We start from the raw sequence: 137,435 nt of genomic DNA, 5'->3' as shown, positions 1-137,435 counted from the left end.
TCCTTCTATTTAGCTCTTCTCTTCAGTAAAAGTGAAGAATACTGTATGTTTAGACAAATATTGTTCCCACAACAGAGTGTTCGCAAGATTAGCAGAGCATACCTCGAATAGACTGATGATGTCGCCTCAATGACCGACCTTCCAGTGCAGAATGCGATGGTTCCGTTTCCCATTGATTAACGTAACTCGGCTCATTTACGTAGTATGTCGTCCACGTCTTCTTCGCTCTCTTCAAAGTATCTCTCTGCTCGGCTGTGTATTGGCGAGATGTGAGGAATGCAAAACGTCCTAGTGGCATCCAGACGCTATACGCAATCCGATGTCTTAAAACGCACCTGCTGGATTGCCGGTCCGCCGACCTTGCCTCGTCTCAGGCCAGTGTGGCCGGACCATGCACATGGGCACGCACTCTCGGCACTCACCCCGCATTGCAGCAAATGACGTCGGTGCACTGAAACGGCGACCGGACCGTTGCTCGGTGGACAGCCTCATTTTTGCAGTCAACTTCGCACTACGGGTTTTCATGATGTACCAATTGGCCAATTTGCGATAGGGATAATACTGTCATTAGAGTAATCAAGTTTCTGTAGATTAGAGAAGCTTTTAGTGAGTAGATCATTTCACTTTGAGGGCTCTAAGCCTGGAAGTGGGTGGTTTTGAGGGGGTTCAAGATTCTAAAGCAGGAGCCGCAGCTGCCGCCATAGGCTTCCTTCCCAGCTTAGGGGATTTGCGTGCTTGTCGCTTATCGATTGTCGATCACGGATCTTCTTTCTGTCCAGCAAACCACTTCGACTACCAAGACCAGCTTTTCCGTGCTGCCCCCAAGTCTAGAACGGCCGACAAGCTGTCCTGTTCATTTTCTAATCTGTCATTATTCCATAAAGTAAACAATCACCGAAAAAGCTCGCAGGATCCACCCAAGGATGCAAGAAGGGGACGGGGTCTCTCGTTGCGGTGGATGAGTATAAGCACATAGCGACCCAAACAGAGGACTCGCATAGCAGACGAGTGTCCAACCGAATTTAGGTGACACGGGCAAGCAGTCCAGGCAAGATGGAGTCACATCTGAAAAAGAACAAGTTGGGGATCGTATCTGGTGTCTATATCCCAGTATGCCTGAATATCCTCAGCATTTTGATGTTCCTCAGATTCGGCCTCATTCTAGCCCAAGTCGGACTACTGGGTATGCTAGGTAGGTGAAAATCCACCTCATTTGTATTCATGAAACAGGATTCCTCACATTTGACTATTATCAGGACTGCTCGTCATCGCCTATCTCGTTGACTTTGTGACCACGCTCTCTCTATCAGCTGTCGCCTCCAATGGCGAGGTAAAAGGGGGTGGTGCCTATTACCTGATCTCTCGATCTCTAGGTCCGGAATTCGGAGGCTCTATCGGTCTCCTCTTCTACCTGGCACAGGTCTTGAACACTGCACTCAACGTTGTTGGTCTCATCGACTGCTTGAAACTGAACTTTGGAGCTATGATGCCGATCGGGTACTGGTGGAATTACCTTTTTGAGACATCTGCTCTTGTCGTCTGCACCATCTTATGCCTAGCAGGGAGCAGCATCTTTGCAAAGGCGAGCAATGCCCTTCTCGTAATCCTCACTGCAGCTATCTTGAGCATCCCGTTCTCCGCATTGTTCCGGCAGCCTTTCGAAGATCCACACCTGGGAATCGAGTTCACCGGTGTCAGCATGGCAACACTGAGGTCCAACCTGCTGCCACACCGTTCAGGGCGAGAGTTCGAGGGCGTAGAGACTTTTCGAAAGCTATTTGGGATTCTGTTTCCCGCAACCTCAGGTATTTTTGCTGGTGCTTCGATGTCTGGAGATCTCAAAGATCCTAGCAAATCCATCCCCAGAGGCACTCTATGGGCCATGCTGTCGACCTTCGTTGCGTACCTCCTAGTGATTCTTTCTATGGCATCCACAACGACGCATGCATCTTTGCTGCATAACAGGAACATCATCCAAGACACGAACTTATGGGCGCCGACAATTCTAGCTGGCGAATGCGCAACCACATTCTTCTCTGCGCTAATGGGGGTCATTGGGGCTGCTAAGTTGATGCAGGCATTGGCAAGGGATAAGCTGTTCCCAGGCTTGTCTGTTTTTGCCCAGGGTACCAAGAAAGCTGATGAGCCAATCCTTGCCATCTTCTTGACTTATATCCTTGCCCAGTTGGCTCTGTTTGCCAACCTGAATCAGATCGCCACCTTGATCTCTATGGGCTATCAGGCAAGTTTACTGTCAATATCTGCTGAAAGCACGTCGAGCACTAATTCCGGACAGATGACGTTCTTCGTTATGAATCTAGCCTGTTTCTTACTGAAAATCGGATCTGCCCCCAATTTTAGACCGGGTTTCAAGTTCTTCAGCTGGCAGTCTGCTTTCGTTGGCGCCATCATGTCTGCTGCAGCCATGTTTTTCATTGATGAGAGTTATGCAGCAACCGCCATTTGCATGCTCATATTCCTATTTCTTCTCATTCATTACCTCAGTCCTCCAAAACACTGGGGAGATGTTTCTCAGAACCTTATCTACCACCAAGTCCGCAAATACCTTTTGCGACTCAAGCCCGAGCACATTAAATTCTGGCGTCCCCAGATCATTCTCCTGGTTAATGATCCCAGGCGTCAAACACGTCTCATTCAATTCTGCAACTCCATGAAGAAAGGTTCATTGTATATCCTGGGACATGTCATTGTCACCAACGACTTTGCATCCGGGGTTCAGGAGGCAAAATTGCAGCAGGCGGCGTGGATGAAGTACATTTCCGAATTTTCTCGGATCAAGGCATTTGTTCAATTGACCATGTCTCCTTCTATCAAATGGGGTATTCGCAACTTGATTTTGTCGGCAGGACTAGGTGGAATGCGGCCCAACATTGTTGTATTGGGATTTTATAACATGGACGAACTCAGACAAATCCGCCCAGACATTGCAGCCCCTGGGGTGCCGACATCGCCCGTCAAGCTTACCCGCAGGAAATCGAACCACGAAAGCAAAGCGTCGAAACGTCCAGCGCGGAGACGAGGAGATACATCTGCACGCTTGATGGAGGGACATCTCCCAACGGATGTTATCCGAACGGAGGGCATGACGGATGTGACAAGCTATCTCACTATCCTAGAAGACCTTACACTCAGGTTTCGCCTCAACGTCGCCGTCGGAAAGGGATTTGATAAGCTAGAGACCCCTAGAAAGGACGGCGGTAATTCGAGGAAATACATCGACTTGTGGCCTATTCAGATGTCCGCAGAGTTGCAGGCAGAGGGGAAGAGTGTCTTAACAACAAATTTCGATACGTGTAAGCCTATTCAAATGTTGTCAGAATATCACGTCCTAAATTATTGACAGATACCCTAATCTTGCAACTTGGTTATATTTTGCATACCGTTCCAGCATGGAAGCGGGTTTATAATCTTCGCATATTGGTCTTTGTTGAGTACGAAAGTGAAGTTGACGCTGAGCGGGCTCGAGTCAAGGCTTTACTCGATAAACTAAGGATTGAGGCTGAAGTCGCTGTCTTTTGGTTAGCGAGCGGGCAATTGGCCACGTACGAGACTATCATCCAGGGGCGCACCATCGACTTGGCTGTTGAAGAAGCAGTCAATGAATGCCTTCAAGATGCGGACTGGTGGGACCAACTGCAGGAATTTCGTGGCCGGCCCAGATCCATGACGGGATCGCAGGAGCTGGCATCGCTAGCCAGTATTGTCGAATCAACTGCAGGACGGCCAGGTATTTTCAACCCACATAATGGACCTGAGGACTATGGAGAGAGACGGCGCCCTAGCATGGTTCGCCTCCCAGAGTTGCCAAAAAAGCCAACCGTATCAACGCTCGCCCGCTTCGGCGTCAACATGGGCATCCACACACAGAACTTACCACCAAATGTGTTTGATGATAGTTCAGCCACAGATCTCAACCTGGAAAGCGAAGACGAGAGCGGTGACTCTAGAAGCGATTTAGATGCAGATTTCAACGATGTAGCGAGTGCTGCCAGCGAAGGCGATCTTGAGGATTTTGAACCTGTTCGACGTCCGCTGTTATCAGATCGGCGGCGAAGTCAAGGAGATACAGTGATTAAGCGACCGACTGCTCGGAGAAACATCTCAGTGGAACAATTATCAAAGTCCACAGAAGCTGTGAATCAGTCTTACGGGACCATGTCATCCCAGACCCTGCCAGCTGGTAGCTACTCCAATGATGATAACATAGGTCCAAGTTCCGGCCATACTAAATCAGGGACGTCTTTGGACAAATCATTATCCCGGCCTACAACCCCCAGCAAGGCGCAGAAACGCAACGCAAATTCAGAATCACAATCAGCAACACAGTCGTCGTTAAACCTGCAACGACCCGGCTTCTCGCGGCAGTCAAGTTATGCAAAGAAATTTTCCAGCAGTCTCTTGCCAGAGACAATGGTCACTACCAGTCCCGAAGGATCTGGCCCGACCATCATGTTTGCCGAGACAGAAGCACCGCGTGAGCGGCCGGCTATGTCCAGGACCAACTCAGCCGCTCGGTTCTCCAGCAGGCCAATCCCCGAAACCAAGATTAGATCCGAGGGTGAAGCTGGACCGACCGTGTCATTCGCAGAGCCGGAGTATAGCGAGCGGGCCACGTCTCCTTCAAGACGGGATGAGCCGACAGATGCTCAAATCAACATCCCGGAATTACTGATGAACTACAATTTCAAGACTGCAGAAGACAATGCAAGTGGCTCCAGCTATTCCAGTCAAGGGCTGCCCCTTTCTTTCAATGATCTACCTAGCAGGGCGCAGTACCTGATACTGAACGAGCTCATGCGCCAGAACAGCAGTGATGCGGCAGTGGTCTTGACGACACTGCCTATACCCGAGGAGGGCACATGCGAGAGCGAGGAAGCCAGCGTGAGGTATCTGTCCGATGTGGAGGTCCTCACTCATGACCTCCCTCCAGTACTGTTGGTCTTGTCCAATAACATGACCGTCACGGTAAGCCTGTGAGAAAGTTGAAACATGCATCGGCTATTGTCAATTGAAACAATGGCTCAGAGGAACGAACAGGCGTCAAATGTGCATTGTTATTATTTGCAGGATGGAGAACAAAGAAAGCAGGCCTGGCCTCGGGACGATAGACATACAACAGCCATTCGATTTCTTTGTCCTTTTAGACACTTACGAGGGATGAACAAACCGATACAGGTAGACAGTATCATCCAATGTTACGCAATAGCAATGATTCACCTTTTACTTGTCTCGAGTCACGGCGTCTTTGTTTGATTTCGCTCGACCTCCAAAACATGGACCAGAACTTGCGAAACGTGCCTTTTTCTTGATGGACTTCCCTTCATCTACTAATACCTTCGCAATAAATCCATCACACATCAACATACCGACTATGTCGACAAATAGACAGCCATTCAACGATAGCAAGAATCGTCGTGCCAGACCAACACTGACACAAAAGCTCTCCGACCTGACGACTCTGGTGCTTCCGAACAGGGACAGAAACAGCAAATCCTCACCACGAGGCCAGCGCCCCGAAGCCGAGTTCCAGATCGTACATACTCCCGACAGGTTTCGGGCCACGCCTGTAGGCAGCCCCGAGATACCAGAAGACGACGAGTGCGTCAAATTCATCATGGCACTACGAGACAAAGAAGCGCAGCACCGAGGCTTTTCTCCCAGAAGTCCGTACGACGCCAGGAGCGAGACGAATACACAACTTGTCCCGTATAGCCAAACGCCGGAAATGCAACTGAGCAGCAGGTACGAGCAGCCTCGAAGTGCGCCGAAGCCGCCGCAACGGCTGACGAACCGAAGCAACCCTTCCTGGCCCCTGACGGACGAAGCTGTCGTGCAACGACAGAGACCTAGTAGTCCGCGTGCAGTCTATCGCCAACCACCGCCGCCTTCTCGGCATGACAAGCATGTGACGCTGTGGCCTGGTGCACCTAGTAAGAAGACGAGCCTCGGGAGCTTGGCGGCCAATGACGGCGAAGACACCGACAGCGACGATCCTGAGTATCCCCCGGGCACCGAGTCGATTCGACGGAGGGCAGATCGGGAGTTCGAGAAGGAGCATAAGGCGATGGGAGGTGCGGCTGTCTATATAAGCAAGCGGACAAACTGTCGCCTCTGCGGCAACTTGGGCATTCCTGGGCCGGGCGGTTTGTGTCCTCAGTGCGTCCAAGACTTCATGGTACCAAAGGATGTATTTCGACCCGAGGTTGATGCGCGTATCAGCGCCGACCTGGCGTTGCAGATAAGGACACGGGAAGACGAACTCGCGCGGGCGCGTGAGCATTCCGCGGAGCGACTGGACCTGCCGCTCTATAGAACAGCCACCATATCTCCGACTCCGTCTCTGCTTTCGGACAATACAGAAACGTACAGGTCGGCCACCATCTCGCCAACTCCAAGTGCCGGTCACGTCGCGCACCAGATGAGGATTATCGCGCTGGACGCTGCCCCTCGCAAAGTCTCTGTTCCATTGGTCCCACGGACAACCACGGAGGCGCCAACCTCTCGACATACATCTGCTTCGACTCTGCTTGAGAGACGAATGCGCAGACAAAGTCCAGCCGACCTCGACGGGGACATGAGCCGTATTATTCGCGTCGGTCATGTGAGGTCATCGACTCCTCAGGTGATTCCACCGGATTGGGAGGCTCTTGAGAATAATGAAGATCCATACGATCAGCTCATGGACGATATCTACTTCCGCGAGCTGCGAAGTGACGGCTCCACGCAATCTGACAAGAATGCACCAGTTTCACCAATTCTGAACCCCAGTCTGTTTCATCATCCAGACACCATCAGAGACAGCAAGTTTTATGATCCGTTTGACAAGATCTACGGCGAGTATGTCGACTCGCCCTTGACGCGATCTCAGATATGATTGATGTGAGACATGTCAGGGATGTCGAACATGCCCACGTCGCGCGGTATTGCAAGGCAGCGTACATCTATGTACAAAGTTCATTAATATTTCCATCTATACCCATGTCAGGTTCGTTCTATTGCAATCCCGATCTGTAATGCATCATGATATCTTCGTGACAGACAAGCTGCCTTTATCGTCGCCGTCTAGTTCTAATAGACCGCCTTCCTCTAATCTCTTCTTCCATTTCGTGCTCTCGTATCGTGCTAAGATCATTGTCATGCGTAATGTTTTCTGATCACTTGATTCGTGCTCTCCAACATCTCCGGATACAGGTGTAAAAGTCCAGCGACCAAAAGCCCAGTTCAGAATATATCTATTCTGTGGATGTGGCGGGGTCGGGTTGTTCTCGTCCTCGTCCGAATTCCGGACAGTTGATGAGGCAGTCAGAATTGCCTTGATCCTGTATACTTCCTCTTTCGAAGCTGTCTTGAGAAGCTTCTGAAGACTGTCGGCATTGACCCCTAACCCCTTCGGACCATCGAGGACAATGGACAATACCTCGACTTCGGACTGGTGATCATGGCTATGCTCGTGGTCATGTGAATGGTCATGCTTGTGGCTCGCAGGCTCGTCCGTCAGCTCTTGCGCAAGGCCGCCGTCAATACCGAAGACGACATCCATAGACACCCACCCCTTGCGGCTCTTGACCCAGGCTGTCTCAATCTCAAGATCGCCCACGCGGTCCAGACACTCGTCAAAGCGCCGCTCGTCGCAGGCCTCCCACTTGTTGAAGACGATGAGATCGGTGTACCGTGCCTGGATCTTGGCCGTGTAGCTAGTGTCCTCGTAGCCCTTCCAGTTCTCGACATCGATCACGCTGACTACGCCGTCCAGCGTGTAGTCACCGGTCTCGCGAGCAAGGCGGTTCACCTCGAGCGCGAGGGTGGCAGGGAAGGCCGAGCCAGAAGTCTCTATTATAATCCTGTCCGGGCGGACCTGCGCCTGCAGCTCCTTCAACGCCTGGCTGAGCTGGCCGACCAAGTTACAGCAGATGCAGCCATTGAGCATCTCCTGAACGCCGGAGATGGCGCTGGACGAGGCGAGCTGCGAGTCGACGGCCAGGTCGCCGAACTCATTCTTCAGCAGCGCGAGCTTGTAAGCCGGATTGGCTTGGCGCAGCTGTGGTAGGAGGTTCAGAATGAGCGTGGTTTTCCCAGAGCCAAGGAACCCCGTGATGATGGTGATTGGGATCGGCGCCATCGCGAGCTCAGCGGGGCGGGGACGACTATGCGTTGAACACACGCGCTTATCACCTAAGGAAGACGCAAAGTGAAGAACGAGTTGGAATGGAAATGCGCAATGATGCAGACAGATTCCGATAAATGGCGCGACAAGATGGAACGTAAGGTTGGGGCAGAAAAGGGGACGCAAGGAAAAAAGCTGCCTGACCGCCTGCCGAAAGCAGGCGAGGGGCAGGCGCAGCAGTGAGCGATAAGAGCCACCTTTTAAAGTTATCGCGGCGACAGGGATCGTGTGCCGAGTGCCGGCGCCAGCAATTGACACGAAGAAGCACTGCCGGCCCATTCCAGCGCTGCTAATCCGGCACAGCGCTGAAGTCGCCTGTCCGACATGGCATTTCGAATATCCATTTAGTTGACTAGCCAGGGGAGGCTCTTTTGATGCCGAATAAGCGCGCGATCGCCGATGAGAGAGAGTGCTGCTTCAGTTGCGGGCCACTGCGACGGCGCATTCATTGGGCCCTGCGACCGTAAGCCAAGCACCTCTCAGCTCGCCAAGTGCACGGTGACGCGTGTTAGTTATAGGGCCACTGGACCAGGATATGCTGCCCCAGATTGACGTCAGAGGGAAGCAGCGAGCCTGGACCACTTTAAGAGACCTACAACCTCCAAGCCACAACTCTTCCAGAAGGCCAATGCTAGCTCCCCAAAAACGATGTCCCTGTGGCTTTCGTTCTTAAATGCAATCAATTACGGCTTCTCCTACTAGCTTGACTTCATAGACATCCCAAATTGCCGCTGCTTGCTGACCAAGATGCCTCACCTACCTCATCCGATCAAGCATCATCATGAGAAGAAGGCCAATGACAAGCCGAATCTAGACAGCAAAGACAGCAGCAATGACATAGAGAAGATCAACACAGACTACAAGGGCAAACTGGACGAAGTTGCGATCAAGGCACGTGGGCAACACAACGAGAATACCAGTGGTGATGACAGTGGCAGCGGATCATATACGAACGCAGCCATAGAAACAGGTGAGTACGGGACATGGCAAACGGTCGTGCCACATAATTCGCATGCACGCGCGCTCTAACGGTGGTTGGCACGTAAGTGTCTCAGTATGTCCCCGCGCTGGGCAAGATGCTGGGCAAGGAGGACACGCAGGAAGAGTCGACTACTGCACCCCAGACCAGCATTCCAGGCCCACCTGAGCGGCCCGACCACGACCTACAGATAGAGGAATTCGTACGTGACCAGCATCGCAGCAAGAAGCCCGACGGGCAGATGGAGTAGGCTTTCACAGCATGGGAGCTATGGGCCGAAGGGGCAAATGGATTCACCGGGGGGCAGACGGGAGCAATGATAGCTTCAACTCAAATCAGCAAAGGCCAGGACAGGTTACGGTTGAACAGGGTGCTCCTCCATTATTTTTAGAAACTTGAGGCACGGTAGTAAACAGTTAACTCCCAGTATAACGCAAACCTTAACTTATGAACCATTATGAACCAAAATCAAAGTCTATTGACTCTGTTGCTTAGCCAAACCTTCTCGCCGTCCTAAAATGACATGACTCGTAAGATTGTCCGTGAATTATTAGAACCCGAATGTAAGATTAAGCATAAACCCCCAGACCGACTAGTTAATTCTCCGTAGCGTGAAATGAACATTCCCCATGCAGAGCCTCCACATTACAGCATGAACTGGCCGAGGGCGAGAGCAACTCCCGCCATCAGACCCAAGCTCCTCTTCAGCGACGGGGCGCCAGCAGTGACGACACCACCGCCTGGCGGGCTGGTTGCAACCACAACGCCGGTTGTTGCCGCAGGAGTGATTGTGACGCCGTTGCCGTTGACAGTGACAGTGCCCGTAGCCGCAGCCGGGACAACCGGGGCTGTGATGGTTTGCGTCTGGTGCTCGCAAACATCGCAGGTGACGGTGGTGACGGCGAAGTTGGGGGGAACACCTGGTGTAACCCAGGTAGCCGGGTTGCCGGTGCACACCTCAACGACCGTGTAGGTCGCGAGCCACTCGCTGGTCGGGCACGCAGCCGGGTAGGTGACGCAGTAGGTGGTGGTGAAAGTCTCCGTCGTCGTGGCAGTGCGAGTGACCGTCTCGGGATACGGAGTGCAGGAGAGGAACTCCGAGGATGTCAACTGTCCCAGACTGATGAAAGATTTAGTAAGAGCCAACAGCAACGATAGCAGTGAGAATCATCATCGTCAACTAACCTCATCTTGTCGGTTGATTTTGGTTGCAAAAAAAGCGAATGATTTGCGATGGATACAGAAACTGGGGGCTAAAGAGCGACTGGTGGTGCGTCTAAACGAGCGACGATATTATAAGACTCAGGAACGAGTGACTGAAGTCAGTATTAATAAAAGAGTGGAGGATGCTGAGGAGAGACGAGTGCCGGAAACAGAACAGCTAGAGGAAGCCGTCTTATAATGCAAACGGAAAGGATAACTTCCATCGCGTCAATCAGCCCCGGATAGAGTTTACCTAGACGACGTCCCGTCTTCTCGACAGCCTCGCGACCACAAGAATGGCAGGACATGAAGATGCATTCCATGATCCGGTTGCTCACTGAGTAGCGACGCTAACAGAGACGGCAGAGATCACAACAGAGTTGCACCGGAGGTGCATTCCAGGAAGTTTGGGTGAACCTTCAGCAGTGCATCGCGACTCATCTGAGACAACGCGGCAGGCGGTGGACCCGACTCCTCATCCCCATCGCAACTTTGCGGGAGACCTTCGAGCTTCACGGTGCCCCAGGTGCTTTGTGCGCACATGTCGAACGCGACAGAGGTCCACTCGAACCCACAGGGCAGAGAGTACAGTGCTTCCCGGTCGGCACTTTCTGCTAGTGCAGATGATCATCGTAGTTGGCCAGTATGCAGGGCACATGAACATGTTCGCTTGGAGGAGTACTGTGGCTGCTTGACACACATTTTGTCTGCCAGGTACCCGACGCTACCGGCAACGTCCAGACGGCGTGCAACTGATTTGCCAGTAAAGAATGGTCCAATCACTGAGCAGGATCACAGAGCTTTTGCTTTCGGAGCAGGAGGCACATTTTCTAAAATTGCTGGCGTTCGTTGCGGGCGTCGACCGAAACAGACGGCCGGTCAGACACACTCGGCGAAGAAAGACATTTGGAGCTGTCTCCCGTCATTGGCATCTCTCACCCACGGCGCATAAAGCGAGAGACTTCCTTAATCGAGGATTTCGATCTCCAGAGTAGTTCTTCATTTGAAAAACAGGCAACGCGCCACTGTAGGTGTGCGAAGTGACGGTCGTGGCAACTCTGTGTATACTTTTTGATCTAAGGAGAGGAAAGGGAGAAAGACAGAATTTTCCAAACTCGGGGCATAGAAATATGGCAGGCGACGGCCCACAAAAACTGCGCTGTGCCGCTAGGCCTCTTACAGCCTCAAGGTCTACTATAACCCTAACCCTCACGATCTCTGGCCTGGGCACGATCAACAGATTATTACTATCAGTGTTTTGATGGCAATGAACAAGCGCAATTGCCATAGAAAAGTCCCTATGCTGGGATAGGCCAGATTGGCCTCGAATTAGCGGCTGATGTGGTGGCGTTCTCTTCATTTACTCCGTCAATACCAACAACGGTAAATGTCCTGCGGCTACCCGACTTCCCGCCTTTCACTATAGCCGTTCCGGATATCTTCGAAACATATAGCCTCGATGAAAAGTTGTCTGGATGCGTCTTGTTTACAAACTCGCTAGATATATACGAAATGATGCTGCTTTAGTGTAGTAAACAAATGTCATCTGTCCCCACGTCAAGTTGGTCGTCACATTAACCTTCACATCCCCACATGCTTCTGGGCCTCAGTCTAAGAGGAAGCTTATACAGAGTTGCAGGGCTATACGGGTGCTCCCGATGCATTGGTGTATGTAGTGGGCTCGCCTACCAACTGCCGAAGCGACGGACAATCGACGGACAATCATGAGTCTCGTGTCGAGAGGAGCCTCCAAGGCTCCGGGGGAGGGGTCCCGGATGTCAACAATAACACGATGTGGGCACTCGTACTTGGGTTGCATTCCAGCCGCATAGGTGGCCGTGAACGGGGGACTCGAGCCATGCCTTTGGGCTCGCCACCGACGTCTTAGTGACACCAGAGGAGATTACATCTCTAGTCCAACACCACTCGAAGCTCCTCTAGGCATGTCTCGGTTCTGATCCAGTGTCATTTACCGGCTTTCGTCGCCCGAAAAGCTATGCTAGCCTTGTGGATGTTTTCGGCTTTAATCCATGCTTTGCACGTTGAGCAACTCAATGGCGGAGCTGCACCACGGACTTGCCATGTAAGCTTGATTGATACTGGCACGTTGAATAGACTAGAAGACACACTGGGAAAGAATCCCTTTCTTTGTTGGCAACTCCCAGAGAATAGGTGCTATCAAGGAAAGCATGTGAAGGACCGTGCACTCATTACATAAGCCGTCCGCAAGCGTCAGTCTGGCCATTTTCAAGCCATCTGATTGGACTGCGTTCAACGTTTTCTCGCGCCTCGCGTACCTCCATTGCCCTCTTTTCCCCCTTGCTCGCAGGACAGCAAGAATGCCATCGGACGAGTACGCCTCGGTTGGCGCCTTGCGCCTCAAAGGCGGCAAGGTGAAGAAGCACAAGAAGAAGAAGGATAAGGGTAGCGACCTCGAAAAGAACCTATCTACTGGCGAATCCTCGAAAGACCTCGAGGTCGTGAAGAAGCGCAAGTCTGAGGAAGCAGAGGATGATGAAGCCACGAGGGCGAAGCCTAGCGAAGAGCCTGAAGAGGAGGAGGATAGTGTCCCGCAGCATAGAAAGACGGAGGCAGAGCGACGCTTCGAGGAAGCTCGTCGTAAGAAGGTGCGTTTTCGAAGAACATCCCCCCTTGAATGGGTTTCGGCCCTGCCCCCCACCACCACCTCGTGGTGTTTCGATGCTGACCCAAACAAACAACAGCTTCTGGAACTATCCGAGTCTGCCAACTCCAGACCGGAGCTGCTGAAGACGCACAAGGAGCGGGTTGAGGAGTTGAATACCTACCTCTCCAAGCTAAGCGAGCATCATGACATGCCGAAGATTGGACCGGGCTAGACGGCCAGCCACAGGGTCACCTGCATGAGGAAGAGGCGTCATGGGTTCCGGTTCCGGTATATTGTTTTGTTTGGCTATTGGTATACCCAGGATTGTTTTTATTTTTGTAGACAAAATACGACAAAGCACCATCTACGCCACAGTGAGGTCAGATCTTGTGCCCGGTTTGGAATTACGATCTGCGCGTGGCCCGCAGGCCTCGAAGGGTCCCTTTCCTCGTTTAGACGAGCCGTCTCGAAAGATAGTGCACGAGATACTAGCGTAGACGTGGAGCAATTCGTGAACATCGAACTATCCTTGGCCGAATGAATGAAGCGAAGTTTGGACTGAAGAGTGGTGGCAAATCCAACCATCTATTCCTAATTCTTATTGCTGATTTCATTACAGCTACTAATCTATTACTTGAGACAATTATCATGATGCCTCTTTCCTCTTCCTGGACCTAGCTGAGCTAGCCCCTGTGTCCCGTCCTACTTGGTGGTTCGTCCCCATTCTCGAGAAATTCGTGAGACTTTTGTTATTCGCGTCTATCCTTATTTCCCGAAACAAAACCCATGCGATAATTAGTCGAAAGGAGGGGAAATTGATGCTCATGGATCATGTCCGGTCGTGTTTGCAATGTATTCACATGCCGGTTCCTGAAAGGTAAAACAAACGCCCCACCCAGACACGCCGCTATGCAAAGGAATGTGAGAAGGAACCGGCCAGGTACAATGTGCAGCGAAATTTGAGAAAATGCCATATTGAATAGCTTATGGCGTTGCTGTCCAAGTGCGGGCGCACTGCACTCTTACAACAGCATCGCGCCTCCAATAATCGCGCCCACCACAGCTTCGACGACTCTATTCGGTCGAGAGTCCGCTGCATTGGTTTGAAGGCTGCCGCTTGGTCTTGTCGAGGTCGCAGCATCCGATTGCGCGGGATTACCGCCTACAAAAGATGTTCGAGTGACGATGGAGACCTCGCCACCCGAGAGTGTTGATGTGAAGGTTGACGTTATCATCTGCAAAGACTGAGACGACGTCTCGGTTGTTGAAGACTTCGTTGTCGAGGTTGTCGAGGTATCTGAAGGAGATGTTAGCTCTTCGGCTCGCAAATACAGCACCGCCCAACGCAGCCAGTCAAGGCATCTTAAGAAATCATTTAAGAAAGCAGACCGAGGAGTGCCCACATACCGCGTCGAGATGACGAGGATGAGGAGCGACTAGAGGACGTCGCCCCCTTAGAAGAAAGAGTAGAAGATGGAGCAGGGGTCAAAGAAGAGGTCGTGGCGGGACCTGGAGAAGTCAACGTACCAGGAGAAGTGTCGGTAGAAGACGGAGTAGTGGAGGTAGATGTTGACGTTGGCGCCGGGGATTCGGACTCAGAGGATGTTGTTGGCGGCAGATCTGAGCTGCTTGTACTGTCCGGCGGAGGGGGCGGTTGTGAAGATGTTGTGTCCACGGGCGGAGGTGTAGTCACCGTCACTATGGTGCTGGTGGTGACCGCTCCACCAGTCTCCGTAACGGTCACAAGCGTGGTCTCCGTGACTGGTGGTGGAGTGGTTGTGCTGTCCTGAGGTGGAGGCGGCTCCGTTGTGGAGGTGGCATTGTTGCCCGAATCCTGACGCTTCGCTAGTTGCACCATCGACGTCGCCAAAGCAGCATCGTCTCGATGAACGGCCTCCATGGCTTGATGCTCCGATGACCACACCCCATGCCTGTACCGATTTGGGAAATATTTCTGGAGAATCTCATGGAGAGAATCGGCGGAGGCGGCACCGAGAAGTGAGGTGAAACGGGACTGGTCACCTACAGCCTCGGGTGCTTGAGTCTCTCCATTGTTCTTATGGCAAGGCTCTCCGCGTTGATGTACAGGCATCATGGCTGTTGTTAGGCCGAAGCTCACCAAAAGGCAAACTAACATGGCCAGCAACATCTTGCGAATCGACCCCATATTGGTCTGATCCACTGGCCTCAGAAGCTGTTGATGGTCATCCGCTCGATAGTCCGTGTCTTCTTGGAGTGACGCCTTCTCCTGGGAAGCGCTTGGGTACCCGGCTTCGAGAGCCCCAGCATTTTGATTTGGGATAGGAGTCATGTCTCCTAAATGGAGGGCAGCAAGGCCTATTTCACCGAAGCCAAGTCGCAACTCAGTGGTGGGAGGGAGTGCCAACAGGTGGGACCGCTCAACGGCAGAACCCAGGCCCAAGAGGCTACAGAGAAGGTGTGTCGATCAGTCTAGTGCCGCCTCAACGTGCATCGTGGAACTAAGGATGCTTGAATGGCGCGGAGACGACAGTCGAATTCCGGGAGTACGTGGTCACCGTACAGCGGAAGAACGAACGGCGGCGTCAGATGGTGCAGGTTGGGCCAGTCCTAAGCTGAGCGAGTGAAAGCTGGGACCGGTACACGAGCTCACAGCTAGGAGAGGGCGTTGGCTCGTCCTGATACAAGCTGACTGAGATGAATGTAGTTGCAGATGGCTTGCTTTTGGACCCTTCCTGCTGCTCTTCGAACAACCTCCAAGCCACCGCCTCGTGCTGTTTCGTCGGTCCGCCGCAAAGAAGGAACTGTTTCGGGGAATTTCGACGCTACCAACTGCCAATGGCTATTTTCGCGGCTGATGGTGGTCTGCAGGTGGCAACGACAAACTATCGGCGCGCTGTGGTTGGGCTTCAAGTTGGAGTGAAGTGTCTGGGAGGGGATCGCCGTGCATATAAAGCTCTGGGCTTGTCCGAAGGCGAATGGCGGGAGCCAATGCTGGGAGAAGACGAGGTGGAGTCTTGCTGCATCGCTTCGAAGCTATGGCCAGGGATCATGATGCTGCAGACGAGAGATCCGACCAGGGTCTGGAGAGAAATGGCTGGGCAAACTGGGCTGACAACCTGGCAAAGACGAGCTTTTGCCCCCTCTGCCCCTCCAGGTACTTTACAGGGGTGTGCCAGATAGGTTTGTTCGGTCTGTTGCACGAGTGATCCGCCAGTGCGTGCCATCCCAGCTGCCAGAGGCTTGTGAGGAAGAGGAGCCTCTCCTCCTTCTTGAAGATCGGATTGCCAAAAGTCTGGGACGCTGATATCATGATTTGCTCGTATTCCAGTCGCAACGACGCAACAGTGCACGATTGCTACGTATTACACCAATGGGCTTTCTATCTTGTCGTCGCAAGTGCAATTCTGACACACTGGCCGCTGTTCGTTCTTCGGCCGCAGCCGCACAAGCTTACGAAGCCAGAGACCACTCGCATCCACATCAGAATCGACGGTGTCGATAAGTAGGTGGCGGGCAGCCGTGATGGGGAGGGGCCGGCAGAAAAAAAGTGTTGTGCCTCGTATTGCGGGAGGAGTCCACCTTAGCTCGCACAGCTTAGCTTGTATGTAGAGTATGGAACACACGGGAGAAACAGGAGTCACTGCAGCGCCGGCAGAGCACGGTAAGACGCCGAGTGCTGGAACTAATGCCTACGAGCACTGGGGATCAAGAGACCGAGGAGAATCCATGCCGCCGCCGCCTTGCCTTAGTCGAGCAACACGAAGAAGCGGACAAATTATGCTGCACACATGCTGCACATGCAACAGAAGCTGAGGTGAAGCCACCGCCGAAACTGTACCAGCTAACTAATGCCACCTTAGGTGATTTGCGCATGGGTGTTGGCGGGCACTCGCGCTATATCTATCATCTTGTCTCGTTCTGTAACCCGGAAAGTCGGCCAGTCTCAATCGTCCTTGGTCAACCTTCCATCATCATGATAACGTTATCCCGAAGCGGATTGCTCTGCTCCTGGCGATTGGCCGTCTGGCTCAATCTCGAGGGTGAAATCGATGCTATCCGAGTTCCGAATCATCTTCACATCGCACGTCATCGGCTCTCTAGTGGCCCGCAATTGTTCAAGTGCCGGCTGCTAGGATGCCGGGCATTGGCAATTAGGCTGGGTCTGGCCAAGTATCGTAGCTGAGCTGGACCTTGATTTCAGCTACTTCAGCCTGGTAAGCCATCGAGCAGGAGCGAGCACTCCTAAAATTCCTTGAAGTGCCTCAGTCTGGCGACCGTGCTTCCGCTGAAACAACCTGTACCGCTCGTAGGTCCGGCCTGAATGTGATGATATGACAACAAGGGCAGAATGCCCAGTCATCGACCATGGCCACAGAGCGCAATCAGGTCCATCTTCAAACTTTGGCTCTTGTTTGCCAAGTCAATTGGGTTGTCAACGTCACAGGTTGCTCGTATTGGCCCACTGTGGCCTGTGTGCCCCATAAGGAGGCGTGAGATGCGTCCTAATGCCGATTATGCGTGTTCGCTCGCTGGAGTTTTGCGGAGGCTCCTCTAAGTGCGATCGAGGCGACGAAGACTGTGTAAGAAAAAACTGCTTCGAGAGCCTGAATGCAGGAAAGATGCACAAGGTGGAATCGTCGACCGTTTATTTGTCCTCGAATTTGGCGCGATGAGCAGTGTTCTATTTTTGGACCCGCCACTTCAATCCGGGGCAGCTGGAAGGCCAATCCGTGTGCAAGTGAACAGTCAGATCCGGGGAGAAATAGTTCCGACTTCCAGGTCCATCATAGATTATTACTCCCTTAGATCAATGTGTGAATATCTAAGCCCGCAACTTCCCAGCTTTCGAGGCGTGGTCCAAGGTCTTGAAAAGCACTTTGAAGGCTGCTCTTCAATTACTGGTGAGGAACAGCAAGTGATACCTAGGTAGTCTAGAGAGGTCCATACCGCTGAAAACGTTGGTCTGAAGAATGAATGAGCACAACGACCCTGCTCATGGCAGAAATCATCCACAGATTCTTCCTATAGATTAAGGGCATTGTGAATTTACACAAGAGCCCTATGGATTCCTTTGTCTTTAGAGAGAAGGGAGAAAGGGAAGGCACCTTGTGCTTCATGTGCTTCATGTGCTTCACGTGATGAGCTCCAGCCACACCTGGAAATTGTGGTTCTACAGCAGGGACTGGCACCACTGGAGCTTGAAATGCGACCACGCGGCAGCTGACATCGAACGAAGCATGTGAATGCCGGGAGCTTTCACCTGCCACCACACAATGTCAACAACACGATCCTGAAAAGATACCCATTGACTATGTGGGTCTCGGTAACTTCACTCTGTCTATTTTCATGACCCTTTGCAGCAGCATCGTCAGATGTCCTGCCTCTTACATCTGGCCTCGAAAGTGTCCGTCTCGATGCAGTGTCTTCCCGGTTCTAAAGCTCCCAATTCCAACATCTCGTCATGTCGGAAAACCTCAAGCCAACAGCGCCTATTGCAGGCGATGATGCGACAGACGAAATCGATAGCTTGAGACTCCTCTCCCGCTCGCCTCATCCCTACCATCGCCAGAACTTTGAGCTCCTTCATCCGGCCGATCAGCTTGTCTATCGCGCAAAGTCCCAGGACCTTCATAATCAGCTTCTTGCGCCCCCCTCCTTCTCAAAAGAGGCCACTCCATCTAGCGATAGTGGCACAGAGGCAGATGATGAACATTTCCTGAAGGGACTGCCGGCTCCTAAAGTGCGACTACACAAGGGTTTACGTGGCAAGAATGAGCCTCTATCTGGATCATCCACCCCACAACTGGCACCGGTTGTATTCGATGATGACCTTCATGAGCCAAGCCCGACAAAGAAGAAACGCGATCCCTCAGAAGATTCAACTCTGAAAGGGAAGCGCACCGAGAACATACGGAGAAGGAGGGAGATCATTCGACGGTTGACTGAAGTGGTCATCCTCGCTTGCTTGGGTGGATTTGTCGGCTCGAATCGAAGTGTCAAACCAACTATAATATACTGGAGAAGGGAGCTCATCATTCAAGGCGCACTGGTTGCCACACTCTTGCTCCTCTACCCTCTCCGCCTGATACTATGGGCATATAGGCGAGGCGCGCCCTCGACACCGATCCCTATCAAAGTTCCGTCTTCATTCGACCCTGCGCCAGTCTTTTATCCTCCCACGATACCTATTCTTGTGTCCCTTCTGATCTCAGTCAATTTATTTGAGGCCTTGCTTCCGAATCTAGTCCTCAGCATATGCTGCATCCCAGGTGCATTGATACCGACAACTAGGTTCTACGAGGCCTATAACCCAATTCACTGGATGTTGACGCTGGCACCACTTATCGCACGTGAAAACTCCCTTAGACTCGAATCAGTCAGAGTTTCTCTCAATGCTAGCCAATACCCGGAGGTATTAGTCGCGCTGTATCCTCTACATCAAACAATATGTCGCATACTGCATCATCTCACAACCACCAGTCTATTGCCTGCAGAACTGCAACTGCTGTCTGTGGCACTGATCAATATATTACTTCTCGCCAAATCCCCACAAGTAGTCATCTTAAAGAGTCTTCTCTGGGTCGGGGGTTTGGGCGTCACCATACTTTGTGGTCCGGTAATTAGATGGGGAATTGCCTTGGCTAGGGTCCCAAAATGGCGGTTCCGTCGATTACCCCCTCAGAAAAAGACCTCAGTCTTTCGAATGATTGCGAACATCTTCTCCATGAAGAAGATGAAGTACGAGCTGCTTGGCTCGGCTGCAGATGAGACCCTCAGCGAGACCGGCGTGAGCACAGACGAAGAAGGCCACATCCCGCTCAGCTCCACTCTCGAGTCGATGTTGCCGCACATGGATGGAATAGACGGTGGCTATCTCAGCAAGGTTGAAAGTGTTCCAGTATCACCAGAGAAGAATGATGTAAGGTTCAACATAACAGGTAGCGGAGATCCGAAGCCTCCGGCTCGCAGGTTCACCCTGCCGATCAGCAACAAGCCCGCCAATCGATCTAAGACGCATACTCCGTCAGGGCGACGTAAGAGATCGGCTTCTTCCTCCGTTCGCTCTTTCTTTACCCTGACCCAAGCTCAGGCTACCATGAGGAAATGGATTTACGCCTCGTGGGTCTATCTGTGTGTAATTGGCATCATCTTGATTGGCGTTCGCGTATATGTCCAACGATACGCACTAGATGGCAAAGAGCCTGTAGGATGGGCTCTCGGCTATATGTTTGGCGACATCCCCTGGTTCAGGTTCCAAGTGGTCAACGCAAATCTCGAGCGATGGGTTTGTCTACCGCCTCGCTACGATTTGGAAGATCACAGTTCATGCTCTCTCGGTTGGGTCCAACATCTTCGACATGCGGCCTTCGGTGAAGCAAACACTCGACTTGTATTGAGCGCATACTGGCTGGCCATTATCGTCGTTGGTCTGGCGGTTGTCTTCCAGTTATCGCCGATCTACGAAGTAGATACCCGTCGTAAGATTTTTCATTTCATGATGGTCGCTATGTTCCTGCCAGCCACGTTCGTCGACCCAACCTACGCCGCACTCGCATTATCTCTCATTCTCGCCGTATTTCTCCTACTTGATCTTCTTCGAGCGAGTCAACTTCCCCCTCTCTCGAAACCCATTGCAGCATTCCTCACACCTTATGTGGACGGCAGAGACTTGCGTGGACCAGTTGTCATATCCCACATTTTCCTCTTGATTGGGTGCGCGATCCCCTTGTGGTTGAGCCTAGCTTCGCTTCCGCGAACTGGTTCAGGCTTCTTACAAGGATGGGAGGTTCCCACTCGCGAAGTCAGCATGGTAGCCGGCGTAGTCTGTGTTGGACTCGGCGATGCAGCCGCGTCTTTGATCGGGCGGCGGTGGGGCGTCCGGAAGTGGCTTTGGGGCGGCGGCAAGAGTATAGAAGGAAGTGTGGCGTTTGCAACAGCGGTCTTCATCGGTCTGATGGCTGCTAATGTCTGGCTCAGGATTGGCGGATGGCCCATGACTTCATCGCCTACAGGGGCCGGTGCTGGAGGTTTACCTGGCGTGCGCGAGAGCCTCACGGCGTGGCGTGTCACCAAGACCATGCAGCAGACAGGAGTCTGCGCCTCGATGGCCAGCCTTACGGAGGCGGTGCTGACAGGCGGTAATGATAACGTCGTGGTGCCAGTGGTTCTCTGGACATGTGTAAAAAGTTTCGGTATTTAGACGGCGTTCTTGTTGGTCCAGCCATGAAGATAACGGCTGTATGTTGATATGACCTGAATGATCGTCTTCTTTAGTACTCGCCTCGTACGGACAATCATGGTAAAGGGTGGGCTGGACTGAGATATATATACTCTGTAGGCGTTATGTTTGGTATATACATGTAATAGATATGCAGAGCGGTCTAAGTGGTGCATTAGATGCTGCCGGCTATGTGTTGTTACTTGATTTAGCTTCAATACACGATAATGAATGAACAAGTCAGTGAATTCTAGAACTTCAGGTTTACCGCGACTTGTGTGATAGGCCTAAAGATGAGTGTTTATTTTTTTCTCTCCTGAAAAGATAGTGCCATGTCTTGCTTTGCAATGATTCCAAAACAAAAAAAATATTAACACGATGTTACCTAGTTTTATTTTCAAAGATTCGTCGAAATGCCATCGGACAACATTCTTCAGTCAACAGACTATTCATTCACAATATATGGACATCATATGATTCGATTGATCTATGTGGCTACTCATTGATATTTTTGTCGACCATGAGTACTCCGCTTGTAATGCAATGCTAATGCTTATCATAATTCATGACATCAAATCCTCGAGGATGGCTTCTAATTCTTCCTTCCTGAAAGGGAGGCTCAACAGCTCCGTACCTAGTATGTCTTTTCGGCTCGTGATAACTTGATGATCGTGGAATCTATAGCAAAAGTCAGCAAATAAACGCTTGAAATTGGTAAATCGGCAGAGGCTTACTCCTTAAGCAGTGTTCTGAAAGCCATCTCAGAGCTGCAGATGAATTCCTCCACCGCCTTATTGTACAACATCCGATATTCGACGCCGACACTTTCTCCTGTCGTTACACCATCGTCTTCCATTGTTATCAAAGCTTCGCTAACCAGGAGCCGGAACAGATTCTTGGCGTTCTCAGGCAGACTGCGCAATACGAAGATGACACCGTCTTTACCCCCTACGCGTCGGGCCTTGCGGCCGAGTAACTCGTGAACTTCGTCAACGACTTCAATTTCTGCGCTGAATGGCGCAAACGTGGTACAGTCATGGAAGACAAAGTTGAAAGACGATCGAAGACCGCTATCCCAGAGCAAAGCGAAATCAGGCGTGTCGGCCGAGCAGATCAGACGTATTTGGGGATGCGAGGCGAGTTGCGCCAGGATAGACTGTACGCCACCTTTCCGTAGCGGCAAGGCGTCAACGGAGTTTAGGACGATCGTCAGAGTGGAACCACTCGCTTTGAGCAGAGAAAGTACATCCCTAACCATAGCGACTGGTATTCCGGCCGTGACTTTGTAGGTAGGGTCAATCGCATTGCCCAGTGTTGTCAACATTTCTCGAATAGAGAACGTTCTCACATAGCCATTGACGATAACTATTTTGTGCAGCGATTTGTCTTCAGACTGCGCGAAGAGGTGCTTGGCAAAACGATGGAGTAAGGGACGCTTCGATCCATAGCCGTATAGACAAATGCTAAAGTCCTCGGCGAGCTCGAAAGTCCATTGAGGAAAGGATTCAGCGTGCAAGCCTTGGAGGAATTCAATGTCCTCGGCATGAGGGTCCTTGTACTCACGCAGAAGAGAGAAATACTCATCGTGAGTGAGCAAGTCCAGCGACGCAAGAGTGTTGTTAGACGTTCTGGTCAGCCCTGGCTTGTTCTGGTAAAAATACATCTCATGCGCCGGCAGGTCACGAGGAGGAGTTGGTGACTTTTTCCTAGTGGCCCTCTTCTTCCGTCCTCGAGGTGTCTTAGACGGAGTAGCTGCCACGGCCTCGTCTGTCTCGTTGCCTTGCTCCTCCTCATCGTCCGATTCACTTGATTCGTAGATCTGTCTCTCCAAATCATCGTCGCCTCCTTCGTCATCGCTTGCTCCTCCTGTTACTACGCGATCGATCAGAGCCCTAGCACTCTTCCTTCGTGCTGATCGATCTGCGATATTGCGACGACTTGGAGTGTCGGTCCCATTTAAGCCAATCTTCTTGACTGGAGTCTCAATATTCTTGATTCGCGACTTTGAAGGTGTCGAGACCTTGCCATTTGCTTGCGCCGACGCCGTAGCGTTCTTCGGTGGCCGTCCTCGTCGTCGTTTTGTAGGGGTTGGCGCCACCGGCTCCTGATCCTCTTCTGAGGATGGCCGAGGTTCCAGCGTCGTATCTGGGCCATTGTTTACAGGCTCCTGCATCTCTTCGTCCACATGCTCGACGGAATTCTCAGGTTCTGGTGGTTTCGAGGCTCGGCGCCGTTTGGAAGGAGTTGGCTTTTTAGGAAGCTCAATTTCGTCGGGGAACACTTTGCGATGACGCTGAGCTCGGGTACTTCTAGCCCTTTTCCCATCTTCCACATCCGCCTCCTCCTCCTCCTCTACTTCTCTCCGACGCTTCATGACTGCTGGTTAATCTGGTTGAGTGAAGGCGGGATGATCATGAAGAACACACTTTCTGTGATGGGTGCGGGTATCCCGTCCCTCAGACAGGTGTGCACAGATGTCTTGAAAGGGTGCAAATTAATTAGGAAGGCAGATAGCTTTTCGAGCTAGACGCGTTGAACGCGTCCCGGGCACGGATCAAGGCGCTTTCCCCTAAATTTAGCGCCTAGTGTCTCAAAGCCACTATAAATGAGCGCTAAAATTTCATTGGGCGCACTGAGATCTGGAGAAACGTGCTCCCAGTAGTTGGGTCATCCTGCTCAGTTTATAGATTGTGCCATCAATAATCTTGAATCTCGCAAGGCAAGTTGGATGTGACAACCACCGCCAACATGAATCTGAATCTTTCAGCCTCTCTGAATGTGTTCAAGCTTCTCTCCAGACCATCGTTATGTCTCCCTCATGCCACCATCGCTACCTTTAATGACCTACCCATTCCTCTGGATTCGGCTTTCAAACAAAAAGGACGAGATGTCGACATCAGAGCAGTGGTATTAGACAAAGACGACTGCTTCGCATATCCTGAGACCAGCGAGGTCTATGGGCCTTATAAGGTGAGAATTGGGTGTTAACTTGTCGAATTTGCAAATTTTCCAATCATGTTTGACTTTTATGAGTTATAACAGCATAGCTAACAGGCTCAAAGGCAAAATTTGAGGCCCTGAAGGCTGCGTATCCTGGTCGACGGCTCCTCATTGTCTCCAATACATCAGGAGCCCTCAGCTATGATCCGAGCCGCAAGTTGGCCACAGAAGTTGAGAACGGGACTGGTGTCACGGTGCTACCTCACCAAACAAAGAAGCCTGGCTGTGGTGCTGAGATTATGGACTATTTCCGCCACCACCCAGAGACAGGCGTGACAAGTCCACACCAGGTAGCCATAGTTGGCGACAGACTTTCCACCGACATGATGTTGGCCAACATGATGGGAAGTTGGGGTATTTGGGTGCAGGATGGTGTCATTCCTCTGCATCAGAAGAGCATTGTGAGTCTTAACAAAGTCAGTAATGACACTTCACTAATTGATCTCAAGTTTTCAAGGATAGAGCAGAGACTTGGCCCTTATCTCCTTAAACAGGGATATGCCCCGCCAGAGCCAAAGAGTCTTTTTGAGTGAATCATCTCTAAGACTTTCTAAACTTTAAGCACTCTAGACAGCTCAACTATCTGACATACAAGTGAAGTGTTGTATGAACTGGCATTACTATATAACTTTGTGTCACATCCTCTGACACATTAGCTACTATATTCAGCTGGTTTAAGTGGCCTCAACTAATAACAGCGCATCCTGTATCAAGACTTACATCTCTTTGATGCGTCACTGCTGAAGTTCCACTTCTTTGGACTAGTCCAACTCATTCGAGAGTCTGGACATTCCGGGAGTTGGTCCCTGATGACCCAGGATATCGGACAGGCTCATGTGCTAGTTTGAACAACAGAACACATTGCCGAGGGGAATTATGGAGAGGTCCTTCCGTATTGATGATCTACCAACCTTGCTAGGTAGCTATTCAAGACATCGGACGAGATAGCGTTGATAGCGCCATTACAGCTGGTCGAGGTCGTCGCCATTGTTGGCACCTTATGCCGTGGCAACAGGATGTTCTTCAGACGAGGCCACTTGCTGGCCTACCTGTCTGATTTAAATAGCCGTCTTCGTACGCTCGAAAACAATAGGAAATTCGAATCAGATTATTCACTCATACTGTTTTCTTTCCTTGCTCAGTGCATTCTGCCATTCACTACAAAACGCTACGGATCGGCCGACTTGATCCTCCGTGAATACTCTGCCTAGAAAAACTACTCCCTCACGTGTTTTCTTTCCGACTTGTCTTCATTCTATCCTGTCCCCAGCAAACACCAAGCTCTTTGCCTCTGAACCCAGAACTATTCCATCACTGGTGCCCAGCATTCCCACCTAAGTACTATCACAATGGGTGGCAAGGTCTGGACCGAGAAAGAGGAGAGGATGTTCTGGCTCCAGATCATCCCCCAATCTCCCAAGCGCGCAGGTACCGACAAGGCGAATCCCGAGAAGTCATGGAAGGAGCTCGCCAAAGAGATGCAAGCCCGTCTGGGCCCCAACGCTCAGCGCAAGTACACTGCTCTCATGCTCTGTATGTTCCACCCCGGTCTCCATCTATCCTCTTTTCATTATTACGACTGCTGACCCTCCCTTCAGTTGAGCATTTCTTCCAGAACGCGGTCAACCGCAAGTTCTCTCCCAAGGCCCGACGACTCACTGAGGCGTACATCGCCAAGCAGGACCGTAAGTTCATCTGATCATTAGCCACGCACAAAATTTGCTCTCTTGCTCACGTGTTTCCAGCCGAGGAGCGACAGCAGCAGAAGATGACTCGTCGCCGTCTCCTGCAGTCCTTTGACTCAGGTGGCTCCGGTTCTAGTTCCGGTTCCGGTTCCAGCTCAACTCCGTCGCCAAGATCCTCCGATTCGGAGGAGGACCAGGAGCCTGCTCCCGTTGCGAATGCCCCAGCTTACCAGGTATCGCTGCCGTCCTTCAATCAGCTCGCTACCAGCGCCACTGGTTACTACGACATGACCTACAACACTACATATCCCCAGGCTCCCTACAATGAGTACAATGGCTCCAACGAGCCCAAGCACTACAACGAGGACCCGTACGGCTATGCTCCGAACGTAGAGTATAACCCATACCCTGACTACGCTCAGTATCCGATGTAGCTAAAAGCGGTACATCGCCTCGTATCGATTGTTTAAATCATATCATTCACACGAATATTGGAGGAGGTCATGATAACGTACGGGTGTTAGGTCGAAGTTGAGATTATTATTGCAGGTTTGCAGCAAAGAGAAATCGCTGGTGTTATGCATTTCAGGGATGGAGAAAGAAACCAGTAAAAAAAGATCGCATGTACAGTAGCAACTCGATTCACCTGCACAGATTAAATTTTACACTGTTCCCCGAAGTCCATTAATATCACCACGTGCCAGTAATGGCATCTATCTCGAGGTCCTGCCAAAAAATTTCCAGCTTGACAGTCACTCAGGGTGGATGTTGATGATCTACGATGACTAAGCCGCCAACGAACTGCCTCATCTGGCTTCCTGTTCAACACCACACACAAGCTTTGTGATCTAATCAAACAGTGAACTCGGATACTACGCTTTCACAACTCAAACCAGGGTTGATGATTTTTTGGGATCTAAACGCGCGTGCACAAGGATTTCAACACTCTCAGAGACCTTCGTCTCGTCATTTCTTCTAATGGCAAAACCGCTCGAGGTACCAGTGTTCTCGCCGTCGTCGGCCCACGCAGCTATTCGTCTCGGTGCAAGTCGCATTGAATACAATGCATCTGGATCATATGCAGAAGGCGGTCTCACGCCCACAAGGTTAGCGGACCTTGAAGCCTTCGCATCGTCAAGTGTACCACTCAGAATAATGATCCGACCGCGAGGACCGCCGAGCGCCCCTGAGCCAGACTTCGTTTACTCGGACCAAGAATTCACGCTAATGAAAGAGGATCTATCATGTTTTACAGAAAGCAAGCATTTGAGCGTCGACCGGGGAGATGGTTTCGTATTTGGCATTCTCAAGGCATCGCAGGCTGGAGGTATGACCGTGGATATTGAGCGCAATAAGGCCATGGTGCAGCAAGCAAGGCCATATCGCTGTGTTTTTCACAGGGCCTTCGACGATATAATTGGAAGCACCTCAAGCAGTATCAAGCCATGGAAAGAGGCATTGGAAGATGTCATAGCCTGCGGATTCGATGCTATCCTCACATCTGGAGGCCCGGGGAGAGCACCAGACAACATTGACACCGTGAAGGAGATTATCACCGCAGCAAAAGGCAGAATAGAAATCATAGTTGGCGGAGGAGTTCGGAGCCAGAACATAAGACTCCTGGCGCGGAGCGTTGGAGAAGATCACAGGCTCTGGTTTCATTCCTCATGTTTGACCAGAAGCTCTGGATCGGAAGTCGATGAGGAAGAGGTTCAAGCTATCATACGGCAGCTTGAACATACATGATAATCATGAGCAACTTATGAAGATTTATCGAGTGAATTGTTGTGTCAGGCCAATCAGCTCTGACTTTGTTCATCTCGTTGAAGTGAAGTCAAGTGTCTTATTGCCTGGTGGATCATCGTCGTGCTAATTCCCACGATGTTGAATCTAAAGACGGATAAACCAGTCAACGAGTTTCCATTTATCGATTATCGTTCTCTAGTGAGTCCGTGTTCATCAACTGACCTTACAGTTACCCATTCATTGACTCAGTGCATCCCCCACGCACCATTTCGTCTTTATCAGGTCATTGCCACATCGCAAAACAGGAACTGTGAGATGGCATGCTTAATGTTCGTTATCAATGCCATAGGCCATGAGGCGTAATTCCACGTAAGTTAAGTTCAACCTAAATGCCAGTAGAGTTCTAATTCTTGTGAGAGATTAATGCTCAAGAAGTTTGTAGGGTTTCTACGTTATGGTAACATGAAAGATTCCATGGGTGATTCTCTCATTGTAGTTTGATAGCTAGCGAGTCGTGAATGACCCGTCTATTGACTAGTAACAGGTCATTGCGCAGCCCTTCACCGGGAAGGCGGTAACAGGCAGCCAGGTACTATCTTGAAACCTTCTGACAAGTCAACGATCGAGAGAATATTCACTTCTGACGACGCAACATTGTTACAGCTTAAAATGTCAATAACTGGTCGACAAGTATAAAGATGGCCCCAAATCCTGCGCTTCAAATCCGAATCTATCCCGAAACTCAAACCTCGAGAAGAACGATTACAAAGCTCAACAATTTTCACGAATAAACCAACTCAATCAACCCTTAGACAATATGGGCTGCACTCCAAGCAAGGTCAGAGATCACTCTGGCGCATGCGAGTGGCAGTATCACTCCCGACCATCTCGACACCATGTCGATAGCGATTATCGGCGCGGCTACGGCCGCGACTACCATCATTCTGGCCGACGGTCCCATGGGAAGCACCATGGAAGTAGTCATGAATACCATGGCGGTGACAGTGGCTGGGGAGATGATCATGGAGTTTATTTCTGAAACTGACTGTTTGGCTTTGAATGCCACCATTCTCTACAAGACACATCTAGTGGTCCATAACCGAGTCGAGGCATCGACTTCTTATGCTGTTAAGATAGATAAATCCTAAGTGGTATATAAAATCATACTTCTATCCAGCAATCTTCTTTAGATCGAGATCGTTCACAACGGCACTAGAGAAACTATTCCAATGTGACTTAGTAGAATTCTGGGTATTATTCTACTTTCTGACACTAACAAGTCTAGTAATCAAATGGCAATAAACACTTGTAGTCAACAAGGAAGCTTTAATGGATGTTGATGTACTTTCGCTACAAGGCGGGCTGTTAGGTCGTCCACCACTTGCCTAGTTCAGTTTCCCAGCGAATTTAGCTGAAAAATGGTATCATTATTTCGTCGGGCACCTTGCTAGGGTGGTTGCTGGACTTGTCTGCTGTGATAGTTTTACAAGAGAATATTTTTAAAAGGCTATTTGATGAGTAACACAAGGCTGGCTGGACGAATTGAACGACAACATTTTGTTCATCACGTCAGCATAGGGTAGCAACCTCCGGACATGCATATCTCAACCGCAGGATTGTCTTCAGCGACACATAGTGTAAGACGCAACTAAATGTAAAGGCCCGCCCAGAGAACTATCAATATGGGTGAATGCTGTAACCACACAAAGGTTAACTACACCCGATTGGCTACCAGAACGACAAGCCCCGAAATATGCAGATATGCAGCCCTCTGATGTTCTCCAAACCCAGCCGTTCTCCGCATAGAGAATACTTCTTCGACACGTGCCCACGCGGGTAAAATGAGATACGATGGTTACACCTCGACTAAGTGGCCGTCACGCTGGAGCTATAGGTCGGATATCGATGCGGGAATGTAGTACTGATTGCCGGTGGACGACCCTTTCGATCACGGCGAGTCTTCTTTTGGTTAGAATAATGGGCAACCTCGCGTCCTCACGGTCTCCCATTCGTGACGTTGTATGAAGAGCACTTGGCGCCAGCGCTTGGCCATATCTCACGATTGTTCCAATATGTACATGGTGTTGGCAAACGTAAGAATATGACTCCTATGTTTTTGCATGAGAAGCGGTTGCGAAACCGGAATCTGGGCAACGGTGTGCTAGCCTGATAAGATCCCACGATCTCTTTCTCTACCCAGGTTTACACATTCTAACTTATTTGTGCATTGCCCAATACACTTCCAATATGCTCGGCCATACAGGCGCCCAGATTACGACACTCATCAGCATTATTTGCTTCTTCTCGATAGTCAATGGCTATCCCCAGTTCCAGCGCGAGTTCAAGGAGCGGGAGATCACATCTCGTCAGGTCACTGAGGCATATGATTATATTGTTGTTGGCGGTGGTCAGTCAGGTTTGGTAGTAGCCAACAGGCTGTCTGAAGACCCGGATTGTATGTAACTAAACTTAAATTTAGTAGAGTAACTTCTAATTCCCATAACAGCAACCGTGTTGGTCGTCGAATATGGCTATTTTGACGATGACGTGAAGGTCTTACAGCCACAGAGTGCAACCAGCTACCCGAGGAAGGACATGTATAACTTGACCTCAGTTCCTCAGACAGGATTGGGTGGCTCGCGCCAGTCAGTCTACGCCGCTTGTGTTATTGGTGGAGGTGAGTTCTCTCCCTCAGGGTTGGGCCTGAGCGCCTTGAGCACTGACAGATTTCCGGTACTTAGGATCTACTATTAACGGCATGATGCTAAATCGTGGTGCTGCCGATGACTATGATAATTGGGAACGGCTGAATAACAGCGGCTGGGGGTGGAACGGTCTACTTCCGTATTTTGTCAGAAGCACCATGTTCCAGGCACCTTCACCAACTCTTCAGGAGGAGTTCAATATTACGTGGAACGAGAGCGCTTATGGATTAGACGGTCCAATTCATGTGAGCTATGCTCCCTTTCAGTGGCCAGGAGTCAGTACGTGTCTACTCCCTTGTATCTTTATTTTGGTTCTACTAACAGACTGCAACATCAGAAATTCAACATCAAGGGCTTGTAGAGACGGGATGCATACCACAATTAGATGGAGCTGGTAAGGGGCCGAATTTCTGTGTTACCTCTTTGCTAATTTTCAACAGACGGTAATGCCTTTGGCGTATTTTGGTACACGGTAAGCTCTTAACAAGCAGTAGAGCGTTTATACGTACTTACTGCGGCAGAGCGCTGTCGACAACACGACAATTACCAGGTCATATGCTCGAACAGGATACTATGATCCTATTAAGGAGCGATCGAATCTCGAAGTCTTAACCGGATTCAGAGTCAACAAGGTGCTATTCAACGGCAATAAACATGCCACAGGTATTCAAATTCAGGAACGCGGGAACAACAATGACAGGACCATGACCATGAAAGCAAAAAAAGAGGTCATCATTACAGCAGGCACTTTACATAGCCCTCAAGTTCTGCAACGAAGTGGGATCGGTCCCGCAGGTCTGCTTCAAGCCGCCGGTATTGATGTTCTAGTCGACTTGCCAGGAGTCGGCAGCAATTTGCAAGACCATCCTGTTGCAGGCGTCTCATTCAAATGCAAGGATTGAAAACTTTATAACGGAATGGAATAGTGTGCAAGGTAGCTGACCTATCTCTAGATACAACCGACGTTCTCCCCAATCCTACTGATTCAATGGCCAATGCGACTTTCTTGGCTTGGGCGCAGAAAGAATGGCAGGAACATAGATTAGGTAGGGAGTAAAATGAATTTAAGAGTGACATATCTAACCTTCCATAGGTCCAATGTCACAGACAACAGGAAACGCGGCAGGCTTAATTCCCCTAAAGCTCGTCAGCCCAGATGGGTGGCAGAAAATCGTTACGACATATCGATCACAAGATGCAAAACAGTATCTCCCGGTTAACTATACTGCTGAACAGATTGCAGGTTACGAGGCTCAGAGGGAAATACTTGCGGCTTCTATGGCGCGACTGGACAACGCGGTGCTCGAGCTGCCAATCCTCGCAGGAGGCTCTGTGCATATGCTTCTCACCAAGGAGGTTAGTAGAGGGACTATTCTTCTTGACCCGAACGACATTTACGCCGACCCAATTGTTGATTACGGTACCTTCACAAACCCCATAGATGCTGCCATTCAGGCCGAGAACATCAGATTCGTCCGCCGTTTCCATCAAACCACAAGCATGCAGACTCTTGGGCCAGTAGAGCAGTCACCTGGCGTCAACATTACCACCGACGCACAGCTGCAAGCACAGGCACGCTCTTCTACCAGCTCTTCAACCGCTCATATCTCAGGAACTTGCCCAATGATGCCGAGACATCTCGGCGGTGTGGTCAGCGCGGAGTTACTGGTATATGGGGTCACAGGTCTCAGTGTGGCAGATTCTTCCATTCAGCCCCTTATCCCAGGGGCGCATATATGTGCCACAGTGTACGCAGTCGCCGAAAAGGTCGGAGTCTTCAGCCTTATTAGTGTTTTTGGTACTAACTCATATGCTTAAGGCTGCCGACATCATAAAGTCACGCCACAGGTCTTAAGTGGAGGATAATGGTGGTCGATAGGCACTCGTCGGGATATTTGTGATGTATTGAAGATACGAAGTCCTTTTGCGAAAAATATTGCAAACAACATCATGATATATTCAAGTTTCTCGTTTAAATTCTTTTCACCGTCGGTCATCCGTTTCTACCAGGAACTTGATAAGGAAGCTTGTCTCGTGATCATGTGTAAGCCAGGTCAATCCTCGCGGGAAGCTTGATTTCGTAGGCCGTTCTATTATGGAGCTTTGCCACGTTGATTTGACCGGGGCTATCCAAGGTGCATACGATGCAGTATGAGAACAGAGGAGTCCTCCGCGCTGATCCGCGAAAATCCCACGGTGGCCCACGTATCTCGGCAATGCCTAACGCAATGATTGGACATGACCCCAGCGACAGCCAAGGTGGCTACTGATGTTCTAGCACACATCCGGCTGTAAACCGCCTGCAGTTCGAATGTCCGTGGCAGCGTCCCGGCATCAACCCATGCTTCTATCAGGCATAGAACGCCGGGCCAGCCGCTGTCAATGCCACACACGGCAATTAGTTGAAGGCACAGCATCCGCTGCAAGCGGAGCGGCCCGCTTCATGGCTTGCTTCGTCGATTAAAAATTATCCTACGTGCCGCCTTTGCGAGTTGCGAGCCCTGTTGTTGTCCGGGCCATATTCACACTTTTTGTCACACACATCGCCGCCGTCTCGTTTTGGCCTGGAGCTCTAATTACATCCGAAAGATGTCGGGACCGTCGCCGGAGCCGGCCCAGTCTCCAACGGCACGGTCGCCGACCGCACATTCCCCAGCTGAGACACAAGAACCAATTGCCGCTGTATGTCTCTATCACCAGTGAAAATGGTCTCCTCCCTTACTGAAAGCTGTGGGGTTTGTAGGAGGAGGATCTCCGCGATGATAGCGACCAGGACTCTTCCTTGACTGGCCCCAGGCAAGAATGATTCTCTCTTGTTCTCAAATTAGATCGTGCTAATCATCCGATTGTCTTCTGTAGCCCTTCTTCCACCGACTCGTTAAGTGAGAGCATTTTCGCCTACCGAAAGATCCACGGCAGGACATACAACGCGGCAAAGACGTCCGAGTACTGGGCCCCGAACGATGACCAGCAGAACGAAGGCTTGGACTTACTCCACAACTGTCTCATGATGGTCATGGGTGACAAGCTTTTTCTTGCTCCCATTGGTGATGACCCACAGCGAGTCCTTGACGTTGGAACTGGTACCGGAATTTGGGCAATGTGAGTACCAGACAAACCATCCAAGCCACCATTTGTCGCGACGCGGGAAGCTGAAACAAAAATGCTAGCGATTTTGGGGACATGTTTCCTAGCGCAGATGTGATAGGGACGGACCTGAGTCCTATTCAGCCACCGTGGGTGCCACCTAATGTTCATTTCCAGATTGACGACTGCCTTCTCGATTGGACATGGCCAGAAGATCATTTTGACTTTGTCCATATGCGTGCACTGTATGGTAAGTAATACGCCAATTGCCACACGCTCAGGTCGGTTGAAAAATGGACGCTGACGCCCAGGTCTCGGATAGGTAGCATTCCTGATTGGGATGCCTTGTACAGCAAGGCGTACAAACACCTGAAACCCGGCGGTTGGCTTCAGGACTGCGAAATGGATGTGAAAATCCAATCAGACCATGTGACTGTTCCAGATGATCACGTATCTCATGAATGGGGTAGGTTATACTATGAGTGCGGAGAAAAAATGGGCAAGTCATTCGCCATATCCTGCGGACATACTATGAAAGAGACAATGGAGAGGGCAGGCTTTGTCGATGTAACTGAGGTCAAGTTCAAAGCACCATGTCATTCATGGCCCAAGGATCCGAAGTTACAACAGGCAGGACTCTTCTTATATGCCATGTTAGATCAAAGTCTCGAGGGCTTTGGAATGTACCTTTTTACAACGTTTCTTGGGTGGACTCCCGAGGAGGTGCTCGTCTTCACAGCGAAATTCAGGGCAGAATTGAAGAAAAAGAGTCAATGTTGGTGGATCACAACGTGAGTCGAGATAATGTTTGATATCTTTGTTACGAGCGTGCACACTGATCAAATCAACTTCAGAACTGTCGTATACGGCCGAAAACCAGAGGCTGCAGACAGCAAATAATGTCTGATGACGTTTGAACGGCCACGGTGTCGGTGTTCTGTTATTCGTTTGTCTGCATGACACATCATTAGCGACCACATTGCTTTTCAAGTCTGAATGAGTAGTATTCTGTCATTTCCGATCAAAGTCACTACAAATAAGTCATAGCGAGTGTTTAAGGAGTATGTAAGTCTTTTCAAGGCTGAGATGCGCAGGAATGTCGGCCATTTGCGATAAGTCATGTCTTACTTAGGAGATATGATACAAGTGACCTTGGTTGTTCTTAAAAACTACCGCGTACGAGTGAGGAAGCGAAAGAGTTCACAGTCGCTAATTATCTGGATAGCGATACTTGCACCCAGATAACAGTTTTGGCTCATTGGCTAGACTCAGAGTGATATGCAAACGAGAGTTGTGGCCATCTCAAGGTGTCATCGGGAAGATAATTCATTGGTAACTTGAGAGCTATCGTTCTTCACTTGAACAAATCTTCTCCTATTTATGGGAAGAGATGAGTGGACATGCCATCAGGGTGCTTAATTTTACCATCAAGGTCCTCATACGTTACATATAAATTTGAGTCATCGATGCACCCCGAGAGATTGAATTACTTCAGTCTTAATTGTTGATAATGCGACTCCTCCGCTAGGGTAATAACCGTTCATCTCTCACTCATTGAAGCTCCGAAGATTATATTTACTACTATAGAGTTATTAGCTCTTGTAAAGGTAATATTCCTCGTTGAGGAGGACATGATACCCGTGTCAGACCAATATTAATAGCCCTGGTGGAGAGGCACAAGTACAACGACAAACATTTTGAACGACTGACGAACCTAGATCTCTTTCGAGTTTACAGTCGAGGTATATGCTCACCTTGCCGAACATACGCTAGTCATTGGCGTGTCTGATTGAAGACTCACGCAAGGCTGTTGCAAAGCCTTTCGTGCCGCAAAGTAATGGTGTCACACGCTTAGTCGAGCGAGGCATTGAACTCTATAGACACGAAAGCCTGAGGATGCATATTACTTCATGGAATAACTGACGCAAAAGTACCGCCCGGCCTGGAATGCTGAAAGAGCTAGTGTCCCACGTGGCTCTGCAAGAAATGAGACAACTAGAGTTCGGTGACGGGATAGGTAATCTACGCGACTCAAAGATGCTGTCGTGTTGGCACCTTCCATATGTTTTAGACACGGCCCATTGGATTCGACAATTCCTAAAAGACGATCCTAAGATACCTAGAAGGAACAGAAATATAAAGTGAATTCGCTCATCCCGTCTCAGGGCTCAGTACCTTAGCGAAAATTCTTTCTCCTGGCGAGAACTGCGAGAAAGCGATCACTCCCTGACTGGAGACCAGCTCTCAAGACTGATAAGACAGACAAGATATCAGGATGGCAAGAGGTTATCAGACTTAAAACGATTCGAAGGTGCGAGCTGTGGTGACCAGCTGGGGCACCCTGTTAGTACCTTTCACTAACACGCGGACTAACACGCACAGCGTTATTTCTTGCCCACGTTTCCCCTCCTTCGCGCAGCACCAATCACAGCTTCACCCTGAACCACGTTGATGAAGACCTCAGCCATTCCCGGTCTTGGCTACATATATAAAGTCTTGGCACCAAGACTATCAGATGAAATCACCAGACTCCCTCGAGTCCTTCTCGAAGCCACAGAGATGCAGCAAGGGTAAGTCAGGCACATACACTCTGTTCGCACAGCGCCAAGCGGGCTACGGACGAGGCAGCTGGGCCGGTTGAATGACGCAAAACATCTCTTCACCTGCTGCTGAGAAGGCCCCCGACTGGATGCTGTATGCCCAGCCCACGGCGTGAACGCCATCGAGCTGCCGATGAGCTTCGTCTTCGCTTCTGGCCCGCGGGCTACCCGCCGGTCCTAAGAGAAAGACGAGAGCCTGGGCACACGTGCTCAAGATACCGTCCATGATTCCTGAAGTTACATCCACGATGCAGGACGAGTAGCCCAGGCCCTCGGGTTGGTTCCTCCCATATCGTCGGATCGGCCGTCAGCTTGGCAGCCAATGGGGAGCTCATCTGCTGCACACCGAAGCTCCGCGCCGAGGTGCATGAAGCTGTGATCCTGGTTGCGAGATGCGATAACGCGACAGGAACACAGGTAGTCCTGGCCAAGATCGCCGGCGCAAACCACCTTCTTAGGTCATAGGTAGGCAGGTAGGTACTTTCCGTGCCTTGCGACATCCATATAAGACCCCCGGTCTCTGCACGGAGCTCTCAATTGCTTGCGGAAGTTTGTTTCTTCCAGTCTCCAGCTCAGAGTATCCTCAATTGCCTGGCCTCAAGCTCGAGCGGACAATATACGGCAGAATGGTTGCGAAATTGAATCTTGCCGCCACTCTTGCGGTCCTCCTCTCGGCTGCCTCCGCGCAGTATTTCCAGAGGCTTGGAACTTGCCCGACTCTTGGCTGCATCCTTCCCCCGGACCAGCAGGACTTCTTGCCTGGCCAGCAGTTCGACATTCGTTTCGAGGTGCATGCCCCAGTGAATGGATCAGAGGCCTTCAATGACGGCAAGCCAGACGAGGCTTTCACTGTGACAATCGCGAAAGGCGATGAGCCAGCCAAGAGCATTGCCGAGTTCTTTGACCACGAGGAGCCGGAATTGGAGAAGTGGAAGTTCTCCTGGTACGAGGATCTTTTCGCGCAAGATGCGAAGAATGCTACCATTGTCAATGTTGCTTCCAAGGCGTATCGTCGCGTTGCTCTGTACGAGCCTGGTGACTACACCGTTACTCTCAACTACTACGATGGCAAGCAGACTGTTGCCAATTGGGTTGTGCGACCCATCGCCTCTGCTAAGAGGGCTAAGAATGTCATCTTCTTCATTGGTAAGGGAATTTCTGTAGCTGCCACAATAATCCTTGACTAATTTGCTGTAGGTGATGGCATGACTACGAACATGATCACTGCAGCTCGTGTCCTTGGACACAAGTCTGTCAATGGAAAGTATGAGAGCCTGCTTGCACTCGACAAATTCCCTGTTGTTGGGCACCAGATGGTTAGTGGTCTGCTTTCCCTGACAATCTATGCCGTTAGCTAATCACTATAGACCTCTTCAATTGATTCCATCATCACGGACAGCGCCAACTCTGCCTCCGCCTTGTACTCTGGTCATAAGAGCACCGTGAACGCAATGGGTGTCTATGCGGACTCGTCCCCTGACCTGTTTGATGACCCGAAGGTCGAGACTGTTGTGGAGTTACTCAAGCGAATCTGGGTAAGAAAATATTGGAAGATTGCGGTTCTGTCCAAACTAATTGGCATCTAGGGCTCTGCTTGGGGCGCTGTCTCCACTGCCTTTATTGCGGACGCTACCCCTATTGCTCTGACCTCCCATACCCGTTCCCGTTACGCATATGGTCCCCTTATCGATCAGGCGCTGAACGGCCTGTCCAACTACTCCTGGACTAACCACGGCGGTCCCGATGCGTACTTTGGGGGTGGTGCTGAACAGTTCCTGCCTGGATCCGCCTCATATCTCGGCAAGGACTACTACGCCGAGTTCGCCAACAAGGGCTACACCGTCAGCTTGAACAAGACATCTCTCCTCGCTAGCCCAAACAAAGACAGAGCTCTGGGTATCTTCTGCAAGTCCAACTTGCCTGTCTGGCTGGACCGCAATGTATACACGGACAACCTGAACAAGTCTACCAATGACCCGTCCGGTGCCAAGTCCCCAGCCCTCGACCTGCCAGGCCTGAAGGAAATGACTCTCAAAGCAATTGACGTTCTGCACACCCGTGGAGGTAGCAAGGGTTTCTTCCTTATGTCAGAAGCCGCTTCTATCGACAAGCAGATGCACGTACTTGACTATGATCGCGCCCTAGGTGATCTTCTCGAGCTCGATGACACTGTCTCTGCTACTATCGCCAAGCTTAAGGAGCTTGGTATTTACGAGGACACTCTCATTGTTGTCTCTGCTGATCACGGCCACGGCTTTGACGTGTTCGGATCCTCCGATACCAAGTACATGGCTGCACAGAGCGACGACAGAGCCAAGCGTAACGCTATTGGTGTCTACCAGAACTCTGGCTTGTCCCAGTACACCGTCGAGGTCCCCGGCGTCTCATACGGCACCGGCCCCACCTTCCCGGTCAACTGGGACCCGCGCTATGTCATCGCTGCCGGGCTCGGCGCCAACCCCGATCATCGGGAGAACTATGCGGTCGATAAGGACGGCTCTCGCGTGCCGGCGACCAACATCACCGGCTTCGCTAGCAACGACTACTTCGTTAACCCCAAGGACAATCCGGACGGTTTCATCGTCAACGGCACGCTCCCCACATTCGAGAGCCAGGGAGTCCACTCGCTGACCGATGTGCCCGTGTATGCGCTGGGCCCATGTGAGGAGACCTTCAGCGGCACATACTCCAACATTGACGTCTTCTACAAGATCGCCAACTGTCTGGGTCTGGCGCAGCCGACCAACAAGACCGTCAGCTGCACTAAATAGATATGACTTCGGCCACATGGCCCATGTATCTAGGCTATGATACTTAGATAATGATGTAGCTAAAAGTAATGTTAGTGTCTTTGAGTATGTGTTAATATCATAAACGTAGAGCCTGGGTGAGCAAGTATTGGGAGTACGAAATGCATGACTGAGATGTACTGAACTGCATGTCATTTAGAATTAAAGCATTTTCATTACTTTGAGAGTGCCATCTGAGTGGATCGAAAGCCTCATGAAGAGGCTCGCGCTCTTGAACAGAACCTAGTAATACAGATGAACGAATTCGGGAAGGGATATCAAGGCCATTGTAGCCCCATACAGATGCCTTTTTAGAACGCCCTCCAAGCAACGCCTGAATGAACCCCGTCCAAGCCAGAAACGACAACCTCTCATATTGGCGACTTCTCAGCTTGAGAACTTGCCCTTATGGACACCATATCTCCACACCATGTAGCCCACAGTGCCAGCGACCGTCCCTGTCCCCGCGGCACCGACCACCCCCTTCCACCCCAGGGCCGCCAGCCCGCCCTTCGCCAGCGCCGCGCTCCCCAGGCCCACCAGCGCGCCGCCGTATGTCCAGTCGTCCGTCTCCAGCTGGCCCTTGTTCTCCAGCAATCGCCACGCGCGGTCGCGCCACTCGATCTCCTCGCGACCCCACATCCGTCCGACGAGAGCAATGCTCAGCAAGCCCACCGCGACGGTGCTGCCAACGCCCGCGCTGCGAAGGAGCAGCTGTGACCGGGGCAGGACCGGGGGCGGCCGGCTCCTGAGCCTTTGGTAGATGTCCTTCGCGCCGAAGACGCCTGCGCCGACGATGGAGCCGGCTGTGACGGCGCGCGTGAGCACGTGGACGGTCAGGATGGTGTGATAGAGGGGTTGCTCCTCCGCATAAGCGGTATGTGGAAAGAAACGCGACATTATAGGCCAGTAGGGTGATGCCCAGTGAGAGTTGTCATATGTGGTTGAAGTGCCACGATATGTTTGTCTGGTGTAAGTTGACAAATACGGGCGTCCTGATAGGCTAGCGTGCTGGAGCGAGCTTTAGGTATAATTGCCAGGCCGCTTCTTCCTTTACAACGTTTTAACCCCAGAAAATTAAAGATTTGGTGCTTTGTAGAGCTCTGAAGGATTTGGATTGATTTTATACGTGCTTTCTTCGGTCTAGAGTCTTCTTTTCATGGACTGCTCATTGGCAGGTATCAATCATATCATGGCATGACACACCCACCTGGAGTCGGGTAGATGTGGTGGTTTGCAATTTGTCCGAAGGCCGACTCAGCATTGCGGGAACTAGTAAGAATGCAGTCGTCCATGACCGGATTCTTTCGCTTATATAATCTTTTGCGAACCTCGCAGCAACAGCCTGTTTGATTTCAATAATTCTAATTATATCCTCAGTTAATCTACCGCTAAGTTTATTCTACTAGATTCGATAACATCGTCAATATGTCTCCTGCGAACAAGTCATCCTCGCGAGCGTTCTAGGAGGGAAACTTCGGGCGCGTCCAATGGTGCTCAGGGGTCTCACTGTCCACACAGGCCACATCCTCCACCGGCTTACCCTCAATGGCCGCGGCAAACCAGTCGAGGAATCGCACACCGTTGGTCTGACGAGTGTAGAGCCTGTCCAGCACATGAGGACGTCCACGGTTGTCCAGCGCATTCTTTGAAAGCACAGCGTCATAGTAGCCGCCGATAATGCCTTCATCATGCCCCCAGCTGATGTAGGTGCGGAAGTTGGGAATCTTCGCGCGGATGTAGGCGTGCCCGGCGTCTATATTTCCCGCGACGTCGGGGACGCGCACACCCGTGAGCTGGATGAAGAAGGCCTGGATCCCATCGTGCCGCTCGTTGTACTGGTGAAAGGTGATCTCAGGATGGAGCTCGGCCGCTCGAATGTAGAGATCCTCAAAGGACAAGCCGTCCGTGCTCAGGTCTTCGAAGCCCTTGACCCTCTTGAGAACGTTCGCTGTCCCCCAGGATTTGAAGGGCAGCGCAAGCTTGTCACCCATGCGACAGCCGCCTCCGCCATCGGCGAGATGGGCGATAGACGCCTTCGGGTAGTTTTGAGCGATGATGTGAGTGTAAAGGGGCGATCCGATCGCTCCTGCACTCCAGCCCATCACGGCGACGGTGGCAGGGCTCGGATAGGTCTTGAACACCCAATCTAAGGCAGACATCGCGTTGTCGTAGCCCTTGTGCAAGATCCTGATCTTGCCTGCAGGCTTCCCGTTCATTTCAGGTACGTCATATTCGATGACTGAATCACCAAGATAGACATCTCCGTTGGCGGTGGTAAGGTAGATCATGGTGTATTCAGCCAGTGGATTTTCCGGGTTTCCAAGGTCGAAGACGCCGCCCAAATTACTTGGATCCCCCTCAAGACCAGCAAAGGGCCGGTAGAAAGGTCTTCCATACAATGCCGCATTCTCACCCGTCCAGCATGCACCACCGCCAGAAAAAATGACGGCGAGCTTGGTAGGAAGGCCTCCCTTCACCCAAAAAGAATAGGGAGTGCCCTGAGAACATCCAGGTGCCGCTGCCGGCAGGACATTCCGCCAAACATGTTTGGAGGATTGAACGACTTTGGCCGACATGATTGTCTTTCTCAACTGTATATGCTAGGAGCTATGTTTCTTTGCTAGGTTTAAGATTGTAATGTCCATGATGAAGGTTCAATAGAGTAAGACTCGTACGGGTGGCCTTTATATAGGACGAGCTGCCACGGAATGGGTATTGTCTACAACACCGGGAGACATTGTGGTGTTGCAAAGAGGAAGAGCAAGACATATAACGGAGGCGCAAAGCTAACCATATTCTAGCTTTGAAAGCCACGGGAACAGACCGTCAAAGATCTTATGTAGTTGCAAAAAGGTGGAGTGTATCACAAGCGCGATACTAACTACATCTAATATTAGGAGTCAACACGACACGTAATGAGGGACACGTTTATACCTTAATTACAAGATAGATATCGCAGGCGCAAAGCTAACTATCTTCAAGCGGAAGAAGTCATTGCAGGAAGTTGTTGAAGCCGCTGTGATATTGCAGGTAGCAAGGGAGTTGCGGCGGCCTGGAGGCGCAAAGCTAACTACGTCTGGCTTAGAGGGACATCCCGAGGCGCAAAGCGAACCGAAAACGGCATTCAACATCCACCAGATGTATCCACCCGTGACTTACACGCAACGATAGCTTGTAACCGAGACTCCCACAATACAATAATTAAAAGGAAGGATTATCTTGAGAGTAGTCAGCCTGGCTGTACTCGGTCTCTTGTCTATTAACTGCCTTCTGTTCATTTCACCACTACCGTCATCTCCATAATCCATCCACGCTGATTCGCTGCCCTTCCATCATGCTGCCCCTAATCACTCTCGAGGAGCACTTCTCCTCACCAAAGGTCCTTGAATCCAGCAAGAGCCTTGGAGCCTTATATAACAATTTCCCTCCGTTTATCCTTTCCAAGTTGAACTCTCTTGGCGATGAGCGAATCCAGGATCTCGACCGGGGGCATGTTACGCTCCAAGTCGTCTCCCACGGTCCCGGCGAAGCGTCACCATCCGTCTGTACAGCGGCCAACGATGACCTGGCAGCCGCTGTTTCCAAGAACCCAACTCGACTAGCCGGCTTTGCAATGCTCGCCTTGAGCGAGCCGGCGGCAGCAGCACGGGAACTAAAACGCTGTGTCCAAGAACTTGGCTTCGTGGGTGCGTTGGTGGAAAACCATGCTCGAGGACACTTCTACGATGACGAGCGCTTCTGGCCGGTCTTTGAAACCGCGCAGGAGCTGGATGTTCCAATCTACATCCACCCCTGCTTCCCACCCGAGAACATGGTGGATTACTACAAGGGCAACTATGACGACTCTGTTGCACTCACCTTGAGCGCTTTTGGGTGGGCGTGGCACTCGGAGACGGGCCTGCACATCCTCAGATTGTTCGCCAGTGGCCTCTTTGATCGCTTCCCAAGACTGAAGATTATCATTGGCCACATGGGCGAACTATTGCCGTTTCAACTCGATCGCGTCATCTCGGGCTCGCAGAGGTGGGCAAAGCGAGAGCGCGGCCTGCGAGAGGTGTGGAGAGAAAATATCTGGGTCACGACCAGCGGCATGTTTACGCTCCCTCCCCTGGCCTGCTTGTTGCAGACGACTTCGATCGACCATGTCTTGTACAGTGTCGATTATCCGTTCTCTACCAACGAGACGGGGCTGGCGTTTGTGGAAGAAATCGAGAAAAGCGGCTTGATTGTAGGCGAATATTTAGAGAAGTTTGCTTTCAAAAACGCAGAAAATCTGCTACGCGTAAAGGCTAGGACCTCTTAAGATTGGTCCAGATGGTTGTGACTTAGACCTCCGCAATGGAATTGCGGTTATTGCCTGTTTGACTGGGAGTGATAGAAGGCTAAGATCGTGAGCAAAATGTACTGGCCCTTCTGAGTTCCAAGGTGAAAGATTATCCGGTTGCCCAGTAGAGCCAGATATATATATTTACAGATTGTTATCGTGCACGCCGTTCAATGCTCTGTAGTATGGGTTCGTCTTCTCTGAAAAGCTGTCGCGGACAAGAAGCCACCGACTCATCAGAGAAGCATGCCTGCCCAGACCAAAACATGCGCTTGTGTGATATAGTCAGACCGATTCATAGACGTGTCCTGTCAATTCGTTTAGCGCACCATTTCAACCGAAGACATGTATCTTAAACTTACCTCCGCTAGCATAGTAGCTTGACCGATCCCCATGTTCCGTCCAATCCATGCCAGACAGTCTTTCAGGTAGGTCTTCAGCATGGGATCAAGCACGGACAATTTCGATACCATATAAAGAGTGTGCATTATGAGCAGGCCGCCCACAGATGGGCCAGGGGTGATCGCCTGAGAAGACGTCGCCCCCGAAGCCAGGCTCTGGTCCGCGAATACCTGCACGTTTTCGGAGAGAAAATAAGGGATAGACGCTACCATTTTCAGCGCGAGCTTCTGGGCTTCTTCCCAAATCAGAGGGTCGATTTCGGTATCTTGGGTGAACCCCTGACAACGAGCTATGACGTTCAACACCAAAAGTTGAGATTTGGCGTAAGAGTTGATGATGCACGCAACGTAATCTGTAGGCCGTTAGTACCCATGGCAGAGATCAAATGCCAGGTCATGGTATTTCTCACGATCATAATAGCTTAAGACGGGTCCTGGCCAGTAGCCTGCTTCAGGTCTCCTGTGTCTCAATGTTAATTTATATTACAGAGATGGAGAAGAGAGTGTTTGGCCTTAGTCAAGATACACTCGAAGCTTTTAAGAGCCAGGATGACAGCATCGCTCAAGCCGCCTTTGAAGTGAGGCTGCCATCGATGAGCTTACCTCATATCATTTTGATTGCCAGGTATATGACCAACCAACACTGGTGTCCATTCCTTTGCGAGGTTCAGTACACACCTCTGATAATCTTCCCTCACTAGTTCAGCCTCCTGTTTGAGAAGCTGGAGATCTTCAGGTGTGGTTGTATCCCTTTCATCGTCCAGCAGCTTCTCCGCTTTTCGTTTTAGTGATATTGTCTTGACAAAGATTGGATCAAGTGTTGCCCATGTGGAGTTGATCAACGGCATACAAAGAATACTGAATATGTCTGCTGTCTGAACAGTAGCTGTTGCCAGGCATCCAATATCCCCGTCGTCTAAGTCTAAGTCCTTATGGATGAGGGGGTTGGGAAGCTGAGAGAGTTGGACCCCAGACACAAGGTCAAATAGCGAAAACTTGTTCGTGAGAATGGCCGATACACCTCGGGCATGAGCTGTGTGCGAGCCCAGGTCGGTACTAGTCGTCGTAATGATCTATCAATGTCAGCTAACGTACTGTCTTCATGAGTTCACATGCTATATTGACCTCATAGAGCCCTAACAGTACAGCAGTTATGAGTGAATGGACAGTCGTAGTCTTGCCCTCGTTGGATATAGTTCGACGAAAAGCGGGAAGCAAGTCAAAGTACAAGGTCTCAGCTTTATCCAAAAGCATAGCACTGGACGTTTTCTTCCCAAGGTTTGCCAGGGAAATGATCTTGGACGACTTGGCGAGACATGACGCAGGTCCAGCTTCATCGATTAGAGATGCGAGACCGTTGAGATATCCGCGTGATACTGTGCGGTTCGATGAAGAGATGCAATAGTCGGAAATGAAAGTTCGAAAAGCCAAGCTCTCTATTTCCGGCCAATCCGGAATTCCCAGTTTGTGCGGGAGAACTATCTTTGCTTTCCCTTCGATGTGGACATTCTCTTTAGACGCTTGGCGTACTGATGATTGATGCCGTTCCTGGCGACTATTTCTAAAGAGTAGATCTGTATCCGGGCGATACCCAGGGCATTTGCGTCCATTTCTGCTGCATCTAAGACACGACTAGCACATGGAGAACAGATTAGTCCTGACGAAAAAGACTACTTGACGTTGGTAATATCGAATGATAGTAGCTAGCTTACCGGGCGTGTCTCGTCACACTACACGACTTGCCGTTAGCATGGCCGATCAGTGAGATTGGAAGTTGGAGGGACGTGCTTTCTTCCTTCTGCGCTTGCATTCCTGACATGCCTTTGAAACTCCATAGTTCACCATTATCGAATAGAGATAACACAAATAAGTGTTGGTAACAATACCCGAACGCAACCAATATTCTGAGATTTCTCCGTGTTAAGCCGAAGGAGGCATTACCAGCCTGCAGTGGCTAGCGGTCGCTCTGCCATTGATGGTACCTTGTCAGGTATGTGAGTTACTAAGGATGTTCGATTCGGGACGAAGCTTAGATGGTAAGCATAGTCACGTGATGAATATGTCATCCCGCATCATGTGGGTGTGTATTATCTAGCATAGGAATTGAGAAAATGTGAAGTGTATTTCCATCTTCAAAGAAGCAACGGCATCCGGATGTCTGCGGGAGGTAGCCGGGGTTGCGGTGGCTAGAGACGGACAAAATGACCAAGAAGATCGGGGAGGCGAACCGGAGAATGAGTGACGACGGATGGCCGGCCATCTATTTTTGGTGCAAACGGGCGGGAGGCCCCATAATAATGATCTGCAGTGGTGCGTCCTGTCACTGTGGTGTGTACTGAGGTAGCGTACTGTACAATGTACATTACAGTGAGGCAACCGCCGGCAACCGCCAAATGGGACCGGACTGCGTAAAATCCAATCGCAATTCCCGGTGCCGGCATTACGCATTCAGAGGGCGGTGCACTCCCCGGATTCGTGGACATCCACCCAGCCAGCCCTGCGGCGAAAAACATGCCGCTCTCCCTTCTACTGTAGCACGTGTGTAGGTGGGATCAAGCGAGCAACACTGCTGCGAACTGCTGACATTCCTTGCCAAGGGTGAAGAAGGGATGCTAACATGGTATCCATGCATTTGCATTGATTTGAGATGATGAGCGTGACCTCGCTATACGTTATCTCCAAGCGTCGGAATCCAAATTGAGAGGAATGGATGCGGCTTGTTGAAGGGCATCAGCAGAATGGAGGATGCCTTGCGCTACGCTACGCTACGCTAGACAACGGCTTCGGCGTCGGCAGTGAGGCTTTGCTTTGGCAGCTACCCAGGTAGTTCCACACTGTCTCAATCGCCTTACAACAATAACGGTAGTTATCAGGCGTTCATTGTAAGGCTCAATTGATGCCCCCGGTGCTTTCGAGCTCCTTTCCCCCAGTATCTCTACCTTGGTGATGTGCGAGTATCAGTCCCTCGTACGCGTGTCTCGGTGTTTGGAGTACCCCTGTGAGAGACAAATGGCCTATCAGCATACTTTCAATTTGTAGATGCAGGTAGACGGCAGCTTATCACTTCAGAGCCTGCTACAAAAGTTTCCCCATCGCTTCAATGGCAACAGCAATAGCAACATGCAAGCCGTAGGTCATCGACTCCGCTGTTCTGCAAAATCAGCCAGAGCCGGAATCAATGGCTGTCCTCTAGCGCAGAGTATTGGGCCTTAGCAGCCCTTAGCATCGCTAAACCGTTCAGCCGCTTCGCTGAAACCGCCCGTGGTTGGCTGCCTGCGATCGTGGCGCAGTCCATTTGGGTGCTGTGGCTCTTGGGTCTTGGGTCTTGGGCGGTTCAGGGTTGTCTGGGCCCTGTTGCTGTCGCTGATGGCGGATGGATGGCGGGCGGCGGCTGCGCACTCTCGCTCGCTCTCCTGAAAATGGAGCCTCTCCCCCAAGACTCTTTTTAACCCAGCTGCGTACATCATCCACGCGTCCGGTCCCTCTCGCTCATGTCATCAACTTCCTGACTCTGACTTTTTACCTCTTTCCATCGACTCCGACGTTCATTTCAACAGTGCCGACCTCTGCTACATTCTCTCGATTCACGACGATTCCCAGCTTCGGTGCCGGCTACTACCTCGTTGCATAACCGACAGCTCCTATCCAAGCTAGTTAGCTAGCTAGCTGAATTTCGCAACCTACCTAACCAAAAGCCTCGTTTCACAGCTGAGAGCTTCTCCTATACGCCCCGGTCGGTGCACGTCAACACACAACAACACCAAACACACACGCACACGGGGCGATCACGATGGTGGATTTCGAATGGGATTCAGAACAGATCCCCGGCTATAAGCTGGGCCTGCACATCTTGCAGATTCTCTTCGCCTTCACGGCCTGGTGTCTCGAGATTGCCGTCTTTCGGGCAGACGATTCCAAAGTCAATGGCAGAAACGGATGGACATTTGCAGTCGTACGTGGCAGTTCGAGCTCTGGTTACTGCCCTAGATTCAATGATGGCTGACGCAGGCTCTCCAGTGTTTCCTCACAATACCAGCATGGATATATCTCATAATGGCTCCCCGGTGGCCTCGCACCCGAAGGCTAGCTGAGCCACACGCTATGGTGACAGTCGACGCCCTATTCACCGTCCTCTGGCTGTCCGCGTTCGCGACGCAGGCTGCATACAACAGCAAGGACGAGTGCGGCAAGGGCTGCAGCCTGAGCAAGGCCATCGTTGCCATGGGCGTTTTCGTAACGTGCGTTCCCCACACCCAAGCCGGCGGCGGTACCTCAATTTCCAGACGTTTCAGCAGCTGACTGTGCCCCCCATCATCTACAGACTCTTCTTCGCCGGCACCACCTTCCTCAGCGTGGCCACCCTGCGCTACTACGACTTCAACGGGACCCTCCCGGGCTACGAGCACATGGGCGTCAAGAACCAGAACATCGACCCGGACAAGGCCGCCTTCTCCACCGCGCCCCACGACGACGACGCCTACGCGCCCGTGGGCATGCACGACCACGACCACGAGCCCGAGTTCAACGCCACGCCGTACGGCGGCGCCGGCAGCTCCTACGGGGGTGGCGGCAGCGCGTACAGCAACGCCCCGCACGACCCCCACGACCCGGATGCGTACAACATGCGGCCCGTGGGAGGCGGCAGCCCAGCCCACGAGAATCCTTTTGACGATAGTACGGCGTACCAGGGCGCCGGCGGCCGGCTCCCGTCCGGGAGCAGCAGCCATGTGTACGCGCCCCCGGCGGCCCACGACGACTACGACGATGACCGGCCGGCGCAGTTTCCCGCTGCTGACTACGGACGCATCCATTAGCCTCAGGGCGAGGCTGCTGTAGGTTGTCATTGGTGGTAGTGGATATAGCACTGATTTGAGTGACTTGCGTGTCGGATATAGATGAGGCATGGGGCACGTCATCATTGTGTACTTCATGCACGGATACGGTAGAAGGATCGAGGCTCACGATCTGGTGTTTTGCTTGTTTGATATAGGAGGGATCACAAAATATCTGGCTTTTTCTTTCCCCCCCCCGCACTTCACATTCGGGTGTTCAAAGGCGGCGTTTCACACGGTAATCATCATGAGATACCATATACATATATATAAATTTCAAGGATATGACAAACTGCTGTGCAAGGTCCCCGACTTTTGGAGGATGGTGTAGATTCGTGATAATGCCGTCTAACTTGACCCCTATTACGCCGAAAAACGCCCAAGATATTTGGCTTTTACGTCCTCTGTCTATGCATTCAGCTCGCTCTTCAACTCCGCCTGGTAGACCTTCAGCCGCCTCGCGATATCAGCCTTCGTCTGCTGCATGGGGTTCAGCTTCGGGTCCCTCGCCATGGCCGCCGTGTCGTCGCCGTGCTTGTCGACCAGCCGCTGCAGCCACTCCCGCTCCCGCTCGCTCTGGTGCCGGATGTGCTTCTCGACCGGCCGCCGGGCTTCCCTCTCCAGCTGGTGCACGACCTTGGGCGGCTCGTCCCCGTCCCCGTCCCCGTCCCCGTCGCCCACGCCGCCCCACTCCCCGCCGTCGTCCTCGACCCCGCCGCCGCCCTCCTCGTCCGAGTCGAGGTCGTTGAGCGGGTCGTTGAGCGGGTTCCGGCCGCCGCCCAGGACGCGGACGATGCGGCCCGCGGCGTCGCGCTCCACCGCCACGTGCTTGACGATGCTGCCGCCGTTCTTGCTGGTCACGTTCTTGATGGCGAGCGGGTCGTCCGCCACCCGGGGCCCCTTCTTGTCGTGCGGGCGCGCCTCCGTGCCGCCGGTGGCCTTGCCCAGCTTGGCGACGAGGCCGAGCCGGCGGTAGTTCTGCGTCATGGTCTCATCTTTGTTCCTGCGGGTTGGGGGTGGAGCACGTTAGCAAGAATGTTGATTCTGAGCATTGAGTTTCGTATCTGGAGAAGCGGGAGGGACCTGTGCGTTTTGCGGTCTTGGGGAGGACATGTGCTGCACGACGGCTTGGGACGTACCAGTTCTGCGCAATGATGTTGTTGCCCAGCGGGTTCAGCAGCTTCTTTGGCCGATTGTGTGTCTGGACCTTTTGCCGCGACGATCGCCGCTTTTTCTTCTGGAGTTCTCGACCCATCCTGGCTGTCTTCAATTGCTGTCCGGAGCCTTTCTATGGTCGACAAGGCGGCGGGATGCTAAAGAGGACGACTTCCACTATGCATCTCCGTCTCCTGGATATTTTTTCTTGTCCGATAAGAAAGACACATCCCACTACTTTTCTTATCTGCACGTGAGCGTATCAGAGTGAGGCTGGTGCTGAAATGTGTACGCCACACTCCGGCTGTGGCTAGTGCGATGAAGTAGTCGGGCGGCCGTCGGTCCTCTCGAGGGTCCGACTGAATGATAATGATAACGCTATCGATCGATCACTCCACGACCCGCCCGATGGCACATCTCCACGGTGAGAAGAGAGAGCGAGCCTACCGTGCCCACCTTTCGACTCCATCTCGTTCGGTGACGCGGCAAGCAGAGCCGAACGAGCCTATCTCGAGCAGGGCCTAGTCCAAGTGTGACGAGATGCAGTCGCCGTGCAGTAGGAGGAAGAACAGAGCGAAGAGGGCCCCGGCCAGCCGGTCTGCACAGTGGGCAGCATCCCTGCCTCTTCCCCCCATCTTAGCTGCGCTGCTGGCTTTCTTGGCTGCTACAACCTCACTAGGTGCTTGATTCGGTGCTGGTGCTGCTGCTTGCTTTGCTTGTCTCCCCACCCCGATGCACTGCGCTGCACTGCGATGCACCGCACCGCTGCTGGCTGCTTCTAGGAGGTAGCTCCTTGGGTAGGTAGCTCTACCTAGGCTGCTGCAGGTGGCAGCAGCAAGAGAAGGCGGAATGAATCAATAGGAAGCTTGCTTCTGAAGGTACCTATCTGTGCTCGTAAGGTACAGCGCAAGGGCACTAACACCACAGGCCTGCCTCCAGTGAAGTAGTGCCGCCTGGGCGAGGAAAAGGCACCACCACTTGCATCCACCTCGCGAGAGTAAGAGGCGCTGTCCCTCCAATGAGCCCAGTGCAAAAGCGCCCCCCGCCGCCCCTTTCCACTTGTCCCGGGAGTGGGCTGGGCCAGTTTCCTTCTAGAAGTTCGAGAAGGGAAGGAAGAAAGACTCTAGAAGCCCACCCGCAAACGACGATAGCGTCGCATCACATGCATCGCATCGAACCCCCCAGCCCAACTTGACACCACCCGGAGATGGGATGATGGGAGGGCCTCCTCCCCAACGAATACGATAGCGTCAGGTAGCGAACAGGAACCGAAGGGTGCCAGCCGTTGCGACTCGCATTTGATTCTTGACAGCCCTGATTCGCCACTCCGTCGCTTCTCCCCAGATCCCGGACGACCCTCGGAGTGTTTGTCCTCTGTTCTTTTGGATTATTCTCCGAGCTGCTTGTTGGGTACATGGAGACGTGTTAGGTATAGCTAGCCTCGCTGGACACTTTCGCAGGAGCGAGTCGGCGGTCGCTAAGATGGCATACTATTGTTATAGCCATGCTATATAAGTCATGGCGTAGCTAGGTAGGTCAAGGCACAGACATATGCATACATGATTGATAGAGCTATATTCTTACCCAGATACATAGTACACGTCCGAGACGGGCTGCTCGAGATAGATTGACTGACATCGATGACCCTAGAGAGCCCAGGGAAGTCTAAGTCTTGTTCCGCTATGATATAAGGCACGGACAAGGGGGTGCATCAAGGGGGGTGAGGGAGCTGTCTAATTTCCCATTCCCATCATCAAGGGCTTCAACCGGATAACCATGGTTGAAAGCGGCACCGAAGATCCCCCAGCCCACTTCGTCCACTTCGCCCACCAGAGGCGGTCAGCAACCGAGAATTTAAAGAAGGAAGGTCGATCAGGTCCAGGAGGTTTAGAAACGCCAGGGACCCATCCTCTTGAGTGACGACAGATAAGAGATTCGTTTCGCCATCCATGTTGTTACTCAGGTCACGCAAGATCAGACAAGTGGTGGGCGCAATGTCCCCCTCTCGGGAGGGACGGGGAAGTTTGAAGTAGACAATAGTGACTAGTTGCTGAGCTGCCTAACCTAGCAGTTCTATGAGTTGTAGTAACCATGAGCCCAACCGTCGACGCAATAAGGAGAAACAGAAGACCATAAGAATTGTCTTCAAGAAAAAATCAGAAATCACATCCCAAGTGTATGCATAAATGTACATCAATGCCAAGTCATTGCCGCATCCCCAGAGCCTTCCTGTGCCCAGTGGGTTCCGTCGTGTAACTACAGTGGCACACATCTGCCCCTGTCAATCATATCGTATCAGATATTTGTATTTATCTCATCATGTTCGTCTTGTATGTGCTGGTTGGATAGGGTAAAGTGAGGTGGATAATCCAAGATAAGAGAGACGGATATGTCTAAGATTAAAACATGATCCACTCGACCTCGACTCCCGGGCCGCCGATGCACTTGGCCCAGTTGAACGGTCCACGGCGCATCATCCCGGCGAGCTTGTTGCCAGGGCTTTCTTCCTTCCAGTCGCCGGCCCAGAGACGCTCAAGCACGTCCAAGGCTGCTAGGTTGTTCATGTACCCTGATCGGGCCATGATCTCGCGACATTTGGAGCGGACAATGTTTTGCTGAAGCTCGTTGACGCATTCAGAGCCCGCAACAAACAATGGCCAGAGAAGGAACTTCTCAGCAGATGATCCTGCCTCTAGAGATGTTGCGTAGTAAACAACCTGGCTGACCAAATTACGGAAGTTGCTATGACTGGACGGCACATTCGGGCTTGCTAGGCGCTCAGTGTAAAGCAAAGCTGCGTACCGGAAGGCCTCAGATAGAGAGCCAAGGTCGCGAACTTGTGCGCTACTAGGCGGTGTTGGACCTGGGAGAGACGCCACAAGACGCTGAGGCTCGAACTCCCAAGATTGCAGAGAAATACGAGCATCTTTCCATTCACGCCAGAATGTTGAGCGGTGATCATCGTAGGCAGCAGAGGATAGCGATGAGGCAATAGCCTCTTCCTCTTCGATTGTAGCACCAAATCCATTGCCATCGAAGCGGTGAGGCGCACCAAACATGTCCGCGCTGAGGTGATGTTGGTGAGCTGACTTGAACGAGTGTCCCAGCGGCGAGCCCAGAGGTGACTGTGACCGAGATGGAACGCCGCGAGGTAGCGGGTTGCTGAGAAGGTTCTGGACAGGTCGATGTTGTGACAACAAGTTGAGCCGTCCGAGTTTGATGATGGTTTTGAAAAGCTCCCGGTCGCAGCCGACTAGATTCTCCGCACCAGGTGGCAGTAATTGAGCATCAGGCATTACTCCAAAGAATGAAGTATTGAGCTGCGCCTCCCGGTCGTTAATGCTCGCTGAGATTGCGTCAAAGTATGTAAAGAGTGCCTCCATCCAAGCAGAATCCCTCGAGGGAGGGAATGGCGAAGACCGTCTCATTCCCAAGATCTTCTTCACGCCCGCAAATTGGGTATGAAATTTGGCAATGCCGGACTCCGCCATTCTATAATGACAGAGAAGTAGAATGGTGGCGAGAACGGAGTCATGTCTTGACTTGACAGGGTCGTTGAGTTGCTCGTTAAGCAACTGAACAGCCAAGTTGCGATGTTGGTACTCCTCGGACAATGACTTGTCTTCTGGTTGTGTGTCCGAAATTACATCTGAAGCCTGGTCCAGTCCCTTCTCTGCCAGGTCTCTTGCGTGCTGACCGAGACTTAACTTCCTCTTCATTCGCAGGTTGCAAGCTGCTAGAGCACAAATAGCATGCTGTAAACTTCGACTGCTGGCGGCGAGATGGAGAATATGTTCTCGGAACGGGTTGGTAGGGCCATCAATGAAGACCATTGAAGGGCACATTGTGTTTTCATAATAATCCATGAAAAACGGCATCTTGGAGATCAGATCTGGGTCAGCAGATATTGTTTGTGAGTCTAGTATCGAAGACCACGGTGCTGAGGTTCCGTGTGACGAAGTATCCTCTTCTGCGGCAGGGCCCCAGAAGTGACCATCTGAGTGAGCGCTTGTACTGTAAGCATCTAATCCGGGAGTTGCTGCAAGATTGAATTAGACTCATTTTAGGGTGTGAAAGGATTAAGAATATTACCAAGTGGTTCATAGTCCATCAACCTATTTGATAATTGAGCCTCAAAAGTATCTGCGTGAGAGTGCAGACTGGATCCTTGCTCAGATGGTGCGTAAACAAGACTGGGACAAGAAGTGGGTGCCCTTTGGTGTTCTATCATGATGGCCGACACTGGGCTCTGAGGAATCGGCGAGTTGTGGCCAGTGAAAGTCTCATACATGATGGTCGGACTGCTCACGAACGGCATGTCTTCCCTGGAAAACGAATGGCTTAATGGAGACATGTAGTCAACATCGCTCAACGAGTCGATAGAAGAAGAGAGAGCATCGGCACCCGGTGCTAGATGCGGCAGCTTTGAAAACCTGTGGGCATCTGCTGGCAGACTTGTCGAGAAAGGAATACCACCCCAAGATCCTGAAGATACTGACGGCATCGACTCGGCCTGAGATAATTGAGACAGGTCGTAACCATGGAAAGGGGTGGTGGGGAGGGAAGAAGGTGGTTCGTGAGGGAGATCGATATCATCTCGGCCATTTCGAGGAGATGTTCCATCCGGATCGGTCCATTGGCCTCCAGTGGTCGTCGAGCTCGCTCGAGATCGGGACGGTGATTTCTTAATGGGATTCACAGGCGGTGCCTTTGCTATGGGCAGTGACAACCCACGAAGCTTTCCTCGACTCGCCACACCAACACCCCATGTCAATTGGGTCTTGTAACCAGAGCACTCGTTGCCAACCTCAAGACACTGCGAACAGTACGGTCTCCTGCGGTCGCACTTGACATTCCTCTTGGTGCAAGTGAAGCAATCATCGGCAGCACCGCCAGCTGGAGCACGTCTCCTCCGCTTGCGCACAGCAGCAGCGGCATCAGCACCCTTTGAGGGGTTCGAGGGCGTGGGTAGCGGGACGGTCATGTTTGTTAAGCGGCTGCTGGGGGAGCTATAGGGTTAAGGCGGGGGAATGTATGTACGTAGACGTAGACGTAGCAGTATAGATGCAGAGAGAGTTTCTAGAAAGGTCATAAAGGGAGGAAGATCAGACGGCAGAGGCGCGGCGAACGATCCAAGACACGGTCTTGCCTGCAACGGCGAGAGTTGACTGGTGTGGGTAAATGGGGTTTAATATGGGAAAGGTGATGCCCATAGTTTGGCCGTGAGAGCAGACCTGGAAAAGGGAAGGCAGATGGCGACACTTGGGATGTGGATGGGAACGAGGGCACGAGTGGTAGAGGTTTAATAAAGCAGCTTGGATGCCAAATGAGCATGCCTACACTACGTTCTCTTCGCAGCGAGCAGAGTGCATCGAGGAGGGAACAGGGTCGTCGAGGAGGAGGAGGACGAGGTACAAGGAGGTACTTCACTTATCGGCCAGGGGGGGTTGCGGACGGGGAGGCGAAGCGCACCCTAAGCGTGAACGAGAGAGATGCCAGGTGGGTTGAGGAGCCAGAGACAGGACAACCTAGTGACGGGGGGGGGCTGTTGTAAGTGGAGGAGAAGGAGGAGTGGACGGGGTGGGACAATCTGCGACTTTTGGGACGGTAGCAAAGACGGTGCGACGCGATGTACCGCGACATGGCCGCTCGGCCCAGTTTTCATGGATGGGGAGATCATGGGGATGGATCGAACGAAGATGAGAGAAGACACGGGTGAGAATCGAAGGAGACGCTGATAGAGTAGGTTAGGTAGACTGGAGAGACTAAACTAGATGCGCGCGCACACACACATCACATACATACTCGCACTCGCACACGCACACACGACTGTCTCTCCATCTCACCAGCATGGATGGATAGATGAACATAGCACACTTACCCAGATGCACACGCACCCCTTCTAATCATGTGCCCTGGTCTTCATCACACAGAGTGACGACCAGGCACAGGAGCATGAAGAAAAGGCTAGGAAGGGGAATCGAAACACAGCGCAGACAGCGGGAGTGAGCGTGACGGCGAGGACGGATGGAGGGATGGAGGGGTGGTGACAAGGGTCCCAGCGCCAGTGCCAGAATATCCGTGTAGGAGGAGACGGCCACTTCAGATAGCGATGCCAAACTGCAAGGTTCCTCTGGCTGAAGCCGGACCGAGAGAGGAGAGAGAGGGAGAGAGAGAGAACGACGAGGAGAACAAGGGGAACGATGGATCAAGGAAGGACCTGGACCCAGCAATGGATCGCACCTGCACGGTACAGAACAGCACGACTGAAGGACACGAGCCGGCGACCTGCGCTTTTCTCACTGAGAGACCTGCTTGCAAGGCCCCTCATCCGTCCCTTCGAACACCCAGGTGAGTCGAGAGAAAGAGAGAGAGACTGAGCCAGCAGCAGGCGGAGCAGACAAGAAGAAGATCAGCGGGAACTGGCCGTGGATGCTGAGTTGCGAGAGGTCAAGAGCGTTCGACGATGGACTGGCGGGACCAGGGGCCCCTGCAGAACAAGGGACCCGCTCTAGAAGCGTGCTTCTACCACAGCAGCAGGAGAATGGATACATGTACATGTATCCTAGTGTAAAATCACCCTTGTTCCTTCCTAGGTAAGAGCGAGCCATTGGGCCATTGGGTTGCAGGGCAATCGCAGGCAAGTACACGGGTATCTAGGAAGGGGAGTACGTACCAGGAGCAGAGTGGAGGGCCGTAAAGGAAGGGGGACCGGGCGAGGCAAGGCAAATGGCAGGGCAAGGCAAATACACAATCAGGTATAAGAGTGAGAGTGGGAAGTAGCTACCAGTGTTGCATTGGAGGCAAGTACGGGCAGGCTAGATTGAGAGACAGAGTAAGGTGAGGTAGGTACGAAGAGGGGGGAGGCGACCGATGCCAGAGAGCGGCGCTAACCTACCCTGTATTGTAAGGTCAGGTACGGGGATACATGCACTTAGTAAAAGCCAAGTGGGTTCTGCGACTTCACCACTAGGGGATTAGGCCGGGCTGGGTACAGGGGTCGAGCAGGGGAGAGGTTGCGGTTCGATTCAGGCCTGCCATTGCGCGAGCGACCGCGACACTGAGATGATGATGGACCAGACAACGAGTCGGAGGAGGTAGTAGGAGGAGGAGGGACGCTGCTGCTGTCTCTGCTGCGACTACTACTGCACCGCTACCAGGATGGGAATGCGCTGCGCTGCGCAGCATGGGTTACACTTGAGACGAGAGATTCTTCTCGACTTATCCAGCTACCTTGCGGTTTTGACTTGCAGCGCTGGCGCGGGAGGATGGAATGGAGTGCCCCTCATTGGCTCAGGCCCGGAAAGCAGGACATCGTTCTGAGCGGGGGGGCGAACCCTCGGCCAGTCCAGGTGGTGTTCATCTGCCCATTCACGGCTCTTCATAGCAGCTCATGTTTTCTCTGCCTGTCTAATGATTTGTGAATCTGTCAAATTGCGGCAGAATGCAAGACGAAACAGACGTTGACTGAGCCCTTCCCGAATCAATCTGCATGGGGTTAGCTCTGGGCTGTGTCCGCTCAGAACTGACATCGTCGATACACGTCGGCGGCGTCAAGTAGGGAGAAGCCGTCGTGAGGAACAGGCAAAGGCTGGCCGACGGTGGACGATCCATGAATTCCTCCAACGTCGAGACGTATCAAGCGACCTTTCTTAGCGCAGGACTTGGCAAAGCAGAGCCGTTGCTAGCTGAGTCGTTGACTTTGTCCCCAGTCGGACCAGCCGTCTAGTCTGCTTTCTGACCAACAAGGGCATAATGCGGCACGATGGAGAAACTTCCAGTTGTTCTCAAATTACACTGCGAGCAAGACCGTATGTGAACCGGGCTAAACTCCTCTGCCCCCAATCTCTGGCGCACGAGCGATGGTCTGGACAGTAGGCGTTGCCGCATATCTCCGACAATTTCGCCTTCCTTGGCCCCATTAACATAGCCGCTATCATAAAAATTCCTGTTACAAACTGATACCTGGCTATCATAGTACCGTACTTTACCGATCCAAACCTATCTTTCCTGCCCTGCTTACCCCTCGTATTAACCCACTGGAGCCCTTCCTCGAAGGAATCGAGATCAAAGCACCGGCCACCTATCACACCTTGGTGGTTTGGCAGTCCGTTTTTAGGACAATCTAGAGATAAAGCAGCATGTCTCCATGGACGGCATCACGCTCGCCCAAAACCACACCACAGCTGGGGATATGAATGCCTTCCTGAAAGGCACATGTGAGACAGCCACCAATGACATGACGCTGACGCCAGAGCTCTTGAATGTGTGTTTATTTCTGGATGGAACAAACACGCGAATGGGTGTGTTGTTCGGCGCATATCTGCATCATAGAGTACAGTAGCTTCAGGTAGCGGCGCAGGTCAGGTATGTCTGCTTGCTGTGGTGTGCCCCGGCGAATCTCATTCACGCATCCTCGCCGGACATTTAGCAAGATCAATAGGCGTAGTATGGGTAGGTACCGTCTTTGTCTTTCAGGACCTCTGCTCCACTGTCAGTTGCAGAGCCCGGCCGGCGTGGGGGTTTGTGTACTCAGTACGGTTCGTAAGACGTCAGTAGGCTCATTACCTACAGCATTTAATATACTCAAGCGATGGCTATCTTGGTTCTCGGGGCTGGGCGGGCCACTGAGAAGACGTAAGACTGCTGATAACTAGAGGCACGCGAGGCAGTATGGAATCGGATGACCGCTGCAGGGGAGGGCACTTCATTTTCGCCGTGGTTCCCCTTAGGACTCAAGCCAATTGCGACGGATTGCGCGGGCACATCGACAACAGTGCGGTGGGAACGCCGTGCGGTGCGCAGGTAGGTGTGAGGAGGGCTTTGGAGGGGCATCCCAGCCCTGACCAGAGGGACGGCAGGGTAGGCAAGCACATGTTGCCCCTTCACCCTCGAATTGGGGGTTGTGTGCGACTATGATAAAAATACTCCCACAAAAGAAAGGGACCGGTCAGTAGGGAGTCGCCTCACCTGAGAGAAGCGTACGCCTCGCTGAGTGAGATGACTTATCACTGATGACGGATCGTGTCGAAATGATTTCTGCGAATGAGTGATGCTCGGCGAAATCCTGGGTTTGTGATGGATTCGTGCTCCTGTCGTGGTACTATGGTCATGAATGCAACTTCACAGCTGTCGATTTTGTCGTTTGTTGCCGTTGCGCTGCTGTTGACCGTTCCAATTTCCCCTCTTCTCCCAAGACCTTCCGTGAAGCTTCCACCGGGCTAAAGTGTTCTTCGCAGGCTTCCATCGGCCTTCCAGCGGCCTTCCATCGTTATCTCTGCAGGTGATGGCTGCTGTAGCGCACTGTAGAGAAGGAGTAGCGTAGCGCGGCGCGGCGCCAGGTCGGCCACCATCCTCCACTGGCATCCAGCCACCTCACCTCACCAGGTCCCTCATTCGGCTTGCCCCGAACAGGCCATCAGCACCGAGGCACAGCACTGTGATACGCCTGTTGACATCATGCAGCACGCACCTGGCCGAGATGGGTTTGGTGCCTGCGACCAGTCAATCTCACCCTCCCTCTGTCCTCCCTCCATCCTTCCATACCCGTATCAATGTCTTGCAGCGAGCAGGAGCGTCAGCACAGTAGCAGCGGCTCTCACCGGCCGGCCCAGGAATAAGAAATGTGAGGAAACAACCTTAAAGAACGGATGACGATCGTCAGGATGAAGTGCGCGCGGAGGTGAGGTGAGCAGTGCAGCGCGGGCGGCGGAAGCCCGGCCGGAATCTCCCATGCCTTGTGTCGATCTCACGAGACATTGTTACTCTAATCCAACGCCACGGCTCTTCTCCGAGTGTTACAGTCCGTCGGCCGGTCGCTCTTGCTTGCATTGTCTGCCCAGATCTATCAACGAATACATTAGTCCTTTCTTATTATGCCCGTTTTGCCTCTTCCCTAGGTCGCTCCTGCACATCTACTTAGTATATCGTATATTGTTGTTGTTGTTGTGGTGTTGCTTGGGCCCCTTTCCTCCCTTTTCCGGAAGATTATTGTCATTCTTGCCTGCCCCAAGGTATCCTTACGCGACTCAAGTCGTTGTTGAATGCGATAATGCGATGATGCTACCAGACGTGCCGACCTTTCCTGCCTCGTCTGCCTAGACCTTGCTTTGCTTACAGGTCGGTCTTTCTCTCTTGGCAACTTGCGAGCCGTGTGTCACTGCCCTGTCAAGCCTGCTTTCTTCCTCTGTGCCCCCCAATGGCAGCGGCAGTGTACCTACCTTGACTTGCAGCCAGAATCATACCCATCGTCAGTAGGTACCTAGAAGCAGGAGCCGTCACAGCAACACTGCAGGCAAGAGCTATCCAGAGGGGCACTTAGGCAGGCATGTTGGCCCGCGGAGAGCGCAGCATTGAATGTTGTATGTACCAACATCCGTGTCCAGAGCTTAGCAAGCTGTGACAGATGCCAATGTTGGTAGGTGTAAGTGTACCTGCCGTGCGGCGCATGGAAGTTGCTGTACATACGGTACAGACAGATTCGATTTCCATTCCTTCCCCTCTTTTTCCTTTGGTAGGCAAGCTTAGCAAGATACGTTGCTTCCTTTCCTCAGTAGTTCAGATGCCATCTTCACATCTTCAACCGCGGCAATAGCGACAGGTCGAATTGCTACCCACCGAGGATGTAAGAAATACAAAATCCAGACCTTAGGGACTTACCTAGGTAGCGATATCGAGAGGTCCAAAATGTACCGAGCTTGCCGTCCCCTACTCTTCTTATTGGCCTTCAATATAACATGTTCTGTACCTAACTACTACCTAGGTAGTATACCTCTGAGTAAAGTAAGGTACCTAGGTGGGGTTTGCATTCCTACCTACCTTCTAGGTACCTCAGCCAGCTTCTAATTTCCCGTCGCCAATGCACGGTCGTTTGTGTGATTTCTTAGTGCCATGTTGTGTGAAAGCCACCCTCGGCAGTCAGAAAGACACACAGAGAGAAGAGAAGGGCTTCCACCGCCCTGCCGCCGCCCATATCGCTGTGGTATCTGCAAGTACCTCCCCGGGCCATGGCAGATCCCCCATTCTGCCTCGCAGTTTCCAAGGTTTTCTCCAAGCCGCTTCGGGCTACGCACCTTCTTTGCATCGCTGTGGCTTGCGTTGGCGTCCTTTGATGGTGCGTCGGCGCCGCCCACCGCCGACCTCCTACCTGCTGATGACGCTGGGCGAATCTCTCAAACATCTGTCTCATGGCACAAGATCCGGGAGGAAAACACAATTTCCTGATTCCACTTGAGGGGCAAGCCACAGGGACAGCCACTAGAAATTTCGTCTCGGCTCCAGGTTGTTATGGCAAACAAGGCTTGTCTTGACGTCGGCGCCGCCTCGTTGCACCTGTTCCCTCTACCTGAGACCTTCACATGTCTACAACTCGGCCCCTCTCGTTTCTGCAGACCTCGTCCCTGCTTCTCGAAACTCACACTGACCTTCTTACCTCTCCTTAGCTTGGAGCTGAAGAGCCCGATACCCCCGTATATTCTAAGCAAGGGTCCTTCTTCCGCAAGTCTTGTCTCGTAGTCCCCACTGGGCCAGGAGCAACACGCTATGTCGCCGATGAACGCCTAAGACGTTAGTGGCTTTCAAGGACCGAAAACCGAAACCTTCTAGAAACTCGAGACACCTGATGGCTCAACTTCTACCGCCCGCCCCTAGAGCCACTATTCCAGCCATGTGAACGCCAACTCACACGACAGCGGACCTCGAGTCAGATTGTCTTACAACGAATCTGCGTCTGAATTTGCAAAGACACGTACTGTAGTTGGACAGCGGCACTCCAGCATGGCTCAAGACGGTTCTCGCGCCGTCGCACGAACCGGGCTCGATATATTACCCTCCTCTACGGTTTCTAAAACTGTCCACTCACTGATCGACACTGGTGGGTAGGGGATTTCATTTACGACAATGGAGTAGCGAGCTCGATCCCGTGCCATGTCAATGCACCTCATCTATCATGACAGGCGTGCTTGTTGGCTTGCCATGATGCAAAGCCTCCAGTCCGCCAAGTCCGCTGCCCCCATTCTCTTACGAAAGACGCTGTGACAACGAAGCAGATGAGCATCACGACAGCATCCTTCACGGCAGGGAAGATGCCAATGCCACGAATTACAACTGGTTTAGGGTGTCATTCCAGTCTACACCGCAAACTCTAGCTCTGCGACGTAATACATCTGCCGTGTCGTGTGTCTGGCCCAGAGCACCCAACCTCGAGCCTACCTACCTACCTTACACGTATGTTAGCGCTGGTTGGCAAGTCGACTAAACAAAATTTGTCTTCACTCTTATCAGTGAGCCGTAAATTACCAGCCCAAGTGCGCTTCCTAGCGGGTCAAGAGACCTATAGCGTGCTCCAGTCTGTCGAGGGTGTGCAAGTTAGCGGACTTCCAGCGTGCGTCTTGCGCCATTTCCGCTTAGCGCTGCAGTGGCTTCTGCTGAGCGGGCTGGTGCTCCACCGTGGGCGCTAGAAGGACCGAAGAAGGTTTCTATGCTTCTGGCTGGTGGGATACTGCCCCAAGATCACTGCAGGTGCCGCGGTGCGATTGCCTCCATTCCATTGGCTGTGTACTTCTGCCCACCACCAGCTCCCAATCCCACGCACCCATGTCAACTTTATCGATATGCCCCTAGGCCCATTGGCTAGCTCGAAACGTCCCCTCAATTCACCCACGTCGGTACGAACAGGGCCCGAGGGGCGGCAGCAAGCCACAGATGACAAGAGATGCAGGACATAGCAGGCTATTGGCGAGGGTCAGGAGATCCGCAAGATGGTCAACAGTTGTCAGTCCGTCGCTCGTTCATTGACAGACGTGGTAGGTTGGAACTCGCTGGTGGCTACGATGATCTTCATGAATAACGTGATATCTCGGGTGGCTGAGGCATGCCACTTTTCGACGACTCGGCCATTTCCAACGGCGTCGAGAATTGCTTCTTCCCAAACTCCTCTAAGCACGTCAGGCTGTCGAGCTGATGAGGCTAGCTGCGGTGTGAGAAGCGGTCGCACGACTCGCACAAGCGCCGCCTCCTATCTCCAAGATGTTCTCTACCCTTGTCGGGCCAAGACTACGATTCCAAAGTGCTCCGACACTCCAGCACGACAGGGAACTCACCGACTGGTTCTTCACGAGACAGCTCGGAGATTTGCCCTTTGGCGACACGAGACGCTGCTGCAGAACGCGGATTAAGCAATGTTGTGAACCACCCAGCGTTGAAGACGCGCTGTCGCGAATCTGATCCGAGGCACTGTCTCAAAGCCTCGCGTTCTCAACATTTAATCGAGACTTTATGACTAGTTTCTATCTCTAACTATCAACTGGGATCAGAAGCCCACTCGCTGCTTTTGTTAGAGTATGTCTCGATCTCAGAACCCCTAACAGGACGTTGTCGCAATCTGCACTTCTGATTGGGTATCCCGATTTCACCAATTGGCGGATGGAACGTTACAATCTAAGCTACACTTGAGTTGGAAAGCGATTAGAGCGCTGGGACCAATAGGAATACGACTTCTGCCATGGTGGAGCCTTCATAAAAGATATGCCTTTGTTTTCTTCAGAGAATCTCTCAGCCTGAGTTGGTGTGAGGCTACTCTTCCATTGCTCAGTCAGTTATGAATGCATAAGCAGTTGGTGACAGCATACCGACACCAAACCTACAGTCAGGGCGCAAGGCTACCTGCCATCTGCCCAAGCAAATACTTGCGGTTCATGTAACTTATAGGCACTGTGATATCTGCTGCATGCCACCCAGACTTCGACCTCCTTTGGACCAGTGATGAACAAGCCTCTATGCCATAACGGCTCACATGTTTGTCCTTGCACGCTTCTAAATATATGACAGCGTTTTGACTTCATATGGGCGTGTCCAATTCAAGGAACATACATGTCTACTGTTTCTCTAACGACTTCAGTCCATCTGTAGCCGGTGAGGTGTCAGCTCGATCACAGACTGTTGCCTGCTCGTTGCTACGCCTCATTAGGTGATAGACGTTACTTCAGCAGAAGGATCTTCTGAGTCGGGTACAACTTCTGTGGCCTTACCCGGAAATTTCGAGCTACATTTTGAGCGTTCTATTAAGACGATACCTGAACCCCAATCCCTTGTCATATAGCACAACGACACGGTCATCGTTATTGTTACTGATGTGTTAGAAAACTCCTTCCATAAGGGTGTAAGTCAGATTGTCAAACTTCATCGTTTTTGACCCATGTGCAAATGGCATCCCACGTTTGCTAGCCTACCAGACGCATCTAATATCGAGACGCAGGCGGTTAATATATTTAACCAGTCATCAAGACGCTTGATGGTCGTCCTGGGCTATGCAACTGCTCTAGCTTATAGGAAACCACGTGGTCTTGATCCTGTTCCGAGAAGATGACAAGCTCATTCTAGCGTTCTGTCATGTGTCATGACTTGCAACAGGACATGGGCCATCCATCTTCGACATCATGGATGGAAGACCTACACACATGACAATATTTCTAAGCTTGAGTCGTGGTGGTGAGTGCATGAGGGATCACCGTGGCCGTGCAACTTCCGGGGGAGGGCTAGGGTTCGATGATACGCATTGTCATGAGTCGTAACCTGCCACATTGAGGCAAAGAATGCAGATGTGTCAGGACTGAGTGAGCTATCCTGCCTCGCGATATGCCTTGTTAGGATGGTAGGATGACCTTAACCACATTTATCACGACATGTGCGGTCAGATATGATAGCTCTCGCATGGTGCGGATGACTTCAAGACGGAGAAGGGGGGCGGTGACAACTCATCACACGACAGATAACGGACGAGCTTGGCAGGGCTGCCTCTCACACGCTTTCGCAGTGGTGGAGGATGAATACATAAAGAGACATGGTCGAAATTAATCTGCACGCAATTTAGACAACGAGCCCCAGCGTTCGGGTTTATTTGCTTCGCTACCTTCGACTCGGGGACGCCCATCTCGTCGTCATCCCTCGCACGACGCACACACGCCCCCGCGGATGCGCAGCTGACCACGGCAGTGCCCTCACCCGGGAGCGCGGAGGCGAGGCCAAGAGGTCGACTTAATATCGCGAGCTTCCGCGATTCGCCCGTATGCGGCCCGAAGCCGCTGCCGTGAGCATGTACAGGGGATGTGTTCCGAGGTCGCCTGTGCCCGGAAATCTGACCTCGCTTCCTGGGGGATCTGACCGAGACGCACGAGGATATATTGCGGCTGATGCAACGTGGATCGCGGAGTTAGCCTAGGGCTTGGACCTCGAGAATGCAAGTCGTATACCAAATTTAGAAAGGGCGGGTGAGGCAATATCGGACCGTCCGCTTGGACGTCGCCCGGAGAGTCTCGTGGCCGCGTCTTGCGTGGGTTGGATCGAAGTTGGCTGGAGTTTTGGACTTGCGTTGGCAAGATAGAAGTCAAGAAGGACATCGACAAGTGTCTGTTTTTCGCTGTCATGGCAGGGAAGCTCTGTTTCCTCGCAATTTCTCCTCGAGCCTAGCATGACCCATCACGGGTAGAGTACTGTGTTGCCTCTTCAGCATGAACGCCGAGTCTTTCTGCGTGTTATGACAAAACTTAACGAGCATTCGTTGAAGGCGTATCTAAAATGCCGTAAGTCTTGCTACAACGATAGTGCTTGGAACTAATACTCGAGAGTTTTCAATATGCCCTCAACATGCGCCGGTACGCCTTAGCCCGGAGCTTGATTGCTTAAGCTTGAGAAATAGTTCAGACGGTCTCGATGATCAATTCCTGTACGAACTCAGGGCGTGAAGTTACACGTGCCCGTATTCGATGGCTGTTGAATTTCGATCTGTGCCCTTACAGCCGGACGACCGACGGCTTGCGATCTCGCTTTGCATCGAGATAACATGTATAAGAGAGCGTCGTTATGCGGCTGATCGACTCTCGGCTAGACAGGCCGACTGCAACCGATCGGCGACGCCCAGGAAAACGGTTTTGTGATGGCTCAGGCTCGAGGGCATCGGATCGGCGCCGGCGCCGGCGCCGGGGGGCGGACTTGCAGTTCGCTCCCTGTCCCCCCCCTCCATACACGAGCGGCCGAGCAGGGCCAGTTGCAGCGTTTGACGCCCGCGCCAGTGTTCCTGCGCTGATCGCTACTGCTGTGTGGTTGCATCTATGATGCGATAGCAGCGACTATCACGGGCGTCTTGTACTCGAATGTATCCAGCGATTCCTGCATCCAAAACTTAAATTCCCACCTGTCAGATCTGGGCGTTCGGGCTGGACCGTTTTGTGGAATCAACTCGGCCGGCGAAAGTGCGTGATCCGGGCGCGAGGCTCAATGGATATTACGCACAGGGATAATCAGCTGGGTTCGAGACCGGATCTTGGACCAAGGAGCGTATCTTATGATGTCAATTTCAAAACGCTGCTGCAGCCGCGATAGGGCAGCTCCTCTAGCTAGATAGACTAGTCCAGCAGCGCCAACAATTCAACACACTACAGTAGGTATCCTATGATGCGATGTGGTGATGAAGACCAGTTGCCCCCGAGACCCCGTATCGGGTCTTATCAGCCACCTCCCATTGATTCGATCGATGCTGACGTCGAGATCCATGCTCCCCAATGATAAGCCAGCATTTTAACTCTCGATATCAGTTCAGATCGTGGCATCAGTCCACCGCAACCAGTTTTTAGCTCCGATTTGATCTAGACAGGTAATACATCCAGCGATAACACTCATCCCATAGCACAAATTTGTCCCATATCTACTCCTTCTTGTCGAGCTCCTCGAATATGTACTTTTCCAGCGACTCGGGCTTGGTGGTGCTGGCCCAGCGGTTCTTGACCTTTCCGTCGCGGCCGATGAGGAACTTCTCAAAGTTCCACTTGATGCGCTTGAGGCCCATGAGGCCGGGCTTCTCCTCCTTGAGCCACGTGAACAGCGGGTTGGCGTTGTCGCCGTTGACCTCGGTCTTGCCGAAGATGGGGAAGGTGACGCCGTAGTTGACCTGGCAGAAGCTCTGGATGTCGTCGTCGGTGCCGGGCTCCTGGCCGCCGAACTGGTTGCAGGGGAAGCCGAGGATGACAAAGTCGTCGCCGGCCTTCTCGCGCACGTCCTTGTACAGCTTCTCGAGCCCCGCGTACTGCGGCGTGAAGCCGCACTTGGATGCCGTGTTGACGATCAGCACCACCTTGCCCTTGTACTGGGACAGGTCGGTCTCCTCGCCTTTCTCTGTTGGGAGGAGGAGGGCATGTTAGCGATTGCGCATGCATCGAGCAGGGGAGCTATGCTGCCGTAGGTTCTTCCAGCGAGCAGAGATCGCAAGCGCACTTGCGCGCGGGAGCTCTTCAGATCTAGGCGCATCGCCTAGACGAGTCGACGCCGTCGCCGGGGAAGGGCACACGTACTGTTAAGGGGCTTGAAGTCGTAGATGCTTGTTGCAGACGCCATGGTTGCTTGTGGCTGTTGCTGTGCGACAGTAGACTGGTCTTGTGGACGTGGTACGGTAGATGTGCTATAGTGACGTCTTGCCTCGGAAACGGGTACTGCAGCCGGCGCAGGAAGTGTTTGCGACTGGTGATTATGAAGATGTTGATGGTGGTGATGGTGATGGGTATGGGTATGGGTATGGGCTGACGCGGAAGTCGCAGCGATTATATGATGGGATTGGATTGGGGCCTGTGATCTTGAAACGGCTCTCACGCAGGAACGGGACAGTTGCATTGATAAAAGATGCCGTCACGATTCAGGGCAGGGTCCTCGGGGGGCGGCGGGTGGAAGCTTAATAATGAGTGTGAACTCGATTGAGAAAAAAAAAGAATGGGTGCCAGGAGCGATCTCCGGTTTCAATTCAGGTACACTACCTACTCACTGCAAAAGGTGGCCCCATTCGAAAGTCAATAGTCGATTCTTTTCCCATTCCTGATTGATCGATTGATTGATTCATTCACTCATTCTTTCCGCCGGACTCGCTGCCGTGGAAACCTCGGACTGGCTTAGCTTCCCTTGCTGAAACTGAGTATCTCAAATACTCTGCAGCGTATCCTGTGACGTGATGGTCCCACCTCCGCGTGCTGCTCAGTGCCGAGGTCCCCTATCCCGCTAGACCCGACTTTGACTGGACACTGTGCTGGCGTCCCACAATTGCGGGCAAATAGGCTGGCATGGCCACTGTATCGGTGCACCCTGAAAGGGCTGGGTGGCCTGTGATCGATACGCTTCCGGCGTGTTGCAGTGGGTTTGGGGGCTGTTGCTAGTGGCCAGACCCCGCCAGCGACGATGCTTCAATCTGTCCGTTTCGGACTGTTCGATTCTTCCGCCGCCCGCACTGTTTGCCTCCTCTGAGGATGCCCTCGGGGCCGAGTTGGGAAGTGAAGCTCTGGAGAGGAAAGATTGGATAGAAGAAGGATGATACGATTACGATTACGCTGCGTTTATCGATTTGGAATTCACCTGGATGACTAAGAATCAGGATGCAGAAACTCCAGAGGATTCTGAGGATCAGTTTGATTTCCCTTATACCTACCTAGGTACGCTACAACATCATGACACAGGCAAGCTCCAGTACCAGGTAGGTGGCCTACGGTGGGCACACTGGCATGCCGGGCAGTTCTTCCTTATCGCAGGAGATACAGCGCGAAGCAGCCCCTCTCGATAAAGAGCTACCCCGCCATTTGTATAGGTTGGGATTGGGAAGCTTGGGCCACCCAATTGAATAAAGCAAGCCGTCATCATAAGCCAGACCTCGAGTCTCGGCCTCAGTCTCAACGAAACAGATCGGCCCCTCAGAAGTGACTTGTTACGTGAAACACGCCCTCGACGCTGCTTGTCCGTACCTCCTACCAGTGTTTGCTCGTAAGATGAGCTGATATTGAAGTCGCATCCGCTCGCTCATTCCACTTGTGACCATCCTGCACGATCAGTACATACAGCATCTCAGGAAAGGGAGGCGCCCAACCACAGCCCGCCATGGACCAGCAGAAGAGAAATATCGTGATAATAGGTATGTTCGACCTGTCATATCTCTTCCCAGCCCTGCCTTGTTCCTTCTGTCTAGTCTCCTGGCCCTCCGTACTGTCCATCGGGAGATCCATGGCCCGTGGTCCCATCCCTTTCGAAGGCCCCTCAACCCACCACCCCCCTTTCCCTTCCGTCATCCTCCCGGGCTGCAACAGAGCCGCAGCCCGGCCCACCCTTCCGATTCGGTAGCTGATCTCCGCTCTTCCTCTCCCCTGCAGGCGGCGGCATCATCGGAAGCACCACCGCCTACTACCTGAGCCGCCATCCCAAGTTTAACCCGGTCCTCCACCACATCACCCTGCTCGAGGCCACCGCCATCGCCGCCGGCGCATCAGGTAAGGCAGGCGGCCTGCTCGCCCTGTGGGCCTACCCGGCTGCTCTGGTCCCCCTGTCCTACCGCCTGCACCGCGAGCTGGCAGCCGAGCACGGCGGCGCCGAGAGGTGGGGCTACCGGAGGGTCGGGTGCGGCAGCCTGTCCGCCGTGGTCAAGGAGCGTGATATCAAGGCGAGGCTTGCGGGCAAGGCTCAACAGAGCAACGGCAATGTGAACGGAAACGCTGCCAATGTCCCAGCCCCCGTACCTACTGCTGGAACCACGGGCGTGCCAAAGCCCGAAGACGACAAGGACAATGACAAGGACAAGCAGTGGGAGAAGCTGCCGAAACAGGACACAGCCGCCGCCAGCCTCCTACAAGATTCGCCCCTACCGGCGGATCTCGACTGGATCGACGCCGGCCTGATACAGTACTACGAGGAGATGGGCACGCCCGGCAAGACCGAGACCGCGCAGGTGCATCCCTTCCACTTCACGACGTCCATCGCCGCCCTGGCGAAGGAGAAGGGTGTGGACATCCGCCTGGGTGCCAAGGTGACCAAGATCAACTACAGCAAGACGGCTGTGGAGAGTGTCGAGTACGAGGACCGCGAGGCGAAGGAGACGCGGACCATCGATGAGGTCACGGACGTCGTGGTCACGGCCGGTCCGTGGACGGGCAGGGTCCTGCCACGGAGCAAGGTCGAGGGACTGCGCGCGCATAGCGTGGTCTATGATGCTGATGTTTCCCCATATGCCGTGTTCACAGACATCCAATTACCAGGCGACTTCGTCCCTGAACATCGCGCAAAGCTCGGCCAGAAGAGGAAACACAAGGGGAACGTAGACCCCGAGATCTACGCACGACCGTTCAACGAGGTCTACGCCTGTGGTAAGTCGTTTATACACCGTCTTCATACACATCTGCTATTATCCTCTACCTTACAAAATCCCCTTAGGCGAACCCGACAAGACGATACCGCTGCCCGAGACGGCCGACCAGGTGCAGTGCGACGAGGCGCAATGCGACGACCTGGTCGCCTACATCGGCACCATCTCGCCACAGCTCGCCGCCGCCCCCGTCAAGGCCAAGCAGGCGTGCTACCTGCCGCGCCACGTGCGCTTCGGCGAGGAGCGCTCGCCCCTCATCGGCCGCACCCAGACGCCCGGCCTGTGGATCGCCGCCGGCCACACCTGCTGGGGCATCCAGAACGGCCCCGCCACCGGCTGCCTCATGGCCGAGATGCTGCTGGACGGCGAGGCCCATAGCGCCGACATCGATACGCTGGACCCGCGCAAGTTCAAGGTCTGATGGGATGCATGTATGGATGAGGAACGAGCACAAGTCCGACCGACGTCCTCCACGTGGGCGGCGCGGCGTGGGATATATATGGCATCGGTGCAGCCACGTGGGGATCCGTGGGGATGCGGGGGCGGCGCTTCTCATACCATTTGGGGGTGGCCTTGGTAGTCTCTCGAGCCGGGGATCTGCTAGACCAATGCGGGAGCGGCTCTGATCGATCTACCAAGCGTCTTACCGCGCATAAATATGCCGAGTGATCTTCGAGGAGGCTCAAAAAGTCCCACATGCGCCCCCTCGAACACCTGACCACATCTTAGCCGGGCGTTGCGAATTATTGTCGATCACACTTACACGATCAAGGAGCTGGCGCTTTTGTGCGAATCGTTATGAGAAGGATCCTCTTCCGTATGTGTATATATGCCAGGCGGACCGGGTTGCCAAACAGGGCTTCAGGAGAATCTCGAGTAATCAACATGAAACTTATATCGTATTCTCATATGATCGGATCTATATATCTTGATATACTCAGGCTGCCTCGTGCAGCCATGTGGTAGATGAGCCCTTTTTCGAGAGAATGAATCCCTCCTCTAAATCAGATCTGGAAGTGACGGCTGATTGATGAAGCATGCTTAAAACGCCAAGACATGGCTGAAATACATCATTATGTGGCCGGTAAGGCCTACTGAGGTGGGTCTAACTCCTTCTTACTTTGATTTCTTCCATCTCTACGTTTGGGCAGAAACCCAAGTTCTCTGGCTTTTTCTTGTGAACTCTAGTGAGTTCCGCCAACTTCTTACTACCCAAGGTGGCTGCTGTAGTGGGACGAAATGGTGTCGTCCCTGGTGACTGTAACCCAGGGAAAATTGCGAATTGAGCAAATTTAGAAGGACGTCATCAGAGGCCTATAGTGACTTCTCAATGTCCATGACTTCCTTGATGCCATCGGCGATGGCTGATGTGCGGACTCCGTCCAGCCTCTTGAGCGGTGCACGAGGGAAGCCTCCGTAGCCGAAATAGCTTTGGATTGCTGACTTGGTACCAGCAATGGAAGCCTTTGTCAAGACCCAGTCGCACTTGGAGAGAGTCTTCTGAAGAGCCTCGGCTTCATCCTTCTTGCCCTCTGCGTACAGATTCCAGACACGGGCACAAACCTTCGGCATGACATTGGCACCCCCAGCGATAATACCACTTCCGCCGCTAATGAGTGTCTGTGTTGTGAAGTCACACATACCGCCGAAAGCCATATATCCGGATCCTTCTGAAAAAGGAGTCTTGGCATTGGTGGCCAACGCTACACGGGTGAGTTTGCCAGTGTTGCCGCATGTGAATTTGGTTCCAATAATGTTCGGGTGCTTGGCGAGGCGGATCAGGAGGTCGGAATCCATATCAATTCCGGCAACAGCACCCGGGTAGTTGTATAGAATCAGGGGTAGCGGGCTTCCATCAGCAACGGCTGTGAAGTAATTGTATATAACGTCCTCATCCACCAAGGTGCGGAAGTAGCTCGGCGGTAGAAGGAGAACATAGTCGCCTCCGGCCTTCTCAGCAATCTTGCAAAGCTCAATAGTCCCCTTAACACTGCCCTCGGTGGCCCCAACAATGACTGGAGTGTCCTTGAACCCAGCTTCGTCCAGAGCTTCTCGAGTAGCCTGGGTGACAGCTGCCTTCTCCTCCCGTGTGCAATGTGCCGCCTCGCCATTGGAACCCATGGTGACCAGACCTGCTAGGCCATCACGGACCAGACGAACAGCATGCTTCTTGATGACCGGAATATCGAGCTCTTCAGTCTCTGGATCAAAGAAGGTCATTGTTGGGGCGTAGATACCGCATGGTAGCGAACGCCGAGAGGTCGTGTGCCCATTGGCAGTAGCTCCGTTGGCAGCGGTCATGATGTTTCTGTGTAGTTGACGAGAGAAAAAAGAGATTCTATAAGATGGAAGGAGTCGTGGTTGAAGAGCAACGACAGGAGGGGGGGATGAATACGAGGAATGGGACAAAAGAGGTAAGCACCAGACGCGACTGGGAGCAGACGACGTGTTATATATCAAGGAAAGGGCCGGTCTGAGGCGAAGGACGGGGTTTTTCATGACCTAATGGTTTGAAGGCCGGTTGCGGGGGGCGGAATCAAGTCAGAAATAAATGTTGGACTTGCTCAGCAGGTTGCCTCGTGAAGACATTGGTCCGAGAGAGGCACCGCACTTGCGGCAGCTTAAACTTTTGGGAACAGGGAGAGTGCCGGACCCAGGAGGCTAAGAATGGGCCCTGGGAAGGATTGGGAAGTCAAGACTTGACTAAAAAATAGCAATAGAGAGGGGCCCCAACTTATCTAGACACCACTGCGTGCCATCCTTGACGAGTGGCAGCCTGTATGTAAGCTATATCGGAGTAATATATGGAAAATAGAAAGCAAGAAATAACGCACACGCGCATGTCTGAAGAAAAGCCTAGAACAGAAACATTCCCGGTACAGCTGACCGATCTCCGTAAAAGCAAAGGAAGAGCTCGCTTGACCAGCCAAATTTAGCAGACGAAAGCCAGAGTGATCCGTGCCTGAGGAATGACGCCTAGGCAATGGGAAGGGTTTATTACAGAAACGTATATGAAATTAGAAAACATGATACTTGCGCTTTGTAGCGAGAATACCCTCGCACAACGTAGGCTGTGCTCCGGGCGGCCTGCGAGAAGACGGACGGGACTTATTCAGTCAGGTCGGCCATGACCGGTGCCGCGTGCTGAACGTGTCCATGGGACCGATGTTCTGCAGGAGAGTGAATCGGGAGCAGTAGATGGTAGCCACAGGACTATTTATTCGGCACAGAGAAATGACAAAGATATCATTGGGGGAGGACAACATGGGTGTATGCACAAGTCGTCTTCTCGAGACCATGATTTGGCGGTGCTGTAAGTAGGGTAGCAAGGGGCCATTGAAGGAACAGGTAAAGCCCGCCGCCAGCCATGCTAGCTAGGTAGGTCTTTTCCGTGATCCAGAAGGTCTTGCATCTGGGTTCCGTATATTAGCGCATACGGGAAGTTACCGTCCTCATTATGATCCTGTTTCCCATGCACTGAATGGAGGAGGTGGATGATGATGATGATGATGAGGGGAGAGCATGGGAGACGGCAGAAAGGCGGGGGAGTCTTGCAAGAGGGAAGGCGGTGGGACCGCAGAATGCAGCCTTCGGGTCAATCGAGCTGGGGACAGAGCCGGCGATAGTTGCCAGTGTAAGCGTGGGGCGTTCGTGCTAAGAGACAAAGCTCCTGTTCCTGTGGCCCTTGTGTGTTGAATAGTGGCTTCGTGGTGGATACGGGCAGCACGGGCTCATCTCGCAGTCACCAGGCTCACTAGAAGCGATACGCCTCCGTATCCACGACCGGTGTCGGTGCCCGGACTCGGGACAGGCGTGATGCTTGGTAGATCTGGTTTCCTTGGGCGTTGCGCGATTCCATCCATGGCAGAGATTCGTGATGTTCTGGACGGCGAACGTCTGCCCCTAGAGAGGTCTCTCGAGTCGACGGGAAATTGCCCGGAAATTCTTCCACCAATGAAGAGCAAGCCGCCTCAGGATCGTGGGACTGGTGCTCGCCCATGCAGTTTTGACGTCGGGTTAGTCGGTGGATTTCAGAGTGGATGTTGGTGGTCCGGCTCTGCAGCAGAGGCCATGCTTGGCGCCGCAAGGTGGGCTGCACCCCGTCTTTTCGATGCGTCCGGTGATTTTAGCCTGTGGGCATCTCCCCTGGTGCCGTCGGATGGTCTCACACGACTCTCTGAGGACGCCTAAGGAGGAACTGAAGAGGCTCTGGATGATGGCGACGATTTCAATGGCACAGACTCGAGATGGAAAGATGATATCTTGGGGATGCAATATATGGTGAAGAGATGCTGCTCAGAATTGGATAGAATAGCTGCTGTGAAACCTGTAGAGCCCATGTCCAGAGCAGCTGCAACGCGGGGCAGGCATCCCAGGTTCAAACAACGTGGGGGTGGGGCAGGAACACTCGCTGTCTGCTATCGTGGAAAGGGCGACCCTCGTCGGTCGGATTTTGGCCCGGGACATAGTCCGGCGCCCTTTTTTCATCATCCCACCTTTTGTGACAACACGATAAGTAAATATATGAGATGGAGGACGAGAGGTGAACGTCCCGTCAGATCCCCCTTCTAAATCATTGACGTGAAGCTGGATATGAGTCCAGAACTTCCTTGACCAGTGGACCGAGTGGGCACTGTACCAAATACCAGGCTGTGAATGTGCGCATACGCATCCCAGGTTGACTCTGCAGACATTGTTACACTGCCAAGTCCACTGATAATTGTCATGAAATATTCATCCCAGGCTCAATTTGGTCATCTTGAAAGTTTCATTTTTGGTCAAGCTTCCAGGCCTGCCAACCGAAAAATACCAGGTATTGATCTCTTCATTAGCAGATCTAGCGTTTCCAGAACTTCGCAGAGCAGCGATGGATATCATTGCGGAATCACTCGCAATCAGAGGCTAAGATGCTTGTCTAGACTCTTCAGACCGAAACCGTCTTGTTCATTTTTACATGGAAGATACTATGTATGCATCCAGCCCGCGTACCGGTGCCCATCCGCCCGCCCAATCTGACGGTGTCGCATCTCCAAATCGCTTTTACCCCTCCATTCCTCCATGCGTGCCCCTCAATTTTTCCGTGGACCAAGCACCAGCCTTCCCGCCCAAGCTCAGACCGGGGCATTACCACCCTTGAGCTTTCTTTGCTTGTACGCAATCTTGCAGCCGTGTGAGAGGTATAATATCTCTCCTCCTGGCCGAGCTGCTCGTAGAGTCGTAGAGCAAAAGTTGAAGAGATCTTTTGTTCGAGTTCCTGTGCGACTGAAGTGTTGACCTTGCAGTTGCCTCAACTGGCCCAATTCCGCCTCGAAGAGCTCAATAAATACACTAATCCCATAGCTATCTGGGTACGCCACACCGAATGACCACCGAGAAGTCACTACCGACGGTCCCAATCACAATGGAGCCTCTCAATGTTTTGATGGTGAGATCTCTTGTCCTCTCAATTGACACTAGAACCACATATTCTGACCAATATTCACAGGTGGGCACCGGCGAGTACACCACCGGTTTTGTCGGTGGTGGGGCTTCCGGCTCGGACAAGAAAGTCGGCGTTGTTGGCCTGTCCATGTTCGATCTGCGCCGGCGAGGCAAGGTCGACAAGCTGTCCATGGTCGGCGTCAGCGGAAAGAAGTTTCCCGCCATTCGTGAGTTGTATCTGTGACGTGAGGCGCAAGGCTTCCAGGACTAACACCATATGACAGGGGAGCATCTACACAAGAATATCACCCAGGTCTACAACAACCTGGATACCTCGTTTGAGTCGTTCCCGGCGAATGATGCGTCGGACCCAGAGGCATACAAGACCGCCATTGACGCCCTTAAGGCCGGCGACGCCATCACCATCTTTACCCCTGACACTACCCACTATCCTATTGCCCTATATGCCATCGAGAGGGGCATCCATGTAATGATCACGAAGCCGGCTGTCAAGGAGCTGGAGCACCACGTGAAGCTCATTGAAGCAGCCAAGAAGCACAATGTCTACGTTTACATTGAGCACCACAAGCGCTTCGATCCTGCCTACTCAGATGCCAGGTTCAAGGCCCAGAAGCTGGGCGACTTCAACTATTTCTACAGCTACATGTCTCAGCCCAAGTCCCAGCTCGAGACCTTCAAGGCCTGGGCCGGTGTCGACTCAGACATTTCCTACTACCTAAACAGTCACCACGTCGATATTTGCGACTCGATGGTCTCCCAGCTAGGCTACGTGCCCGTCAAGGTGTCCGCCTCGGCGTCCAAGGGCGTCGCCACGAGTCTGGGCTGCAACGAGGCGACCGAGGACACCATCTCGCTGCTCGTGCACTGGGAGAAGGCCGGCGAGCCGGGGAAGCGCGCGACGGGCGTCTACACGGCCTCGTGGACGGCGCCCCAGAAGGCCGGCGTTCACTCCAACCAGTACTTCCACTACCTGGCCGCCAACGGCGAGATCCGCATCGACCAGGCCAAGCGCGGCTACGATGTCGCCGACGACTCGGTCGGCCAGCTGATGTGGTACAACCCCTTCTACATGCGCTACGCGCCCGACGAGGATGGCAACTTCAGCGGCCAGACCGGCTATGGCTACATCTCCATGGAGAAGTTCGTGGACGGCTGCCGCGCCGTCAACTCTGGCAAGCTGAAGCCCGAGGACCTGGATGCGAAGGGTCTGCCCACGCTCAAGAACACCATTGCTACGACGGCGATCTTGGAGGCTGGCCGGAGGAGTATAGATGAGAACAGGGAGATCAAGATCGAGTCCAAGGATGGTGTCTGGAAGCTAGTCTAGCGGAATGAGTTGTTCTGCCACGAAGGTAGATGGGATCTTAGAGCTGTCCCAGCCTTTCTTCAGATGTAACTATAGAAAACATACACTTGTTGGATATTCAGACCATGGTTAGTGATGCTATCTCCTTTCAATATTTGTGATATATACAGGCCCTTTTGACGAGTGCCAATTCAACCCAAACTACCAAGGAATCGAGAATGTAAAGTAACGAAGCAGAGATTAAGATGCTTTCTTGAATTGATGAAAGCATTTTCATTTCGCGCATTGACACTGACTGTAGTCAGACGACGCCTGGCTAGGGCAAGAGACTTCTTCGAAGTTGACAACCGGGTTGTCTCCAAGGACAGGGCTAGACGCCATAATGTCGAAATGATAGCTGAAGCCGTATTGATTCGTGCTCCTGTAGGTGAAATCGATGTTAAGTCACAATGTGTGAACTAAAGCTAGGAGGCAACGACTCACCCTGGGTTCGGGCACCACTGCTGGTTGCCATTGTAAGGACATAGGTTAGTCACCATCACGATAATGCTTTGCCCCGAGGCGCCGCCAGTTCCGCAGCCGCTGCAAGGGGCATTGCCAGTCGAAGTCAGCTTATAGCACTTGCCACAGCCAGAGCCGCACCAGGTGCTGCCATCGGAGCCGAAGATGGCCTGGGAAGCAGCAGCAGTGTAGACGCCTGATGAGATGCCTTGCTGCCATGAAAAAGGACTGCTGTCACCGGTTCCGCAGCCACAAGCACCCATCTGTCCATCGTAGTATCGCTTCGAATATGTCAGTGGAACCCTTGCCAACGTCAGTATGAGAACACATGGCTTACAGTGGTAGTAGCCTGGCCACTCAGAGCAATGACGGGGGCCGCAGCTACGGCAAGTACACCAATGAACTTCATTGTGATTTTGCGAACAAGAAAGGAATGAAGGAGAACTTAAGCTTCTCGATAGATACCGTTAGACTTCTCTAGATCTCTTGGCTCCGCTGCTTGATTCTTATATACTGGGAATTCACCATCGGGTAATCACTAGATAGCCCCTGGAAGACCCTTTTGCGGCTGTCGTCATTCTTCATCAACCCATGATCTCAGTGTCTCTGGTTCTGTAACAGACCAAGACAACGGCAAGGGAACGAGGCTTCCAGGCGGCAACGCCCGTAACCTGGCCGACTACCCGAAAACGCATGACGAGTAATATCCTGATGGGAGGCGTGGTGATCGGGATGAAGTGGTAGAGCTAGGATGCCTAGCATCCGATATATGAATTTGGCTGTCCCCGCAATCTGAAGAGTGCCGCAGAACCAGTTTACAGAACCGATCGCCTGCCAACCCCCGGCGCTGGACTGCCGCTGCAACCACAGGATGCAAATGAGACGGCTCCCTGAATCCGGCGTGTTGGAAATAAACAATGAAGGCGGAGACGCGGACAATCAAGGGATTGGCTGGGGCCTCGGTAGCGACCAGCGAGAACCGGGTGAGAGAGTTTATATCTCAGACAATGGCCCGAGTTCACGGTTGGATGCAACCCATTAGTGGCTCGAGAGCCTGGGAACCGAAAAGTGGCTTAATTAAGCACCGGACCGCTGTCGCTGATGAAGTCATCAATCCTTCAGGCGCTTTCCTTATTCCTTTGCGGCTCTTGAGGAAGAGAAAACGACGCTCCAACTCCATCTCCGTTTTCCAACGGCTTTCAATCGGATCAATATCGTTGCGCCGCCGATATTCCTACGGTTTCTGCCGTTTAATTGAACATGTCGGTGGCACGGCCGGCGGGTTTCGCTTACTGTTCAGCTGCCGCCTCGAAGGATTTCAAGCTCGGGTAGTGGCTTGCATCCGGCGTTCATTGACGTCCTCTCTTTGTCCCGATTAGAGGCGGCGAGGCGCAGCGACACATTTTATACCGGACATGTTCGTGTCGACATCCGGAGCAACTTCCCTTCATGGAGTCATGCCAGGGGACGCCTTTGAACTTTCTCTGCGAGTAAACGCTAGAAGTCTAGCTAGAGTCTGTCTTTCAAGGATATGAAGATTCCATCGCTGTCCGTATCACAACTGACCTGCTCCTTTCTCTACCCTCTTATCCAGCTGCTTAATTTTATTCGATGATCTGTCAGGCACTCAGGCATGTCTGACAAAGACCGCAGCCCTATCCCTGCTGGACTCCGTGGAAATAGTCCAGTGAAGCCGCCCCGCCCCTCCATGAGCTATCAAACATTTGGTTTTTAGTTGCTTGCTCGTAAGGTTTGCGTATCCATTACCCAATCATCGTGTGTGCCATCTGCCGGGTTATCGCAGAGATCACGGCCATCTTGGGGCCTAGCTACATCGAAGGATTTCTATCTGGCCGGATACGCTGGATACGCTCGCAGACCTGCCTCCAATGTATACTAGTGGCCTTGGAGTAAGATTTAAGTTTCGATGTCCAGTAGTCCAGGACCTCGTGCAACGTCACCCAGCCTTGTTTGCGGTGAGACTTGGCTCGTTGGGGGCCATATTCACCCCCTGAAATCATTGATGCCAGTGTCATTTCTATTATCAGACTTTCGCTGGCATGTAAATGGCTCGGCGAGGCTCGGCGGGTTGATATATACTAGGTAGTCTTTGTTCGATCTGTATAGCCTAGGTAGAAATGAAGCGGTTACAATCTTATTGAGTTCCTGAAATTCTCTTCTGCTAACCTCTGTGTCCCATATCGACCAAGTTTGTCGGATATTACAATGGGCAGTATGACCACCGAACCGGTTAAGTCCGTTGCGTATGCAACAGTTCGTAGCCCAAGACCACCATGAGAAAGATTCAAGTATGCGCTGACCAGTATCACAGCTTCTGACCAACGATGGTTACGTTGACGGTATGGATACTACCTTAAGCAATGATAACCGACGATCTGACTGACATCTTACCCCTGAATAGCCGCTCTGACTCTAGCCCAATCTCTCCGCAACACAAACACAACACACCCTCTCGTGGCACTGGTCACCCCGGATTCAGTATCCGAGCCGTCAAGAGCCCGCCTGCGAACCCTCTTCGACGACGTACTGCCCGTGGCACCCCTGTCAGGGGTCTCAGCTGCCAATCTAGCTCTGATCGGGCGGCCCGACCTGCACGCGACTCTAACGAAGCTGCATTTTTGGTCACTGGCGTATTCCCGCGTACTGTACCTAGATGCCGACACTCTATTACTAGCCAATGTCGACCACCTTTTCGACCTTCCTGAGTCCGTAACGTTCGCGGCGGCTCCGGAGCTCGGCTTCCCCGACTGCTTCAACGCGGGCGTCATGTTAATCACGCCAGACGAGCAGACGTACACGGACTTGTTGGACTTTGCAAAATATCATGAGTCCTTTGACGGCGGTGATCAGGGATTGCTGAACGTGTTCTTCGGAGACGGTACGCGCGGTCACCCTGTGAAGGAGCTGCTACATAAGAAGTGTGACCTGGACGCGACGAAGACACCGGGCAATAAACCTAGCTCGAGAAATTGGTATCGCCTGAGTTTCACCTACAACATGGAAATGCACAAAGTTTACCGAATGTACATTTCTGCCGTGCATCGTTATAAAGACGAGCACAAGATATTACATTTCATTGGCAAAGACAAGCCGTGGCACTTTCCGGATGGGAAGGTAGATGACGAGGGAGATACCAGTGCTTACTCCAAGTTCTACATTGACATGGTGGGAAAGTGGTGGGAGGTACGGCGTTCTTTAAACACCTAAAATTGCCCATTCCATGACGAACTACTTCAATTGCTAGATTGGCAGTCTCTGATTGGGATTATGCTTCAGTGCTATAAGTTTAAGGGATAATAGTTCTTTTCACAATTTTCCTTTCAATATTCCTCGCAATACTCCTCCGCTGGGGTGATGAACATTGTTCTTGAAGGGTAAAGATACTCAATATTGAGAGCAGGTAGTCGTACCCTTGCTGAATGAACCTTTATTAGCTTAGCGGAGGAGCAGATCTTGAGAAACGATGAAAAGTGTAGAACATCTTGATATTGTTATAGACAGTCTAGGGTATCACTCTCAAACATCACTTATCAACTTCAGCCTTGCCACCTGAACTTGCTCTGCCTCAGCATGGACATTAACCCCATAGGAAGCAGCCCCTTTTCCACGATATTAAGCCCACCGAACCTCGCAATCATATCCTTATGGAAGAGCTGCACCACCCACTTATCATAGCTGGTGAGCTCACGCCACTCTGACCAGTTCAGAATCGCCTTGACCTCACCCTTGAGCTCCACATCTAACGCGTCCGGCTCCTCCATCAGCTTCTCAAACACTGAGTGGCCGAAGTTGGTGCTCGTCCGCTCCCGATATCGTCGATACTCCTCCAGGCTCATGAAAGGCGCATCTTTCAGGTCGTGCCATTCCTCCCTGTGCAGGCGCGCCTGATGGCGGGGAGTCTCTCGCTCTCGCTCGTAGCGCTTCTTAGCTTTCTGATACCACTGCTCTTCCCATTCAAGAAACTCGTCAATGAACTCGTCCGGATTCTCTGCAACTTGATCTCGGATCAGGTACAGTTTGATGAAGGGGTTCTTCAGACCGAGTCCTCCCAGCGAAATAGGGAAGTACAAGTATCCGTCCGGGATGTCACCAACGGGAATCCCAAAGCGATCAGCGATCATCCTCTTCAGATGTTCACCGACGCCGCCGGGAGTGTCTGGGAATAGACGCTGCTGAATGCGCTGGAATGTCGCCAGCATCGAGTCGACATGCGCGCGAGAGTAGCAGTTGGCGGGCTTGCCAAAGTTATTGGTGAAAAAGGTCGCGCCGTAGATATTCCACGCCTGGGTCCAGTCAAACACGCTCTTGCAAGCGTTTAGTTGCAGACGCAGTTCCTCGATGTGTTTGTCGATGTCTGCCTGGTTGAGCAAGAAACGGCCTGTGACCGGGTCCAGCTTTAGAAACCCCCAGGTGACGTCGCCTTTCGGCAGCCCGGTTGGCACCTTGCCGGTGTCGCGGCCATTTCTCAAAATCCGCGCGCAGCCAGTCTTTTCGAGGTTGAAGTCCAGGCCCACAACATTTGCAAACTTTGTCATCGCCTTCCAGCCCTTGACGCAGGCATCGGCGTTACCCCAAAGCCACATATCATCGTGTAGCCTGTAGAGCCGAAGCCCATCCGCCTTCTGGTTGACGGCGAAATCAACGCAGAATAGCAGCGTCTCGCCAAAGAAATCAGCTAGCGGGGTGCTTAGGGGAGTCCCTCGCCTCCGAATCTGAGCGGGAGCACTCGCTGGATCCTGCTTGAACCGGAGGGGAGCTTCGAGGACTTTCCTGAAGAACTCGATCCACTCGTCGTTGACACCGAAGTAATCGAGTACCGCAAAAATCGAGGTATGAGGGATGCTTGGCCCGAACCACTTGAAATCAGAACGGATTACAGTTAACCCATTACTCAGTCTTGTCCCCAAGATGATCTCCGTCTTGATCATATGAAGCAAGTTCTGCGTCACATCAATGTGGCTCTTGCGGGTGTCCTCCTCTTTGCTGTGGTCATCCCCGTATCCACCACGCTGCTCAGCAATATGCTTTGGCAGCTGATCCAGGAAGATCTCTTCGTCGTAATGTCTCGCTCTTCTCTGCTGCACACTCCCTTCTACACCTGGGCCAGATGTCTCCAACTCATTGAGGAAGAAATCGCGACGTCGTAAGTCCTCCTTGCTGATAGGTTTTGTATCTGACTTCCACACATCCAGGACACCTGCTGAGCTGAAGAGGGAACCGAGATCTTTCCGAATGGTGACCGCCCATTGCATCCCGATATAATGAAGAAACACAGACTGCAGCAGATCCTCTTCCGGATAGAAGCGGTAGCGACCGTTGAGGTTCCGACGCTGGTCGATGATCAGATCACTTTCCCAAACCCAGGTCTTCCGAGTGGACATGCGCATGTTCAGGACGTCTGCAATCTCCGAAAGTACCACCGAGTTTCCAAGGAAGTCTTTCAGAGTAGCTCGCTTGCTATCCGTGAGAACATCACTTCGCAGCATGCCCTTGATGCAGGTCGAAAGTGTCTGCTCGGTGAAGTGTGTCTGGCTGTCCCAATGCTTCTGAAAAGCTTCCAGCTTCTTTCGAAGCGACTCCAGAGCTTTCTTGACGGCTTTCTCGGAGGTGAAAACATCATCCAGATAAGCCTTGATGGCATCCATGTCGGTCACCTTGGCCCTGAAGACGTACTCTTCCCATGTTGCCCGCTGCTCATGGCTTTCCTTGCGGCCGACTGGCAGGTAATCGCTTGCTGCATCACGTTCCTCCTTGCCCACAGCGATCCACTCATTGACAAGTCTGCCATAGAGAGAGGCAAACTCGTACTTGTTGGACTGCACTTGGAGCTCGTTCCGCAGAGTTTCCTCATAGTCCTGGATGAAGTGATCGGAGACAGACGGGTCGTACTGTGCCTGCTGAACAAAACGCTTGAAGTTTTCAACGGACACCAGAGGATCACAGATTATACGTGTCATTGAGGGGAGCTTTTCAGCTCCCTCCAAGAGTACCTTGGCCCGTTTCTTGTTGTCCGTCTCGTAGGCGGCATCTTCCAGGAGAGAGCGCTTGCCAGATTCGTAGGCATTCCTCTGTTTGTTCAACTGCTCAAGCTTGATACTAGTGATGGAAAAGAGCGTCTGTGAGAGAATTTCGGAGGATGCCATTGCGTAGAGTTGCTTGCTGATAACGTCAAGTTTGGTGCTTGAAGAGATGAGGTTGTAGGAACAAACTAAGCAAGAGGGAACGAGAAACTCAACAAAGAATCGCGATGGGGAATAAAAGCAAGCAGAAGAGCTGAAGGGATTGTTGAAGGAATTATATATATGTTATGTATTTGCAGCCATATATATACTCTAGCAGTCCATGGCGTTTTGATGGTGCCCACAGCCTCATCCCAAACGGGACTGTTTGGCCTCACCCCAACATGAGTCAATCGGGAAGAGGAACCAGCAATTGCAACAGTCAAGGAAGCGAATTTGGCTATCCTTGCAGAAATTAAACCTCACAGGGAATCTCGGGGTGAACAAGCCCCTTCATCATCTGGTGAGCCACCGTCTTCCATACCAACTCTCATGATGTGTGTCGGCCTGAGTCAATTGAAGGAAGCCTTTGTCAGGGGTGGCTATGCTGCCTAGCTTAGCATTTGGTCAAACTTTAGCATCAATAGTTGTTGTATTCTGGGCCTCATCTATAGTCTGTTCTGATGAAACAAGAAAGATCATCCTATTTGGCGATGGTGAAAAGTCACCTTGCCATGTTGACCGAGCTTGAGGCCCTCATGAAAGGACCACTGATCAAGTTTACAAGGATTCACGACTGACCAGCGACAACAAAATCCACAACTTGGGAGGAGCTGAAGTGCTGAAGTGGGCGGTGCCACTAGAAGGATGGGGCTACAGGGCTGAAGTTAGGTGGACAGGGCAGCTGGCGGGCAGGTGTCGCGCTGATAACGATAAGGAGCTTTTGTGGGGGTTTTTAATTGTTTAATCGGGTTCACAGTTGCTCACCGAGACCAGACAAAACGCGTCACGACGAACTCACTTCAAACCACGAGCTCTTTTCTTCCACCCACACCTTCGACTGGCCGGTCCAGAGATCTCCAGTCCTGCTTCTGTTTACTGCTGGTGAAGACTTCCGAATGCACTGCCCAGCATGTCTACAGAAAGCGAGGAAGACAACACAAAGATGGAGCAGTTCCTGCGCGACTGGCGCCAGGATGCTCTGAACAAGGCCCAGTACGATTCTGCCATCTTCATCGGCGACAAGCTGCTGGCCCTCACAAGTCTGTTTTCTTTTTTCCTCTATTAGTGTTAGATCTGGATCTGAGATTGTGCTGACAATTCCTGCCTTCTACAGACGACGATTACGACGCTTTCTGGCTGGCGCAAGTCCACTTCGCCGCCGGTAACTACACCAGAGCACAGAAATTCCTCGAGAATCGCGATCTCATCAGACGTAACCCCTCGTGCCGATACCTAGCTGGCCATTGTCTGGTCAAGCAGTCACGATTCGAGGAGGCTCTCGATGTATTGGGAGAGCGCAACCCCACCTACCTCATCAAGTCCAAGGATGCCAACAAGCGCAAGGCCCAGCCGAGCTCCTCACGGGCTGCTGAGCAAGGCAAGGCATCTGGATCTAAGGGTTCCCGTGATGCCGATGTCGACGAAGAGGCGAATAACAGACGCTATGAGGCAGGCATGTGCTACTTGCGGGGCATCTGCTATGCCAAGCAGAATGCCTTCGATCGAGCCAAAGAGTGCTACAAGGATGCTGTGCGCATTGACGTTCAGTGCTTCGAGGCTTTCAACCAGCTCACTAAGAACAAGCTGCTATCTGCTGAGGAGGAATGGGAGTTTCTGGAGTCTCTGGACTTCGAGGCAATTCACGTTGATGGCGACTCCAGTGCGAAGCAGGAGGTGTCCGACTACGTTCACATGCTCTACAGCACTCGATTGAACAAGTACCAAAACCAGGGTGCCTTCAACACAGCTTGTGAGAGCCTTGCTACTCACTACAATCTGAAAGACAACCCAGACCTGCTACTTGCTCGCGCCGAGCTTTTCTTCACCCAGTCCAGATTCAAACAGGCATTGGACATCACAACTGCCATCTTGTCAGAGGACAAGTACAACTTCGGTATCTACCCCATCCATCTGGGATGCTTGTATGAGCTGAAGGAGAAGAACCTACTTTTCCTCATCGCACACGAGCTAGCTGAGAGCCATCCTGAAGAGCCGTGCACTTGGCTGGCGGTCGGCACATACTACTACCTCATTGATAAGATCGCCGAGGCACGACGCTACTTCAGCAAAGCCAGCATGATGGACGCACACTTTGCGCCAGCCTGGATCGGCTTCGCTCATACCTTCGCCGCAGAGGGTGAGCACGATCAGGCCATCTCTGCCTATTCTACTGCAGCACGACTGTTCATGGGCACTCATCTGCCGCAAGTGTTCTTGGGCATGCAGAATCATGCAATGAACAACATGTCCGTCGCGGAGGAGTTTCTCAAGACAGCCTACAGTCTATGCAAAACCGATCCCCTACTCCTCAATGAGATGGGTATCGTCTTTTACCATCAAGACCGCACCAGGGATGCCGTAGCCATGTTCAGCAAGGCGCTCGAGGTCGCCGAGGAGATCGACAGCGACTCACAGGCCTGGATGGCGGCTCGAACCAACCTCGGACATGCATACCGACGACTGCGGATGTTTAAGCAAGCTCTACAGGAGTTCGATGAGGTGCTACGCGAGGGTGGAAAGGATCCTGCCGTTTTCTGCGCCAAGGGTCTGATTTACCTCGAGCTCAGAAGACCCGAGGAGGCAGTCAATGTCTTGCATGAGGCACTTGCGATTCACCCACAGGATCCAATTGCCACAGAGCTCTTGAACAAGGCCCTCGACGAGAGCTCTGGACGGATCATCGGTGAGATTGACGACGAGACGGAAGCTGCATTTGAGAAGGAGCTGAACCAGCGCAAGCTTAATGCCAAGGTGAAGCTGACAAGCAAGCTTAACGGCCCGAAGCCTCAGGGAAAAGGCAAGGAGCCTGCGGCTCCGGAAGGCCACCCACTGGGTCGCGGTGTTGGCGACAAAGGCGAGAGCAGCATGATGGAAATGACTGATGATGATTGAATGCCGGTTATTCAGGGAGTTGCACAGGTATCTCGAGGATCGTAACATATGCATTTTCGGCGTCAGGATCGGTATGATGCATCAGAGCTACATGCAATGTGGCCATGACAGGGAAGCAGGTACAGGGCGAGGCACGCTCGGAAAAGCAGAATTGTATAAGTAGATAGTAGCGCGCAATGCACTTGCGACGTGAAGACAACGGCAAATGAGACAACGTAACCTAATGTTTACATCTCTCCATTTACGTGTCTTGATGAGGCTATCGAGATGCGAGAGCACTCGGAACCACCTGATTGAGGCTCTTGAGCCAATCTTATAAGCTGACGTTCCTATAAGATGCTTACCGCAGTAGACCGAGTTGCCTGGACGGACGATGCGATGCTCTCTTAGTGGCATAGTGAATATCGACTAATGAGCTTCGGCTGGCACCGGCGGAGATCAGCGCGGAGGAGCCATGTGGTCGCGTCTGTCTAAGACGAACCCGGAAAGCCCGAAGTCGGATCGGTACTCGCTATTGATCGCCGAATTCTCCTCTTATCTACGCTACCGTGCTACCTACCGTACGACAAAATTATGGCGCAATAATTAGACCAGTCACAATTTTCTAATCCCTAAACTATAAAGACTCCAAGAACAGCCTTGCGCACGAGCAGCCGCGACGCATCTTCTTCAGGGCTTCTTTGGTGGACAGCTGGGAGGAGCTAGCCAATTGAAACACAAGCGGAGTTTGACTCACCCACCTGCACGACCGCTTTCAAGAGTTATCGTCTGGCTCCGCGGGGAAATTGGTAGCAAGATGGTTTCAAGCGGACCGCAAGACGAGATTGTCGATCCGCGGCAGGCGGATGCCCTCCGCGTGGCACAGGAGTTCCAGGATGAGAGGACGCCGCTGCTGAACGGCCAACCGAAGCCGGCAAACGGCGACAGTGCGGAGGCACAGCAGAACGGCACCTCCGCGGTCCAGGATGAGGAGCACACGATCCTCGCCGACGAGGTGACCGGATGGAAACTCTGGCTCACTTTGAGTGCCTCCTGGATTGGCGTCTTCCTTGGTGCTGTTGACTCTACCATCATCGCCACTCTGTCGGCGCCCATCTCGAGCGAGTTCAAGTCGCTCAGTTTGATGTCATGGCTGGCGACGGCGTACCTTATCGCCAATGCCGCCTGCCAGCCTATCTCTGGGCGTCTGACTGACATCTTCGGCCGGGGTCCCGGCCTTGTCTTCAGCAACATCTTCTTCGCTGCGGGAAACCTGATTTGCGGACTTGCGCAAACCGACGGTGTCATGATCCTCGGCCGAGTCGTGGCTGGCATTGGTGGAGGAGGGCTCATGTCGATTTCGACTTTCCTAGGCTCTGATCTCGTGCCACTGCGAAAGCGTGGCGTGGTTCAAGGAGTTGGCAACATTTGCTACGGTACTGGAGCCATGGTCGGCGGAGTCTTCGGCGGCTTTATCAATGATCATACGCGCTTGGGATGGAGACTTGCATTCCTGGTGCAGGTGCCTGTTATCATCGTCTCTGGACTCCTCGTGTTCTTCCTCGTCAAGGTCCCACCTAAAACGTCAAACAAATCGTATCTGACGAGAATCGACTTCACCGGTGCCTTCCTTACCGTGGCGTTCCTCGTGGTCCTTCTACTCGGCCTCAACGCTGGAGGCAACCTGGTACCCTGGACACACCCCCTCGTACTCACCACACTGCCATTGTCCTTCGTTCTTCTTGTTGGTTTCGTCATCTGGGAGGCCCGGTCGAAGCAGCCTATCATCCCGGTTCGTCTACTCGTCACGCGGACGGTATTCATGGCCTGCTTGACAAATCTTGTTATTACAATGGCCAACATCATTGGTGTTTTCTACGTTCCGCTCTACCTCCAGGTCCGCGGATTTTCCGCCACCGAGGCTGGAATGCGCATCGCTCTACCCTTCTTCGGCGTCTCTTTTGCATCCTTTGGCAGTGGATATGTCATGAAGCGGACGGGGCGGTATGTTCGCCTGGGCACCTTCGTCATGGTCTGCTTCCTTGCTGGTGCTATCGTCGTTTCGACCTTGGACGAGAACTCGCCAGAGTGGGTTCCGTTCCTCTCGTTCCTGCTCTGTGGTAGCGGCTATGGAGGCATGTTGACTGTAACAATGCTTGCATGCATCGCCTCTGTGGATCATTCCCAGCAGGCTGTCATTACGAGTGCTACCTACGCTTTCCGATCAGTCGGAGCCACTGTCGGTGTTACCGTTGCGTCTACCGTGTACCAAAACATTCTGAACAATCGATTAAATGACCGCTTCGGATCATTGCCTGGTGCTGCGGAGGAAATTTCCAGGATCCGGGATGATCTAAGTGAGCTGAAGCACCTGCCAGATGGATGGAAGGAAGGAGTCATCGCTTCTTTCATGGAGGCATTCAGGGGCGTATGGGTAACCATCATAGGGCTGTCTGTGGTTGGTCTAATTTCCATCTCACTAATGAAGCAACATAAGCTTCACTCTAATCTAGCCAGGAGGGACGATAACTAAATGTACTTAAGATTGGCACATAACAAAAAGCAAAGGGGCATGTGAGGATATAGAATACAGAAGGAATTGTAGATCTGGACAAATAGACACATCTTGGTTCACCTGTCTAACTCACTTCTAGCTCTAGAGTTTTTCTTTTGGCCCAACTAACTCCTCTACTCGTGCGAATTGGTAATAATAATCCAGACTTTGCGGGTTCGCCAATGTACCGCTCACTTTGATCGTTTGGCCTGAGACGATTTGCTTCACAGGAAGCTCAACTTTCTTTAAATTGATGGTTGTCTAATCCCTGAAGTTAGTTGGTGTAACGACAAAGCTTGAAGGAAGTGAAACTCACCGGAATCTCTGGTGTCTCAAAGATGTGTTTGGGTATATGTCTTTTCGACAGATCTCTCCCGATGGCCTCCCGGATCTCCTGTACTAGCTTCTTATCGAACTTTTGACCCGGTCTCATCAATAGAAACAGCATAACACTTTCGTCATGGTCATGTGGCCGTCTCTGGCCGACGCACAGAGAGTCCTGGATCTTGTCAACAAAGTGCCGTTCCAGGACTGAGTAGATTTCAGCGGAGCCAAATCGAACTCCTGACGGGTTTAGCACACCGTCCGCGCGACCAAGGAAGGTGATGTTCCCTGTCACTGGATGTATCGAGCAAAAGTCGCCATGCGCCCAAGTTCTATTGAATCGGTCGAAGTAAGCCGAATGATATTTCGATCCAGGGGTTGCCGGAGGCTCTTTATCATTCCAGAAAAAACAGGGTATATTCGGAAAGGGCGCAGCTGCAACAAGTTCTCCTGGCACGCCGTGTGGGACTTCCTTGCCTTCGCCATCTGGGAGGAGGGAGTCATATATGCGTACATCCACCCCTATGGATGGACCTTGAGTGCCTCCGACGTAAACCGGCTCGAGCGGATTCATGAGACCGAAACAGCCTGCCTGCACCTTCTGTCAGTCCTATCCTCGTATCGACGAATATTGGGGGCTCTTACAATGTCAGTGCCACCTGAGATATTTCCAAGGTGTGTGTGAGCCGGGAAACCCTTATCGTAGAACCATTCAAACAGCTGGTCCGACAAGACCATGCCAGTCGACGTGACCGTCTGCAGACTTGATAGATCTGTGAGCTCACGCGGAGATAAGCCAGCCTTTGCGATCTCAAACATCCACCTTGGGTTGATACCAAACTTGGTCACCTTTTGCTCGCCAAGGATCTTGATCAAGATCTTGACATCCGGCTGAAATGGTGAGCCGTCGTACATCACTGCCCTTGACCCAAATAGAAGTTGTCCGGCGTTGGCAACATACATGATCCACCCGGTTGTTGTGTACTGCAACCCAACGCCATCTGGTCCTAGCTCCTCATGGAGTCTGCCCTCTTTGAAGTAATTGATCATCAGACCGCCAACAGAGTGTACGATTGCCTTCGGAATTCCGGTTGTTCCCGAGGAGTAGCATATGATGGACGGTTCATGGAACGCAATGCGAACAAAGTCTGGGGGAGGGCCCTTAGCTTTGCTCAGAAAACTTGCCCAAGTCTCTGCCCTTGACACTTGGGAGACATCCTTGGGCCGTGAGAACCGAGGAATAGATACAACACCTGTGAACTCGCTGCATCCGGCGAGCCCGTCGACAATACCGGTCATCTTTTCTCTCAGATCCACCACCTTGCCATTGTAGAGGGCCGCATCATCCATGAATAAAACCTAACTCGTGTTAGGCGCGGACCGAACCAGTCGCAACAGAAGAAAAACCTACCTTCGGATTCACCTGCACCGCTCTCTGCAGTATTCCCTTGATGCCCATATCTGTTGACGAGCTAGAGAAGACAGCTCCCAGCCAGTTCGTCGCCAACCACACCAGCAGTGTTTCCACGCTATTCGCGCCAACGATCACTACCCGATCCCCTTTTGACACACCCCGTTCTTGCATGGCGCTTGCGAGTTTTGCAGCTTGCCGTCTCAAAGTTCCCCAGCTCACCTCCCTAGTCTCTGAGGCACCCTCTCTGATCTCCGTGACAGCAATCTTCCCGTCTTCTTTATGCCTTGTGCCACGGTGATCTTGGGCATCCTTCGGGCCACGTGAATACAATACATTCTCGGCAAAGTTTAGGTACACTCCCTCAAACCATCGTGGTATCTGATCGATGGTCTTGGACTCATCGACGACAGTCGTATAAAAGCCAGAGTAGATGTAATCAGATGAGTCAAATAGCTGGCCCCAAAACTGGGTGCGCTTGGTGATGGAGTACTCATGAAGATCCTTGAAGGTCTGTATCCGAGTTAGTTGAGGAGAATGTGAGAAGGCAAGATGGCCTTATCTTGAGTGAGAGGCGGTGCTTCTTGTTGATTTCCTGCATGAACTTCCACATCAGCGTGCTTTGGGGGTCGGGATGCTCCCAGAGCTTCCTGGGCACTTGGTGCTCCATCGTAGTCACGTCAACGAAACCTACAGTTCACTTGTGAAACATGCAGAGTACAGGTCTGGATCTATAGCAAAAGGACTTGATGGACTTTTGACTTGTCCGGGGCCCGCCCAGTCTCGCAACCTCGGCAGACGGGGATTGCTCCTAGTGACAATTAGTCTGCAGAAGCCCATGGGGAAGATGTGCGGGGTTTTGTGGCGTATGTTGGTGCGACCAAGACTGGAAAACAACATGTCACTAACCGAAATGGTTGGAAAGTGAGGCAAGGCATTGGTTGTCTTGTTGATCATGTTTTCGTTGATTCCAAACTACACTTATTACAACTCATATAAGCGCTTATCTGCAAAGATCCGCCGCCGGTGGTCCACGTCCTTGACACGACCACGCGTTTGAGCCTCCCTGAACGCCTCATAAAAAGAAACTCATAAATAAATTACAATTCCATCATCATACAACATTGCAATTAGGTCATGGCTTTGCAACCATCAAGTTCCCAAAAGTCTGCCCTGATATAAGAAGGGGAAACTACATGTACGGCATCCACAAGGCATCGCACATGGCCAGACTCATTGGGTTAACGGCCTTAGCGATAAGGTCAATGACCGTCTGATTGGCGGGTAGACTGCCGACGGGGGCGTGAGCAAGGCTGACTGCTCTCTTCACGATCATATCGCTGTTTGTTTGCACAGTCTCGCGAAGCTGATTCTCGTTGAGGTGAATGGCTCGGTGGCTGCTTGTGAACCAAAACATTACCTCATCACGCACGAACAAGGTGAGAGCGTGCTCAAGCTCAAACTCTGGTTCGGTCAAGCAGCGCGCGATGGCCATGATGGCGCAACTAAAAATTCCTTCAGTGGCCAAGGGTCCCATGAGCGTTTGGAGGTTAGGTGTGAGACGGAATGGAACTGGTTCCTGGTTGTGGAAGAACGGTTTGGCGCTCGACATGAAAGCCATGAGTTCAGATCCCCAGATGTTTCCGGTACTTCGTGCGATGTTGATCTTGTGCGGGTACCGTTTGTCAATGTAGAGGATGTAAGTCATGAATGTGAGGGCCGCCAGCTGGTATGAGAAACGGCGTCTGAAAAGCCAGAAGTCCGCATAATCTGGGAACGCTGTCTGGAAGTACTCGAGAGCGACGGTATGCGGGACCCATTTCTCTTGAATTGCGTTGAGGACCTCTAGCCGTGCAGTTGCGCTCTGTTCGCCATGCTTTGGCTGTCGACTGTTAGTGGACCGAGAATCAGATTTGAAATGGATTAGACTTACCCCCTTGCTATCCTGGAGGCCCCGGAGCTTGTCCATCGTAAACAAGACTGGCTCATCCTTGGACATGGCATTCCGCCTGCAGTGATCTTCATAAATGCCCTGGAGTGTGATGTATGATGTATCCTCTTGGACAATGCGAATATGTGGAGCAAGAGGAACCATCAAAGGCAGGGTGAATTGCAGATCACGGCGACGACTCTCTTTCTTCCGGCTCAATCTCTGGTTGAGTTGCCTGAAAAGTTGGAGAATTCTCTCTTCTCTGCGACAGTGGCGTGCAGCAGGGTGCTGGACAGCAAATGGATGGATGCTACCATCATGACCACGAATCTTCAAGCGTCGGTGGGAGACACCGATAGTCCGCACAAGGTCAACAGTGGGAATGAAGCGATCAATCCTAATAAAGTCCTGGTTCTTGTCCTTATGCTGGAGGTATTGCCCTGGCACTTCGACCTCATCGAATTTCTGGTAACGGAATTCACTGAGGTGAGGACTAAACGTCTCGAGTGAAGCACGCGGGTTCCTGCGGTCCAGCTTCTCTTCGAACTTGTCTCGCCACCTACGAAGCTTGTGAATGTACTCATACATTGTCGGCTTCACCTCGACAAAATCTGCTTCGAATGTCTTGCGAATATGGGCTGGCAGAATAGTCTCGGCAAAACGAGTGATGTTAGTCTCTGTGGGAGTTGGCAACTTGACATCTTTGGCATATGAAGTCGGCATGCGGCTAACGTAAGCAAGTCCGTCATTGAGAAGAGCAACAATGAGTCGATATGCATCCTCGTCTGGTGGGCATTTGAAGTGCTTCTGGATCTGGTCGACTGTAGTTTCCATCGATAGTGCCAGGAGCGGGAATGCTGTCTTGAGAACAGACATGATTTCCTCTGTAAGCTCCCATGGAGGCTTCTTCTGTCCCGCTCCCGCCTGCTCCTCTTTGGGCTGGACGTTACCGTTGGTTGCTGGCGGCCCTGGAGTAGCGGTGCCTTCCTTGGTCTCTCCACCTTCTGTCTTAACAGGTGCTGGAGTTTCACCATTGGCTGTCGCTGGCCGAGAGCTAGAACCGCCCTCGGCCTTGGCCGCTGCAGGGGTTTCTTGTCTCTGCTGCTGTGGGGAGCTGCTAGGTTTGCTAGCAGCGGCAGACTGGGCTCTCTGCCGAGCTTTCTCCTTGGCTTCCTGATTCTTCTTGATCACAAGCATGTCCTCACGATTGGTTCGGAGCTGGAAGTACAGAGCCTGCGGGTAGGATTTCGCGATCTTGAGGAGAATCGTGTGGACCCGCGGCGCCTCCTTATGGCCGAGACCGGTCAACAATTGCGGTATGAAAGTGATCCAGTACCAGGTTGGCGTATCTCCCTTGAAGTCATCGAACCCGGCTGCAATGGTTCCATTTGCATCGTCCATGCTTAGAAGCCACAAGATTCTCGCAATTAGCTTGCGAGACTTGGCATTCTTATAGCTTCCAGCAGCCTGAAGATAGGATGTGAGGGCTTGTCTTGCGGAATTGAGATCTGATGGGTCTTCCTTGAACTTTCGGTCGTTGAAGTAGCCCCATTCAGCCCAGGCTTTCGCTGCGGTGATATCGAAGTAAAGTGCGGTTCCGTAGGCTTGATCTGCCTCATCCTTTTGCTTGAGCTTCTCCAAGAACATGCCCTTTAGTGTGTAGAACTCGGCCTTTTGAGTCGCGCTGAAGTAATTCAAGTTGGTGTTGTTAATGACATCCAAGCCACTGGTCAGCTCTTCAGGGTTCTGATAATGGCATTTGGCCTGCTCTCGGAGCTTGAGGAACGCCTCTTGGATCTCGATGTTGGGCAGAGTGTAGATTCTACTCAATTGGCTGATGCAAACATCTGGTAAGCTGTGCTTCCTGGCCACATGAGCGAAGCGGTTGATGATCCAAGCCGTCTCATGGTAGCCGCGGTAGGCAAACGATGCGCCACTTGTATTCTGGCCTTGCTGCGGAAGCAGCTGGAGGTAGGTATTGTTGATGAGGCCAAAGATGTGCTGTCGCCAGGTGACAAGATCTTGCCATGCTGTGATATCATCCCACACATTCGGAAGGCGATCTCTCCAAGCACCAAGCAGTAGCTTCAGTTCTCCAGACTTGACATCCAGATTGGTCTGGTTGGTGACCGCCAAGCTCGAGCAGATGATACTGGCGTCATGCAACTCCACAAGTTGCTGGAAGTTCTGTAGCAGGGGGATATGTGCATTCGTGAGGCTTCTCGGAAGTTGATGCCACTTACGGATCGACAACTGTATAGCCTCGTCGCATACCCTTTGGAAGTCTTGAGTCGTCTCCTGCTTGTTATGCAACTTGAGTAGTGACATGAATGCTTGGAAGAAAGCACGACGTGGTGTTGGCGCGTCCATCACACCCTTGATGAGATTATCCAGAGCTTCACGGTGCTCTTGAGTCTGCCACATCTCTGTATTCCGCCAGGCGCACTCAAGTAGCAAATCTTGGAAGTTCTCGTGTTTGGCAAAGTCTTGCAAAATCTCCCATTGCTGAAGTTTCTGGGCACAAATCACCCAATGATCTTCCCAAAGCATGTACTCTCCTTGTGAGAAGGGAATCACGCCTGTTCGAGCCTTGATCTGAGCCGCTTCGTACATCTTCTGGGCTTTATCCCACATTCCATTCTGCTCATAAGATAGGGCTGCATTGGTCTCCACAAATTGGCACCGGCGACGCCATGTACCATAGAACAGATCTTCTTCCTGTAATGCGGAGTACAGCTCGACTAAGGCGTCCAGGTTACTCTCTCTGACATTAGCAGAGTCAATCTCGGGACGAATCGCGGCGTTTTCAAGTTGAACGAGAGCAGTGTACCATGCGTCAAACGTCTTGGCTTCGTACTTGAGAACATGGGGCGGGATCTTGCACTCGGGCCATGCCTTGGCAGCACCTGCCAACAGGGACTGGATCACGTTTGGTCGCTTGTCGATCTGTCTGGTATGGTAGTCCTTTGTAAGTAGCATGACGATGCCACGCTCAAGATCTGTTCGCTCCTCCCTGGCAGTAGCGGCCCAGTACATGGGGAACAAAGCCACCCATAATTCATGGCCCAGATTAGGATCAATATGCTGGAGCTGGGTCAAGGGTTCAATCATGTCTTTGACTTTGACATCGCCTAGCTCTGCAACGAAACGACGGTGATTCGCCATGAACGCATCGTACTTGTCGTCTGCCATGATGGTGGGCTCTCTGGTATCCTTGGCATATGTGCCAAACAGCTGAGAAGCAGGCAATGTTCGGAAATCTTCTTGATGAAGCTGAATAGCTGGGCTCGACTCCACAGCGCCCAGGAGAAGCTGTGAAGCTTGAGCTAGCCAGAAAGAATCCGCTAATGTGTCCCAATTCTGCGCAGTAAGCACATATGACAAGCGAGCACTCGCAGTCTTTGAAAGACTCTTGTCGAAGATGGCCATGAATCGATTGCGCATCTCAACATCTTGGGCGCGTGTGCCTATCAAAAACGCGTGTTCCATACGGACGGTGAGCTCAGTTCTTGTTATCTTGGGGTCTTCGTAAATGCGGATGACCAGATCCAAAAACTTTGTGAGCATGGTTGGATCAGCTCTGTGCTCAAAGGACAACATCTTGTGAAGCACAGCCGTCTTCTCCTTGAGCGTTGGCCAAGTGCCTTCCGATCGGAACACCCAGCCCTCAACCATGTCCAGTATCTTCTCGCAGAGAGGGATATGGAGGGACTTCTCGACAAGAGTGGCGAGTACACTCAGGAATGGTCGGCGATTATCGCCCAGGATCTCCATTCGCTTGGCAGTGACATCAATCGCCTTCAGCATCAGACCTGTTTGGATCTCCAAGTCATAAGCATTCATTTCAACTGGTGCATTCGGCTCCTGTGGTCTAGCCATGGCTCCCTGATGGCTGACAGCAGTGTAATGCGAAACGTGGTCTCGAGCCAGCTTGGATTGAAGAGACTTCATGATCGCGGGAATATGAGGATCAATGGCCGCTGGCCGACGGTTTCCAAGTGACCACAGGACGTTGATGCCAGACACATAGTTAGACGCAGCCATGGTCTCCGTTGCGATATTGGAGAGGAAAGTAATAATTTCCGATGTTTGAGCTTCGGGCTCTCCTTCAGCATCCGGATCTTCCATGTTGACGTCCTCTGAAGGAGGCGGCACCGCATCCAATATTCTCTGGATGCTAGATTTCAACTCTCGGCCATCATCGTATTCCGGATCAGACATGTGCAGGCAATCTTGCAGCTCCGGATTTTCAGATTTCAGACACTTTTCCAGAATTTTCTGAATATGTGCCATATTTCTCAAGATCCAATCATCCGTCTTGAAGTGCAGTATAATGCGAACAACTTGGAGGGTGTTGATGATATTGGTGATGAATTTCTCGTCGACCTTCTCCTTATCTGTGGTAGGGTCCACGGCGAGAATAGCGGTTGTCTTGTCACTGGCCAGAACCACGTCTGTCACATTGGGGAAGAGGTCGACATCCAGATCGCCCCAGTACTGCGGCTGAAGGAGGTTGTACAGAAGTGTCATTGCTTTGCGGCACAACTCATTTGTCTGAGGCGGTAATCCCATGTTTGCCATAGGGTCTCGAGTCTTCGTTGAAGGCAATCGATAGCGCTCGTTTAGCTGAGCAATGAACTCGACGAGGTACTTAACCATCTTTTGTCGGCCTATTGGTGGTATCAGGAACTCGGCTCTTTCTGTGGGGGCGACTGATTTCGCAGCTGGCGAAGACGAGTTCTGCTCATCTAGTCTGCGCTTCTTGGCGTTTGGCGACTCAGATAAAGCTCGGATAGGCGAGACTTCCTTGCCGGTTACACGGCGCTCTTCCCATTGCCAGATCAACCACATCATGTTCAACGCCAGTTTCCTGCTTTCATTGGAAGGATTCGGCGGCGCCGCTACCTTGCGAAGCGACGTGATGATCAGCATGGCGAACTTGTCCCGAGACTCATAGAACAAGTCCGGGTGCTTCACCAGGAACTGGAATATGCTTGTCATCTGTTGCACATTTTGACCCTCTTCAGCGAGTATTCGTCTAGGAGCAACCGCCCAGACGGCATTGCGGTCATTTGGTTGAACTGTGCCGCATCTCTTCGGTAGAACAGGAGCCATCAATTCCAAAGCTTGGGAAACGAGTGCTCGGCCTTCCGTTTGATTGGTTTTCAACAGCGAGAAATACACCTGGGTGACAATCTTTGCTGGAGTGTCATATCGTGCGATGAAGTAACAAAGCACAACATACGCAGCATGCTTGTTGATAACATCGTCAAGTCTGATATAAGTCCAACCAAACTTGATGATATCCTTCCTCGCCTCTTGCAGAATAGTGTGATGGTATTTGACCAGCATGGCAGACAATTGTAGTACTTCCATACGTGTGTGGTCAATGCCAGGTTGTGCAAGATCATCCTGTGGATCAGCTAGGTTGACTTTCCAGATCTTGTTATTGATAGATTCTATGACAGTCCTGTCCATCAATCGTTGTGGCCGTGACTCTGGCAGGTCCCAATGCCGCATTACATCGGTCGCAACGATGGGATTGACAATATTGTGAAGCAAGAAGTATTTTGTTTTTTGACTTGCCGTCTTACCGGCGTAGATCTCAAGACACCGCAGGACGAGAGTCTTCCAAAAGTCAACTGACTCATTGTTGATGATGGTTTGATAGAGATAAGAGTAGAGCCGCTGAGTTGCACGGAAATCCTCTGACGTGACAGATTCGACCAAGGCAAAAAGAGAGTCGAGATCCTTGGGATTCTGTTCCAGTGCCTTTGTTAATATTGACATGACCTGCTCAGCTGCCTGATCTGCTGCTAGACGTAGGTCCTCAGGAGTTTCATTGGTACGTAGCTGGCGTTCGAGATCTCGGCCAGATTGCTTGACCCAGTCGAGATTGGGCTTCTTCTCCATCCATGCTGTAGTACCTGGCCATTGACACAACGCGTCGATGATATTGATAGAATCAATCACTGCCACACATTTTCGTGCCTTGTCTTCGCTTGGAACTTCGCCGCACACCTTGACCAGCTCCTCAATGTTGCCCGCAGCATGCTCTCGAAGAGCTTTGCTTTCGGGATGTCGAAGCACTTGGGCCAAGAAACGACCATACTTGATCTCGCCGATTTTGCTGAGAAGCAATGTCCATATCTCCTTAGGATAACGATTCAAGTATTTGTATAGAGGGGCCCGGAAAGGACTGTGATGAGTTCTACGAAGCTTCTCTTCCAAATCCAGGACAGTATCGATGACCCTCTCCTTGAACTGCTCCGCTGCTGGCGGCAGAAGGTGGAAAATGTTGAACACCGCAGCAATGACCTTCATGGTGTTGTGTTGCTCGAAGAAGGTGAATGACAGCTGTTGCAGAGTATTTGGCTCTGCCAACACTTTGATGTGGTCTAGCAAGCGCGCACCGATCTCCACTTTGAAATACGTAGTGAGCAAACGGAGAAGTCGAGCAAGATTGTTCAGCCCATGGACACTTAGTCTCTTAGGATCTTGCAAGCTTGCCAGAACCGGTCGTAGGCCAGATTGGAGTAGGTCTTTGGGTAGCTTGGTCTGATGAGACAGGACTGCCTTCAGGGCATCGTTGGCTGCCTCAATGGTAGGCTCAGAATCCGAGTAGAGACATTTGAAGAAGACAGACACAATCTTAGTCCTCGTAGGATTAGGCTGATTAGGTTGACCCTTCATGAATTCTTCAAAGCCCATTGCCGTACTTAGAATCTTGATACATGCTACCCTGAGGTTGACAATGTAGTCATGCGTTCGGAACTCAGCAGCTTTACTGGCGAGAGATTCATCGCTCGCATCAGCTAGGGCAAGTGACTCCATCAGGAGGCGATTCAGATGTTCGTCAAAAGGAATGAAATCGGACTTTAGAGACATGAAATAAGTGACTGCGTCAATGTATCCAATCTGGATGGGAAAAGGCAGCGCACGAAGAGGCTTGTTGTAGATTGGTGTGGTGAGGCGCTCCTTATAGGGCTCTAGTAGCTCCCATATCTCCATGCCCGACGCCTTTGCAATGATTTGCAGAGCCCGCTTAGCCGTCTCTCGCACATGACGATTCATGTGAGAAAGTTGATCTGTCAAAACCATGCATATTTGAGGCAGTCGGGATTGTTTCTGCTGTGGCTGGCCTTGTTGTGGCTGAGGCGGCATAATGTCTTCTTTCTTGATATTCTTAGTGATTCGCTTCAACAAGGTCTCCAAAGTATCCTGAGCTGAGCTTCTGGTCTTCTCCGGAAGATCTTGAGGCATGTCTTTGATGACAAACAGGAGCGCTCGGATACAGTCCATTTGCTTCGAGAAGACCCAGCTGTCACCAAGATCAACATCTGTGAGCAATATGCGGATGCCAAGTGCACCACCAGCTTTCGTGAACCATTCTTCTTCATAGCAGCCATGGCAGAAGACTTGGCCCAGGTGCACAAAGAACGATAAACGCCCCGGAAGGCTGGATGACCCAAAGATTGTTGATACGGAGTCGAAAACCTCTTGAATTGCACGCTGAGCCGCATCTCTGACATCAGGGTGATCAGACGCGAGGGATTCGAGAATCGCATCACACAGCACGCGCGTGTCGATGGAGAGGGGTCCATCACCAGCCGTGACATCAAAGGGAGTATGTACCCGTTTGAGGTCTACCAGTGCTCGACCAAGCTCAATAATGGCGAAATGCCGACACAAGTTCATCAAGAATGTGTTTGCTTCCTCCTTGAACTCTGGCAACGATTCCGCAAACATCATTGCCTTGATCAAGCGCTTGAGTACATTATCTTGTTCCTCCTTCTTGGCAATCGACCGCTCACGATCCGAGGTCTCAAAGGTTGAAAAATCTGCATCAAATTTGCGTGACAGGAAATCCTGAGCTTGGAGGCGGACCAGCCGTGGCAAATCATCAGGTAGACTATCAAATCCAATACGGAGCTTGAGCTGTGCCTTGATGAACTGGAAAGCCTGGGTCTTATAGAAGGCTTCAGATTGCTTTGAACCGTTGATCTTTGACGGCCTTGGAATTTCTGTTAGCTTATTGATTGCTAACTGAATGCCCAAGTCTGCTGGAAATGCCCTGTCCTTCTTTGAGCCGATAAGTCTGACATCAAAGCTCGACGGGTCATCCACGTATTGCTTGAAGTCGACTGGCAGCGCGTCTGTCATAAACTTTCTATTTCGGCCACCTAACTTGCCCAAGATTCTCATTGTGGTGTGGGCATGGAAATGACTGTACGGGTGTGGCTTTAGGTGGTCGAATAGCGCAGTCATCAGTTCGTCAATGACTGGAGACATAATAGGATCCAAGTAGTCAGCCGTTAAATTGTCAACGCACAACTCAAGGGTTCGCAGGCCCTGACCAACAAGGTCGGTGCCTGCCCTCAGAGCAACGACTAATGGTCGCATCAGGAAACTCAGGTGAGGCAAAAGATTGCTCAGCCTTGCGGGCACAGTCAAACAGAGTTCAACGTAGAGGTCTCGTTCCATAGGCTTCCGAGCAGCCAATAGCAGATTATTCAAAACGTCTAGGAGCATTTCCAATAGAGGAAGAATCTGCTTGTAGAGGTGTTCAAACTTGCCACCGCCAATACTTCTGAAGAGAGATCGCAGGAGCAGGAAATAGTTCATCGGCTCTTCTGCCTTGGTGGATAATTCGATAGACTTCGTGACAATTTCCACCACGTGTGGGAGGAGGACTTGCTCATTTTGGCTGGCGAACAGCGTCACCGCCATGAAGGCAAGTTTGAAAAGCCGTAGGAGGATTGAGGACTTTTTCACGTCTGCGCTGCCAACATCTTCGATTCTTTCCATGAGGAACCGCAGCAACATACCACAGAAGCTTGGAGATGTCGCTTCGCTTGCAAGGAAGAATTGGGGTATGTGTAGGAGTGCGGTATGCTCGAAAATCATCTCGTACAGGCGAGGAATCTCTTGCTGAAAGACTTCGTGGAATGTAGCCGGATCAATACAGTGAAAGACTGTAGCAAACGTCTCCAGTAGATCCTTTTCCTCCTTGCTGCTGGACACCATGTAGAAATTGGCCATATATTCCACAGGAGATTGATACTGCGATTCAGAGGCAGGCTTCTCGATCTCATAGTATCGGAAGACATAAGCACCCTCTCGGAAAAGTTTGATGATGACCTGTGCTTCCTCGGCCGAAAAGCCGTACGACACATCCTGCCAATGCGCCGGGGCATTCGCCGGGTCTACTGTTTGCGGAGGGTTGCAGCTCTTCAACTGATAAAACAAGTTCTTAAGTCCGTTCATCAAGTTCTTGAAGAGAAACTTGTTATCCACGACCGGATCAGCGCCCCGATCTCGTGGATTGGATATCTTTATAGGCATAGCGTTGAATATATCAATCTCATCCCAGTCGGGTGGGTGATCCTTGTCTGCAAGGTAGGTCTCTGGGACCTGATCCGCAGCATGTTGACTGTTGAGCTTAGACAATTTGACAGCATTGTCATACTGCCGATTCATTGCTGCGAACTTATCGCTAATGGCGTTCAGAATCATGATGAGGTAATGCCGCGCATCAGCCTTGTTCTCCATCTTGGCAATGCACTCCGCTAGATTCAACAAGAGCTTTGCGCTCATAGTCTGGAAGCTTGTACCCGGAAAGTTATCCTGCAGATTCTTTGTGTAGACCTCGACAGTCCTACGAATCTGGGTTGGCTGAAGAGAATCGCGCACATGATGAATCAGATCGGCAAGCATGCTGTAGGCCAGGGGTCTCATATTCTCGTAGACCGTCAGACCGTCGCCAATCAGAGTCCTCTCATCAAGAAGCTCCTCGATTTTAGGGAGGAAAATTTTCCTGAAGTTGAAGTTGATGATATGACGAATCGCAACGAGGAGTTCTTTCCGCGCACTGGACTTCTCTCGAGGACAATCCTTAAGGAGGCGCACAACAATTTCGGGCAACGTCGGCAAGAAATCAGTCAACTGCTGGGAATATTGTCGCAGCAAGTATGCCAGGAAGCTCATTGTCTTCACTTGCGCTGTGATGAACTCGCCAAATGCTGCTCTGTTCTTGATAGCTGGGCTGACACCGGTGAAAACTGTTCCCTTAGCTGCGGCGTCCAAGTGGGCCTGCTCCTGAGCTTTCGCCTGGAGACACAGCACTCCCTTGATCAGAGGCACAAAGAGCTTGACATTTTGGGGCACTGTCTGCCTATAAACCTGGAAAATAGACACCACTATTATAGGACACTCGGAAAGAACCTTGAAGGACTGCATTCCTTTCAATAATGGTCGGGCGGTGGGTTGGTCAACACCAAAATCTGTGGTTGTCGCAGTTGGTGAACCAGGACGTGGGGATTGATGCTGGAAGTTCGTTTGAGAGCTGCCAGGAGTTGAAGGGGCGCCTGGCAACGCGCCTGGAGCAGGCGCATTATCCAGTTGTTCCCTCACAACGCGTTCCATCTGCTCAAAGAGCTCCTGAATCAAGGTCAAGAAGGATTGTACCTTCCCATTCAGAACCTTGTGCTGATGGCGCATGATATCGGACACTATCTTGACGCATAATGTTGCATTATCTTCATTGTCGGTCCTCACAAGGCCCATCAACAGATCCGCAATCTCCTCGGCATATGGCTCGAAAGGTTCGGGGGGCGATGGCGCTGTAGGTAGCCGATGAAGGATCTCGAGGACACAGTTCCGGAGTTTCTACAATATCTTATTAGTACAGCCTTGACAGTGTCCTGATTGTTGGTTGTCTTACCTGCTCATTGGAGGTACTGTGGAAGATGGGAGCGCCTCGTAGGATGTTGATGAAGATGGGCATTAGCTTCTTCAAGAACAATGGGTATGTAGGACCGGTAGTGTAGTGGTCCAGGCTGTCGCGCAGGGTGATGGCGGCTTCAACCTTGAGTTTTGGCTCTTTTCGAGGTTAGTATCAAGACGATGAGGGGCAGTCAAGATTTGGCATACCCGTTTCCGGAGTGCTCAGTCGCTTCACGACATCTTCAATGATGTGTGTCGTCATCGCCGCGTTATCTGCGGCAAGCGCCGGGGTCGTTCGTGATCATGCAGACTGATTCGTGGTGGAAGTTGGGGAATGGAGGAGCTGCATCGCAAAGGTCAGTACGCTGCTAGAACGAGCGCGAGGCTTCGCTATTTCCAAAGGTATAATTTAGAATGTAGGCCTTACAAATAAAATTCTGTTGACTCAGAATGAAGGGAAAGTACAAGAAAAGAATTCTTTGCGCCCAAATGAGTCAAGTGGGAGCTTGTGGGCTCTGAAAATGAAGTCGCAAGATGGGGTATCACGATGAAGCTTGAATGAAGATGCAGCCTCTCTCCAAGGCTACCTTAGCAACACGGTCCAGAAATTTTGGGAAACCGCGAAGCTGGGGGCACCAGTCGCCAAAATCAAAATGCGCTAGGGGAGGAAGTATGATAGTCCGGGGCTTGGCGCGGCTGCCTTAAACCTGATATGGATTAGTCTCAGGTACGTACTGGGGTGTGCCTTCAAGGTCGGGCTAACCCAATCAATTCCAGGTTGACGGTTAGGTACCACCTGGGCAGTCGTCTAATCTGATAAGATCAGCTTCTCCAACTCTTCAAGACCGAAAGAAAGTTCGAGGTGTAGACCTAAGAGATGACAAACATATCATAAGAGTTTATAAACACGCAATTAGATTGTTGTTCATTGGTATTCAACAAAACACCCAGAATCACTTAGATACATTCCATGTCTTAGAGCCTACCTAGCTAGGTACGTTTTAGTTCAATACGATAGCAGTCTACCTTATTAAGCGGTCTTACATAGTAATAACAGAACATTTGGAATATTCACACAGCAGAACATTAGAAATAGCAACAGATTGCCAAATGAAGGCGATGTATTTTTTGGAATCTTTATCCAAGATTTTAATGTCTGTCCAAGACAGTCAGGGGACCGACTTTAAAGCCGACCTTTCCCTTAAAAAGGTTTAAGTTTATATACAATTGTAACAGAAGTGAATTGGCAGAAAATTGCCGGGTATGCACAGAAGCCCATGAGTGCGCCGAAATGCCCTTTACCGGTACATGCACCTCCACCGCATGTGATATTTGTTACCGATGTAATGCCCCATATAGTGCGAGAAAAGAAAGAAGATAGTGACATATAAATACAGCGTCCGAAACGGCTAGAGCGCATTTAGCCTCGGAATCGAACAGCCACGCGCTTCTTCTTTCCGCTTGACGCTGTGATGTCGATGGCGGCAGACTGCCCGATGGTGCATGAGGTGCCGGCAGCCAAGGATTGCGCGACGGACCACACGCCGCTGGCACATTGTTGAAACTGGGTGCCCAGGCAGTTCCACAGACCTTCAGGACTGCAAGCACTGCCAGCAGTCTCAAGACCAGCCGTACCAGCGCCAACGGTCTGGCCAGAGCCGGAATCACTGCCCGAGCCACTCGACGGTGCTGCGCTGGCAACTGCAGATGAAGCTGCAGCGGGCGTGGACGCAAGTGGAGTCGAGGCGACTGGGACGGATGCAACAGGAGTGGATGCAACGACTGGGGTAGATACCGCCGCAGCGCTCGAGACAGTCACAAAAACACCGCCTGGAAGACCAGCAGATGTGGATGGAGCAGCGGCCGCAGCGGTGGTAGGCGAGCTACCGGAGTCGGACCCAGAGCCAGAGTCAGATCCCGAACCAGTCGCGCCGCAGCTACCCTGTGGCTCAGTGAAAGGTCCAGAACCCAGCTTTTCGACGGAGTCACCAGCATTGGGGTATGTGTAGTCATATCCCTCTTTGGTAGTGCAGCCATTGCCAATGTTGGCAACCAACATATCCGGAAGAGCGTTGAAGTTGGACTCGTCGCCCGAAGTTCCCGTCAATTCGATCGCGCCGCAGTTCATGTAGAACTCACGGTTGCCAATCTTATTCAACCAGGTCCATGCAACGGTGGCATTGCCAGTCGGAATGTTGTCGGGAATAGGAAAGCTGTACGTGAAAGGATCCGCGGCCGAAGCATCATCGCCCATGTTACCTGCAGTGTTCTGGGCTGGACAGCCACCTTCAATAGAATGGATGACCTTCCATACACTATTTTTTGTCGGAGCAGTGTCATACGTGATCGAAACTTGGCATGAACCACCACCATGGGTAGCTTGTCCGATGAATGTGAGTGGCTGCGTGGATCCCAGAGCCATCTGAGTTGCTGCGCCGGCGTAAGAGCCCCCAGCAACCAATTGGCATGGGAAATCACTTCCATCTGCCGCCAAAGGACCATTGTGAGCGGCCGGGCTGGTGAATCGGGCAGGACTACCCATAAGCATGTGCGCAGAGGCAGCGCTGGCAAAGCCGCAAGCGGCGATCAAAGTCTTCTGTGAGAACATCTTGTTCAAAGAGTGTGTCGTTCGAAAGTATTCGTTCCAGACGAGTTGGTTTCCGAACGTCTATGGACTTCCCTTGAGTCGTAGAGAATGTCTGCTAGTGTGGGATATGCTAATTGACTTGCGTTGTTCGAGTACAATCGACAATATCACAACGTTTGCTGGTCCAAAAAGGAAGGTAATGCTCCAGGCGGGTTAGGAATTCAAAGAAACAAGGGAAAGGTCTAGCCTCGAATGAATGAACGTGGCTGCTCAAGTCGTCGTTTGGACAGAGTTGTAGAACGAAGGGAAAGGTCTGGCTTGGACCTGGGAATCTCTTATAGAGAGGTAAAGACCGTGGAGGCTAGATCGTGAAAGGGGTAGCTGCAGCTAAGAAGGCAACGAAAGAAAGACAGCTGCAGGAACAAGCGCTAACCCAGGAGTGATTGGATGGAGGAAGATGGGGATAGAACGCAAACCTCAAGAGAGAACGTAACAGGAATCCACTTAGATATCTAGTTGAGCCCAGAACAGGGTTGCTCTCGGATGGCGTTGTAGAACCCAGCCAGTAGAGCTGAGCCATCGCCCTCAGCCCCCGAAGATGCGAGGCATGATGGATCGACTCAAGGAGTCAAGGGCAAGGAGGTGAACACAGGGGAAGCTGGTTCCATATCTCTGATAGGCTAACTTGAGTCGAGCCGGTTTGTTTCGAAATGCCACAAGGGAAGGGATTTTTCTTTTCTACTGGGTGAGGGATCGGACGTACCTGAACGGGAGCCAAGTCCCGCCTCTGCATCTGCATCCGTTCGCTGCGACACCCCTGACTAGATCCGTTTTGGGAGGCGGGGATCTGCTGTGTACGGTAGCCTCACAGAGGCTCTTCCCCACACCGAAGTGCAGACGATAGGAGAGACTGCACACCAATGCTACCTTTGTATGCACTTGAGGTCAAAGATAGAGCATCGTTCAGGAGTTAACCGGTATACACGTGTAGCGCTTGCTAGAACGTGATATACATCTCGGTGGGCCGGAAACCCAACACAGAGCTATATCGGCCGGGTGTCCCTGACCAAGAAACAAAATGTTTTAACACGCATGATTGAGGCAAGGCGGCCTCCATGAGAAGACTAGAATCTTGGAGACGGCCAATGCTAAGGTCGGCCGCGGCCTCTCAGCTCGGTTTCCTGGGACCCAGACTCGAGTCGAGTCGCAGCGCATATGGCAATAGGCCAGCAGGCCAGGCCGGTGCAACGTTGTCCAAAGAGCCTAATTCTTCTGAAGCGATGCAGGGTTTAGGTAAGCTCGGTACGCTAAAGTCTGAAGGATCGTCGAAAAGGGGCCACGAGAAGACTAATGCCGGGAGGCTGGGTTTTGCTGGGATGCCAGGGGCTCTCTCAAGGGTCTCACTTATCCCTGGTTAGCTACGTCAGGGGTCGCCTAGAGGGGTAGCTTGAACCTGCTAAGCATATGTCCATGACCGAGGCCATCCAACCATATTTCTCTTTCTTGCGCTTCGCAGACAGAGAAAAGACGGTGTATCGCCCTTCCAGCGGGAACTAAAAGGCACATGATGTGGCAAGGCGCGTCCCCAAAGGCTCTCGTGCATTGAGCGCACACCAGCACTTTACTGGTCATGCACACGATCGCTGATCCCGTAGCATTCCTGGTAAGTATGGACTGTCCAGTGAGTCGCAGGGTCAGGCCTTCAGTTGCGCAGTCCATAATCGAGCCAGGCGAGCATCTTCAGCTTCTCTAGGTCCAGTAGTAATCGGGATGCTGGACGAGAAGCTCTTAGCGGCGTCAAGGGCGAATGCATTTTGGCCACTCTTGGTCGAGGAATGCGCTGAGGCCGAGTCGTGGACTGAGGAGCCACAGTTCAGCAGGGAGCAATTGCGGCGAATCAATCGTGGTAGGTGACTTAGCGGCTCACGCAGGGGGCTGGGGTGTAGCCGAATGGCCACTTCTATGCACCAGCATGCCATGTCCCTTCTCGGAATGGTGAAACTAGCCCCAGTTTCACCAGCTGTCTAAGGTGACGAATACTTTTGCGTCTCGCACTCGCCATGTACTTCCCTCCCGCCTGGCGTTGCACTGATCCAAGGCAGATCAGATACAGACGTGAAGAGCACCATCACGTTTTTTCATTGTTTCTGGACGGCCAGACCAGCTGCCATGCGATTTGCTATGTGAAAACATGTGTGAATCAAGTCGGTTTGGTCACATCCAGTCCTCTATGGGTGCAGCGCTTATTGCGGGCCACGATAGCTTCAACTGCCACTCCCAGCTTGCCAGCTGTCACTGGGCCATGCGGCCCGACCTGCAGCCAAACTTGACCACGAGGCCGTGGACCACAAGGCCCTGCCTAACAGTGGACACGCAGTCTAAGCTTCGCAGTTGCTTTGCCCCTTACCAAGTCTAAAGACTAGCGAGCCGTATAACATCGCACTCAGGCATGAGGATCGGAAATTTGTATGGACAGTGCGTACGAGACGTCTGTGAGGGACGGGACCTGTAATGAAGGAGTGTGGCGCAGAGTTTCTCCAGGACCTCACCTCCCACACTGATATCGTGATCTACACCAGGATCCCTAACAAGTGATGCTTGTTCAGGCATTCTCCAGATTCCTTCGTGGCTTCCTAGTAGGGTCAAGAATACTCGACTCAATTGCTAGGGAAAGAAGAACACATAGTCTGCAATAATAGAATGACAGAGGTAACGTGTCTTCGCGCTTCTTAGTAAAACAAACCGGCCGATATCTTTCAAGCTTCCCTCGTCTTTTCATCGGACAAACACGGCGTCGCCTCGGTCTTCTACGACTCCCTGATCCCAGCCGCGGCCAGCCTAGAATATCATCTGAAAAGGCCTTGCCACGTTTTTTAACAGCAATGCGTGGCTTTGCTCAAGCTTTGGACATCGGAACACAAAGCAATTGCGCAACCCCCTGCCCAGCTGATCATCCCTCATTCCTCGCATGAAACAGAGCTGTCAGTTAAGCTTCTGGTGGGTTCTTAATACGAAGATCTCACTTAGAGAGGAGAAAGGTCCGGAGGCCGCAAGTATGCCTTGTGCTCTTGATGAATGCAAGTATACTAGTAGTCAGTCAACGTCACGTAGAAGCGGCTAAACATGACTTCTTGTCACAAGGCCTTTGCAATAGAAGTTCAACTAAAAACAAACTGGTTTGTCTCTGAATTATTGTCTATGTCGCGAGGTCTAGCAGATCGAAGCATGCCGAGCCGGAATAGGGTGGATTCAGTATAATGATGGACCAGATCAGAGCTTTCGTTTGCATCAGGTCGCGGCTGCCACCATAGCTGGCTGACTAGGGTCGCAATCTGTGCTTGTTAGCTAAAGGTCAACATGTCCATCGAATTGGGAGGAACATGCCTTCAAAGACGAACCCAGCGCGAGTCCATTTCTGCATCTTGTCTCTGCAAAACTCCTCAAAGTCCCACTCGCCTCCTTCAACTGATAAATTGACATGGTTCAGGAAGATGTAAGTGTCGGCAACGACTTCATCGCCTTCCTCGTTACCCTCACCCTGCGCATTCCCAACTTTGGTGAGGATGTTGGGCTTGACTTGCCGTCTTTCGTATTCAATGCCTTCAAAGTAATCAAGTCTCTTGATATTGTCCTCGCTTAGACCTGTGACAACTGTTCCTCGGACTGATTTCTCAGGATCTACAACCATCCCGGGATAGTCCGCACCATGTATCCGCTTGCGGCAGTGGCCATGCAAGACTGCAGGGTGAAATGTGTGGCGATCCTGTATGCTCTGTGGAGGCTCGATCACGTCGTAACATACGGAGTAAAATATCTGAGGAACCATCTTGGATCTCTGTTAGCACTGTGAAGGCTCTCACGTATAGAGGATGGATCTCACCAAAGTTCCTATGATGTTGTCAGCATGAATTTCGACAAGAGCATTGCTATTGAAATATTGGCAGCTCACCATAAAAGAAGCCTGCGCGCGCGTTCTTCGCGAAAGCTCCGTCTTGTTTGCCAGGGTCGTCTGGTTCCGCGCCACTTGCCATCTTGTGACACCGGCACTGATGGGTTCGATATCGGAGGCGCTTCCTAGATAATGCCGTAAGGAAGAGCTGCCGGATCCAGATGAAAGCCGTGGGCTCGCAAATACTCCTAATACAAACGGCTCTCAAACATCAAGAGTCAGAAGTGCTGGATCCTTTTTTTTTTAATGTTCACGTGTCAATTATTTTACAATGCAGTGAGGAAGAGTATGGGTTGCGTGTAGGTTTTCGCGATAAGCGCTTGATTCTGTTGGGCGGGTGTGACTAACGACAATAACCAAGACCAGCTAACGTTAGGTAGTGAGGTCGGGTAAGACTGGTCGCGTTATCTAGATCCACCTCTAGTAGAACATCCTCCACATAACATCTGCGAGATTGTAGCTGTATAGCTGATCAAATCCGAGAACCTCCGATATTGCATATGGAACGTATCTCAACTTATCACGTATTGAGAAGATATGATCCTGCAACCCATTCTAGCTGCACATTTCCAAGCATGCATTCTCCGTAGTGCCCCTTGAATGTATAGCCTCTTCGTGAGAACAGAGTTGTATGAATGAATTTACCATACGGGATAACTAAAGCCAACCATCGGGCTTCGTTGTGACCTCTTTCCGCCTCCGAAACCAAGATATTGTTGAACTGCGACTGCTTGCCGTTGTCGAACATATGTCAAGAGGAACGACTAGAGGATCAATCTCTATGCCGACATGCGATCTTCCATCGACTCCGATATATCGACCAAAACTATAAGTCGTCATGGCCCTCTTCTTACATCTGTCAATCCTGTCTCCCTGCAATTTGTCGTGCTCCCTGACGGCGCGACTTGCTGCAACGTAAGCGATTATGGACGCAATTGTCGAGGGCATCCTAGGCAAATAAAAGTGTCGTTCGCGGACATATAACATTGTTGTAATGACGATATTAAAGCCTACTATGGCAATACTGATGATGAAGGCTGTTCTATCCATGAAAATGCGGGTCTCTGGAGTAAAGGTTGTCCCTTCTATCGTAGTTGGCTCGGGTAATGATTTGAAGAGAGACATTTCCAGACTCAGAAGAGCGGCAAACAAACGCTGATATATGTCTTGGATCAAAGGTATCACGACTTCGGCATCAGGAACATTCCTAGCAGGGTCGACGAAAGCAGAGCTCTTCGTGGTCACCTTGAGAAGGTAGTTCATCCAGTCTCTCGTCGTCGTGTCGTTGTGCCATCCGATGTTATTCACATGCATAATAATTGATGTTGGGGTCAATCCTGGAGAGTCGCTAACGAGACGGTTCCCTTCCGCCAGCAAGGCATTGATTTGAGTTGAGTTGATATCTGGAACATCGTCGAAGTCCCCAACTAGAGACGCATCAAGGACATATCCCGACATGTCAACGGTTACGTCGAACATGCCTGTGCGGAAGACAGGAGAGCAACCGATATGCGTAGCTTCAATAGTTGCTGAAGAGTCCGCCGGATCTGTCCTCATCCAGCTTATTAATAATTCTTTTTCGCAAAATCCCCCATCATCAGGTTTGACTATCCTTCTTCCTTGGTACTGGTCGGGCGGCTGCAAAGAACTGAACATTTCCTGTGACGATTTGCCCACAGGCACCCTAGCGCTTAGGGATGGTGTGCCTGTGAGAGGCCGCCATGGTATACAAGTCTGTGAACTTCCATTGCTCATCTTGTAAATCACAGAAAGGGACTGTGTACCGTTGCTGAGATAGGAGTAGTCCACAAAAGGCGACGCGTCTCGAGATTTGGAAAGGCTTTGACAAGATGCCTCAACTCCGAACCCTCGCGTACGACCTCGGAAAGTCAATGATGCATTTTCTCCTGGAGACACAGCTGTGAATGGGAGAAAGGCAAATCTCGTAGTAGTCCAAGGAGGGAGTTTGGTTTGATCTGAAACATTGGCCATGACCACGTAGAAATGGCCAGAGTATACGTCCGCTATTCCTGAATCGACGATCTTGCTGCGACTTAAGACTGCTGACTGAGTCTGATGAAAGGTAATTGTTGACTCGATTGATACTGGAAACTCGTTGAATAAAGCACCAAGAGCAACAGCAAGCACATTATCCAGCAGTGAGACTAGACAAACCCCAGCCAGGAGAAAGTGCCGAAAATGTAACGCACGCCATACCACAAATTGTGGTGGAATGCTTGTATATGTTGATTTGATGGCCGCAGTTCTCTGCACTCTGCCTCGGCGCAGATCATGGAAAGGTTGCAAAATGCAGAGCAGACGGTTTAGTAGGATCAAAAATGGCTCTAGGAGAGTTGCAAATACTGTGGGAAGGTAATTCTCAAGGATTTGAAGCACCTCAAAGTTCTGAGATGGGCGAGGAAGACCTGGAAGTTGTAAGCCCATGTTTTACTAGGATTTAATCATCACATACCACCAAGAACCAGCTCCCTCTCTTTTAAAAAGCCTAGAACCACAACTGCAGCCACCAATATTGTGATAAGAATGAAGCCCATCCAAGGCCGTAACTCTTTTGGCCGTATGGGGGAGTACTCGGGATTTGTTCGTTCGTCGTCAGGGGTGTTTACATTAGCATCAAGAATCTCGAGGTAATTATTCGATATACCTGACGTCGAAGCCTCTCGACTCAATCTAAAGCGCTGTCCAAGTAGACTCCGGCCGAGTATTGCGTCGTCACTCGCGTCTTTAGACGCGAAATAATCCAGGACAAAGGAGCTATTCTTCAGAATGTTAAACATATTTCCCATACTTGCTGGATCCTCTTGTAGGTAACTTTGATCTCGTTTACACGATACCAGAGCTAGTCCAGTTAAAATTGCTACCGTTACGAGTAGCCCTTCGACTATTGCTGCGATCGGTCTGCTGACCACAACACCGTGCTGTTTGTATTGAATCTCTCCTTCATTATCGTCGCGTCCAGCATCTAGCGAAACCATATTCTTGATGGCCATAGAAAATATTTTTTTATGAGCTGACTGGAAAACTTCATGAAGCTTATTTGGATCTGATAGATCACTCAGTTCAAGTGTCAGACCACCGAGAGCAAAGCCTACCATAGGCGAAAGCGGCCAACTTATATCTCTTTCGAAAAATTGTGAGAATTGGTGGAGTACAATGTCATCTGGATAGTCCCGCGGCTTGAGAACAGGGGGCACACTGGTGCCAATCAAGTACTCGAAAGCCGTTGAATTGAATTCAGATTCAGGAAGCAATATCGAATCCTTCAACGATCGTATGGATGAGCTGTCTGGTGCTTTGTTCGCTGCGTTGACAGTGATGGAAACTGCTTGCTTATTGTATGATGTCTCACAGAAAAGTGCGGTGAGTTTTTCGAATTCTCTAGCAGTGTTATTGAAACCGAAATAGATAGCCAGAAATTGATGTGACGAGTCTAGGCTGCACGATGGCCCCTCAAGCCACCAGTCACTGAAAGCGCTTTCATGATATCCAATATACTGGACTCCATGGATGTATGAAAGATTCAGTGTATTGGAGTAGGACATGGAGATTTCTGCCTTGCAACCCCTGCCATTGTCAAAGTCGAAGGTTCCGAAAGATTCTGAATTATTCACTAAGGCAGGCCAGCAAGTCAAGTCCGTGGTGAGCTTCGTGGTATTGCCTGTCCAAGTTTCGTTTGGCGAAAGTGAGACAGTGTCTGCCGGTGAAAATGGAACGACTGCGTATTCCGACGTCGTATATTCGGGGAAGTCCTGCCCCAACCAAGTAACACCGTAAGCATCATTTAGAATGGATTCGCTGATGGCTGCCGCCTGCTCCTCCATTGGCAACAATCCTGCCCTCGTCTGCATTAAAGTCGAACGATTCAAGACCACAGCTTGGATTCCAAATACAGCCGTCTGCAGAGGTGTTATAGCCCAGAAGATAACCATCATGATCAAACCCGCATAGAACACAGGCCAATGTTTTCGTTTCCAGGCTTTGAAAGGGACAAAGGCAAGGAATTCAAATGGATAATCGACAAGAATGGATGCTTCGGCTGTAGCTCCTTCTTCACGAGATAACTCCAGCCATGGTTGAATCCTCCTTATATCAAGATCAATCCAAGTCCAAGCGATACTGTAAATGACTGAGATCGTGGTAGGCAAGTACAGGTATGTAATGGTCACTGATCTCGGTATGTCGTCTGCCGAGGTAGATAAGGCCAGGCCTCCGTTTCGTTCGCTTCTTTGGGCGAAGAACTCGATAGTTCCTGCCAAACATAGAGAAACGGCCATGAATGTGATTAGTATTGGGCCTCTCATAGTATACGGTTTCCACCCCTCCACCTTGACTAGACCTTGCCGGACATCCTTTGTCTTCCCTCTGCCCATTGCGGATCACGGCCACCAAAAAAAGACTGCTGTCCCATTCGCTGTTGACGACGAATCGAGAGAGTTAGATTCAACGGCCTGAGGCTCTATCTTGTTCAAGTTTGAAGCATGAGAATACATTAAGCCAACTAATGAACAACGAGTACGAATGAGAATGAAGAAATGAGAGACGTCTGGCCATGCGGACGCCCAAACCTGGAATCGAGCCATAGATATCAATTCAAGAGCCTAAAATGCAGCACTAACTGCTGCGGTCTGGCCACGGGGCAGTAGGCCGCTTGCATCTAACGCATCTCTAGGCGGTAACTACAGACCTGGAACCAACATGCAGCGCTTCGCGACCTTGGGGCCCATCGCCACTTATACAAATTCTAAGAATAAGGGCTGAGAGGTCAATGACCAAGAGCGCCGCCGAGAACGCCCTCCAATAGCAGCCTCCATTGTCAAGCGCCAGGAGATGCGCAAGGCGAGGATCAGGCAGATCACGGCCATTAGCCGGAAGACAGATGCACAAATTTGACATGTGGATATCTGCGATTGAGAAAATAGCAGTCTGCATCTTCATACTCAGCCGATAACTAAGTCGGGGCGCATACTTTTGCCGAGTATCATGTAGCGCTTCGGCGTCAATCTTGAAGGTCTGAGTGGACGACCAAATTCAGGGGCAGGCCGCCGCCCCGGTTATGGTGGACGCTGCCCAATCAACGAGGACAGGTGCTAAACCCACCATGGCACCATGGCGGCAAGACATCATGACCAAGACAATGTATCAAAACTACCAAGCAACAAGGGAAACGATGATCATAAAATACAGCGACCAATATCGTAGCATCACTGTATACGTATGCATAGATCGAATTCGAATTATTACTCTAAAAGCATTAGAGTGCCGAGCTGACTTTGCGAAGCTCTCTTCCACCGCCAAGCACATCATGGATATATGTCGCTTTTCCTCCCTCCCTTGTTCACCTGATAAAACGCTTTATGCCCGTCCGTAGATACAGTTCCATCAATTTGCTCGTAGCCGCGTCTGTTTATACATTGAATGTGGTACAAAGTCCCCATTACTCCGCCGTTCCTCGTTTTCAGACATAAGCCTAGTCGTCCATTGGCGCATCCACAAGCGTCACGCCGTGCGAGTGGCTGTTCTCCGGAGCCGCTCCAGAGGGATTGACAGGTAGGCGTCGCCCTCCGGAGAACCGCACACTACTTCTACCTAAGCTGTTCCGCTTCTCAGCGAATGATTCAGTCGGCACATCGGCCTTTGATGGGGGAGCATCTGTTACTCCGCCATTCGTCCCGTCCGTCTGTGCTTGAGAAGGTGCATCAGGTACCTCCAGGCTCTGTCTCTTCACACCCAAGATCGGACCCATGCTCATCCTATGACGCTCGGTGTTCGCAGTTGGGCTGCCAGTCGAGATGGGGAATCTGGTCTCTGGACCACCGATACTCCTGTCTCTACGATGTGCGGTACCCCTTGGGCTGGGGGCGGGCGAGGTAGCCCTGCTTCGGCTACCGGTGGCCTTTTCCAACAGAGCTCTGTTACGCTCTTCCATGTGCGCTTTCCTGTTGCTCTCATCCGTGCTTATGGCTCGCGGCCGTTGAGTAGATCCAACTGACGTCGAGTGGTTCAATGAAGACATACGCTTGAGCTCACTGAAAATAGCATCTTTATGGGCAAGGAGATCTCGAAGCAGACGATAAGCATGTTTCTCCTCCAGAGTAAGTGATGTCTCCGTCCGTGGTCGAAGTACGCAAGGAGCTAGAGAAGTTGCGAGAGCGCTGACATATGTTTCGTCTGCAGACGTAAGATCAATCAGTCTGGTGAAGTGGTTCATGCAAGCATCAAGCGTTGCAATGTTAGTGAGACGCAGTTGCGACAAGGTCTGCTGCAGAACCGCGACACGAGCCGCGTCTGTGGTATCTGCGGTCGGAGTTGTATATATCGTTCTGATAATCTCATAGACATGAGAAGATACCAAGGAATCTAAAATCATTCAGTACCCAAATATGGCTGTGATATTTTATAACGCTTCAGCTTACCAGGAAGTTCGAGAAGATATAGTTTGAGTAAGCTTGCAACAGTAGGAACATCGAATTCGGAGAATACTTCAGATGGGACCGGTTTCCCATCGTTTACCTTCGCCCTTAGCTTATGTGTTTGAGCCAATGGCACGTCGACAAGCCAAACTCCTCGTCTGGCCTCATCGCCTTCAAGATCAGGATAATGATGATCAAGGTAGGTCAAGATTGTCGTCACAATGATTGGGACACGCTTCTTATCTGCTCTTGCACGAGCCTCTAAGTCAACGCCGAAAGTCTGCTCATCAATTCTGTTGTAGTAGTTCTCGTACACCACAACCTTGGGAGCGAAACTACCAGTCCGGTAATTCTCGAGAAGGTATCGCAGGTCGCCTAGAGGTTGAATCGTCTCTTGGAACAACATCATGTTGTCAACCGTTGCCTGGAAGCTGGGGATCACATTGCTGATAGTACCCGAGAAATCAAGAAGGACGGTTTTGATTGCCTTGAGGCGATCAAGCTCGCAACGCTCGAGAAATTTCAGATGAACGAAAATTGCCTCTTCAAGCTCGCTGCGCATCTCGTCCAGCTTGCGCACGCTTTGTTTGTACTTCTCATCTGATTCCCTAGCCTCACGTCGCAGGCGTTGTGAAGGCGTTTCATTTGGATGCTGGTTGTTTAGAACATTCCAGTTTGCCAGGTATTCAGTGACCGTACCCACGACCGGGGAATCGCCAGCTTCTGATGCATTTGAGGCGGGGAGAGAGAACGTCCTACCAAGGGGCTGTTTCTTCTCTGGGATGCCGGACATTTGGAAAGCCTTAGGCCGCCACTGGTAAAACATTCTAGAGCTATTTGCAAACGTATTGCCAACATTGCCAACAAGCCTCAAGAAACCGTTTGTAATAAGGTCCTGGCCGATTCTCTCGGCATAACTGACGCTAGTGGTTCCCATGTGGCGCTGAAGGTATTCGACGATGTCCGAGCCCGCAGAGGTATTCAAGTAGGTGCCCAATATGGCTACTTTGGTTTCCTGCATCTTGATGTTGTTCAACATGTGCGCGAGTATCTTCTTAACCTGGTCTGCTTGATACGTTTCGTCGCCGATCTCGTAAGGCTCGTCATCGTCGTATTCTTCCTCCTTGGTTTGTGTCTGCGACACCTTTATTTCAGGGATGTTCGGCTTGGGACTGGTCTCTGGATCTTGGAACGCGAGCTTATTCTCCTCCTCGATATCTTCAACGAGACGACATTTGTTGAAGTAGTTGCTGCGTAGCTTCTTGACCGTTTCGGCTTGACGATCGTGCGCCTTGATCCTCGATTGCAGCTCATCTTGAGAGTCTTGTATACGCGATTCGTGAGCCTCGCACCATCGTGAGAAAGGGTTGACGACTAAGTCTCGGATATTCTGCGCGATCTTTCGGTGGTTCCTGGCCGCATCCTCCATCTCAGTGCGGACTCCATCATAAGCCTTGACTCGAGTTAGCTGGACTGCGGATTGATTCGGCTTCTCCCAACGGCCCTTACCTTCCGCACGCTGGCTCCATCATCGCGAGCAAAACCACCTTGTATCTTATCAACGGCAGGGGCAATATCTGCCAAGCGCTGACCGTAGACCTCTTCAGCCTCAGCGCGCATCCGAGCGATCGTCAGAACCTGGCGATTCTCAATCACTCCTTGCTGGAGCTTGCCGAACAGGACACCAAGTCCTGAACAGCCGTATCAGCTACAAGACCCAAATATCAAGATGCTCCATATGCTCTTCCTACCTGCGGCGTAGTCATTTGACCAGAAAGAATCTGCGAAGCTCGGCATGGCGAGTCGCGGGTCGTTCTGAATGGCAGGGGTTCGTTCGATGCCTCCTCTCTGGCGTTTGATCGGTTCGATAAATAATGCAGGAATGTGTCTGTCGTGAGGGCTCGGGAAGAAGTCGGAGCACCGAGGTTCACTTGCTTCGTAGTTCGTGAGGATGATGCACTTTCAAAAGAACCTCAATGACGAGCGCACGACCAGGCCAGTGATGTAATCGGCGGGCGGCGGCCTTGGATCTTCAAATGACGGCGTAGGGACGTAAAAGAGTGTTGAGGCGTGCGGCGCACAGAAGAATGAGATAGGTACCACGAAGACACGAAACGCTGAAAGCCAAGGCTGGAGGAGTTTCTTTCTGCAGCTGAAATGCAGATGGTGAAGCTCGTGGAGACCAGCGGCCGCCACGAGTCCTCGCTGCTAATTGGTCGGGCGCCTAATAAGCGTGTGAAGAGGCAGCCGGGGATGATGCTAATGGTAGCAGCTACGCCCCCTGATACTTACATGTCTTAGCTAAGGGCGAACACGAGCTTTGGTGTGGCTGGCCGCTGAAGAGCTATTACGCAGTACTCGCAGCACTTGAGTCCTTTGCTTAGTGCCTCAGGATCAGCTTGTCTCCTTTGAAACATGAAACGGCGACCGAGCGTGCAATTGGTGTTTCAGTCCGATCTTGTCCTTTCCGTCGCGGGTAGTTGCAGCGATAGCAAACACTTGACTAAGCATCGCCCACTGTGTCGAGCGCCGCACACTGTGCTTCGCTTGACTGTGATAGGAAAGATAGGAAGGTAGCTACGAAGTAGGAGCTGGGAAGACGTGATTCACTTGCAGGCTTGCAACGACACTTTCAAAAACTGGCTGTCGGTTATTGATCAACTAGTTTAATTGAAGATATCAATCGTCATCAAGAAACAGTTGAGAAAGCCTCTGTTGGCTAGAGTTTCTTGATTACCCGAGACTCGGGACCATCGACTTGGAGAGGTAAATACGTCTCCGGGATGGCCGCTTATCAATCGCAGTCAACTGGCTTTCTCGACGATGAGAAATTCCAACGCTTAGAGGCAGCGGATGAACCCCCTCAGAGGTCGACTGTGAGGAAGCACAGCTTCATTGGGGCCTTCTTCATAAGTCTTTTGCTATTCAGCCTGGTCTTCGATGCCCCAAGGCAGTGCTATCACCATGTTGCCGGAAAGCTTCCTGGTTCATCCAAGACGCGGACAATTGAAGAGCGTGTCGCTAGCATACTTAAAGAAACGCCGCTGATAGGTAAACTGCCAAAGACCGTACCGTTCTACGAAGGATTTTAAGTTCTGACTTTGCGATACAGATGGTCATAATGATCTGGCTATCATGATTCGATATGCGTATCATAACCAAATCTACAATGAGTCTTTCACCAAGGTCTTTAAAGACGGTGGAGCGCCAGGTCATGTTGATATCCCCCGGCTTAGGCAAGGCATGAATGGAGGTGCATTTTGGAGCGTATATTGGGGTTGTCCGGAAAACAACACTGACTTCTCGGATGAGACATATGCTCCCAGTATGTATATTTCATGGTCCTAGCTCAAGTTGTGGCTAACAAGTTTCAAGTCGTGCAGGATACTCTGCATCAAATTGACGTGATTACACGGCTCAAGGAAGCTTACCCGGAGACTTTCTCGCCAATGGTGAACAGCAGCGACGCCCTTGCCGCATTCAAGAAGGGGCAGCTGATCTCACCCCTGGGCATCGAGGGTCTTCACCAAATCGGAAACTCGGCTACGAACCTGCGCTCATACTACGCCCTCGGTGTGCGATATGCCACACTCACACACAATTGCCCCAACAAGTACGCCGATTCGGCAATCTGGGGTGGACCGACCCGTAAAGCTCCTTCGTACTGGGGCGGCGTCAGCCCGGACGGCCGCAAGCTCATCAAGGAGATGAACCGCATCGGCATGATTGTTGACCTGTCGCACACGAGTGACGAGACTCAAATCGACGTGCTCGGTGGCTCAGAAGGTGCATGGGAGGGCAGCAAAGCACCCGTCATCTACAGTCACAGCTCAGCATGGAGTCTCTGCCCTCACCCTCGAAACGTGAAGGACAGCGTGTTGCGCCTTGTCAAGGCACGGAAGTCGCTAGTCATGGTCAACTTTGCGCCCGACTTTGTCTCTTGCGTTGCGTCTGATAATGAGAATGGCATGCCAGATTTCTACCCGGCCAATTCGACGCTCGAGCACGTTGCGGACCACGTCATCCACATCGGCAATCTGATCGGATTCGATTATGTTGGCTTCGGCAGTGACTTTGATGGTATTCCTACCACCCCTGATGGACTGGACGACGTCTCCAAGTACCCAGACTTAGTGGCCGAGCTACTGAAACGGGGCGTGAGTGATGAGGACGCTGCTAAGGTAGTGGGCGGAAACCTTCTTCGAGTCTGGAAAGATGTCGATGCGATTGCTTTAGAGCTGCAAGCAAAGGGCGAGCCACCATTGGAAGATGATCTCCCGCCACTCAAGTTTGACGAGATTGCGGACTAACTGACAAAAGTAAGAAATGGCCGGTTAGAAATCCAGGTTATATATATATACCACAAATAATGGCTCTAGAGCATAAATGTTGGAGATATCTTATTGTATTGTCCGGTTTATACATAAGTTTACATGATAAGCGGAAAGCTTATGACCCTGTGTCGTATTGTAGGACACAGTAAACGGCTATATGCCATGTCCGCAAGTGAGATCGAGATCTATTGTCTCAAGGATGTCTGTAAATGCCATTGCTCTTCTCTGACCGCCATAGCTTCGCCTGGTGACTCCATTGGTGAGCCCTCTTCGTTGTAGAAACACGCAACATCACTGTCACATTTCATCCACGTCGCTCGACCTGGTTGAGCTTCCGTGCCGTCGAGATCTGGTTTCGTGTCTTCTGTCCTCGCACCGGCAGACCCATGGCGTGTCTCCTGCCGCGGTATGTGCCCATGTCTCGTAACCTCTTGATGTTGTCCTGAACGAGCTTGCGCGCATCGTTCTCGATCGTCATCGTCGACAGCTCTGCCGTCAGTGCCGTCACCGTCTTGGGAGGTAGTGTTCCGATCTTGGCGCGCGGATGAATGGTGTACTTCGCCAGAATCCTGGCGGCCGTCTGTGGCCCGAGTGCGTAGAAGGACTCGAGGGCTTTCTGTAGATTTTGATGTCAGCTACTCGTAGTCATGACAAAAGGACAGGAGATGGCGCGTACCCTGACCAGCTTCCTCTCGTGGAAGTTGACACCCAGAATGAACACCATCTTTGCGATTCGACGTCCTCCTTCACCTCAACAAAATTCGCATGCCTCAAACGACAGAAAGCTGCTGCTGAATGATTTGGATGATGTTGTAACACTAAAGCACGAAGCTATCGGACTGGAGACATCGGGCCCGAAAAATTCCTTGGTCAGTCTTACGTAACCCTAACCCTGGCAATTATACCTTCCCATTGGTTATATCTTCTTTTTTACATGCCAAAGAAAGCTTCATTTATATGAGCCTCAAACTTTCGCAAGCCTAAATAGAAGCATGCAAAATGCGCAGAGACAAAGCTCTACCTATCTCAGACGACTTCGCGTCTATAGACGAATACGTGGACTCTCTCCTATCATTTGCATCAACAACAGACGTTTTCCAGATCCTCTGCGGCGGAGTACACATTCTCGATTTCTTCACCAATGAACCAGGGCTCTTCTACTGGGCCATCCCAGAAGAATGGCAGTCCTTCTTGCTGGAATGCGACCCAATGGTGCTCCTGAATTTTCTCATGCGAGATGACCTGAGTGAGCATCATTCACTAGACCGGGCGTGGCCCGAGCCTCCAGAGAGTCTACTTCAATACGTCAAGAATATAAGAAAGCACTCTCTAAATCGCTCCTTTACGCCGGTTAAGCAAAAATTACCCATAATACCGCGGAATATAGCAATGGGAATGAAACCTAAAAAGGTCCATGAGGTGGTCAACTTTGCAGATTTTGTGGACCGTCTCGCCGAGGACATTGCATCTGTTTCCGGCGATGAATTGACTCACTTTATAGACTTTGGGAGTGGACAGAACTACCTGGGGCGAACCTTGGCGAGCGCTCCCTACAACAAACACGTCGTGGCTGTTGAGAGCAAGGAAGCGAACACGGCCGGAGCCAAGGATCTGGACATCCTCGCAGGGGTCACTAAGCTAGAGAAGGTCAACCGCAACAAAAAGGCCTGGCTCCAGCATCTGGACAGCCAGAAATCTCCCGACGAGCTCGATGAGAAGGCCAAGAGGCGAGCGGCAAAGCCCCTGGCTCTGACGGAAGAGCAATATCAAGCAGCAGATCTGAGACCGCGAAGCGAGCTCAAGACTATCTACCGACCGGAAGAAGGCAAAGGCTTTATTAAATATGTCATTGGCCGACTAGAAACGGGTGACTTGACTGGTGTTCTCAACCAGATCGAGGATGAGGACATCCCAGAAGAGCGGAAGAAGGACCTTCGACTGATGGCAATATCGATTCACTCATGTGGAAATCTCTCGCACTTCGGCATCCGGTCGATGATCTTGAATCCATCAATTAAAGCTGTGGCAATCGTAGGATGCTGCTACAACTTACTGACTGAGAAGCTGGGGCCGGCCACTTACAAACTTCCATACATGCGGCCAAGCCTGCAGGCCATCAATGGGAGAATTGTGCGGGAATCCGAACGATACGATCCTCAGGGCTTCCCTATGAGTGATCGGGTCTCAAATCACGAAGGGAGAGGCATCCGCTTCAATATTACGGCTCGAATGATGGCTTGTCAAGCACCCCAGAACTGGACGGACAAAGAAAGTGATGACTTTTTCACAAGACATTTCTACCGGGCGGTGCTTCAGAAGATCTTCCTCGATAGAGGAGTTATCAGCAAAGTCTACCACAACACCCCAGACTCCGAATCACAAGCGGCAGAGAAAGAGAGTCCGTTCAACGCAAGCACCAATCCCGTCATCATTGGCTCCCTAGGCAAGAGCTGTTATGCATCATTCAACGCATACGTCCGGGGCGCAGTCAAGAAGCTGACGACACACTCGGATTATTCGCAGTACAGCGAGGTCATCAGAGAGAAGATGAGCAATATCCAGGACGAGGAGATCGCGCGCTACGAGCAAGAGTACCGCCCCCGGAAGAAAGAGCTGAGCGCAATCTGGAGCCTCATGGCGTTCAGCGCCTGCGTGGTCGAGTCCCTCATCGTCACGGATCGCTTGCTGTATCTTCGCGAGCAGAGCGATATCGTCCGCGACTGCTGGGTGGAGACGGTCTTTGACTATCGGCAAAGCCCGCGCAATCTAGTCGTTGTTGGTATCAAGCGATGAGGTCCCATCGGTCCATCCGTCGAGGCATTTAAATCTCACGCCAAGGGCTCCAGCAAGATAGGGAACTAGTGCCCTAGTTGTCCGCTGTCTTTAGAAATTACCCGGACACATGGATGCTTGACGTCTGTGGTGATGAACCGAAATCTGGCCAAAAAGGGGCCGCTGCTGCTATGACATCATTTCTGCCCTTTGAATCTTAGAACCAGGCTACTGGAACGCAGAGGCATCTGACCATAGACGTGGGGGAATGCAGTGCCGAAAGGGGCGTGATCTAAGCTGTTATTGCCATCAACTTCATTTAGCTACCCGGTGTCGCAACGGTTATCGTCGCCTCCAGCGGCTAAGACGCCTCGGCTTACCCTATTGTCGCCCACACTGATAACTCGTATCAATGACTATTTTAGTGGCCCCCAGTTGGGCTCTTCAAAGGCCTGTTGATGTCATGCATGCAGTGGACCCGCGAACTGGCAGGGTCCCCATACCTACCTCCTCTAGCCTTCTAATCCAATTGAACCCTGGAGCCAGAAATTGCTTACAGCCAGATACAGCTTGCTAAGAAGAAGCTCATCCTGAATCTGGCCCGGGTCCTGCAGCTGTTTCTGCAATAGAAGAGCCCTGAAGCGGGGCACAAGTCTAGACCTATCCGATATCAGTTCTCATGTTCCCTTCGGGCTTTGGCCGGCTCTCCAGAACGACAGATCGGATAACGAGAAAGGATCGCAAGATCGAGACGCAGCTGCAGCGTTGCTCAGCGAGGTGGTAAGAACCGTCTTGATCCACAAACTCTGCGGCTGATCAAGGTCTGCCCATGATTCTCCACCCCCCAGTTATACACTCGATCCCCGTCATAGGTGTGAAGGAAGGTCACCAGACCGTGCCGAGGGATGAGTCTCTCGTCATCTTCTTGGGGGTTGTTCTGCTATTTCCGACCACTGCGCGATGAAGTGAGTGCTCATTTCGGTGACACATGTAAACATAAAGCTTGATAGATACGTTCAATTGACTTAAATTAGAGCAGTGGATGCTGTCGTCCCGGAGTTGCGGGCCTCTTGGGCTTGGGCTTGACGACCCCTCTTGCCCCTCTGCACTAAGTACAGTGCCACCTCCAACCAGTCGGTGGTGGCCGTGAGACCCCTTGAGGATCCCGGGACGGTCATCCCAGCGGGCAGTCCGTACGGCTCGGGAGTTGCACGAGTCAGGATGTCCTGCTGGACGGCTACGACTTACCAGGCTTTCTGCTCGTCATCCACGGCGAACCAAGTTTCCTGCCGTTAGCATATAGAAACTCGAGGCATAACAAGATCCTCTATATGTCAGGTATACTCGGGTAGCCGTGGAGCGGCTGGAAGGTGTCGACGATGCGGGATGTCTGCAGGCCTGTCCCGTCAGAGTTAACGTCACCATTTGCACTTGGCGGCGGCTTCCGTTCTCGTGAGAGACGGAGTGCATCACGGCAGGCTTAGTTGTCAGTAAGCCACGCACACCGAGCCTTGAGGGACAGCACTCCAGGCACGCTGATGTGTCTCTCTACGGACGGCCTGACGGCTCGGATGCGGCCAGATCGACCGTCACACGGCAGCCGAACGCATCGGTCGTCCAGCCCAGGCCCAGGCCAGGCAGGAGGTGCCTTGTGTGTATAGCCAAGCGTGGTGAGATGTGAATGGGGGGAGAGGGGACAAAAAAGGGGGGTGTGGATGTGTGGATGAGATGCGGGGTGGAAACGGTTGGTGATGAGGATTGATCATGATGACAACAGCAGCCCAGAACACTCGCACGCGCAGGGGAGCACTAGATACTGGACGTGCTATGTGACCAGCAAAGGAGAGCAAGGGTGCATCATCTCCAGCGGCAGGTTGGGTGACACAGGCAGTGTGCTCGCGGTCCAGAATGTGTGCCTGCATCGTCGTCCTGGTCTTGACTCGACGCCTCGTCTTGTCCATGGCATGGCTGCGCGCCTAAAACCAGCCAGCTGTCAATGCATTCCCTCCCGACTGACTTGTCTGGCTCCATCACCATGTTTCCCTCCTCGGTGAGGCCCGTAGTGCTGCAATACTCTTTCCCCCTAACGGCCGAGGACGCTGGTGATGACGGCCAGAACAGATGAGACACGTACTCGGAGAGAGGCGTGAACATCTCACCTAGGTGCAAGACACACCAATGTGCAGTGGGTTGAGAGGCTGGGCTTCAGCGGCAGTCTCAGCGCAGACGCCATGGGAAAGGCCAGTAGCAGCCCGCTAAAAGCCCCCCACGTTTTTTCGTCCCCACCACCTGCACCACCGGCACCACCTGCAAGGACTTGCTGCAAGTAAGGCCGAAAACAATCTTAGCTCGGCTCTCCGTTTTGGTTGCCTTCTTGGCGGCAAACACCACTGTTCGCTCGGCCGGCCGTCCAGTACTTAACGAGGCTACCTAGGAAAGGTAAGGCCGCTGTGAGGTAGGTAGTTAGGTAGGTAGCTAGCTAATGAGGTAGTGTGTGTGTGTGTGTGTGTGTCCAAGTCTGTGTCTGTGAGGGAGCTTGTTATATTACTCTGCGCTACCGCCGTCCCTGCTGGTGCCGTTGTCGGTCAATTCTACCTCATCCCTCACTTCGTGCCTTGTCGAGTCGATAAGAAGTGCTGTGGCCTCGAGACCAATTCCGTTTGCACATTGCTGCTGACGGGGTCCTCTTTCTGGTGTCGTGCAGGATTGTGTTTGCTTGCCTGCTTGCCTGCATCGCATTCCCCCTCGAGCCTTGCCTGCAGTCTGGACGAGCCGAACACTACACTACACTACGCTACGCTATTGCAAGATCAGAAAACCGGATGAAGCACCGAGGGCTTCATGGAACGGGTTGACATACCGTTCAACTAACACCTCCACATCGTCCGGCCATGTCTCCTTGATGCTTGTCGACCTGCTTCATACAAGACTCTCGTGGACCACTGCTTTGTTGCCGCCGCGGCGCTGACCGATAATAACCAAAGAAAAAGCAAAGGCTATCCTAACACGTCCTGCTATCCTTCCCGTCAACTTGAACTCTCTTCTCTTTCAGAGAACTCAACTCCACATCCCGATCACGAACATTCTTCTCTCCTTCCACCTCGAAATCTACTATTTCTCGGCATTTAAATCCCATGGTCTTGGGCAAGCAATTGACCAGCAAGATCTTAGCAGCCAAGCGGCCAGCCCTATTTCCGAGCCAATCGCGGGGTCCTGCAGCAAGCGACTGAGCACACTCTTATCCGACCGCTCCTTACTGAGACGCTGCAGCTGTCTTACTCCTAGCTACAGCGACTGTTATACTCGCCGTGTCTGTGGGTGCAAGGGCTGACGGTAGCTTTTGAGGAGCATACCTCTCCTAAGTAGCTCATAGATAGCCAACATGACAGCCGAAATAAAATTTTTGGTAGGTTCCAGCAATTGTCTTCAGAGGCGCATCTATCTGTTTGGTGCTCCGCTCAGTGCCGTACAGTCGGACCCGGGCCTGCGTCTTGAGTTGCAGCATGTTGCGGGGTCATGCCCCCTGCCTCCGTCACTCGGCGAACGAATGGGCTACTGAACGGAGAGCTGCCGTGCTTGTGATGCGCCTACCCATGCAGCCCGCTTCTTACTGACATTTGGCGAATAGAATGAAACTCTCAGTCTCATACACATACCCCTCAACCTGTATTCGGTGTTCCTCCAACCTTTACTCCGTGTTCTTCTGCCTCCAAGTCAAGGTACAAGCTCCCCAGAAGCTGAGCTCGAAAGCCTGACTCTTGAGCAGAAGCATGGCTTTCTTAACATCAGTATTACACCTATCGAGGTCTCAATAGTGTGTTCTGATTCGTGGGCGAAGAGCATTTTCGACCCTGTCATCAAATCACTATCTCGAGACTTGGCCAAGTCCGTTTCCGTTTCGAAGGACTCGTACGTGGTTCTGTGTGTTTTCAGCGCCGGTGTTGACGCCGGGTCACGAGTCGTGGATTTGACGTCTCCCCTAGCACTCGCCGGCGTCCCTATCTTCTTCATTACCACTTACTACTCCGACTTCATACTCGTCCCAACCAAGGATCGCCAGAGCGTGGTTGCGGCATTACTTGCCAGAGGTTTTGAATGTTCAGAGGGAAGTTCGTATGTAGCTCCCGGTGCCCTGTCACATTCAAGAGGCCCAAGCCAGGCGAGCGAACCGCCCTCAACGCCTCCGCCGTCGAATGTTGCAGAATTGCAAAAGAGAGTGTTCGACCTGCTCAGAAAAAGAAGCGTCACCCCTTACATCGACGACGACATCCATCTGATCCACTGCTCGGGTAGGGAGGAGCCTCAGAATTCGAGTGGGTATTCGCATCGACCACACTTGAGTAGGGCCAATACAGGAAATGGCAATCGAATTAGCTGGTTCGACAAGATTGATACGCGGCTCTATACGTGTCTAGTCGCAGCTCTGGTATCCCAGCCAAGGTTCCTATCTATTACTTTGACAGAGGATGACCCTCCCTCGCTGCTGGTCGACAAGACATTGCTCAACATGTTCGGTGATTCGCTTATAGGGGATACGGATGCTGATCTTGTCCCGATCTTCCTTGATCTTGTCAACCTGCCGTTTGAAGCGACCGGTATAGTGTCCGGAGTGGCTGGCAAGCTTGTGCAGGAGATGCGAGAGATGGAAAGCGCGGAGCTGTCCTATTTGTCCACAGCACGTGCTGGAGCCGTCATCCTATCTTCCGAGAAGGCAAACCAGGCCCTCGAAATCCTTAAGCCTCTGCTTGCTAAGGAGGCATGACCCAACAACTGAGAGAAGCTTGTCTCCTTCCCTTCACTTCACTTTCTTTCCGACTCCTCCCTGGTTATTCTGGCATTGTTATATATCCAATGGGCTCAGGTGTGGTGGCGGTTTGGACCACCCATAAAGAACTCTCTTCTCTGTATGTACCGGATGGCATAGACTCAGGACGGTGGCTATTTGATTTGGCATTTCCTGTTTGGAATGAGGGCAGTTATCTGCACAAAAGTTCTGGCGATCCTGTGTAATTAGGATTGCTCGAGTTGCTGTCGACCGAGACATGCACTGTCTGGTTGAAACGAGCACAAAGAAATTAAGCGGAGTTGATAATCTCAAGATTGTGTAAAACGTCCTCGCTCGTGACTGCCGTAAGAAAAATGAGTGCCCGAGAAGGAGCCGATGCCGAAGTGTCGCTCGCACGTTACGTGGATCCCTGGTCATTTTCCATGACCCTTCTTCTTTGCGCCCTCCTCCACCAGCCCTGCTTTGATGAAAGCGTCTCTGGCGACATTATTTATTACTGCGAACCGACGTGGCCCGAGTTTCTGACCACCATACCATCTCGTTACGATTACCATAACATCCCATAGGTCCATCAGTTGCATCAAGTGTAAGATGCGGCCACCGGCAGCCGTCTCGCCATCGTCATCGCAGTCTTGAAAGGACGTATTATTTGGTCCCTTAATCCGCCACGCGGTAATGTTATGTGTGGCCGATCTCACACGCTTGTCCGAGGCCAATAAGTGCTGAACATATTGCGCAGCCTGGGTGGGAGATGTGACACGAGCACTGCGTGCAATAAACGTCGATTTCATCTCGATGATGGGATCCGAGAGAGTCCATGGTGGCTCCGGACCAAGACTGTCTCCTGTAAAATGCGAAACATGAATGCTCTCTCTTCCGCTCTCGTCTCCTTCAGGAGTATCGACTGACCCCTGAATGTCTTCCGCGGGTGCATTCTCCTCCAAAAGCCTCTTAAATTCTTCAACGGCATCGAAAAGACAGACCTCGCCGGGCTGGTAGACATTGCCTAATGCATCTCGAAAGAGAGAAAGATCGCGGGCCGCTTGACCGCGTCTGCCATGCTCGCCGGAGCTATTAGTGCCGACAACAGCTGGAGGAACGGCAGGGTACTCCCTGGGGAATTGAAGACGGAGAGAGACGCCTTCATCTGGGAGACTGAGAATGTAGTCACCTGTCTCTTCAGAGGTCCGTACAAGACTCCCATCGCCGTATATAGAGTTGATAACCTCAACTTCGTCGATGAGCTCCTCTGACATGATTTGACACGCTCAGTCAAATTCCGCTGGTTTTTTTTAATGGTTTGGGGTCCATCATGCCTATTCTCCTGGAGTCGAAGTTCATGGGAACGTGCGTGATAACTATTTAGGTGGTGAAGGTTGAGTTACTTAAGCGACAAGAGATACGCTAACCTGATATGTGGGGGAGACGGAGATCTGTGGCCATCCCCTGAGTATGGGCCTAGGACTTCGACGTCACACAATAAAAAACAGCCAACGTTTATCGATGCAAGAAGTGAGAGATGCAACAGCGAGTCTTTCAAACATATCAAGTAATGATATACAGAGTGTTAATCTGATGTTACAAGCCTCATGTTAAAAGATACCCTCATTTACACAAGGTGTACAGGACTCTCCTGAAGCTTAGCTGACCACCTACAAGATCTTAGGAGCTACCTAGCTAAACGCATTAGGTAGTTCATTATATATGGTTGAAGTCTGTGGGGATTGTTGATATATGAAGTGATTGGTTAAAGCCAGCTCCTTAGCTCGAAACTATTTACAGATGCCCGGTCAAAGTTTAGTCTTTACACTGCATCGTCAGACGAGGTTTTGGAGAGTCAATGAGTGCCATCAGTAGCACAGGCATGAACAATGGCAGATATGGTAGTCGTTGGAAGCCCAAACTCCAAGGACGATTTCGTGACTGCATGGAAATACTCCGAGATCTTCATCTCGACGGATTAGGGGTACTATCCTCGAGAAACATGCATAGACCACCAACAAGCCAACAATTAGCACATTAGAATCACACTAGAAAGATTATGGGGTACATCCACTACGACCACATATGTCTGAAACGGCCTCATAGGACCAGCAGAGGATGCTATGCCTAGGTGATCAACAATGAAGGAGATATTTTGTGGCGACAAGCGAAGGCCGAGTTGGGACGGCGACCTCGTGTCAAAAGCTTCGCTAGTCGATCGTTACGAAGAGACGACCCGCATCATCTTCGGTTCGTGTGATATGATGGATAGCAGTGGGCTCAGACAAAGGCATAATCCTCGGAAAGGACACCAAAAATGACCTCGGGATCCAGAGAGATAGAGGGCTGCTCTTTTGTGATGGATGTTGCTCGGGGATACAATAGCATCGGGACATGGCTCGTTCGTGTATGAAAGGGTGATGTGCTCTAATAGAAAGATTTTATGCAACTGACTCTTCAGATAGCAAGCATCCTTGACTTGCTACAAACCTGTGTAGCCGGAACAATGATACCTGACCCAAACCGTTCGCCATGCTGCAAGTATACCATACCCGTGTCTATGCCGTGTCGATCGTGCTCCAACGCAAAGAGACGCGAGACGTGTTTCGGTGTCGTCTTCGGGGACCGTTGCCAGGAAAAGGGAGGTGCAAATGATGAAACCTCGTCGAAATGGACTGCTCCATCACTTGCGCTCACGCTCGTCCTGTTTTTTCTGCTTCTCTTCCTCTTCTCTCCGCTTCTCTTCCTGTTTTTGTCTATCCCGTCTCCGTTTCTTTCTGTCCTTGTCTGTTTTCAGCGTATTACATGCCCAAATCTCCTCGCCGTATCTAAAAAACGGTAAATTAGCAAATAAAGACGAAAACTTCGACAGAAGGTAATACTCGAAGCTCTGAGTGTTGCCCATTTTAGTGTCTAGGTCCGCGTTGTTGTATTTTGCAGCTTCGTGATGAGAGACCCCGCAAAATCAGGATATGGAAGCCGAACCCAGGCGGCGGCGGCGGAGGGAGAAAAGGAGACGGATAGCAGTCTGTGGGCGGCACCCCCGAGCAAAATGCATCAACAGACCATATTTCAGAACGGGTTAGAAAGCCCTAATGCTGTGCAGATGTCAATAGAATCTCTGCGAATGAGATAAGTTGGCAGTGCAAAGGTGAGGCTGGCTGCAGCAGTAGCGAGTGTTACTGGATTGTTCACCGGCGTACACCCCGAAATTTTTTGCCCACTGCATCAGACCTAGACGTTCCTCATCAAAAGCCATTAGCAACATGCTGAACAGCGGACGCCATGCATGGGTCCTCCTCTAGACGCGAGCTGTTTGTCCAAGCGTGGCAGAAGTAACGCGTCACCCGAATCCAGTCAGCAATGCGCGCGTTCTGCTCGTGTCAAAGGCGAATTTTGAAGCTCTTTGCTCAGAGAGAGCGATGACCCAAACAGTGGGGGCTTGTCCAGTGGGTTCCTTTCCACTGCCGGTGGGTTAGTGCACCAAGGGGGTAGGGGGGGGTCGACCGGGGCTGACGAGGACCAATTCGTGCGTCCCCCATCAGTCCGACATTGGCACAGCGCAAACCTCATTTGAAGTAGAGGATTCATTGCACAGGATCAACCATCCTGAGCCTCTGTCAGGCCTCAGGAGTCTTCCTGTGATCGCTCCTCCATAGAAGTGAAGAGACTGTCCGAAGCTGGATGTGCTTGTTGGAAGGCTTGAAGAACATCTGGCCCGCTTGTCATTCACCTTGGACTGGGAAGGCATCCTCTCTGAAGGGTGCTGCCGCAGGTCCCTGGCTTTCTTCAAGGCCCTCTTGCCCATACCAGTTGCATCGTGGCTAGACGGCCAGTGGCTTGTATGCCAGTGGCTTGTCCCTCACCGTGGTGTCCGGTTTGATGGTCCTTGCTCACCTTGCTCCAGTAGCCAGGCTGGCATCCAAGTTCGGATGAGTTGCATACATCGTTATTCCGTCATGGAACGATATCCAATGTCTTTATCCAGTATATTGATGTGCCGGTGCATGTAGGTTCCAACTGAGTAAGACCATTCGGGTGGCTGTTCGGGGCCGCCTCGGCTATACCCACTAGGGCATACCGGCAACTGATAGCGGCTAGCCTGATAAGGTAGCTCGACGCTGCATCGGAAACACTTGTTCCTGCACCAAACCCCGACACTTCACCAACCTGTACTCGTTCGGGACAGCTACTGCATCTAGCTCGCCATGCCATGCCTTTCTTGTTCTTGATGGGCTCGGGAGGGTCGTGCAAGGTGGTGCAACGTAGTGCTAGATGCTGTGGCCGTAACCTGGGAGACAATGAGATGACGTGCATGCATATCCCATGCTTCGTGACCCCAAACGCCCTGCCACACCTCAGCACATCCGGAAGCGCTTGCATTGCATATAGTCCAACTCATCACTCCCGTATATTGGTCGGAATTATTCGAATCCGCCCTTAACGCCAGCAAACCCCCACAGTCCGAGCAAAACCCCCCGAGTATTAGTCGCTGCGGGTCCGATAGCCGTGGCTGGCATCCGGGAGAAGGGAAAAGGGAGAGTAAGAACAAGAGTTTCAGCACGGGCGGCCATTTCAGATGCTTTATAATCTTCGAAGGAGTGTTCCTGTCTGACGTGTTCGCCGTTTCCAATGTGGTTCCTAAGTTTCTCGGCAGCCCAGGGCAATTGGAGGGTCGTTGCGGTTGGAATGACCAAGATAAATATTAGTAGAATCCTGATGTGACCAACAATCCATTCCTAGTAACTTGATTGCTCGACATCTGAGACAGTCGTATCAGTTCTGGAATGATGAGAATAGTCATGGATGATGGAGGAAACACAACGAGAGCGCGAGCGCGATGGTTGTGAAAGCGTATCCCGTCTTGTGGGAAGTGTGAAAAGAGAAGGAAAAGCGCTGAGACACTGCCACCGGTAGAGATTTATGGCGCTGGGAGGCCAATGGTAGGCATGCGCCTGAGGTTTGCTAGGCGGCCTAGTCCAATAAATGCTCTCGAGCAATAGGGGGCGAGATTTGATATGCAGCACTCCATCGGCAGTCTTGCTCAGCCAATCTTTCGCTCGAATCAATGCCATGACACATCCGTTTAGGTGTTAAGAGTGTAAAGGTTGTCGTGTCCCTGGCAAGAACTCTTCCTTGCCGCTCGATGGTGGACTTGACATCTTCATAGTTGTTGCTGGTGACCAGACTGCCAAACATTTCATATCTCAATCTAAGGGACACCGTGCTTTTTCCTATGGACGTAACGGTTTTCTTTGCGAGGTTTTGACAGTGTCGTTTTGACAACGTTTGTTTCGTCGATACTACTTAATAATCTGCTTCGTTTTGCTCTCCCGCGTGGTCTTACTTCTTGACTCGAAAGCCCTACAGTCCCGTCTCCATACCCCATAAATTAACATCTCCATCAGGGCAATGGCAACTTCATCGAACACTCGATCTTAATCGTTGCTTTGACTTTGGGGATTGATCGGTGATCTGCTGATTAGTTCTTTGTTATTGATTTTACTTGAAGCCTCGCGTTCTTGCTGTGCAAAATACTGGAAAGTTCTTACGGCGACTCTTTCAGCAAGCCTTCGACTCTTCTCTTGCACTGTTCTTGGTCAGCTCTCGGCACGCTATCCGACAAAAGCGTATGATCTAGATGGAGTTGCATTTGTGAAGAAAAAACTTGATGTCGTTATCGCACAAATCAACCCGAGAAATCCCCAACGGCCAGTGTTCGGCTGTGTAGCCTGCATCACCAGGCGTTGGAAGGGTAATCTAAGCGAGTACTTCTACATTCAATGCCTTCTGAAGTCAATAGATCAAAGACTGCATTACTCTGCCTTCCTGGGCAATGAACTTACCGCTTCAGCATTGCTGCGATGTAGCCTCCTCCCCATTCGACGACAACGCGCGACGTGTTGAGGCAGTTTCGACTAGTACCTCCGCGCTTCTTAACGACAGAGCTCTAGCACAGGCACAACCGTCCGTATCTATGTCGAACTCGTGGACTATCATTATTCTACTCGATGTGTTTCTAGTCCAGCACCCGAGAAGAAGTGCTCGATCACGCCAAAATACTCGGTGTAGATATTGAGCAAATTGATGCTGAACAGACTGGAAAGGCTCCATTCAACCTAGTGTAGATTGCTGGGGGAAAAAATATGATACTGGGCAAAGATTATTAGAATTCAACGGAGAAGATTCTTTTCCTCTTGACTATTGGGGAATCATGTGTGGTTCGTGTCGGTGGATTGTTTACCATACTAGGCAGCGTGTTCTCTCGGAGGACTGTCGATATAGTGGCTTTGAATAGGTTTGAGTAGATTATGGCGGGAAAACAAGATCATCACGTTTTACCGCCACAGCCGCTGGACTCAGAGAAGTTATTGCTTCATTTCACAACCAAGCCCCGTTTTCTTCCCGCTGCGTCTACTCATAGACTGCGTAGTAGTCGTGTAAGCGCCTCTCTGGTCTCTCGTAATGGCAGCCAGAACTTTACCACCATTGTTGGCGGCCTTCAGGTCGCGGTTATGCATTAGTTCCTGCTCAAGCCAAACGAATATCGCTCAGTGTCCTATTACCCACACCACCCCTCTTGGACTTCTCTTGCCTTGCAGAGTAAAAGGGGGCGTGCCAGCGGGCCGATCCTCTTGGGCCATCGACAAGATCGATTCCCAGCATGCCGTGTGAAGCCCTAAGATATCATGAGCCAGTCAACCTTCGGTGCAGCCCACCACCTAACCTCGACAGATCACACCCACTTGACCATGGACTTCCAAATAAGGCACTTGAGCCTCATACAGACGCTGACAACACACACTTGGGCACGAAACGGCGCTTGCTCGGCTCTTCCTTTAGCGGAGGAAATAAATAGAAGTATGTTTTCCCTTAAGTATTTAGATCAGGAGAACGGTGGGAAATGATAGTAGAGGTTCTAAGAGGAAGAATCAAAAGCCCAAATAGCAAGAATATGACTGACAATTCAGGACAACCCGAATCATCGCGCGCTGGCCTCCAAAGGCAGACAGCGAATTTAGCACCTTCAGGGATAATCGCCGACTTAGAAATGCATGCGTTGCCACCGCGACAGCAGAGCAGTGGGTTACTAGTGTCTTCGATGTTGTGCAGCTTAATTATTCTGATATTTAGCTAGATGGCAATTCTTCAGAGAGCTCCCATTATGACACCGAATGCGTTGGACAAGACGATCGTAAGCAACTATCAATATTACCATGTTTGCAGAGATTGAGATAATCACGAAACTGACAATTTTCTGACAGTATCCATGTATCCTGGAGGCTGGCCGACCATAGCGGGTGAACAGAATTATTTATTTAATGGCTGTCTACACAGGCGCTTCGGTTATATGTTTCAACGAACTCTTTACATGTTGGAGACAAAGATTGCGCTTCTAGAAGAGGAACTTCTAGAAGCAGATAAAAGGGAAGAAAATACAAAAGATAAAGGCCCTAAGTCTAAGGCTTGTTCGAGAACGTCACCTGGCCACAGCAAAGACGGCATACATGAGCTAGGAAATCAACGAGAGCCTGAAGCCGTTCTAGAGGAGACCATTGGCCAGCTTAAACGCTACGGTTCGTATGCTTCTATCTTAACTGTTCTTAGCTTGAAACTAATAAGAGCAGCAACTTTACTATTGTTTGACAAGGACCTCCGGGCTCTCCCTAGAATATCACGTAGCGAGCACCATAGCTGGTGGGATGCTCTCAGAGGTGGCAACACTGGTGAACCGATCTTAGACAAGGATCAAAGGCTGTTCCTCAGCAAAAGAGAAGACTTTATCTCAACTCGGATTGAGCGAAGCAACTATCCACTTGACTGGTTGATTTATGGTCGGCTTGGTCCGTCGCTTGCTGTTAGACCCCTATTCTTTGATAGACACTATACTCGAAGCTAATCTCTATCTAGAAACGTTTTCAACACAAGGAAAAGACTGGTACATACAGCAACTATCTGCGCGTGACGCCTCTCAAGAGACTTTTGAGGGCAGCTATTGTCTTCTCAAGTGGCAGTTTACTGCTCACGCCAGTGTTGATTCTTTATTTGGCAATGCCCTCGAAAGCAATATCCGCGATCACTGTTTTGATTTTCACGTTCCTGTTCTCAACCGCCATGTCTTTTGTCCCTTCTGTCAAGGTCGATACACTATTAGTAGGACTGGCAGCTTACGCGGCTGTACTTGTTTCTTTCTTGTCGAATCTTGCGGCAGGGCGAGGTGCAAATGCTGTGAATTAGGGTTGACTGTCCGCGTTAGAAGTATTTGTGCTTTCCTCTTCTCCTTATTTAATGTTTTGCAGGATGCCGTTTCTGTTCTATTTGAGGCGTTTTAACAAAATAAAACAAGGAATGCCGCTCAAAGCTACCTTGTTCATGGTGTTCTGTGGTGAACCATGCGAACTTGCTGGGACGAATAATGACTCAACCACTGGATTACGGATCCTGTAGCGATATCATCTGACCACCCTCACTTTCCATTCCGCCGTCGTTTAGGCCTGCATCAACATCTTGTTGAGACACCGAGCACGCAGGGTTTGGGGACTTTCTCTCAAGTTCTTGTCGATGGGGAGTATGGTCGTATTGTGTTTTGACAATTTCGCTCCGAAGCAAAAGGTCCGAGGAATATCGATATTCTCATAACAACTACACCAATTTGAACTATGCAGGATGGCTGAGCCTACACACGGAGATTTGTCGAAGTTTTGGAATTGAAACGAAAGCACTAGGACGTTTGATACGGCATTGGAACTGTCAAAATTCTCCCTGGGGAGCGACTGTCGTTGGCGACTCTGCCGCTAAAATAGAGAGCCGCATCGTGAAAGGCATTGGCGACCCATTATCGGTATAGCCCTGGTTGCCTTCTTGCCTCATACTACCTGCTAATCTCCGCGATCGCTCATGCATACGACTCTTTTGTTTTCTACAGGGGCTTAGTATTGGATGCATGCAGTCCAATAGCACTGCGTCAAATGCGCTCTTTCACAGTGTGGTACTCTATGTCTGTCGGGGGTGGCTGGGAGCCTTGTGCAGGACCCGGAGCTCATGTGCTTCCTCCAGTACATGGGGTGTACTCCGAATGCGCGTACCTACAAGTATTGCAGATGTGATGTGTCAGCATGGTCTGGGATCGAAGCCGGCCTTTCGAATGCTGAACCTTTGTTGGGAACTCTTGGGGTGGCCCCATGCCCACGAGGTTCATCTTCGATATCAATACATGTGGGACAATGTGTTCTCGTGCGCCATTCCTAGGCCAGAATATCCGCAGCTCTTTGTTTATCCTTGTCATGTTTAGCATGACTCCGAGCCTTGCACCCTCACCACTCGGTATGTGGAAAATGCATTCGGAATGAACGATCTTACCATAGGTCAGAAAGGTATCCCAACTCCTTTCTCATTGCCAAGGGTCTAGACTCTCGGATTCCAAGGTCAGAGCGGAAGGAACTTCGAGTCTCAGTTGCATGGATGTGGCACTATTGCAAGCTGGAGCTATACCGTCGCGTCATTCTTCCCAGAGAGTCCAGGTTGGTATGGTCGCTCTCCTCCCTCTTCGAGCAGGGTTGGAGAGTAACATGTCGTCCGAGACTCACAACCGCTCCAGACTTTGTTTTCC

The 137,435-nt window shown here is 51.6% G+C and overlaps 32 protein-coding genes across 32 annotated transcripts; 17 read left to right on the top strand and 15 right to left on the bottom strand.

The window, feature by feature from the left end:
* Positions 1 to 4,431: 4,431 nt before the first annotated feature.
* Positions 4,432 to 4,998, top strand: UCRPA7_6946 (putative solute carrier family 12 member 3 protein; the record flags this gene model as incomplete). Its single annotated transcript, XM_007919481.1, has 1 exon — positions 4,432 to 4,998. The coding sequence occupies one exon, from the start codon at positions 4,432 to 4,434 to the stop codon at positions 4,996 to 4,998; it is 567 nt and encodes a 188-aa protein (XP_007917672.1).
* Positions 4,999 to 7,039: 2,041 nt separating this feature from the next.
* Positions 7,040 to 8,140, bottom strand: UCRPA7_6945 (hypothetical protein; the record flags this gene model as incomplete). The annotated part of the gene is made up of 1 exon (XM_007919480.1): positions 7,040 to 8,140. One exon carries the CDS (start codon positions 8,138 to 8,140, stop codon positions 7,040 to 7,042), a length of 1,101 nt encoding a protein of 366 aa, XP_007917671.1.
* Positions 8,141 to 8,932: 792 nt separating this feature from the next.
* Positions 8,933 to 9,414, top strand: UCRPA7_6944 (hypothetical protein; the record flags this gene model as incomplete). The annotated part of the gene is made up of 2 exons (XM_007919479.1): positions 8,933 to 9,155; positions 9,233 to 9,414. 2 exons carry the CDS (start codon positions 8,933 to 8,935, stop codon positions 9,412 to 9,414), a joined length of 405 nt encoding a protein of 134 aa, XP_007917670.1.
* Positions 9,415 to 9,809: 395 nt separating this feature from the next.
* UCRPA7_6943 (hypothetical protein) lies at positions 9,810 to 10,354 on the bottom strand (the record flags this gene model as incomplete). The annotated part of the gene is made up of 2 exons (XM_007919478.1): positions 9,810 to 10,284; positions 10,350 to 10,354. The coding sequence occupies 2 exons, from the start codon at positions 10,352 to 10,354 to the stop codon at positions 9,810 to 9,812; spliced, it is 480 nt and encodes a 159-aa protein (XP_007917669.1).
* Positions 10,355 to 12,706: 2,352 nt separating this feature from the next.
* UCRPA7_6942 (putative duf1754-domain-containing protein) lies at positions 12,707 to 13,225 on the top strand (the record flags this gene model as incomplete). The annotated part of the gene is made up of 2 exons (XM_007919477.1): positions 12,707 to 12,994; positions 13,091 to 13,225. The coding sequence occupies 2 exons, from the start codon at positions 12,707 to 12,709 to the stop codon at positions 13,223 to 13,225; spliced, it is 423 nt and encodes a 140-aa protein (XP_007917668.1).
* Positions 13,226 to 21,923: 8,698 nt separating this feature from the next.
* On the bottom strand, positions 21,924 to 23,567 carry UCRPA7_6941 (putative origin recognition complex subunit 2 protein; the record flags this gene model as incomplete). The annotated part of the gene is made up of 1 exon (XM_007919476.1): positions 21,924 to 23,567. The coding sequence occupies one exon, from the start codon at positions 23,565 to 23,567 to the stop codon at positions 21,924 to 21,926; it is 1,644 nt and encodes a 547-aa protein (XP_007917667.1).
* A 374-nt stretch (positions 23,568 to 23,941) lies between these two features.
* UCRPA7_6940 (putative had superfamily phosphatase protein) lies at positions 23,942 to 24,791 on the top strand (the record flags this gene model as incomplete). The annotated part of the gene is made up of 3 exons (XM_007919475.1): positions 23,942 to 24,163; positions 24,256 to 24,609; positions 24,756 to 24,791. 3 exons carry the CDS (start codon positions 23,942 to 23,944, stop codon positions 24,789 to 24,791), a joined length of 612 nt encoding a protein of 203 aa, XP_007917666.1.
* Positions 24,792 to 25,542: 751 nt separating this feature from the next.
* UCRPA7_6939 (putative yhr100cp-like protein) lies at positions 25,543 to 26,312 on the top strand (the record flags this gene model as incomplete). Its single annotated transcript, XM_007919474.1, has 3 exons — positions 25,543 to 25,726; positions 25,792 to 25,878; positions 25,939 to 26,312. The coding sequence occupies 3 exons, from the start codon at positions 25,543 to 25,545 to the stop codon at positions 26,310 to 26,312; spliced, it is 645 nt and encodes a 214-aa protein (XP_007917665.1).
* Positions 26,313 to 29,871: 3,559 nt separating this feature from the next.
* UCRPA7_6938 (putative alcohol oxidase protein) lies at positions 29,872 to 30,690 on the top strand (the record flags this gene model as incomplete). The annotated part of the gene is made up of 4 exons (XM_007919473.1): positions 29,872 to 30,079; positions 30,131 to 30,301; positions 30,366 to 30,574; positions 30,667 to 30,690. The coding sequence occupies 4 exons, from the start codon at positions 29,872 to 29,874 to the stop codon at positions 30,688 to 30,690; spliced, it is 612 nt and encodes a 203-aa protein (XP_007917664.1).
* Positions 30,691 to 36,642: 5,952 nt separating this feature from the next.
* UCRPA7_6937 (putative alkaline phosphatase protein) lies at positions 36,643 to 38,787 on the top strand (the record flags this gene model as incomplete). The annotated part of the gene is made up of 4 exons (XM_007919472.1): positions 36,643 to 37,162; positions 37,214 to 37,332; positions 37,384 to 37,551; positions 37,603 to 38,787. The coding sequence occupies 4 exons, from the start codon at positions 36,643 to 36,645 to the stop codon at positions 38,785 to 38,787; spliced, it is 1,992 nt and encodes a 663-aa protein (XP_007917663.1).
* Positions 38,788 to 39,192: 405 nt separating this feature from the next.
* On the bottom strand, positions 39,193 to 39,705 carry UCRPA7_6936 (hypothetical protein; the record flags this gene model as incomplete). Its single annotated transcript, XM_007919471.1, has 1 exon — positions 39,193 to 39,705. The coding sequence occupies one exon, from the start codon at positions 39,703 to 39,705 to the stop codon at positions 39,193 to 39,195; it is 513 nt and encodes a 170-aa protein (XP_007917662.1).
* Positions 39,706 to 40,268: 563 nt separating this feature from the next.
* UCRPA7_6935 (putative esterase protein) lies at positions 40,269 to 41,024 on the bottom strand (the record flags this gene model as incomplete). Its single annotated transcript, XM_007919470.1, has 1 exon — positions 40,269 to 41,024. The coding sequence occupies one exon, from the start codon at positions 41,022 to 41,024 to the stop codon at positions 40,269 to 40,271; it is 756 nt and encodes a 251-aa protein (XP_007917661.1).
* Positions 41,025 to 42,142: 1,118 nt separating this feature from the next.
* Positions 42,143 to 43,111, top strand: UCRPA7_6934 (putative 2-amino-3-carboxymuconate-6-semialdehyde decarboxylase protein; the record flags this gene model as incomplete). The annotated part of the gene is made up of 1 exon (XM_007919469.1): positions 42,143 to 43,111. The coding sequence occupies one exon, from the start codon at positions 42,143 to 42,145 to the stop codon at positions 43,109 to 43,111; it is 969 nt and encodes a 322-aa protein (XP_007917660.1).
* Positions 43,112 to 47,323: 4,212 nt separating this feature from the next.
* Positions 47,324 to 48,347, top strand: UCRPA7_6933 (putative chaperone-binding protein; the record flags this gene model as incomplete). Its single annotated transcript, XM_007919468.1, has 3 exons — positions 47,324 to 47,485; positions 47,551 to 47,771; positions 47,855 to 48,347. 3 exons carry the CDS (start codon positions 47,324 to 47,326, stop codon positions 48,345 to 48,347), a joined length of 876 nt encoding a protein of 291 aa, XP_007917659.1.
* A 426-nt stretch (positions 48,348 to 48,773) lies between these two features.
* On the bottom strand, positions 48,774 to 49,620 carry UCRPA7_6932 (putative nop16-like protein; the record flags this gene model as incomplete). The annotated part of the gene is made up of 2 exons (XM_007919467.1): positions 48,774 to 49,368; positions 49,505 to 49,620. The coding sequence occupies 2 exons, from the start codon at positions 49,618 to 49,620 to the stop codon at positions 48,774 to 48,776; spliced, it is 711 nt and encodes a 236-aa protein (XP_007917658.1).
* A 2,299-nt stretch (positions 49,621 to 51,919) lies between these two features.
* On the bottom strand, positions 51,920 to 53,239 carry UCRPA7_6931 (putative fungal transcriptional regulatory protein; the record flags this gene model as incomplete). The annotated part of the gene is made up of 1 exon (XM_007919466.1): positions 51,920 to 53,239. The coding sequence occupies one exon, from the start codon at positions 53,237 to 53,239 to the stop codon at positions 51,920 to 51,922; it is 1,320 nt and encodes a 439-aa protein (XP_007917657.1).
* Positions 53,240 to 66,219: 12,980 nt separating this feature from the next.
* Positions 66,220 to 66,905, bottom strand: UCRPA7_6930 (putative peroxiredoxin hyr1 protein; the record flags this gene model as incomplete). Its single annotated transcript, XM_007919465.1, has 2 exons — positions 66,220 to 66,686; positions 66,863 to 66,905. The coding sequence occupies 2 exons, from the start codon at positions 66,903 to 66,905 to the stop codon at positions 66,220 to 66,222; spliced, it is 510 nt and encodes a 169-aa protein (XP_007917656.1).
* Positions 66,906 to 68,423: 1,518 nt separating this feature from the next.
* Positions 68,424 to 70,099, top strand: UCRPA7_6929 (putative fad dependent oxidoreductase protein; the record flags this gene model as incomplete). Its single annotated transcript, XM_007919464.1, has 3 exons — positions 68,424 to 68,457; positions 68,693 to 69,679; positions 69,747 to 70,099. 3 exons carry the CDS (start codon positions 68,424 to 68,426, stop codon positions 70,097 to 70,099), a joined length of 1,374 nt encoding a protein of 457 aa, XP_007917655.1.
* An 893-nt stretch (positions 70,100 to 70,992) lies between these two features.
* Positions 70,993 to 71,898, bottom strand: UCRPA7_6928 (putative dihydrodipicolinate synthase protein; the record flags this gene model as incomplete). The annotated part of the gene is made up of 1 exon (XM_007919463.1): positions 70,993 to 71,898. One exon carries the CDS (start codon positions 71,896 to 71,898, stop codon positions 70,993 to 70,995), a length of 906 nt encoding a protein of 301 aa, XP_007917654.1.
* Positions 71,899 to 75,079: 3,181 nt separating this feature from the next.
* Positions 75,080 to 76,447, top strand: UCRPA7_6927 (putative d-galacturonic acid reductase protein; the record flags this gene model as incomplete). Its single annotated transcript, XM_007919462.1, has 3 exons — positions 75,080 to 75,103; positions 75,164 to 75,326; positions 75,384 to 76,447. 3 exons carry the CDS (start codon positions 75,080 to 75,082, stop codon positions 76,445 to 76,447), a joined length of 1,251 nt encoding a protein of 416 aa, XP_007917653.1.
* Positions 76,448 to 79,162: 2,715 nt separating this feature from the next.
* Positions 79,163 to 80,207, top strand: UCRPA7_6926 (putative glycosyl transferase family 8 protein; the record flags this gene model as incomplete). The annotated part of the gene is made up of 4 exons (XM_007919461.1): positions 79,163 to 79,201; positions 79,260 to 79,287; positions 79,350 to 80,131; positions 80,193 to 80,207. The coding sequence occupies 4 exons, from the start codon at positions 79,163 to 79,165 to the stop codon at positions 80,205 to 80,207; spliced, it is 864 nt and encodes a 287-aa protein (XP_007917652.1).
* A 277-nt stretch (positions 80,208 to 80,484) lies between these two features.
* On the bottom strand, positions 80,485 to 83,091 carry UCRPA7_6925 (hypothetical protein; the record flags this gene model as incomplete). The annotated part of the gene is made up of 1 exon (XM_007919460.1): positions 80,485 to 83,091. One exon carries the CDS (start codon positions 83,089 to 83,091, stop codon positions 80,485 to 80,487), a length of 2,607 nt encoding a protein of 868 aa, XP_007917651.1.
* Positions 83,092 to 84,079: 988 nt separating this feature from the next.
* Positions 84,080 to 86,061, top strand: UCRPA7_6924 (putative anaphase-promoting complex subunit cut9 protein; the record flags this gene model as incomplete). The annotated part of the gene is made up of 2 exons (XM_007919459.1): positions 84,080 to 84,209; positions 84,284 to 86,061. 2 exons carry the CDS (start codon positions 84,080 to 84,082, stop codon positions 86,059 to 86,061), a joined length of 1,908 nt encoding a protein of 635 aa, XP_007917650.1.
* Positions 86,062 to 86,857: 796 nt separating this feature from the next.
* Positions 86,858 to 88,573, top strand: UCRPA7_6923 (putative multidrug resistance protein fnx1 protein; the record flags this gene model as incomplete). Its single annotated transcript, XM_007919458.1, has 1 exon — positions 86,858 to 88,573. One exon carries the CDS (start codon positions 86,858 to 86,860, stop codon positions 88,571 to 88,573), a length of 1,716 nt encoding a protein of 571 aa, XP_007917649.1.
* Positions 88,574 to 88,868: 295 nt separating this feature from the next.
* Positions 88,869 to 103,246, bottom strand: UCRPA7_6922 (putative histone acetylase complex subunit protein; the record flags this gene model as incomplete). The annotated part of the gene is made up of 10 exons (XM_007919457.1): positions 88,869 to 89,206; positions 89,453 to 89,510; positions 89,564 to 90,277; positions 90,552 to 90,842; positions 91,130 to 91,140; positions 91,563 to 92,211; positions 92,263 to 102,441; positions 102,727 to 102,927; positions 102,983 to 103,140; positions 103,192 to 103,246. The coding sequence occupies 10 exons, from the start codon at positions 103,244 to 103,246 to the stop codon at positions 88,869 to 88,871; spliced, it is 12,654 nt and encodes a 4,217-aa protein (XP_007917648.1).
* Positions 103,247 to 104,404: 1,158 nt separating this feature from the next.
* Positions 104,405 to 105,592, bottom strand: UCRPA7_6921 (putative chitin- domain 3 protein; the record flags this gene model as incomplete). Its single annotated transcript, XM_007919456.1, has 1 exon — positions 104,405 to 105,592. The coding sequence occupies one exon, from the start codon at positions 105,590 to 105,592 to the stop codon at positions 104,405 to 104,407; it is 1,188 nt and encodes a 395-aa protein (XP_007917647.1).
* Positions 105,593 to 108,923: 3,331 nt separating this feature from the next.
* Positions 108,924 to 109,602, bottom strand: UCRPA7_6920 (putative disease resistance protein; the record flags this gene model as incomplete). Its single annotated transcript, XM_007919455.1, has 3 exons — positions 108,924 to 109,397; positions 109,452 to 109,459; positions 109,521 to 109,602. The coding sequence occupies 3 exons, from the start codon at positions 109,600 to 109,602 to the stop codon at positions 108,924 to 108,926; spliced, it is 564 nt and encodes a 187-aa protein (XP_007917646.1).
* Positions 109,603 to 115,496: 5,894 nt separating this feature from the next.
* UCRPA7_6919 (putative rho-gtpase-activating protein 8 protein) lies at positions 115,497 to 117,748 on the bottom strand (the record flags this gene model as incomplete). Its single annotated transcript, XM_007919454.1, has 4 exons — positions 115,497 to 115,526; positions 116,052 to 117,404; positions 117,461 to 117,642; positions 117,703 to 117,748. The coding sequence occupies 4 exons, from the start codon at positions 117,746 to 117,748 to the stop codon at positions 115,497 to 115,499; spliced, it is 1,611 nt and encodes a 536-aa protein (XP_007917645.1).
* Positions 117,749 to 119,194: 1,446 nt separating this feature from the next.
* Positions 119,195 to 120,261, top strand: UCRPA7_6918 (putative dipeptidase 1 protein; the record flags this gene model as incomplete). The annotated part of the gene is made up of 2 exons (XM_007919453.1): positions 119,195 to 119,276; positions 119,327 to 120,261. 2 exons carry the CDS (start codon positions 119,195 to 119,197, stop codon positions 120,259 to 120,261), a joined length of 1,017 nt encoding a protein of 338 aa, XP_007917644.1.
* Positions 120,262 to 120,589: 328 nt separating this feature from the next.
* On the bottom strand, positions 120,590 to 121,009 carry UCRPA7_6917 (putative mitochondrial 37s ribosomal protein sws2 protein; the record flags this gene model as incomplete). The annotated part of the gene is made up of 2 exons (XM_007919452.1): positions 120,590 to 120,901; positions 120,962 to 121,009. The coding sequence occupies 2 exons, from the start codon at positions 121,007 to 121,009 to the stop codon at positions 120,590 to 120,592; spliced, it is 360 nt and encodes a 119-aa protein (XP_007917643.1).
* Positions 121,010 to 121,680: 671 nt separating this feature from the next.
* Positions 121,681 to 123,078, top strand: UCRPA7_6916 (hypothetical protein; the record flags this gene model as incomplete). The annotated part of the gene is made up of 1 exon (XM_007919451.1): positions 121,681 to 123,078. One exon carries the CDS (start codon positions 121,681 to 121,683, stop codon positions 123,076 to 123,078), a length of 1,398 nt encoding a protein of 465 aa, XP_007917642.1.
* Positions 123,079 to 127,564: 4,486 nt separating this feature from the next.
* UCRPA7_6915 (hypothetical protein) lies at positions 127,565 to 127,819 on the top strand (the record flags this gene model as incomplete). Its single annotated transcript, XM_007919450.1, has 1 exon — positions 127,565 to 127,819. The coding sequence occupies one exon, from the start codon at positions 127,565 to 127,567 to the stop codon at positions 127,817 to 127,819; it is 255 nt and encodes an 84-aa protein (XP_007917641.1).
* Between the last annotated feature and the right edge of the window lie 9,616 nt (positions 127,820 to 137,435).

Source organism: Phaeoacremonium minimum (genome assembly GCF_000392275.1).
Source record: "Phaeoacremonium minimum UCRPA7 unplaced genomic scaffold PA7_03_scaffold_496, whole genome shotgun sequence".
Taxonomy (NCBI): domain Eukaryota; kingdom Fungi; phylum Ascomycota; class Sordariomycetes; order Togniniales; family Togniniaceae; genus Phaeoacremonium; species Phaeoacremonium minimum.
This window is presented reverse-complemented; position numbering and strand designations above follow the sequence as displayed.